General features: G+C 36.1%; 1 protein-coding gene across 1 annotated transcript; it reads right to left on the minus strand.

The window, feature by feature from the left end:
• Window positions 1-24511: 24511 nt before the first annotated feature.
• On the minus strand, window positions 24512-92024 carry NETO1 (neuropilin and tolloid like 1; the record flags this gene model as incomplete). Its single annotated transcript, XM_082044987.1, has 10 exons — window positions 24512-24572; window positions 25728-26286; window positions 28538-28651; window positions 39191-39419; window positions 51677-51804; window positions 51934-51975; window positions 76940-77188; window positions 86625-86762; window positions 88365-88418; window positions 91997-92024. The coding sequence occupies 10 exons, from the start codon at window positions 92022-92024 to the stop codon at window positions 24512-24514; spliced, it is 1602 nt and encodes a 533-aa protein (XP_081901113.1).
• Window positions 92025-144179: the final 52155 nt, after the last annotated feature.

The raw sequence follows: 144179 nt of genomic DNA on the forward strand, positions 1-144179 counted from the left end.
TATGCACTGTCTTTATCCTTTTATACTTAATATAGAGACACAGTTCCTTCTTAATTATAGAAAAAGAAAATGATATTGTTCCACTGGTTAGCAGAAATTACCAAAATTTAGAAGAATTGACTGATGAATAGGAAAAAATGATAATGAAGAAAACAGCCTTGGGTATTCTGATATAATAAAAATAAAAGTAATCTATTCAGCTGATAACACAGCTCTACTACCTTGATTTAAAATAGCAAATATCTAGTAGATAAATGTTGGGTTTTGGTCTTTTGTTTGTTTGTTTGTTTGTTTGTTTGTTTTTTATAAGCCAGACTGCTTGAGGTTAAAGAATTAAAGAATGACTGCCATTTCATTAACAAATAAATGTAGAAGAACAGCATACCAGGCAAATTAATTTTAAAAATGTCTAATTTATGGAGAGCAGATATGGCAGAAAACTTGCTATTTAGTAAATTTTTGTAAATGCTTTATGGATCTAGATATCCCAAAGTTCCTTAGTTGCTCTCACAATTTAGCCTGCCTCTTTCTAGAAAAGACTGTGGCAACAAAGATTTTAAAACCGGAACTGAATTTTCCTGCCCTAAAAGTGAGAGGCTGAGCATGAAAGGGGATGAAGAAAAAAGTAACAAAGGCCCTATAGATCCAGTTGTGCTGCTCAAGAGGGTATAAAACAAGAGTGAAGAGCTAATGCTGCTCTGTTCAATTGCAGCAACACCTATCCAGGTCCTGGTATTTTCTCCTTCAACAAAGCAGTTGCTTTGCTGTGAGCCAGGCAGATGGGTCATAGCACCAGTCGTCATTTGCTTCACTCATGGCTACAGTCTTGTATCAAGGACATATATTTCCTTCCTTGATTGAAATTCATGCCATAATAAGTCTTCTCTATCTGGGACATAGCTTTCTGTCTTTATCCCACTTTGTCCGAAGCAATCACAATATTTGTTACATTTTATACTTCCAGTATAGTACTCTTGCCTTGCTGGCAGCCCAACTCTTGACTCTTTTTTTTTGACTTATTTACTAGTCCCTTCTGTTACACCAACTAAAACCTAGACAAAACCTTATTTCAACATCTTAAATTTAGTCCACTTTGAGAATGTAGCGATGTAGAATTTAGAACACAGTGATTGTGCCACATCATCCATAGTCATATTCAGCAATACTGAGCATAATGCATTTCTTTGATTTAATTTAATACCAATGTCAAGTAGTGCCAACGATGCCTTTTTTAGTGTTTTTAAACTGCAAGTCAAATAGGTCTCTACTAAATAGTTTATTGGTGTTTTCTGATCCTTACATTTTCTGCTGTGGATCAGAGGCAAAATATTACCAAAAACTGTCATATGGATCTATAAATCTGTGCCTGTTACAGTCACATTATTGAAAAAGCATTTGATATCTCAAAGGTTTTTTATATGTATTGGTTATGTTTCATCACATTGTACACTAATGCTATGTAATAGTTTTTCTGTATGAGAGATAAATCTAAATAAAAGGATCAAAACCAGGCTTTTGTAGACCATAATGAGGAAGATATGAGTCTTAGCTTTCATTTTGTCTGTCGTTAATTAAGGTTGTAATTAAAGCTGAGATAACAACCATTCTCTTCTATTAATTTGTGGTTTCTTGTAACCTTTAGAAGCAAAATTACTTTTTATACTCCTTGACTTAAGCTAATTATTATTAAGCTAATAATTCCATGGAGGTTCTGTTAACTTTTGGTGCACTGGTGTGCCTGACCATTTAACTCTCAAAACTCAAAAATTTATGAGTATTAAACTGGTGGCTCAGGTAGTACGGAATAAATTAATTTTTTGCAAAAACAACCAACTAACCAATAACAACAACAAAAATCCCAACCAAATGCCCCCCCAAAAAACTAACCAACTGACCACAAAAAAATGAAACAAAAAATGAAACAAACACAAGCTGAATATATGGAAAGGATTGTTTTGTTCTGGTTGTTTTTCAGCAGAACAGCCCCAGTGTATGCTCTTCTTTGTTGCATGTTCACAAGAGATGGGCTGCTCTGCTCCTCTGAATGCCTCCTAAGCACCCAGCCTTGTTGTGGGGGCATGCAGATGAAAGGCATACACTAAGCTTGGGTTGCTGGACAGAGATACTTTCATAATGTGGGACCTGGTTTACGATTCCCTTCCTTTTGTTTCTTTGCTCACCATAACATACATAGTACCTACCAGATGTCTTCTCTTTTCCATGGACATGGGACTTTGAAACAGCGGTAGTGTCAGAAGCTAGATGTAACCTTTACAGATTCTGATACTATTTATTCAAATCAGGATCAATTTCAAACTTTTTCCTACCACAGCATTGCTATAGAAGTACCTACTCCTTAAAGGCAGCCATCACAATAGTGATTTGAAAATTAGATTTTTATTAGAACCAAGTGTGTCACACCGACATACTGGGTAAACAATATTTTTATGTAGGTTCTTAGGTCTTTTCACTTTCCAGACAGCAGGAAAGGATCATGCCTGCTTTTATATTCCTCAGCAATATAGAGAATGTACCTGCCCAGTTTGGCTGGCAGACATCAATGGAGTTTTGCCCTTGACTGTCTCTGTTTATATGGATGCCTTTAAAAACACTACTGAAAAACTGGCTGCACTGCAAGGAGCACCTTATATAGGAAACAAGACTTAACTAGTAAAACTGTTTTCATCCTTCTGCGCAGCTAGAAAACTTGCGCACAATTTGACAGTGGGCATGGAAATTAAATTTAAACTTATTTTTGTCTGTTATATTTAGTCATGTCAAGATTCTCAACATACTATTTTGAAGATCACATTTAGAAGATTCATTAGAGATCTGGATATTTGTCTTGCCTATATTAGTCATGTTTTTCATTCCCCACCAAGTGGATGGAAGGAAATAATTCATGTGAATCACCCTCCGCATACTTCTTCACACTTGCCTTTGCATGGAATGAATGGCTCTCTAGAGAGGCCTATGCCTTCCCACTGACTGCAAGAGAGTAAAACAAGGTGTAGGTAAACTGTAGATAGGGCCTGCATTTCATTCCAGAATTGAACTGAAATCAGAGAAAAAATTCCCATTACTGTCAACTGTTAGCAGACTTCCATTCTTTGCTGTGTCAACTGCCAACTGTAGGACTACTGCAGTGAGTTATACAGTAATAATGTGCCTCAGTAAAGTATGTATGTCTTTTAAAGCTGCGGGTGGCAGAAATTCTAGCAGCTGGTTTTCTTTGTCCAGAATATGATTCATGCTCATTCACTCATAAAAACAATCTTGTCTCAACTGTCCGCATTCATATCTGGCTAATTTCACCTCCCTACCACCAAAACAAACAAACAGAGTGACACCAAAGAGCTATCACTATTACCTTTGTTGGAATGACAGGACGTGTGGGTCCAGCCACCTGGATGATAAAGGAAGTTCAACGCTAACATGACCATTCAAATTAGTAAAACTAACATGATTAAATCACAGCAATTAGTCAAAACTTACAGTAACAATACATTATGTGCAAACAATTAACTGCCCATCTTACAATTCCTTAAACCTCCACACATGCTCACCTCATCTGACAGATGTACTGAAAGATGTAAGAGGTTGTCATGTTAAAGATAGAGAGTTGTTTTTTTTTTATCAGGGGAAGGTGGGAGAACCCTGTTCTGAAGATGAAGTATAAGGTAACTAGTCATCACACTAGAGCCAGAGATATTTATCCCAATCCGACATGTGCATCTTCTAGACATTCAGGAGGCTAGTAGCTACTTCAGTGTAGCTACTATATTGAATTGGAGTGTACAATTGTGTCCCTACTGGTAGCATATTGGGAAGCTATTATGTACATTTGAGAGCTATTTAAATGCAAATAGAATGTGAGTTTGTCAGTGACTAAAAACAGTCTTCTGGACAATGGCTTTAGTAACTAGAAACTGTCTGGAATCATGAAAGGATGCAATATTTTCAATATATGCACAGGCCAAAAGGATGCATTTTATCTCCTACAACAATAGAAATACCTTGGCTTGTATGTTAGAGATCTGACAATTAATAAGCAGAATCAGATCCATCTTGCTATTTTTCCTCTGTGTCACTCTTGGAAAAGAAATAAATGACAAGCATGGAAGAGAGAGTGCCACAAACTACAAAAAGGAAATTTAAGAACACACACAAACAGATGAGTACCTGACAAAATGAAGGAGCCTTGTTGAACCCTTAACCTCCTTTTTATTTGGTAAGATTATGAAAGACATAAATCAAAACATAAGTTTGATAGCTCACCTGTCAAATCTCCTTACAAAATAGTGTTCTGTATTTTCAGTGTGTGGTATGTAGAAGTGGATTCAAAATAAAGTAATTTATGTAAAACCTCTCTCTTCTCTGGCCCTTAGGAGCTTGGGGTTCAGGATTTTAATGTAGCAGAGACTGAAATTAAAATATCCTAGTCTGTCAGTCTAAATCTAAACTACCCTTCATCATCTTTGTTTCCAAGATAGTATATCCTAGGTAGCATAATGGCTAGCTTATTCTCTATTAAAAAAAAGCCAAAACATCATACCTTCAGTGCTAGTCTAGAAGATTAAGTGGCAGTTGAATACTGATGAAAGACAAAATTAATAATCGCAGTAATTGCCTTCTTCAGCAAGATATTGTCATGACATTTACAATTTTCAACTTCATTTGGCAGTTTGTAACTATAGAAAAGAATACAGAACTTCAGCTCCAGAATTTATTAGTTAGAGAAGTAATAAGAGAGGCCCATGGTAGTCATGTAAAGGATGCAGGTTTTATGCATAGTGAAACTGTTGAAACATGCAGGTCTGTGTGTCTATCAAAATAAAGAGACGGTACTTGTTCTGCAGTAGTTCTGCTCAGCTTGCATGAGAAAGATTTAATAGAGTAAACAATATAGGTTGACAGGGTGAATAAATGTCTTCTGCAGATCATGTTAGAGTCTGTACCATCACACAGTTGTGTTGCTGGGATGATGTACCAAAGAAACTGAAGTTATTCCTACACCTTATTCTTACATGTGCCAAAATCATATATCTATTTGCTGTTCATACAAGATCTTATTTCAAAAACTTCTCTCAAAAATAAAATGCACCAGTACTGAAACTGAGTAATGAAAACAGCAAAGAGCAAATGTATCAGCCGTGTGTGGGGAGGGTGTCTGATTGTCTGTGAGTCTATCTGTCTCTGTGTGGCACATTTCCACAGATCAGTTAAGGAACAGTATTTTTTCCTTACAGAGGTGAGTACGGAAACTGAGACTTTCTCTCAGGTTCTCAAGACTCAGGATTCCCTACGTACTAGTACTTAACAATGACACTGATTTCCAATTGCAAAAACCTCTTTGAGACTATCAACTGTAAATCAAAATGGTTATTCTGCTTTCTGGGTGTAAACTCTCAGGTTAAGGGGCCTTGATATGGTTTCTCCACTAACACACATCCCTTCTGGATAAAATCATCATTATCACTCTCAAGTACTCTCCACATTAACAGATTGTTTCATAACCTTATTTCAACCATTACATGCAGTACAAAGAAATCAATACAGTTTGCCAACAACAATGCTTCAATAAATAACCCTGTCTGTAAGATATTTAAGCAATTAATTTTCATATCAGTGCCAGTTTGTTGTCTTTTTGTATATGAGAGTATGAATTATTTTTCTGTATGCTTTTTAGTTATGATCTGAAATAAACCTTAATCAATAAGAAAACAAACCTATAAAGACATTGATTTCCCCATAATTTTGATTGATTTTCTTCACTAACTTGTTCATCAGAATAGTTTTTTAATGTTCTGCCATTTCACCTCTATTCCCAACTAATACAAACACATTAATTTGATAAAAGAAACTAGCAGTAAGATATTCCTGATGTATTTCAAACAGTGTTAGTTTCATAGATAGCTGCATATCTAACATCTCTCAAAAAATTCTTAAAAATAAGACTGCAGCAACTCTTAGGTGGTTTGTAGATAAAGTTCTAGAGATAACTTGCAATACTTCTGCAAAATATTGTCTGAACTGGGACAATATACAAATCACCATAGCACTGTGACATACTTGAATGAATTCTTGCATTTCATATTTCTTTGTTACCTCAAAAAAAAAAAAAAAAAAGAAAATGTTATCACAGTATTTTTTTCAAGAATATAAAGAGGCATACTACCAACATTCTCTTGTAAGTTAGGAAAATACATTCATTACAGTAGGCAATATATTAATAAGTTTAATTATGGTTCTTGCATGAAGTCTAAGAACTAGCAATAAGAAAACGATAAACAGAAGCGAAGAGACTATATAAAATAAAAGGAATGTAACATTTATTAGGAAACTATACAACATAAGATCAGCCTTCAAAAAACAACAGCCTGAAGTCAACCTCAAGACCATATTTACAATTTATGTATACAGATTTACATTTTGGTTGCATTATAAAATACAGTTACGCCAATCCATCCCATAGAATATAACTTCGCAAAATTTAATAGTGCACCTTTCCAAAGTTCAAAGAGAATTTTTGACTTACACAACATTGTAAATTGCACAAATGGGGTCAAATAGGGTCACATCAATCAAGAGCTATAAGAACTATCACAAGAGTCACCTAGTAAGAAATGCACCTTTTTAGAAGAAAACAATTATCAGGTGAAACAATGATCCCAATCATTATGCGTACTTTGACTATAAACTTCCTGTAAAATTTGTATCAACTGACAAGATTAATGCATTCAGCTTGTAATGGGAAAATAAATTTGGATTAGACATAAAAATAAGGATTCTTGAGGAGTTCCACTATATCATTCTATTTCCAAAACATATCTTCCAAGCAGCTCCATTTCTATATAAGTTTCATTCCAGTCAGCCAGGGGACTTGACCTTTATGGCATTATTTTAGAAGATGAAACCTTCTCAGAAGTGCCAAGTTGTCCCATACTATTCTTTCACTAGAAATTATTAGTTTTGTCAAAGATTATACTAATTAAACACTACAGATTAGTCTCTTCAGAGGACAGAACCAACATTTCAGAGAAATTTTATCTCTATGCATCTCATTACTCCTAGGAAACAAGGACAGAACTCTCTGTTAAAATCTGACAAAATTTGACTGAATTTTCTACGAAGTACCAGAAATCAATTGCTTCAGGCTTTTGGCCAGAAATGGAAGACATGAACACCCTCAAGTAAAAGGAAGGAAAAGAGAAGAAGGTATCAGGAGTGTCTGGACTTGAGATGTTTCTGAACACCTAGCAGAAATCTTTCAAGGTCCCTCTTCTTCCAATTGTAAATTGCTTGTTTTAGAGCTGTGGAAATTGCAATTGTCAGTGTGTAAGTCCTCTCACTGTTACAAAGGATTGCTGGAAGTCCAAAGGTTTTCTTAGCTGCTTCTCTTTTGAAACTCTAGTCTTGATTACAAGAATTTGTTGGCCCTGATCCCAAGGTATTAAGGTTCTGTTTGTATCAACTGAGGAGGGAGGCAGAAAAAAAACATGCACTCAAATGTATACATGCATTTTTGTGTTGTCATATTTTTTCCTTTCATAATCAGTGGAGAAACAGAGGTGTTCTGGGGGCATAGTTCATCAGATCAACTTTAAACAACTGTGTGAGTATAGTATGATTTTTGCTACAAAAGTTTTATCTGTAGAGGAAATCTTAACAAAACAGCTTAGACATAAACATAGTTTTGTAGATGTGTAAGTCAGACATCACATAACTATTCAAGACTAAGGAAACAAAAGCCTCAAAGCCATTGCTTAGTCTGTGCTATCGGTCGTTCAGGATTTCTGACATTCACATGACTTGAAACAGAACCTTTTCCTTGCAAAGTACATGGATTTGAGGGGCAGGGGAGGACATTTTTTTCTACTTGCTGTTCAATTTAGGAGAATTCCTTAAACTTATTCAGGAAAAAACCTTCCACATACAATTAACAAACAAACAACTCAAAAAAAAACAAAACCCAGGAACTTTGTAGACCCAACAACTTTAGTTTTCTTCAATTTTGTAACATAGTTAGATCCATGTTATAGAAATAGAATTTTGAAAATGGTCACTTCTTATAGAAAAAGCTGTGATTTCATGTTGGTACTATTAGTTTTCATTACAGTCATTGTGACAAAAAGTGAAGGGTTTAGTGATGCCATTGCTTTTTGTTTCTGAATGTCAGGGATTCACATACTAGATTTCTGGGAGTTTTAAACTTAAATTCTCCCCTTTCCCTTGGGAACTAAAAAGTACTTAGAAATGTATCTGCATTGTTTCTCATATTTTACTAATTTATTACATTAACATAAATTCCTGCTTTCTAGATCAAGAATTCTGAATGCAACCAGCAACACTTAAACTCTATATGGTATGTTCCCCATGAGCAGTAAGTCATACATATAGCCATAATCATGAGCAAAGAATGAACATACTATTGTCTTCAGCATCTTCTAAGATCTCAGGAAAGGATGCCACTTGCTTTCAGCAGACTTTTGCTGGGAGTCTATTCATTTTAGGAAGTAAAGGCCTGATTCAAACCCCACTGAAGTCAATGGAAAAAGACTCCCATTGACTACAATGGGCTCTGGTTCATGCCCCAAGCTCTTCATTAACGTAGGACTAATTAAGATGTCTTTCCAGTAGCTTGCTGTACCTAAGGTCCTGGCAATTTTGGCTGAAAAATTTCACTTTAGATTGCCATCCACTGGAATTTGAAAGGTGAAGTTGAGGTCTTTTTCAGTTACAAGAAAACATTAAATGGGGACATTTCAGTTCTTAGTTATATTCAGTCCCACCACTCAGTCAAAATCCTTAGGCATCCTAAAGGGAAAACAGCAAGAACAAATGAAACCAAATAAATACATGATGTTCACTGCGTGCTTCAGAAACCCAGTGTAGACTCTGATTTGATCTAAGAACAGATGATTGTTGATGCTTTTGAAGAGAGCCTTGCTACACAGGACAAATTAAAAGATTGTAGTACAGCTAACAATGTTAGATTTTTGCTTGTATTTCTTTTGAAACTAACAGACAAGGTGAGATACAAGGATTCTCAAAGCATTTTCTCAGTTTGCACAACAAAGCATGATCAGTTCATAAATAATGAAGAGTGGCAGAAAGATATCAACGTTACAAATAATAATAACACCGTTAAGATCCTGGAACTTGCAGGTGTGAACTGTGAATATTATATCCTTACAAACTTTGATAGTTAGACAGTAAATTGATAGAAATCAAATATAAAAATATATCAGTATTCTGATCAGTTTTATATAAAACAAAAATCTGAAACAAACATAGTTTGTGCTATTACTATTTAAAATTTGTATTTCTGATAAACCACTTGACAGATTAGCCATTGCATAAGTTCTCTAACATTATCCATGGCTCACATTTCATTAAATTGCCATCAGCAATATTTATCATACTGTCATTGTCATACTGTCAATATTTATCATACTGACAAGAATAGCTAAAAGGTTGAAGCATTTCCTTGTTGTAATTGATTACTAATTATTCCACCAAAAAACCATCTAGGTTGCCATGCACTTTATAATAAAGGTCTTTCTAAAGTTACATTCTAGTGCTTAAAAAAGAAACCCCAAAACTGATGTAAGTTTACCATTATTTCAGTAGGATTTACCATTAGGAGATCAGCACATTCACTGATATAAGAGTGCTTGCAGACATGTCACCATCCTTCCATAAGCCAGCAAAACAGATCAATTTAAGCTAAGAAAGATGGGTTTTGCCACTTTTGCTTCAGATGTTTTACCAGAGCCATTTCTGCAGTACTGTTTGATCACTCAGATTTAGCTGTGAGCAACTCAAAAACCTGCTGATAACATTTATACTAATCAATTTTAGAGGCAAAGGAAGCAGATCTTAAATGTTTTCATCAAAATATGCCAGTTTTTCAGAGGAATAGAATTACTTTACATAAGCATAAATACAAACTTGCTCATCCAAGGACTCTCTTAAAATATGAAAAAACCTTGGGTTTGGATTCACAGTATAAATCATCTGAGACTCATCTATTTCTGTGCAAAACACCTGAATATTGTAATAAAATTATGTGTTTTGGATCTTTCTTTTCCTTGTTGAATTGAAAAATAATATTTTTATAATATTTTGCTATAAAATAAAATTTTGTCATTTTACAGATCTTACCAGTTCCTGGCAAAAGAAAATATACCTTGCTTTTCAGCATAACTGTAATTACATCCAAAACTCATATAGTCATGAGTGACATCAAGGAACACCTGATTTGAGAAAAATATCTGAGACACTGACTTATTTTTCTTCTTCATATAACAAGTTCTGGTCAGATACATTACTTCATCTTAGAACATAGTATTTAGTAACACAAAAGTCAACCCAATTGAAAGCCTGTTGAACAAATGAAGTACACTGCCTGATTTCGGTTTGAGTCAATATCTTTTACCATCCTTCATTCTTGTTTAAATTGATACCTCGTCAGTATTTTTTCATTCAGACTGCAGTCTCTTAAACTTGATGGAGAAAATGAAAGCCTCCCACCACCTGGATCAGGTGAAAAAAGAAGAAAATTCATGTAGTTTATATGCTGTTGGCTGAAGTAAATATAGACAAAATAAAGTTTCATATCTATTTGTTTCATTAAAAGCATTCATTTGCTTTGATGTGGTTTTCAATTTATCCAAGGATCTCCATTTTCCACTTTCCAGATGAAAGTTATGACTATAATCAGCAAGATAAATAAACATCAAAGCTCTTTGAGCAAGTTTTAGCAACAGCTTGCTTGAGGCATATATATAATAGCTTGGCTACTAAAATTAGCCTGGGTCATTGGATTATAAATAACATCTTGATCTATGGCTTCCATATCACTTAACTAAACAACTGTTGAATTCCTGCCCCTAGAGTCTCATAGTGACATTGGCCAAGATTCAAACTCTGGAAGTTGTCCAGAACACACAGTGCATAGAAAATGTCCCCCACTGATTTTCAGACAGAAAAAAAAAAAAAAAAAAAAAGTATTAGTCAAGATTAAGTGCTTTGCTGGAGAGGATTTCATGGCATAATGCTATACTGAGAAAAATTCTTTCTTGCCTTTACTACATCTACAGAAAAGAATTTAAAGCACTCAGGATGCTCAAACACCCTCATCTGAGGGAGAAGTTAATGCCATGATGACATCCAATATATTGTTTAAACTAGTTTTTAAATCAACAATCAGACAAAGGTATTTGTATATTAAATATATTGTTTTCAGCAGTTCTAAGTCTTCCAATATACGTCTGAGACAGAAATTTCAGATCAGTGTGTAATGTTCCCTAGAGGCCTAGAGAAATCATTAAACAAGGCCATAATGAATTCACAAGACAATCTTGTAATTAGAAAACCTTGTAAGCAGCCAACAGTTTAATTCTTACAAGGAGTGGGAATTGTTATCACGCATCTAACACTCTAGACTGTGTAATTCATGTTTTTAGAATAAAAAGAAGTTGCTATACATTGTTACATTGCACACAGTTAGAAATAACTTCTTACTGACTTGGCAAGTCAGTAGATTGGATGCGATTTTACTTTCTCCTCTTCTATCTTCCTACAGTTATGAAATCTAAGTAAAAATTTAATTTTTCATTAATTTCAGATGCCTACAAGGGTCTTCAACTATGATCTTACGTATACTAATATGTTTGTGTACCTGCAAAGAAAAGCAGTAATATATTTTGTTGGCCTCACACATCAGGTATAAGTTAGTAACTGTAGTGCAAAATCTTTGCTTAGACCAAAGTTATGATTTTCAAATAGGTACTTGAAAACAGGGCAATACACTTCCATTCACGTTTTAGCCTGACAGTATTGCTGGTATGTATACTGCAACTCAACAAGTGAATGGTCACTAGAACAAATCTGAATTAAAATCAAGCCAAATCATTCCCTTTCTCTTTCCCTTTCCCTTCTCTCCACCACACAAGTGGTATTCTTCATGGAAGAACATAGTAGCATTTGAGTACACTTTTAGAGATGCTGCCTTGCCCGCATCTCTTCCTTTACACTCTTATCTGAATCTCTTGTCCCTGGTACTACACTCTTTTCACCTGTATTGTCAGTTGTAGCAAACAATACCAGCACCTGGATCAAAAGACATTACTTTTAGTTGTCACTGATGTAAAATAATAAGCACTGATCTAACAGGTTTAAAAAGAAGAATGGATAGATAAGAATGCAATGAGGCTTAAGAAATGAAACCAACTATCGGTAATATTAATCTTGTGTTCACAATGGACATTCTGTGAAATAGAAAAGAGGTTTATTTTCTCTGGAAAGCCTTGATGAGAATCAGGATTTTTATCAACTGAAGACATTTTTTTTTTCTTTAATTAAAAGAGGAGACAGTATGCATCCTTACTCTCATATTCCTTATTCATCATCTCATTTCAAAATTCATCCTCAGCCAAACACACTCGTTAGATTATGCTTCCACTAGAAAAAAAATTATGTTCATATTTTTCTTTCTTTAGAAATCATCAAAACAGAAGCATATCTTGAATTTTTTTAAAATGGAACAGCCCCCTTTACCTGTATACAAAGGAAATCTTAATTAAAACTTTATGAAGGACAGAAGAAAAAGCAATAATACAATACCAAGGGACAGGCAGACAAGAAGGAAGCATTCATTCTGAGATACTTAATATCTTAATATTGGTTGTCTGGAAGAAATAAGAAACTCATTGTTATAAGTCTGATTCTAACCTTATTAAAGTCAGTGGCAAAAAGCCTGGTGAATTCAATGGGGCCAAGATGAAGCTCTAATAGAATTAGGAACTGACTTCAGATAAAATATGTTACTTTCTTCCCTTCATCTTCCAGTTCTAACAGAAAGAAATAAGTACTCAGGAGGAAAGTAACTTTGACTGTGAATTCATTGACATGACAAAGTTGGACACTGAGCTTTCCAACAGAAAGTGACTGCCATACAGAAGTGTCTGAAACCTGTCTGCACTAAAACCTAAGGTGTCTAAACACCTTGATGATAAGGTAGCTCTATTTAAACACAATAAATATTGAACGTTTCTCTGGAAAAAAAAAATAGTAGAATTAGTTGATAATTAGTTGAGCTAGAGTTAGTTGAGAACTTACTCTACATGTTCTTGCATAGTTCTCTTGTGAGAGCTATTCTTTTGCTGTTTAAAGACAACTGTTCATTAGAACAAGAGGAAAAGAGAAACAAAAGAAGGGAGAGTCCAACTCCTTGACCCATTGGTTAAAGGCCATTTTCTTTCATATGGGAGACTAAGCTTGAAAACTCCTAGATCAGTTTCAGAGGAGACCAATTTTATTTCATGAAAAATAATGCAGGTGAATGACCATCTAGTAATAAATAAGAAAAATGTCAGACAGCTTGAATCTGCCTCTCATATTCTTTTGATGGCAGCAATATAAATACTTACACAAAAGAGGGAGTTTATTTACAGTGCTTTGGTTTCTCATGTACAATAGTGTTACTGAGTCTAAAAAAACTCTTGAAGTTTTTCAGATAAGGCTGTTCCTTCCCTACTCTCCCTGCAGTGACATAGGCTTGGGGAAATGCCAAGTACGCATCATTCCTTTTGGCTCCTGTTGTATATATTCAAGTAATGGTCCAATACATCCAAGACCTTGAAGCCAAATTTGGCTTTTAGACATTACCTACCTTTGACTAACAGCTTTTAATATTCATTAAGAATTATTGAAATACATAAAAAACAACACTAAAGCACAAAGTAAGTGTGGAGTTTCTTTAGCCATGATCTGGTAGAACAGGTGTTTTCTAAGTATCATGACATTTTAGTGACATCTTTTCCCCTCCCAGAATAAGATGCTACCATCATCTTCAGAAAGCAAACTGATAAATCTTTTTAATTTTTATTCATCATCATAGCAATTGAAATACATTTTGTAATGCCAAGCATGAAATGTTCTGGAAATGGATGAAAGTCTTCCTTTATATTTCTCTGTCCAACTTCTTTGTGCAATATCAGTTCAAATACTTGCAGCATCACCTTGGACACATCTGCAGTTTTCAACAATCTGATGACTGCTTATTGCTGTCTGGGGACCTGTAAGCTCTTGTATTCATGATGGAGTATCCAGGTACCTGGGAGACATGCATACTAAGTGACAGAAAGCATGCCATATTAGAAAATTGATTGCATATGTCAACATATGCACCACATTTCTACAAATTAGTCTGCATTAAACTCTACTATATGCATAACTTCTGTTCAAACTTGAGCTTCCTGCAAACTTCTAATCTAGAATGTATTTCCTGTTGAAAACAGGAAAGACAAAATGCTGTAATAATCTCATACCGTGTTTATTTGATTTATGAATTTTATGAAACTTCAATAGTATATGTGGGGGAAGCTTGCATAAGCATCAGCATTACATGTTATGATGGAATACCTGTATCAGCACAGAATTCTCACCAAACAATACATGACCCAAGAGTAGATTTAGAGATAGGCATCAATATTATCATGAAAGAAAAAAAAAATCTGGCTTATGATTTTGTTCCCGCTTTCTTCTTCACCAAGCTTGTTATCACTTCAGATCTTTGACCTTTCCTTTTAAATAGGAAAAATTCAAGATCCTCAGAAATAACTCAGCCCTGCCTTTTCACTAAAAGTTCCTTTTCTAGGTTTCTGTGGATTTGGTCCTCCAGTGTGACCTTATATTAATTCATTGCATTTTTCCCCTTCAAGCAATGTACTATGATTACAGTACTGGCTAAATGCCCTGGCTATACATTGTTTTTGCTAGGCTCAACAGGAGTTCCATAACATAGTTCCTGTTTCCAAATGACCTATAGAATACACAGAGCAGAGGAAGGTGTTGGAACTGCTTGGTGAACAGTTTTCAAAAGTATATATGAAAGCAGAGAGTTCATAATTCTTAGAACTAGATGAAGCAAACATAACTAAAATGTTAGCCTGATTTCTGTCTGAAAACAAACCCCACAAACTCATTAGAGGGCTTGAAAATTGTCCAAAAGGAAGAGAAGTGGCTCCACTCTGTGGTATTCTGTACATTAATTTTACACACAAGTGTACAATGATTCATTTACTTACCACTGTTGACGTTTTAGATGTTTTCTTCCTTAGAATCCTCCTTTGCTTTCCACTTTCTCTTGTATGTACTTTGATAAAGAGGATAATGACTGTTTTCACATGGTGAAAATACAACTATGGTATAAACTTTGCTAGTTGGAACTTGAGGTTTTGTTTCTCCCCTAACAACAAAAGTATCCATGTGTCTATAACACTCAGGTTGTTCTTCACATTGAGAAAATACATCAGTAGTCTTCATATGCAGAGATTTTCTTCTTTTTTTTGACCCAGCTGGTACTCAACACTGACAAAAGTCAGATCCAAACTGGAGAACAGTTCCTGAGAGGCTTTGAGAGCTTTAAAATGTTAATAAATGGTGGGGGCGGGGAGGAAGGAAAGGGAGTGGAGAAGGAAGGGTAGGTAGACAGGGGAATACAGGGCTTCATGCTCAAGTTAAATGTCATTTGAGCCATGGTGTTCAACAAAAAATAATTCAAATAGGTGTTTATCAATGAACAATTTTCAAGAATGCTAAAGTAAATCAAACCAGAATGATAGAATGTATTTTAAATTGAATTAGCTACCCTACTTTTTCTACTTTGACTGCTAAAATATGAAGATAGACACAGACAATATAAATATATAGTTAAGGCTTATCTAGAACAAGCTCTCCATCACCCACTAACTTCTGTTACTACCATCACAGCTGCAGGTGGGATTTGCAGTGCTAACAAAAATGACAACAAGTCTGTCACAAAAGACATCATCCTTGAATAATTAGCTCATTTATTGTCATAGTCAACGGAATGTGGTGAGCTCACCCTCACAGACTGAATGACAAGATCCAGATTCAGGAACTAAACAAGAGCATCAGTAAGAAAAAAAGTTTCCTAGTGACTTCATTGGATCTTACCCTCTTGCTATGTAGCAGATTGAAACCATATGCCTTATAGTAAGGAAATGAAAATAAGATGGTAAGTTTTGCAGTATTTCAGGGTAGTATTATATTTACCAGATTCAAAATCACACCATACTTCTAAACATTTTCCCCACCATGTTCTACTACTGTTGCTTCTGAAAGATTGCATTTTTTACCTTCTATTTAAATGTTTTGTTCATCATGATGCACAGATTATACAGAAAGGAGCCTGTGCAAAGTCTGTTTGATTAGTTCTGAGATAGAAGAATCATTCATTTTCTCAAACAATTAGAAAAGTTCCTGAATATTCCCTTTCTTTTCTACATATATTCCAAACAAATGTGTGTTTAAAACTTTATGCTACATAAAGTTTATGTTCCTGTTGAATTTTCCATAAAAGTTTATGCCTGTTAAGATTTTTGCCTTTTTATCAAAGCTAGTTGAATCATAAAATCTCAGAGAACTAAAACCATGCAGAGCTTTCAGAGTACTTTCCTATTTTTATTTTTATGCAACTTGGATCTAATAGTTTTCCAGAGCACATGAAGTGATTCAGTTAGACTCTAAGAATATCCAATAGACTTTTTTTAAAAAAGCTGTGTATTATATGTTATAACAGCAATTTTTTTTTTTTTTCCTTTTGGTTCCCCACCAAGATAAGCTACTGAAGTACAAAAGAGATGTTCGCCCAATAGACATTTACAGAGTACAAAGTCTGAGTTACAAAAGGGGTAGGAGGAGTAAAACTAAGAATTCTAGCTGAATTTAAGGAGAAGAATCATAGTTCTGAAAACCCTAGCATAAATAATAATAATGTCACATTATCTTTGTTTTCCTCTGCTGTGAACTGAAAATATTCCATGTTAATATCACATCTTTTTTCAATTACCAATGTGATGATGATATTAATAAATGGAGATGTCATATTCATATTATTTATAATAATTTAAGATTTGTGTTATTAATAACTAACTAATGCTCAATATTCACCTAGACTGGTGTAGACTTTCCACCAACACACTAAATGTTAACAAGATCCTTCATGTCACTAAAGTTATTCTCAAATGACAAGACAAGTCTCTGGGCCTGGATCTTTGCCATGCAATTTACATAACAGTTGACGAAATTCCTCCTGCAGGCAAAGCTGTAATGTACTGTTTCATTACTAAAGAGGTGCCAGATATACTCAGAATATCAAACAAAACCACCCCATGGATGTTTTCTACAACAAAACAGTCAGTAGAATGCTGGAGTGAAAAAGTTAGAAAGGAATTTAAAGTTTCTTCCATTTGGCAAGTAAAATTAAAAATGCAGAGACTTGTCCCTGAAAAGAAAGAAGAAAATAATTCTTTCTGGCCAGCAAAATCAATTGTATTTAAAATATCTGTTCCAAAATAAAGGATGCTAGCTCCTTGTTATAGATTTTTAAATGTAAGATTTATAATTTGAAGCTGGTATACAAATATAAAATTGTTTGTATTCCTCAGCTGAACTCCACTTTATGATAATAAGAAATTTGTTACAAAAATGGGGGTTAGGGTTGGGTTTGTATAGTAACCAAGTGTTCAGCTGCTAGTCTTTTTACTGTTAAAAATATTATTACTGCATTGATCATCAGGAAAATATGCTTACTTTAGATTTCTGGCACTATTTTCCTTTGTTTTACTGACTTACATGGGTCAGCTAAGTATAGAGTCTACTTTGAATCACTTATTTGTCAGACAAAGGGAAAGAGCAGCTCACCTATTTTCACTGATGTTGAAAACTCCTCTAGCACTAAACAAGAAATAAGGAATGAAGCTCTCCTTCACTAATGTAAATTATATTATGTGCCTCACTAAAGACAGTGAAAGCCATTCATTTTCAGCATAATGATTTTTCCTAATTAAAATTTTCACTGAACTCTGGAGAAATCAGTATATAGAGGGTTGTTGTGAATAGAGTATATTACATGGCCCTCCACTTTTATTAGCAAAACCTCATGTGGGAGAGGTCTTAATTTACTGATGCAGTTGATGCAGCTGAGTGGTTCATTGAACCAAATATATGTATTTAGGATTTGTGCAAAAGCTGCTTTGTTTTGGTTTGATTTCTTTTTTTTTGTTTAACAGCTGCAGCAACTGCCACAGATGCCTTTCACATCCAACTAAATTATATGCCAAGTAATTTCTTTCTGATTAAACCACCATTTTAGAAATAGTTGAGAGTGTTTACTGTGTCTTTCACTGGAGCTGAGGAGGACAGACTGCAGAATGGTAAATTGAAAAGGGCTAATTCAGTAGATGTTGCAGAGCTGTCTACTACATGTGGCCACACAAGACTGTCTCTATAGGCTCAGTAAGTCCTCATCTGCCTATACACTTATGCAGGTGGATGTCAAGTCCTTCCAGAGCCCCAAAGAGAATTTGTACTCATAGTTGCGGTATCCTGCTCCCTGGGATAAAGAAGGATTGCACTTCAGTCTTCCTTTATTTGAGAATGGAGAGATGCAATGCTGCTGCATGGTATTCGTCAGACCTGTTACCTTGGTAATGAAATCTGAGCAATCTTATTCCTTCTGGTTTTTATCATGGGTTGCTTATATTGTCTCTCCTAGTTATGGTTTGTTGCTTGAAGGGGATAGCAGCTTCCCTTTTTTCCTATAGTGACTTTGCTGGGAGATTGCAGATCAGTGTGACTCCTTTTCTTGGGAAAGAAAATGGAGGGAAGCAGCAACTCCTGCTACTCCTGATAGCTGATGTTCTCATCTTGTTGGTGAGAGCTCTGCCACACCACTGGCAGGTGTTTGCCAGACAACACAGCTCAAATGTGTTTTAATAGGCATGTGAAAGAAGCTAGGATGGTGATTTATGTTGTGTGGAGGGATATAATAATACAAATACAGCATAGGAGGAAACATGGTAGCACTTGAAACAAAACTTGGTTTGACAATGGTGCTGTTATCATTAGGAGAAGACAAGGGGTGGATGTGAGTTTCTCATTGCAGCACATCGAAGTATGACCATGGTAGACAGACCAGAAAACACTGATGCCGAGTCATTAAAATACAAATCCAGTATCCCTAATAAACCCATCCCAGTCCATCCCAAATCATCTTTATAGCTTTTTCTGTGTTGCATACGTTAAAGGTAATTAAGATATGCTGTGATCACATGTATTCATTTTGCTGTTTATAGGCAAGGTAAGGTTAAGTTGGCTCTGAAGTGATAGATGGGAAAGAGCCAGGTAGATAAAAGTGTAATACAAGGTCAGTGAGCTGGTAAGATTTCAGCATTTTCAATGGATTTGGAGGAGAGAAGGGAACAGAAATAAACTCCCTTTGGACAGAAATCAAAGGTAGCAGTGATAAAGATGTGAAATGATCATCAAAGAGTAAAGACAAATGATGCTAAGGTAATCATGAGGAAGAGCAGCGGTGCCATGTGTCTGGGACTTCACATCAAATATTGAGTCAGGAGTGAGGACAAGAGACTTGCAGATCAGTACAGTCTTCTGTGTTAAAAAGAGTTTTGAGGTTTTGAGTGGTGCAGTTTTCATATTTGTATTTCACTTAGCTCTTCAGCTATGCTCCTTCAGCTGAAATATCTTTGTGGTAGCAGGGAGAGACAAGAAAACTCAAAAGGCCAAATTATTGTTTGCAGAACAGTGTTTTATAAAGCAGAATTATTAAAGCTATTTTTCTGAGTTGGATAGGGACAGTACATTTTTGTTTGGTGGCTAAGGAATCCATCTTTCCTAAATGTATGTGTTGATTTTTAAATGGATAGAAGCAACAATCCTTCATACTATTCTAATTAGCATGCATTTCTCTGTCTGACTTTTTATTTTTTTGTGTGTTTTTTGACTTGGTTTGGTTTGTATTTTTTTGGTGCTCGGAATTTCTTTTGAGGAGGAAACCTTTCTACTTTCAGTTATTCCCTCCCGTTGCTTACATAATTCCTAGATTCAGGAGAATATCTCCTGCATAAAAATGGAGAAAAATAGAAGGATAAGGTACTAACATTTCTCAGAACCTTTCCTCCCCCTCGGCCCCGCTTCCCCTTCTTTTTAGAATTGAGAAGACAAAAAAGGTTTACACTGGGATGGTTTACAAAATGGACTTCCTGAGATTTTTAAATGATGCTACAGAGAAGACTTCACAAACTGAAAAAGATGTATTTCCTGAAGCAGAGAAAAATGGTTGCAAGTGATTGTTTACACTATAATCTGAAAAGTATATGCATAACACCACACTCATGGAAGAAAGAGAAAACCAAAAAAACCTGTGAAAAATACGGCAATGCATTGTGATAACAAAAGCTGATCTGCAAAAAAATATGTGAGAAATAAGCATACTTTCAACATTGTTATACATCACGCACATTGCATGAGTCAAACCAAAATGGTCTGGTTACTACCATTCATAGTTTTAGTTTAAGGTAAACATGAGGCAAAATGCATGAAGCCAACACTACCAGCTCAGCTAATCCACAGGAATTTACTAACTTGTTATGCAGAATACACATAGCTGTGTTAATTTAAGACATCAAACCTTCTTTCTATAAAGTGGAAAAGGTATAATAGAATAGGCTAAATTTCAGTTACAATATGTGGTCAAATACCAGTTTTGAGTATTCTTTTTATAGATAACTGAACTTGTGCAAACATGTAGTTGTTTGAACTAGCTTGCATGAACTGCTTTCTGATTTTTTAAAGAGTGGGTCCATAATAACAAAAAAATACTCATAGGAAAGGCAAAGTATTTACTTTCAGCAACAACCCCTTTTATTTTAATATTTTGAGTTTTATAGATCACATTAAGATATCCGACTATTGTATGAAACCAAATAGAAGTTATATTTATTGTTTGCAGTATAGCAGACTAGGCTATTATTTACACTGACTATATGTAGAATATAACTACTAAAAGTTCATTATTTCAATTACAGTATTTTAACTGGGTTTGAATATAGTTGTTTATTTTTAATAGCTAATTTTATAATTTAACCCTGTTTCCCCAATATACACATATTTTGTCATTTTCAGTGGTGTTTTTGTTTAAGAATATACCTATCAGACAACCTGTTTCTAAAGGAGTTTCCAAGATCAAGTAAGTATTACCATTCTCACTTTGCTTGACCTGTTCTATTTACACAGGTTTTTACGTTTCTCATTCACTTTCTCTAATGCAATTAGAGTTCTTTTAAGAAAGCAGGGATGTGCTTTCCACATAATTATTAATACCCATATCTTCCTCAGTTAAGTTCTCTCAGTCAACACTTCACTGGAAAAATAAAATGGATTTCATTCTGTGTTTCTCTAGGAGGGACTAGATCCACTCTATGTTTCAGTGGGATTTAGGCACTTAAATATATAGCAACTTTGAAATCCAAGGCTTCAGCATTTTTCCAATATAATTCATTCAAAGTTAAATTCACATATTTAGATTTCTCCTTACACATTTATTTATACACTATCTCCATCAGCAAACATTTATAAATATACATAAATGTGTGTGCATGTATATGCATTTCTTTCAGCAAGTCTTTCATTCTCCCTTGATTTTGTAAAGGATGCAAAATGCATCCATTTTAAGCATAGATGTGGCAAATACTATACTTAAGAAAGTATCATTAGATAGGGCATTGAAAGATTCAGGAAAAAACAAAGATGAAGTATATGAATGGACTATTAGCGCATGCTAAAAATGCATGTAACTGAGAGATGGCTCAATGACTTCAGAGGATGGAGGACTGTTTTGCAGCTAATATGTAATAACAAACCAATCAAGCTACAATGAAATTTTGCAAAATGCAGTGCAAATATAGTATACAAAAAAAAAAAAAAAAAAAAAGAAGCAAAATACTTGAAACCCTTCTTCTCATGTCATTTATAAATCATGTTTGTAGAAATTGTTTTGTAGAAATCAGATTTCCTGTATTTATAATTATGTAAAATATGTACTATATATTTACATAGCTGATATAGATCACCTTATTTTTTATATCAGTCTTTCAAGGTTTCTCTTTTCCCATTTATTTATACTTTGGGAAGATCCATGGAATTCTTCCCACTTTTTCAATAAAACTATCAATAGCAAATTTTGTATACAGGAAAACCTAATAGCCATGAAGGACACAACATATTTGAGAAGGAACTGGGATTTGTTTTGAAACAGAATTTGGAAGGTAACACTTTAAATGGATAATGAAACTATGAATTTATGCATGGTTATCGAGTTCTTAAATGAGGAGTTTTTCACTTTATATAATCATGGCTTTTCAGCCTACAATAATTAATTAATAACTTAACCTCTCAGGTTTGATTTTGGTGTTGGTTATTAATGTTTATAGCTTGAATTATGGATATCATTTTGGTTTATAACTGTATCTCTAAAATGGGAGCCCAGCTATAACATCTGTAAAACTGATAAAAATCTGCTACTCTGCTACACTGAAGCAAACTTAGTAAAGAGTACAGAATTGAAAACAAAGGTTATGACAACCCTTTTAACTGAAATTATGTTATCAGCTTTATGTGTTATGAATTCAATTGAATCTTGAGAAATTGATGTGTTTTGATTTTCAATAAGTGAGGGATGAGAGACAGCTGATTCTTTGATGTATATGGGTTTCAAGTTCCTAGAAGCTACATTTTGAACTTAATAGCCCAAATTACACAAGATTTGTAAATTTGGTAAAAGAAAACAGTGACATTAAACTCAAGGTAAGAAATTATTATACATTGTTTTATGTATCTTTATATAAAAAGTTACAAGTAGCAAGCATATGACACAGAAATGGAACAGTTACAGCAATAATTGTGAATGCATGCTTTTTACAATGTATCTAATAAAGGGATATTTGCCAACTCAAATATTCAGTAACATACATGCAGATTATTTTCTCAATGTCAAGTTCAGTCATATTGCTAGGTGCTTATCCAACAAACATTTCTATTGAAGGGATTATGAATGGCTAAATACCTGATTTCAATAAATTGTTCCTGAAATTGGGAATTTAACTTGCAACAAAAAGAAAAGAGAAAAAGATAAATGACCAATAAGCATAATAACCAAAAACTTATTGCCTTCTAGTAATTTTACTCAATACTGTTTGCTGAATTTTGTCATGATATGAGAATAGCTGGTCAGAGAGTCCATAAAACCTCTAGCTGGTGTTTCCAAGGATGATAGTTTCACATTTCTTTGTAGCATGTTCAAAATCACCCAGGAGCGCACTATTCTCAAGCAGTCTATATAATGAAAACAACGCACATATAACAAAAGTTCAATGTAAATCTTCCACATATCACACAACGGACAAGTAACTAATAGACATAAAGCATGTTAACTGAAGTAAAACTAAGATTTAAAAGAAAAAAAACTAAAAGGGACAGTCTCACTTAGGAGCTAATTTCTTCTTCAGGTTTGCATCACATCTCCAAATGTATTTAAAAACTAAGAAGCACTTGGTGTCCAGCAAACAACTTACAAAAGAAATATATTATTCTGCAATGGAATATCTTACTAAGGAAGTAAGATATGTCTGTACTTCTTAGGTTTGGATAAAGGCAATGAAATGAAATTAGAAACATGTTCACTCTCTCAGACAGCTGAAATAACACAATATAGATTTTTCCATTCATAGTTTGCATGACTGTATGAAGAGTTGTCTGAAAGTAAAACAAAGTTAATATATGCTCTCTCTGTGAGGAAAAATACAGACAAATATTTACCTAAACTGTCTAGAAGCAATAAAAGCATTAATGTATTCTCTCCCAGTAAAATTGCTGCATACATATATAGGCATATAAACATGTGTATACACATATCTATGTTTATATACATATACACATATACATATATAAATTGACAGATAAGAAGCTATCTATAACTTCATTGTAAACACCTGAGATTGTGTGTATTGAGATTAAGTGTTGATAATAAATTACATAAAATGAAAAGCTTAGGAAAAAACTCCAAAAAGGAAGTTTAATTTGCAGACTTTATCATTAGGACTACAGAATCTCTAAATTTCTCAGTACTACCACATACCCTTCCCCTGACACTTCACTAGGTTGAATGAATAAAATGAACTGAAAACAGTTCTACATCTTCCTGTCTTGGCTTAGGTTGCCACATTTTACATACTGTTTCACATGCTGGGAATCTGAATTTTATTTTCATTAAAAAAAAAAAAAAAAAAAAAAAAAAACTAAACAAAACCACAAACATAAATGAAACACCAAGGTCATGAAAAGCATCTGTCTTTATAATAGGTTTGGAGTGAAGTTTCTATTTAGCTAAGCAATTATTATAGTGCTGTCAAGACTAAGGTATTAATAGATTTTGCTTAATTTACAATGCTGAAGTGGTCATCTGTTTCAGTTTTCTCAATATCCAAACCTCATTGTCTCCGTACAAGGTGACATATAACTTGAGAACTAACATGCGTTTTAGCAATATAACAAAGAAAATGGAAAACAACAGATTATTTAATTGTTGTATAAGTATGTTTACTTACCTCAGGTTTGTCTCTTAGACCCTAGTTGTGTTGTACTCAGACTCATGTTTGCTTAGAGACCCAATGAGGCAGAACCTGGAATGTTATGGCTATTTCATTCAAAATAATAATGTTTGCATAGAAAAAAAGAAATATATGCATATAGATACTTAATAAACACTTCACCTTGATAATCTGATCAATATTAGTGAAGTAATTTACATTGGCATGCAATTAGATTTAAATAATCAAATAACTTATTTTTTTAAGAGACAGAAAAACCTTAATGTGCAAATAAAATATGGATGGCATGTAAACAGTCACAAGAAGTGCATATATAATGCATGCAAGAGAAAACACAAATATATATAAAAAAGTTTCCGTATTCTTTTTCAAATAAATGGTTCATAAATGTTTCTGGTTTTCTTTTTCTTTTACTTGTAAACTTTTAATCATTCATATTTTCAGTAATTCAAAGTGCAATATATGGTAGAAATAGCTCTTTTATTAAAAATATCATGCTCAACATTTTATTGATTATAAAGATTCATTTTGACCACATTCTTATATGTAAATATATGAGTATTCTCCATTCAGTATACTGCCTCATGTTCTAATCAATATATATATGTATGTTAATATGGGAAGTGAAGATACTGTGATTAATAATGGAACAGATACAGTAAAGTTTTGCAAAAATTGTCATCCATTATATAAAACATAATTTTTCATGAGAAATGGGGTTTCCTTACCATAGGACTGTGTTTCTTATTACTGTGCCATGCATTGAAATGGATACATATATATTTTTACTTATTGATGTATTGATTTAGAAATGTTAGAACAACAGTGGATGATACACAAGGCCACCTCAGTTACAAGGAAACCACATGTATGTGGTTCTTTGAAAAACTAGATTCACACAAAATCTTCTTTGGTTTTTAAAATTTGTACCTGTTCTCTGTTGATCATCTGTGTGTGAATGCATGTTGTTATGTGTAAAATAGTAAAAGAAAAAGAAAGATATAAAATAGAAAGGTAAAACTCAGGTACAGGATCCTTCAGGAAATTGGAGCAGAGATGAGAGACAGGAAGAGAGAGATAATATAATGGTATGTGCTGTCAGGAAACAGAAGTTTAAACAATAAATAAAGAAGAAAGAAAATACATTTTTACTGAATAAAGAGTGAATATGTTTGGGAAATCAAGTCCTTAGACAATAGCCTTCATCAAAAATCTATTGATACTGACCGCTGAACAGCTTTATCATGTCTGGACAGCCTGTGACTTGTGGTTGGTACCTCTTCAATTTCATCTATCTCACACGCATCTGCAGCATCTTGTGAGTAGCTATGCTTCATGACAAGGATATTTCTCCTGTTCATGGGCTGAATGAGTGGTTTTACAGGCTGGGGTTGTATTTCTGTCAAGACAGAAGCATCTCTTGTGCTGAGGTTACTACGGCTGCCCTTAATGCTAGACACTTGTGATCCACAGTGATGGTCATGAATGCATTTTGAAGATGATCTCCGCAGTTTATGATAATTTTCAAAGTCATCTGCAACATCAGCAAGGTCAGCTGTAGGCCCAGTCCCTCTAAGAGTGCATAACTCATAATGAGGAGGCTCGAACACCTCCTGGAACACTGTTTGATCAAAGTCTGTTTTCCTTTGGACAAATTTTTTACGAGGCTGTTTGATCTGTACTATAACAGAGACAATGATGAGGATGATCACAATGCAAGAAGTCACCCCAATGATAGTCCCACTGGTGTTGGTAAGTTGGTCCAATAGGTTAGCTTTTCTCTTTTCTGTGTGATGGGAGAAAAAAAAATCACAATGATAAGTTCAAGAAGAGTGCAGTTCAAGAATTAAAACAATCATGGTGGATTCACAGTTTACTGCAAAGCTGAGCCTAGTCCATGTCTGAATTGACTTAATCAATCTCACTGGCAAAAAGAAAACAAGAAGAAATCAGGTATTTGGGGAAGTCAATGAAACAACACACAGGTCCTCTGTCTGCCTATTCACTTGGTAAGTGGTATGCTACAAGCTTAATTAGTTGAAATAACAATATTTATATTTTATAAAAAGCAACCACTATAACAAGGAGATGGCTTTGTCTTCACCTCTGAACTGCCAAAGCTCCAGATTGTTACAGGTGCTCTCTTCACTATTTTTCTGTCCCTTTCTTCCAGTAAATATATGCAACTAGGACGTCAGGACCAAAAAAGAGCAAGACTACAGGATTTAAAAATTATTTTTTGCATTGAGAATTTCATTGAAGTCCTAATATTTACAAGCTGGCCAGGTCTGTGGACAGTAATCGATGGAAAAAAGTAAACCAGGAGAAAATAGAAAAGTTATTTTAACTGAGGTTTCAGAAAATAAAAGTTTCTGACTTATTGGTTACTACAACTTTTCTGAACACTCATAAAGAAACAAAAGCTGATCCTACCTACCATCCTTTACTCAGGGGCCTCTAGGATGTTAGCCAGCAAATTCAGCTTTTTGTATGAAGAAAACACGCAGTAAAATAATAAAAAGAAAAACAATCTCACCCTACTGTTATGTATATTTCTCTGTGATTTGCTTTCAAATGGCTGCAGACACATGAGATAGTGACTGAGTCTTGTATAAATCCAAACTGAAACCACTTGCATCAGTCTCTCACAGACATAGCAACACTTGACAACTGTGATTAAGTTTCAATACCCAGTTTAGTGTAATTTTTCCTGGCAACCTAAAATATACCAAAGGATTTAATAAAAAGCCTTTGAAATGAAAGTTATTGGCACCAAAACAATAATATCCATCTCTTCATAATCTCCTAGATACCAAAAATGAACTTTTCAGTACTCCTGATTTTCTTCTCTTGTAGAGTGAACTGGGGTTTCTCTAACCAACAGAGACTCTGGGGAAGCAACAGACTTAGAAAATGCAACACAGCTACAAATGAACTTTTTGCTACAATCAGCAAACCTCCTTTTCTAGTCAGAAAAGCAAGAGAAGATAAATGCACAAGACCAAATAAAAAGATACTTGGCAAATGAAAGATGAAAATCATTCCAGAAATTAAAGAGGAGGGGATATTTTCTGCTTTTCTCTGTTCTGAAAAATCAGAGAACAGATAATTATTTCCCAATTGTACGTTTAGATTCTTTGAGGAATATTATTCCATGCCACAGTTTTGCTGTGTTCATTTGAAGTATTTTTTCATTTGTGCTGTTGCCCTATTGCACTGCTTGTCAGGATTTTACAGGCTTCAGCAGACTTATGAGCTGACTGCTAATCCATCTCATTCTGAATTTTTTCTTGATTGGTTCCTAAATTTGGCATATCCCATGTTTCCAGGAACAAATCTGCAGTAGCAGTGGCAGGAGGAGCCAGCAGGAGGGAAGCAAACTGTGTCCCTAGCCTGCAATGTAAATCAGTTAAGCTCTTTTCCCTGAAGACAACACAGATGTTGATTTCTGTTGATTTCTTTTTTTTTTTTTTTTTTTTCTCCCCAGAAACCCAGAACAGTATTTAGAAGCCATTGTCAGCACTTGGTTAGGACCTATAAAATAGACATTATGTCTGATTTTCTGTGCTTGTTCCTTGCTCTTCAGTTTCACTTGATTATAGGTAGATTTGGTTGCTTTCTTAGAGTCTTAATTCCACTTCAGCTTGGTGTTTTAGGCAAGTGCATGGTATACAGTTAAAAGACACTGGCCACCATATGTTACTCCACTACAAAGGTAACTATGACAAAAGAACCAAACTATTACTTTAATTAACATTTTAGATTGCACAGGAAAAAGAGACCAAGTGATCAGAATACCTGTCAGAAGGACACAACCAGCCAGAAGGATATAATCAACACAAATCAACACTAAGAAAAAAATTGCTAACAGTGATAGTAAAATCCATTAGTATTTTTACCTCTCTCTATTTTTTCTGTTGATGTATGCACCCCTCTGAATTACTCTTCCTTAGCATTGACCCACCTGGCACACGCTTAACAAGAAACTAAGGATAATATGCTGTGTCCCACTCAATGTTTTGAATTCTACACATTACCTTTGCAGTGGTTTTCATCCCAAGGATACACACAATTCTGGAGTCCATTGCAGACCAATGTATTATTAATACACATATTACTGTGGCAAAAGAATGTGTTGGCTTCACAAGGGGCTAAAAACAAAAAAGAAAAAACTGATATTAAGTGGGAAATCATTCAGCTCTGCACAACAAACACATCTGAGAGTGATCACGTAATCTGTAATAGGAGAAAGCTATACAACTCAGGTTCCTTGAGTGTATTTCATATTCAACATGCAACATTGAGAGCACTCAAGTCACATACCTTTTAAGATTCTATGGCAAAAGATTTTCAGGTCTGTCTAAGATAGATAGATTTTCCCATAATCTGACTCTCATGACTGTAGTGGGTTGGTCCTCCTTACATTGGTGGGGGTCATTGATGTGTTATCAACACTTTCAGCCACAGAACCAAAGCATAGCACACTATGGGCTGCTGTGAAAAAGCTGACTCTATCCCAGCCAGAAACAGTGTATGGGAAATAATTTATTTTAAAGTTTGTTGCTGAAACTCCAGTTTTAGAAGAAAACTCGTGTGACTCAAAGAAGATATGTATAATACTTTAGTACCCATATCAACTGTGCCTGAACATTTATCCACAGAGAAAATAAAATTATTTTAAAACCTTTTGGCTACAGTAAAAAAGTACCCCTTTGATCATAAGTTTGAAGATGAAAAAAAGCGTAAGTCTTCAGTGTCCCTGAAGCCCGTTGTCTAGGAGAATCACAAAGGCTTTACTGAAGGCCTTATTCTGTTACTGTGAAGAAACAGCTTGGAAGCCATCAGAAGGAACTGTACATGCTGCTAAACTGTGCTACTTACTCAAGTGTTGGGAGATGCTTAGGTGTTGGGGTTGCAAAGACACTACTCCAAATTATACAACATAGTAAAGAAGAATTACTCCTCAAATTTCTTCTATTAAAACCAAAACAGAAAATCTTCCTTCATTTGGAAAAAAGTTATAAACTTTATTGTGTTAAATTAGTAAAAATGAACTGTTTACATTTTTTTGTAGCTAAACAATCTCAAATCATTACTGCAATTATTTTTAAGGGAAAGTTGAAAAAATAACCTAAGACTCTTAACTAATCAGAGAGGAGTTATGATGCTTATATTATTGATACTTAGAATTCGATTCTTCATGGTGGTTTTTCTACTCTTCAAATTTAAAAGCAGTTCCTGTGACAACATATATGCATATCACAGAGACGAGTCAGAGTGGACACCTGCTTCAGTGGTTTGCTAACTAAGGACAACAGAAGTGCTTCATATTGTAGAAGCATGACTCCACATACTATGTCAAGAAATCCACTTTTCAATTAGTGCTTAAGTTCAGATATCCATAACTGATTATAAAGGCAGTTATGGTCTCTTAAACAAATAGTAAATGCTAACTTGTACAAACAACCAAATATGCAACCATCCACTCAGATATAACAGTATATGTATACTGTATCTCTTAGCCAATGCAGAAGATTGATCAACAAGAATTGTTCTGCCCACTGTTCAATTTTTGGAAAAATTTGTTATGCCATCTCCTAAGCTGCAGTGACCCTGGTCAGGTCTTAAGTTTGGTACAGGAAGGATTTTACTTTAAACTGGACAGAAAGAGCAGAAAGCATGCATATTAGCAAGAGAAGGTGCTTGGGTACAGTCCTTATCTATCTGCTGCTATAATTTGGGGACTATGAGGACTGGGTCTGGAGTATACTGTGATGTGATATGATACATCATGATGTGACACATCGTATAGGGGACACACTATAGGCACTATCATCCTTTCAAACTTTGGCTGCAATCCCTGTTTCTGGACAAGGCAAGGATCTTTTGGGACTGGTTCTTTCTAACACACAGAAGTCGTCTCACTGCCTGCTTTAAATGAACAAGTGAGAGAGGGAGACAATTTGTGAAAGGGAAACCTAAGAAAACTTAAGTAACTACTCATTCAAAATACATGCTGATAAGTGGGAAGTGCACAAGAAGAGAAGAACTAAATGACAAATGGAGAAAGCACAAGGAGTGATAGGGAAATTAAAAAAAAAAAAAAGGTGGATAAGGAAAGTGTATGCTAATAAAGCCATAAAGGAGCAAAAACAAAACAAAAAACAAGCACACACACACACATACAAGAACACAAACCCAAAACTAACCAACTAACAACAACAAAAGAAAATCCCAAAACAAAAACCAAAAAAAACTAAACCAAAACAAAAAACCCCCAAACACTACAAGATATGCAAAGTGGAATAAAAGGGCTTAGAAGTGAAGGAGTGAGAACAGAGTGCTGTGTCTGAGCAGGCAGAATCTCTTAGGTGTCTATGACTTGCTCTTGCCACTTTAAAATCAGTATGATTTAATCCTGAATGCAACAGCAAAGAAAGGATCTATAGTGGAAAAACAACCCCAAAATAATAGAGAACAATTTAAGGAAAAAAAGGAGAACTGTGTAAGGCCGAATAAATGACTTTAGAAGTATAGTGGTGGTAAAATGAAGAACTATGGGAAGGTAGTAAAGGAAGTGAAAGGAAGAAGAAGAAAGAGAGAACTGCACAGTTCTCTGTTGATACTTAAGGCGTTCTGCACTGAAAGGAATGACAAGAGATTTTATACCAAATTAAAAATATTAAGAAATAAGAGAGAAAAAATAAGAGTAGTAAAAAAGATTTTTTTTTTTTGTAGATTTAAGAAGAGGACATATTTGTGCAAAGTGATGGTAGGGACATCAGGAAATGAAAGGCAGGAGAAAGGGAGAAAAAAAGAAAGAAAATTTCTATTTCTCTAAATTGTGCTGTTGAACTATGGAGGAAAGAGATGGTAGGTGAATAAAAGTCAAAACTAAATTAATAATGAGGCAGAGCAAACTTAACATGAGAGAAACCCAAATGTAAAATTCCTAAACCTAATGACAAACAGCTCCCTCTTGTCTATGTTTATAAAATTAGTGTAGTCAAGTCCTCTCTATGGTCCCTTGAACCTGGAGTAATTAAGCTGGACCAGAAATCAATATATTTTCGTCACTCTAATGAAGGCTTTTTGTTGGAACAAATGAGAGTATCAAGGGAAGCTGAAAACTTGTCAGTCCCATTGTACATTTGAGGATTTTTTTTTTCCCTTGAAGAGGCACAGCAAAGGGGTCTTGGTATGCTGCATCAAGGACATTCTAGTAATAGCAAAAAGACAAATGAACCAGTAGTAAACAGGATTATTTTACAGAAAGATGGATCTGGTCCTGATGCTTTCCTGAAGCTATTATAGAACCAAGGATGGGAGTGGAAACAAGCAGACAAGGATGTGGCAGCAACACCTGATAGCTTAACCTAAGTCTTGAGCCACACTTATGTCAATGCCTCAATAACAAACGTTTAAACCTGGGGAAGGTTTGTGGCTGTTGTCACAAAAGGAAGCTACCGCTATCATGAGCTTCAACTAGATAAAGCAGCACAAACGTCTACACCCAGCAGAAGCCCTACTCAATCAGTCTGTGATCTTCCACATGACTGTATAAATGTCCTTTAAATAAAATAGCAACAGGAATGCAGAGAGTCCTGACTTGTGTTGAGTGATGAGGCAAGTGAGAGGTTTTGGGTGATGATTAGTGGGCAGCCCAGTGTCAGCCCTCAGATACCAATATTGTAGTAAGTGTCTGTCTGCTACAGACTACCTTATTATGGACAAGAACTAGGTGAAACCTTCTTCAGACAGATGGAAGAAGCCTCACATTTGCAGATCCTGGTCCTTATGGAGGATTTTAACTACCTGGTATCTGTGGAGGTCAACACAGTAGGGCACAAGCAAGCCAGGAGGTTTCCAGAGTGTGTTGATGATAATTTCCTGATACAGTTAACCAAGGAGGTGTTAAGGGGAGCTCTGCTGGGCCTTATACTTTCATAAACAAGCAAGAACCAGTTGGGAATGTAAACGTCAGGTGCAGCTCTGGCTGCAGTAGTAATGAGATGGTGGAATTCGTGATGCTACAAAGAGGGAATAAAGCGAAAAGCAAGATCACGACCCTGCACCTCAGGAGAGCAAAATTTCACTGTTGAGGGGTCTGTTTGGAAGAATGCCATTGGAGGTGGTCCTGGAAAGATAAGGGATCCAGGAAAGTTGGTTGAATTCTACAGGATGAATCTCCTCGAACTGCAATGGTTGTCTGTCTTGACAAGCAGAAAATCAAGTGAAGTTAGCCTGCACAGATGAATAATGAGCTCCTGACCAAACTCAAACATAAAAAAGACACGTACAAGACATGGCAGCAGGATCAGATGATCCCAGCAGAAATATAGGGGCACTGACCAAGGATGCAGTGATACAGTTAGGAAAGCCCACCTAAAGTTGAATCTGGTGAGGGCTGTAAAGGGCAACAAAAATGACTTCTACAGGTATGTCATCTGCCAAAGAAAGATGAAGGAAAGTGTGGGTGTGATGCTGAATGGGGTAGGGAACTTGGCATTAAAGTAGATGGAAATGGTCGAGGTACTGAATGCCACCTTCTCCTCCATCTTTTTTTTTTTTTTCGGTGGGATTTGCCTTTTGGAATTCCAAGCACTTGATATGTGACAGGACAAGAAGAAATGAACATTAAATGAAATACAGAAAATTCCCCTTAAATGCAAAACCAAACTTTTACTTTGAGGCTGGTCAAACACTCTGCAGGAGCTGTTTTCCCAGAGACGTTGTGGAGTCTTCATCATTGAACATGTTCAAAACCCAACCAGACACAGCCCTGAGAGACCTGCTGTAGCTGACACTGCTTTCAGCAGGAGGATTGGACTAGACCATATCTCAGAGTCCCTTCCCACCTCAGCCCTTCTGCGACTCTCTGAAAAGACGGCTTCGTAATTAAATTAAAAGTAACAACTGGGAGCACACAATTATGTTATTTCTCCTGTGTCCCAAAGCTGTCTTGAGTCAAGCTCTGCCAAAGGGCTGGCCTAGAAACAAGTGAGACAGTGTATTCAGCACAATGAATTATTATAATTATTATGACAAAAGATAACAAATTAGAACTATGCATATCACTCAACCTGGTATATTTTAGTAACTTAAAGTCTTTGATAAATTTTTGGATTTTTACAGCATCAAAATGCTATAATTTGAATTAAATCACCAATTAAAGAAAAAAAATATTATTAAACATTCTTTTTCCAGTTTGGATTCAAACCAATAATTATCTTTATGTAAAAATATAATATATAAAAAAAAATACATACAAAACAAAATACTTCAAAAATTTCATTCTACATTATTTTTAATGATAATAGTTTCTCTTTTTTTTAGTGGTATGTGTAAGGATACTTTGTATCTTAATATAAAAACAGATTTTATAGTTATTGAATTAATTTTAGTAGAATATCTGCTTCGCAACAGGTATTTATTCTGAACACAAGATGGTGCACTTATCCTAGAAGATATATAAGCAAGTGAGTTAACAGGAACAGACATGATATCTCAGAACCTCTTCAAGGTTTACAAAATCTATACTTTTTAAAAACCTGTATTAATAACCCTATTTCTCTTATCTGTCATGTAAATATATTTTGTTTCCAGTACAAGTTAGGAGATTGTTATAATGATCATATTTCAGAAGGTTACCATCACAGTATTCAAAAAAGCCTGAGTTTAGTATTTGAAGGTTACTACTTTCAAAATTTGTACAAGTCAACCCAATGGACTTGTCTATATTTTCATACTATTAGAAGGTTTGGGGAATGCACATGGAGCCAGTAATCTATACTTTTTCATTTACTAATACAAAATGATCATAAATTCTTTTAATCCTGCATAGCCCCAAGGCAGAGTAACATAAAGAACATTAATAGTTCTTCCATATGTCATATTTACAAAGTAACATGAAATAAAAGCTGTCATATTTTATTTTTTTTAAATACTACTTTCACTAAGGCATTAAGATAAACACCCACAAGTAATACATGCACATTTATACTATAAAATAACAATATTTATAGAGCACTTTAGCAATTAAATATTCTGTGTTATTAATTATTTTTATATTATTGAGATGTTATTACATTAATAATAAAATACATTATCTGTGTGTGTTGAGCACTATTTTATTGGGCATTACAGGATACTTTAGGTATAAAATACAAACATGGCCAGGTCAAAATACTTTTACAAGGTGAAGTCAAAATCTGTCTTGTTCTGGTCCTGCTGTGAAGCCTGGCTGTTCCACTTCAATGCAGCACTATCTCCAGTGTATTTACACTGTTTCTCAGCACCATGCAGAGTTAATGTAACTCCTTTGCTTCTGGGCTGTGAACTAGCTCTGATCAAGCTAGCTTGGGCATCTACGTCATACTTCATTGAATCATGTGGATTTACCCTTTGAGCCTGTTTCAAGAGAGGGATTTCAGTCTGGGAATCCCTAATCTCAGATGAATGCCCTACCCTACTAGCCATTTTTAGACTTACCTCTCTTTCCCCTTTCCCTTCTTCTCATAACGTTTTTGAGAGGTCTTGCTTTCTCCTGATATTGAATGGGAAAATTCTGAAATCTTAATAATGGTTACATGTGAGAAATGTTTTACACTGAACTCATTGGACATTTCACACCTACTCCTCATATCCTCAAGACAGCTCATTGCATCATGATCTACATATGAATTCTTTAAGTATAGATCATTTGGATTTTTTTCCCACTGCTCCTTACTGAAAAATAGAGTTTCTTTCTTTGACAAGAGACCAAAAAAAAAAAAAAAAATTAAATTAAAAAAAAAAATATTCAGGTGTTCCTTGGATCACCCTTGAAACAGAAGAATAAGTTTTCTCTCAGCATCTCCAAGGAACAGTTCATTGGTTGTGCTGAGAGACTGTTTCACTTACTTTATTAAAATTATGAAATTACTAAGGTGGTTTTAGTACTGTACACTAGAAGTATATTACCTGAAGTAAAATTACTTATCTTTCATTTTCCAGTAATGAAAAAAAGATATCATTAAAATGCAGCTATTAGAAACTTGAAAATGAAATGTGCTTAATACTGAACTTCCTTTCTCAGCCACCTTCAGAGAGCTCCGTTCAAGATAAATGTAACTTTTATGGATATTTAATACCAGATACACATCAATAATCTACTCTTTAAAAAACATTTCTGTGTGGTTTCATGGGGTTTTTTTTGGAATACAGACTCACCAGAGAATGGCAGCTCAGGAGCATGTGTTCAGAGCTCCAGTCTGTGTTCAGTGTTTATACTTTAGACATCACAAAAAGCTACTTTGTTCAGGACAGAGAAGCATTGGGGTGCTTAGACAGTGAGGGTTTTTCACTACACATGACTGAAAATAGCACAGAGGGGCAGAAAATCATAGATGACTGCTCACCAGTAAGGAGGCACTCTCAATGTTACTTTTTTATGTATTAGTATGGAAGTAGGGAGCAAAACTGTAATCTATTTACACTCCTAGATCCTCACAAAGGGAAACCATCTCTTCACATGTGTCACACTTTGTTCTCTTTCTCAGTAGCTCCTTTAGCATTACCACAACAGTCAGTAATACTGTATACCAGCCTGTTCCCCATGAGAGAATTCCCTTTGCTGAGGTGATCATCATCAGTGATTCTGGTTGTAAACAAGGTCTTGAGCACTGTTACTCAATAAAGCTGTGCACTGCTCTTCTATACATTGCCCTAGATTTCTCTCCAAGTCAAGGTATTGTTAATAAAAAGAAAATAAGAATGATAGAACTTGTGCTCCTTTAAGAAAGCCATGTGTGATGGGTTTCAAAGCAGGCTTAGAGCTCAAAGATGCAACAAAAGAAAAGAAGGAATTATTTTTTTCTGGTCTGGTGTTTTTGATGCAGGGTAATGGACAGAGAAGGAAACAATGCTACCAAATAGAAGTCAGAGGTGAGAGAACGAACATCATGCCTGCTGTACACACAGAGGGATTTTCTCTTAGTCCATCTGCCTGGTTCTGCGAATCTGCTTTTAGGTTAAGGCGTGTGTCCGCTCAGAAACAGCTCTTTGAAGAAGCTGTAGGTGTAACATGTCTGTCATTAATCAGGCTGGAGATCACTCTCACAGTCATGGAAAATGAAATGAACAGTTAGTCAGTGGGTGGAAAAACAAACTCATTTTTCAAGTCTTCTTACTAGATGAACAGACACCTTTTGATGACACCAGCGTTTTTGTTTTCCTTTCTCTGACTCTTAAATTAATTTACTGGATATTTGAAATCTACTGTAGACAGTGACTATCATACACAAAAACATGATTAGGCATATGTGCTTAGAAGATATATTAAAGCTTAAAAAGATAAGGGCATAAGGAGATAAAACCCATAATCATAGTTGGAAAAGCTAATAATGCTGATCACTCTAAATCATCAGCTATTAAGAATTAATTGGTTATTAAGTGTTACTTAGAGCTTTGCTACTATTTTGATGATGTGAGAATCATTATTGATTATATGGCGTAGGAAATTTAACAACTTCTTGCATTGTATGCCTTTCCTTCAGATGAATTTATAGCACTGCTGCTCTGTAGAGCATCACAGCTAGAGGTTTGGAAACTTGTAAGACCACTTTTCAGACATACATTTCAAATGTAATAGGAGCACGCTGATCAAATCATACGAAAATAATTGTCTAAGAAAACTCTTTAAGGTTTCTTTGTTCTACACAAATGTCAAGTCCCCAGGAAACAGCTCTATAACAAGAATTAACACTAAACACACACAGGAAGGAAACATTCCTCAGGCTAAGTAGCAGGTTTCCACAAAAACAAACAAACAAACAAACCAACCCCTTTCAGTTCACAGAGCCTTGTGTAAGAGAAGACTCACAATCTCAACAACTTAACTCCACACAAAGGAGAAGAACTTGGGGAGCTCCAGATAACACCTCCTGGCCGTTCCCACAACAATAGCAAATACAGTAATTTTACTTTGTCACTCTTTCCCATGCACATAACCACAACAGAAAGGTCATCTATTTTGTTTCTTTCTCAGCTCTAGGTGAACAAAATAGCTTTTTTTCCTCTTTGTCCCCAAGTAGAGACACAGGTGTCTGTTCCCTGATGCACATCTCCCTGAATGAGGTCTGATCCATGCAGATGATCTAATTATTCCCAGACGCTGCTGCAAGATGTTGCAGTTTATGTGCTATGAGCTGTGTCTCTCAGTGCACAGACATCTGCTTGAGCTGACACCTGACAACCAGCACCAGTCTGCAGCATAGGGCAGAACTCATGGACAACTGACATGGCACTGAAAGTAAAATGGGCATCATCTTTAGACCTTTAAAGTCAACTTCCAGCATTAAAAGCCCAGACGCAGTTTCTTGAAATATTTATGAGCAGGCTGTGTATACATATATCAAAGCACAATTTATCCCATAATAAACTTTCAGCTTTAGCACTCAGTGGCTGTTCAGAATAAATTTCAGAAAAAGCATCATGTTAATATTTTCAGCTTCCCAGTCAGAATATCATACAATATAAACTATCATATGTTTACAAGAACAGAGTAGCTCATAAGATGTAACATGTCAGGTAAACATATTAGAAATACTATAAGAGAAAAAAATGCACATTTTTTTCCTTGTTTTCCTTTAAAATATGAAACCTTCGGAAACACACACTTATTTAAATCTTAATTTCAAATTAGTCGTCATAGTGCTTCACTCTCCAGTTCTTTATATGCTCTGAACCTCCAATGTCTATGCAGTTGTTTCTAAGGTAACAGATCAGGATGCCTTGTGAAAGAAATGAATCAGATCTTGAATATTCAAGACATCTCCAGTTTCAGAAATGAAGAAATGGGCAGTATCATCTCAACTACGGGTTCTCAATATATTTTAGACCCTGTCCTGATTTACAGACAAAAAAAAATATGATCCACCCTAAGGCTGCAGTGTGAGAGAAGAGTAGCGTATGCAGTGTCAGGCATGTAGACTGTCAGAAATTTTTAATCAGAGCCATAATTAAGGAATTACAGAGGCTGTTCTCAACAGAGCCTCATTGCCTAATTCCAGGGTACACACGCAGAGAATATAGATGAAGAATGTGTTAGGTAAGATTGTGCCTCCATTCCAATCACTGACAGCCACACTGAAATCTTCCTGTCAGACACATGATGCACAAACCAAAAAATAAATTCTAATACTTAAAACCCAACAACTAAATTTTTGCTTAACAATATATTACATATATTCTTATTGATATATGCATTCTGAAATATAAACAAACACATCCACCATCTGTGGCAAAATAATAAGGCATTTTTCAAATGCCCAATATATTGAGATCTAAAAAATCAAATTTCTAGAAAAGGATCAGGCTTGGTAAAAACCTTCAGAGCTGTATTATTTTCCATCCTGTGTGAGACAAAACTGACACATAGTGACTTGGTAGCTTGGGGATCAGATAAACTTTGCATTTGTGTAACTGGACAGGTCATACCTGCCTTTCTGCCTCTGAATCCTGTGCTCTATCCACTGCATTACACATTATTGCACACTATAAATGCTTGGAATAGAAACTGTTCTGAAAAATTACACAGCTTGTTTGGAAACATTCTTCAGTGACTACTCTGCATGAAGAAAATGTTAAAAGTTTTGGGGACTTGTATCATTTAACAAACTGAAAGGCAGACACATTGATTAGGGTCTTACGTTCTTGGAAAGATGTGAAAAGCATCTGGAATCGGCTGCTTCGACTGCCTTCATCTGCCCACATGCGGATTACACCGAGACCTGTCCGCAACATTACATCATTAGCAACAGTGCTGCAAAACTTTGCTTTCAAATCCTCTACGGAGCTGCTTCCATCATAGACTGCTACAAAATTCCGTTTGCATTCGTTGGAATTCTGCATCTCATAGTCCAAGAATCGCAAATATATCTGTGAAACAAACAAAAAGCAAAGGAAACATGTACAGACATTTGACAATGACTAAACAAACGTTAAACACCTTTGCTCTCCCTTGTGGGAGAAAGACTACCCAATACCACCATCAAAATACTTTGTCTGCAGCTGGTAATCCATGGGCCACTACCCTGGAAGGGCATTAATAAGGGAAACTGAGCACTGTTTACACTTCCTATTATTATGTGTTGTTTCAAAGTAGAATCCAGCAGAAGATCTAAATATTTTTGTTCTTCTTTGCAGTAAGGTCCAAATTTCCAAACATATACCCATCTTTGAGAAGTATGTACCATAGTTCTTCAAGCTGAATGACAGAGAAGCTTGAGATTTCTTCTTTCAGTGGCTGCAGCAGTATTGCTCTATTACTTGCCTGACGTGGAAAGTAATAAGGCAAATAATTGCTGCTCCCTCCCCAGAGTCAATATGTGTCATCTTTGTGATGTCTAAGCTACACTGATCCAGGAAGTGAGAATCCGGGAGCCAGGCAGAACTTGATCATTAATCTTTTTATGTTTTCTCAAACAATTTGGCTTTTCTAAACAAAGTCTTACAGCATATATCTTCATAATTATAACAGGGTTGAGATCAAGAGTATTTTGTGGAAACTGTTAGAAATCTAGAAAGATTTTTAGGAAATTTCTCTTTCATATAAGCTAAATTGTCTAGTAAATTTAATAGATATCTTGCCTTTTGAAAAGAACTCTTTAAATTTACCCAAAAAGAAGCAGAAGAGAGGAGAAAATGCTATTATTTTATATTCAACTATATATGAACTTTAATAGGGAAAACCATTAATTTGAAAGAAATTGCAAGTGCAAGCAACATCAAGTATTCCAGTAACAGAAAGGTAAGTTATATTTTAAATAAACACGTGATAGATAATCAAACGACCAAGTGTACCCAGGAGACTTCAGGAGGATGATACAAAAAGGTGAACTAGGGCAGAAATAGCACAAAAAGCCAACAAACATATACAGCATCCAGCTATGCACATTTTCACTTTAAAAACAAAACAAAACAAATAAACAAAAAAACCCCAAACAAACAAAAAACCCCAAACAAACAAAAAACAACCAAACAAAAAAAACACCCCAAGCAAACAAACAAGAAAAAAACCAACCCTCCACTGTATTAGATATCAGATATACTTCTTTTACTTCTTTACAAACAATCTAAGTAACTTTAGGCAGATTTTACATGCTCAGAACAATTACTTGAAAAGCTTCTCTGGATTTGCATAAAGTACACGAACATAGCATATCGTAGTAACAACAGGATTCACCACTTCACCTCATTAATGCATTAAAGCTTTTATAGTTTGAGAATTTTGTGCTATTATCAGTCTGCCACTGTTTAATAACAGCTCAGATTTCTAAATGAGCCTCTTCAGATAGTGTACTACAGTACATTTTCATTCCTTGTTATGCTCTGCAGCTGGTCTCTCTGAAAAGAATATTTGTAAAACATTTTTTACTAGCATATGAAATTGGGTATATTAAGTTAAACTTTGCTTGCCTGATTTTTTCTATTAAGTTATTTCTTACAATAACCATTGTTTTTGTTCCAATATTCCCACCCTCCAGAAGAACTCAGAGGAATATATTTCAATCAAATTACAGTTAAGTGAATTCTATTTTCACCATGTATGCTGTTTTATAAATACTATAAATTAAGGAAGCTGCTTGTATTGATCTTCACAAAATGGAACAGTTAACAGCAATACACAAAGTAATATTCCAACAGTAATATCTTTTATCAAGGAATACGCTTTACCGTGTTTTCATTTCATTTACTGGTTGCTCTATCCCTGCAATGGAATGAAAAATTACACTAGAGTTCAGTCAAGCAGCATTGCTGAAATTTTCTCACAGTGTCCATCGCTGTTTACAAATGTGTTGTCTTGAGATGGCTTACAATTTTCTCTCCTACTGGGGAGCATGAAGTTTCCATTCCCACTAAAACAGGTCACCTGCTTTCTTGGAGAAGTCATACTTAAAGGCTTGTTTTGAATTCTGAGGATTTGTTGAGAGCAGAAAATGCATTTCTGAAGTTCTTTTGCAGTGGTTACATCCCTCTACAAGTCTCCCTTTCATTCTCTGCTCTCTTACTCCCTTGCACAGATGCTCAGGCACCTAACCCTTTACTCCTTCTTGAGCTCCAAATCTTTGTTCTTGGTGTTCTCCAGCTATTTAGAATATTTCTCTCTTGCTGATGCCTGACTACTTTAGCCCTTGAGGAAAACTTCATCTTCAGTGTGGCTCCTGCTCTTTTCTGTTTATATAGCAAATTTCATGGCCACCAGGCAGATGGCTGACCTTCACTGTCAGTTACTTCCCAGAGACTGTTACACCTCTAATAGTAAGTGTATGAAAATGTGCAGAAATTAACTGGAACCAAGCAAAAATGAGCAGAAGAGGCAAGTGAGAAAGCAGAGGGAGGCAGGAATTTTGGACCAGTCAGTAACTCAAGCTCATTTGTGCAGAACTGGGGTGGGCAATGTGAGATGAGCTCTTAGTTCTCACCCCTGTGATTTGATAACTCTCTTGTATTAGTGCCTCCTGGGGTCCAGCTGGCACAGGCACACTATTGTCCTGCCAGTGCTAGATTATGCATGAGGGAGAGATGTATGGAAGAGGCAGAGCCTTGATACCCACACCCAGCAACTGGCGATAGCTGGGACACACTGGAGAGCTGCATCCTGTGTCCTAAAGACCAGTCACTCCTGCTCAAACACAAGCATAACTGGCACTGTGAAACCCTAGCACCCAGCCTCTCCTGTGAAGCTGCTGAGGTAGTCCATAGTCCATCTCTGCATAATGTTTCACTTAGAATAAGAAGTTAAATGTGCACCTTGCTTCTCTGTCCTCTGCTAACAGAAGCTGTCAGCTTCAGATGGGTGCTTCAGTGCTTGCCAGCTTTGTCACAGGTAATGCAATAAAATCCTTCTGCAGCTGATTATATGCAACACTGTATACATGTGACTGTTTTCCAGGAAGCAGAGCATGTCAAAAAATTGTCTCATAGTTACACACAGAAGGCTTCCAACACATTATTGTCATGAATAATTATTTTTATGCCATATATGCCTATCACATATGCACCATTTATATACTAATATAACATATATAGATATGATAGACCATACAGATATAATGCAGGTATATTTATAATATTTTTGTCTTATTAAATCCTTCAGGAAAGCTCTTTCTTACTCCATAAAAAAATAATCTTGCTCTGACTGCAGAACAATAGTAAAGCTATACTTCATGTAATGGGGGAAGGACTTCTTATGCTTACTCACTTGTTCTTTATTTCTGCCCTGCTGTCTTCTGTAGATGCATTTATATATACATATATATGTGTGTATACATATATATAAGCAAACATATATCTTGTATAGGGCATCCCATTTCAGTATTGAGTTGTAATTCATATCTGTTTTCACTCTTACAAGAAATGTGTGCTAATCCTTAGTGTTGTTATAAAATACCATATCTCTCAGCAATTTTCAGTATTCATCAATTATTCTTGATCCATTCAAACAGCTGGTTCATATAGCAGTACAGCCAAAGTCTTATTTCTAGGGGTTTATCATTTGACATTCTCTAGTTTCTGGTGTCAGGCTAGCCTTATAAAATAGTAAAATATTTCTTAGAGTAGTAGTTGTAAGTGCTGGGAAGGAATCAAGAGAACAATAACACAGCATTTCACTTTGAGTCTTTTAGTGAAGAAGCCAACACATGCAGTTCTTCCTAAGACTGAATTCTGCTGTCAGTCATACCAGTTCATTTGTCTGTGTGATAAATTCAGTGAAGATCGTAATATATACAGACTTGATAGGTACTAGAACCACTGAAAAGAAATATTTGGCTTTAAAATCTATGTCCATCTGTAAGAAGAAAGATGACACCTTCTCCAGTGGCATGAAGTTTTGTAAATTAGAGAAAATAAATTCCTGATATTCTGAGGTGAGTTGGAGTTTGATTTTCATATTCTCATTTGGAGATGACTATTCCCAGAACTTTTATATAAAGTCATGGGGACTTGATCCAAAACTTACTGAAATCAGTCGGTATCTTTCCATTTACTTAAGTTTATTTGGATCAGACCTATGGATTGAGACTGCAGTGCACTTTTAAAAACTGGAAACTGATTACACAAACTGTCAACCTGATATTGGATCAGATTTTATTTTAAAGAGCTGGAATAATTTGATTGCATCTGAACACCTCTGCCAATTTTTATGGTTTTATTACTATATATTTGCCATTGTTCCTGTCACTAGCTGTAAGACCCACACTGGCAGAAGAAAATGACTAATAAATTCAGTTCCTCAGGGAAAGAATAAAACTGATTATATGACAAATCATTACACAGAATGTTCCTGATACATAGTTTTCAGAAATCATTGGCAACATCCTCATTACTTTCGCTGGTATGTGGATCTCACTAAAAGAAATTAAGCAGAAACTGAGAGAAAAATTATCCATTTTTCTGGTTATTTCATTTACTGAGATCTTAGTCATTATTTCTACCAGCAATGGCTAAGAAACTTTGCTCCCTCAAAACAAAATGAGTGAACAAAAAAAGTCACAAATTCAAATGCCAAGGCCAAAAGGCCTTCAAGAAGCCTTTTTTCATTGATGCCAATAAGAGCTTTTAGAATGATAACATTTCTGTACGTACTGACACTTTATATTGGCATAATTGGGACATTCTAGTTGAAGAGAACATCTTATTTGAAAGAAACAGCATAACTGTTGTATCACAGTTTTGTTGTAAAGTTTTAATAAGATGCTTTACTCAAATAATTTGTTCTACATTACTTAGAAGAACAGGCTGCTATTACACAGGTATTAGCTTTTAGCAAGCTTCAGGATGTCACCGCAAATGCCAATGCCATTAGTAACAAAACTGATAAAGCCTCACTGTAACTGTGGCATATATAGTTTAAACTTGGTCACATTATATTTTAAATAATTGTCTTGACACCTTTGAGGTTTGTATTGTCATTGTAGTAATGAAAAAAGAAATACTAGATAAATTTTACTAAGGTTTTGTTTGAATTTGAAAACAACAGAAATCTCTGACTATATTAGAAAAAAAAAGAAGAATGGTTGTAAACTATGAATAATGTATCATCTCAGTAAAATGGTCAGATTATAATCTCTTCATAGTTAATCACTTTTGATGAGTTCTGCTTTTTAATCAGTCGTGGAAGGTTGGGGCTGACAAGATGATTGATCAGGCCACTCAGGAAAAGATTCAAACTATATTCCAGTGTACCAGACTTAATATATGTGCAAAGACATTCAGTCCTTTATAATGCATCAACACAAAACAAAACAAATAAACAAAAAGCCATCATTCAACTGCCAAAAGTATTTAGATGTAAGACAAATATTGCCTCTTCTTCAGGGCCTAACGTCCAGATTTTGCGTGTTCAATTTCTAGGTTCAGTCAGTTCTCTTGTAAGCACAGGATTGGGTTCAACGGTCCTGTGTCCTTCCCCATTGCTCAGTGACCAGTTGCAGTGTTTGTTTTGTTCTGCATCTTGTTCAGCTCTATGTGATTAACAAAAGAGTTTCAAGGTGGTACCTCCAGTATTTAGGCCTAGGAAGCCCAGTATTTTTTTAAAGCAGATTGTGCAACACTAATTAATCTCTTTCAAGGCAGAAAGGCAACAAGCATACCAGCCTAAAAAACATATTACTAATAAAGTTGAATTTGTCTTCTAAAGTAGCCTCTCCTGTTGCATGGATCCTAAACTTGTTTTATAAAATCAATATTACTTCAGCCCAAAAACCGTACATGCTCTGTGGTTTTTTTGGTTGTTTTTTTTTTTTGGTTGGTTAGTTCATTTGTTTCTTTGTTTTGTTTTTGGTTTACATTTTTTGTGCCTCCTGTTGCCAGTCCAAGACCATGCTGTGCAGACAGAAAACTCCATACATCATATTTTCCTCTCTGATGGGGTTTGGAGAATACTGTCTCTCAAGGGTAACAACCTTATACGATTCTTCTTCTAACACCCTGTGATTCACAGCCAGACTCAGACATCAAAATAACATTTTCCTGGACAAGTGAAGCTCTTCAGATTTCTTTGCTTTGTCCTGTTTGTTTCTTCAGACTTCTGCAAGTCCCCAATAACTGACATTCATTCTAACTGTCAAGTCAACCTCATTTTTCTCTTGTACAGTGGCAAAATGCTCTTAACTGAAAAGCTTTACAGCTCCTTGGTGCTCTTTTACTTTTTAACACTGAAAACTGTATATCACATCCTGATTCTGCTGTTTTCTTTGGTAAATGTTTAATCACCTTCCTCAGTAGCTTTTCTTTAATTGCATTTCCTAACAATTATTTGGTTTGAGAATGCTGAGGTTGGTTATATTTCTATACCTGAATGGAACAGATTCATGGTAACTTAAAAGTGAGGGGTTTTTTTTGCAATTTGTTTCACCACGTTTCTTCCTAACTGTCTAGGAAATGTGTGCACAACAGCCCATTCTTTCTCCAAACTACATTCAATTTGAAAGTCAAGCACCTGGAACTGAAAGCATCATCTCTCTGATCAGGTATGTGATCATGATGTGACAAAGCTCCACCATGAAAACCGTGGTAAGTGATTTAGAACCTCTACCAGGCAGCAGTACCTATCCTGTGTAAATATGCAAGTGTGCTAGTCACACTTGTGCTTTTGGACCATGCTCAGCCTCAAGTCTCCCTTCCCTGGCCTCATGCTGATGAACTGCTGCCCCAGCTCAAGCTATTGCTGGTCCCATTGCCATGAGTGAGCCCAACCACCACAGCACCCTGACCACTGTGGCTGGGCCTGCCTGGTTCTCTTGTCAGCCACAACCTGGCCCTGTGGTCACCCTGCCCCTGCCCCGTGCACTACACATTGCTCTCCCACTGCTCCCCAACAGCTCTGCTGGGAACAAAAATCCCTGCTTATAAGCAGTTCAGATTTAAAGACATTGGAATAATAAGTAGATACTTGTTAATTAATCTTTTAATTCTCTTAAGCTTTTTATTAAGTCTTGCCTCTTATAACCTGTAAAGGTATCTTCTTTGCCCACTAGCATGATCAGGCAGGGTAGGAAAATTAGGCATCGCTTTGCCTAAGTAGCTTAAAACTTGATTTTATTTCTTGTGATATGTCTAGACTATTTGCTCAGTTTAAATGTACTTCTTGTTCATTCCTCCTGAATAGATAACTTCCACTGGACGGGATTCAAATTAATGCCCCTCTATCTGTTGTCTGGATGTTCATTCCTGAGCTAAACAGAGCTTCTGATTATAAGCACTGCCTTCTGTTTTTTCCAAGCATCAGAACATCACCTTTTTAAAGGTTTTATTGCTTTTGCCAACAAATTCTGCTGTCTTTTTTTTTGCCCTACAAAACCTCTCAAGGAAAAACCATAATACAATGGTGCCTTCCTGGGAAAGTTACCCACTAAAGGGAGCACTACCTGAGCACAAACGTTCATCCTGTATCCCTGGGGGGGGCTTGTCAAACCCTGCTGACACATCCAAAATAGAAAAATGCTTGTCATTGATATTTTCCACTAACATTTCACCCTGAAGAGAAAGCGACAAAATACTATCATTCTTTAAATTTTCTTGTTTTCTGATCATAAGTAGAGGATTCCTATCTACTCCTGTAGCCAATGATATAGCTGAAATTTTTCAAATCCCAATGCAATAATCTTATCCAGTTCCTCTGTGCTTTGGTCTATGGTGAAGAATTTTGGGAAAGGGATGTTTCTCCAGCTCTTTACTGTTTTGGGTAGGCTGGTATGTTTGGTCATCGGGTCTCTACTTCATTTTCCATTTTGGTCTCTATTGTTTGAAGCCTGCTCATATATGAAGTTCGGAACCCATCAGTATTTCTGAACTCTAGATTCACAGCTATCTACTCAGAAGGAACTGACTTCAAACAACTACAATAAACACACACTTTGCAACTAGTTTCTATGAAATTTAAGGATTCAGGTCTGCATATAGATCGAAGTTGTGTTTAAAGTGCTTTATCCTGTCTTCTGCACTTCTGGAGAGTTTCAGTTCTGCATGCATTTTCAGTGTTTTACTTTTGGTTCTATAAGGTAATCAGTGATAGCTGTGTTTCAAGTGTGTGGAAGAGATTTGCTGTTCTCTGTCCCATTCCAGCTTGCTGAGGATAGAAGCGGTGTTACCCCCAGGCTGTCAGTTTGAAGCTCAGGTTTACAGATCTCAAGCTCATACTTCCTGACTGATCTCATTGCTCATATATTGAGCTCAGACTTGGCTTGAATCTAGAATTGCAAACCAAGGAAAGGACTTGCATCTTGCTTCTGCAGACAGTTTAGATTGTATGAGTTTAAGCCAAATGAAATTGCAAGCAGCCCACATTCTGGCACAGATTAATTAAGAAACTAAAGGTGTAAAGACCTAACCCAAACTCTGTCTGAGAAACTCTGGCCTTTTAGGCATAGTTCCCAGTAACAAACTGTGCAGCCTGGAGTACAGGAACATGTGGATTTAGAGATGTCTGCTGGGTTCTCACTGTTCTTAGCAGGAAAGCCTGCTTTTGTAGGTGCAAGATGCCATAAATTAGAATGATGTAACTGAATTATTGTACTGAATATGTCATTACTTCAAGGTTAGATATGCACAAAGGAAGCTGACTGTAAAATACGGACAGCAATCTTGGCTATCAGCAGTCTTGGCTAACTGGGGAGGTCCCAGCTGACAGGAAGTTGACTAACGTGATGCTCATCTACAAGAAGAGCCGGAAGGAGGATCCAGGGAACTACAGACCTATCAGTCTAATCTCGGTGCCTGGCAAGGCCATGGAGGAGATCATCCTGAGTGACATCACATGGCTCATTCAAGAAAACCATGCAATCAGGCCCAGTCAACAAGGGCTTATGAAAGACAGGTTTAACCAATCTGATCTTCTATGACAAGGTGATCAATCTAGTGGACAAGGGAAAGGCTGTGGATGTTGTGTACTTAGACTTCAGTAAGGCCTTTGACACTATTTCCCACAGCATTCTCCTGGAGAAGCTGGAAGCTCATGGCCTGGATAGGTGTACTCTTTGGTGGATAAAGAACTGGTCGAATGGCCAGGCCTGAAAAGTTGTGAATGGAGCCAAATCCACCTGGTGACCAGTCACAAGTGGTGTTCCCCAGGGGTCAGTACTGGAGACAGTTCTGTTTAATCTCTTTATCAATGATCTGGATGAGAGAGGATTGAGTGCACCTTTAGTAAGTTTGCAGATTACACCAAATTGGGCAGGAGTGTTAATCTGCTGGAAGGCTAAGGCCAATTGTAATGAGGTTTAACAAGGCCAAGTGCTGGGTCCTGCACTTGGGTCACAACAACCCCAGGCAGTGCTACAGGCTCAGGGAAGAGTGGCTGGAAAGCTGCCTGTCAGAAAAGGATCTGGGGGTTTTGATTGACAGTTGGCTGAATATGAGCCAGCAGTGTGCCCAGGTGGCCTAAAAGGCCAACAGCATTCTGGCTTATATGAGGAATACTGTGGTCAGCAGGACTAGAGAAGTCATTGTGCCATTGTACACAGCACCGATGAGGCCCCACCTTGAATACTGTGTTCAGTTTTGGGCCATTCATTGTAAGAAAGGCATTGAGGTACTAGAGAGAGTGCAGAGGAGGGTGATGAAGCTGGTGAGGGACCTGGAGCACAAGTCTGATGATGAGTGGTTAAGAGAACTGGGGTTGTTTCGCCTGGAGAAAAGAAGGCTGAGGGGAGACATTGCTGCTGTCTACAACTACCTGAAAGGAGGTTGCAGCATGGAGGGTGTTGGTCTCTTCTCCCAAGTAGCAAGTGATACGACAAGAGGAAATGACCTCTAGTTTTGCCAGAGTAGGATTAAACTGTGTATTAGGAAAAATTTCTTCACAGAAAGGGTTGTCAGGCAGTGGAACAGGCTGACCAGGGAAGTGGTGGTTCTTAGGAACATGGTTTAGTGCTAAAGTTAGGTTAGGTTTATTGTTGGACTCGATGATCCTGAGGGTCTCTTCCAACCAAAATGATTCTGAGATTCTATTCTATGACAATGAAACCCAGTTCAATTGAATTAGGTCCATAGACAATAATACCATAAATCTTACTTCATACAAGGGTTTTAAAATATGTATCCACTAATTCCTGCCTTATATCTGACAATTTTTCAACTGTTCCAGTATGGCGATACCATAACCATATGTATGTGTGTATGTGTGTGTTTGTGTGTGTGTATGAATACATGTGTGTGTATATATATATGTATATAAATATATACATATATACACACACATAGGTGAAAAACACAGTAAGAAAGTTCAAGCGCTAAATTGGACTTATCACTATAAGATGAATTTAGGCTTGAAAACTTCCTTAACTAATAATTCATAATCCCCCTCCCTGTTGTTTGAAATTTTCTTCCCTAATATCTAACTCGAATCTTTCTTTTGGAGTGCAGGACCATGACTTACCCTGTAGACATGGACATCAGAGCATTCCTTTCTCTTTTTGAAAGGCTTTTATTATGTGTTATCATGCTCCTTCAAAAAATAATCTAGATTACATTAGATAACTTTCAGTCTTTCCTCAAATTTTATAGAATTCTCTCATTGTTCTCCCTTCCAGATGTTCTTCAGCGGGTACATATTCTTTGAAATGTAATAAAACTAAATGCAGGTGTAGAAGCTCATGAAAAACTGAACAATCTTCAATCCTCTGTTAACAGTGATAGTGTGTCATTCTTCTGTTACACAATGTGTTTATGGTTATGTAGCTATACAATCTGTATTTCTACCTCAGGACTGAAGTGTGGATAAATCCCACAGGTAAGTATGTATGGGATTTCTAGCAGGACTTTGAATCATATAGAACTTTACAATTAGATCAAGTGAGAATATCACAATGACATTATTTACCAACCAAGCATAAACTGAAATTAAGACTATAGGATGATTTTATTAGCTTATTTATTTGTGCTGATTCTAATAAGCACAATTTTAATTTTGTGTTTACCTGTTTTCTTTCTAGTAGTACCCAAGTGTGTAGCATAGGCAATAATCATTCTGCAGTCCAGTCATTTCACATCTATAGCTACTTAAGGTAGCAAAGTGGGAAGTTAATTTACATAATTGAAAAGCTCTATGAATACTGAATTCATCCTTTTTTTTTTTTTTTTTTTTTTTAATACATCCCGGAAATAATTTAACTGTTTCTGTAGTCTTTAGGAGCCAGCTTTTCAACTCCTCTTCTAAACTTTGACAACAGAAAAATGCTGATACTAATGGCTTTTTTTCTCTTCTGGAAACCCTTCTTCCTGCTTATTCAATACCAAATGCTGGAACAGTGAGATATGTTCAGTACAGTCTGCTCTGAGATTGCACAAAAACAAAAACACAAAACAAAACCCCCTTATCTGTTTAAAGATATCAGAGTTTAGTGGATACCTTGTAAAACCTTTCTTGTCTAATAGAAGACAGGTAGAAAAAGTATAATGTGGAGTTGTCTTTAACACAGTGAATGAAAGTAAGTGGAAAGCACAATGCTGTTTCAATTGCAAAGAGATGAGAAATGGTTGTGTAGCCAGCAACAACTGATCCATATAATAACTGACAAGTTAAGATAAGAGAGGAACTCAAAGAGAATCAAAAAAAAAGAATTATTAAATTCGTTGCAGCCTTCTCCTGTTTGTTGCAAAAGCACGACTTGCTGACTCTGGTGGGAGAGAAATGAGAACACTATTTTTTTTCTGTGTCTTTAAACCAAAGGAATTAAAGGTCTCAAGAAGAGGAACGTGAATTTACCTTGGCTCTATTTTCACAGTTCTCAGATGAGAAACAATGATGACCTTAGGGAGCCAGCAACATTCCCTTAGTAGTATCTATATTAAGTATTTGAAATATATTGAAAAATAAAGCCATAAGATTACCTCTTGCTTGAGAAAACACATTGGTTCCTTAAAAATATGAGCAAAATTAAAGATGAATTTAAGAAAATTACTTATGGCACAGAAAGCATGTTAACTCTGCCCACATCATTATTTATAGAGAAAGAAGGCTATTTTGGCTGAGGTGACAAATTACTCTTCCACAGCAGACAGAAAAAAATATTTTAGAAGTTCAAGCTGTAAAGTTATTAAACAAGATCTGACTGTACTAAGAAATGCAAAACATATTAGAAAAGTCAATGCCTTAAATTAAATGGCAAATCAGCAGTGGATGAAGGACTGACCTTGGATCGAGGTGGTGCTCGGATGTACCATTTGCAGTCTACTGCTTCAGTTTCAGAAGCTTTTCCTTCTTTGACAATTTGTACAGATTCCACAATTCCTTCAGGTCCTCCCATCTCAAACTCACAAACTGAATAACAAAATACCAGAAAAAATGAAACCTGAACAGCAAACAAAAATGTTTTCTACAGCAGAGTGCAATGGCCTCCAAGTTAAAAAAACAACCAACCAACCAAACCAAACCCCACAACATACCAACCTGGCAATGGTTTCAAAACGCCAAGGTCCTTAAAATCCGGATCTTAAAAATTGAGAGAGAGAAAATTAGTTTTGTTCAATAGCTTGGCTGTAATGTCAATGTGCTAAAATTTGACAATGCACTTCAGTAATATGATCCTATAGATATTATATACATGATTACATATATATTTTTCTTGGAAATTAGAAATATTTCAAAACTGTGGAAACACGCTAATAATTAATGCATAAATTATTGATACTATCATACCAAGTTCCTTTGTTTTTCTGTTATGAAATTCTGATTTTCTCAGTCTCTCTCTTTCAGAAGAGTGAGTTTAAAAATATTTCTGCATACACTAGCAAGCAAGAACATCTCACTGCTAACAAAATGATATTTTAATACATCAGTCTAATGAAAGAGGATATATTTACAGATCTACTGAGAATACTTTTGCCTATTATGCATTTTGCACTATGATTATAACACTCAACTTAACTAGTGAAATCTAAACTTCATTCTGTGTTTATGAATACTCTGTCATCCCTACTGACAAAGAGGAAACACTTTCTTTGTAAGGAGCATCCATTTGATCTTCCTGGAATAAATACCATAAGGATTTACCATGGAATTCAGTATGCTAACAAGGTAAAGTCTAATACATGTGCTATTTTTGATCAGATAAATATATTTACTGTTTGAGATGCTTTGTATTGTGCTTTTATCTGTATACAGGTATAACAGATAGACGAAATTAGTTTGTTCTTAGGCTTATGCTTAGGCTATGCACAGACAAACCATAATTTCACAAAATTTGGCCCTGCTTAAAGTTGCTGTCCAAAACCAGAAATGTAAAAGAGGGAAAAGTGTTTCAAGAGAAGATTATCCCTTCAGAATATACTGGTTTTATCTGTTAGTTTTTTGGGTTTTTTTGTTTTTGTTTTTGTTTTTTTCATTTGCACTAAAATGAAGGTTTTGCACATTTTTTCTCACTTTCAGGAGAAAAAAAAAGAAGGCAAGAAAGGAATCCACTTTGTTGTTTTTCTGGAGAAAACTATTTTTCTGTTTTCAAGTCTTCTGAAAACAATGATAGAAATTACTACACAAACACTCTGCATTAAGCTTCTCCTGAGCTACAAGCATAACATCTAGGCCTCAAAAGGATTGTATAAGGGGAAAAACAAGCCAGAGTTTGAGCCATGCAGTCCACTCATGGAACTAATCTTATTGCTTCAGGATTGGGTTGATGTAGAAAAGGCTAGAAATAAAACAGTGAAGAGAGTGTTTGGAAGTAGGAAATGTATCGAATTTAAAAAAAAAAAAAAAGTGACCCACCATGAAAACTGCTGCTCACCTCTAGTCTTAGTAAGCCAGAACAGTAAGAATAATAACCAAATGATACTCTGAAAAAGTCGAGTGCTCTATAAGCAAGATCAGCCATTTTAACCTGAACAGTGAGAATGTGTTGACTTCAAAACTGTAGTTGTAAAATCATTTTTTTTAAACTGTCCCTCTATAACCAAGCTGCTTTTCTTCCCAGTTATCTTCTACAGTTGCACAATATAAATTGTGAATAAATGCTCATGAACTTAAGGGGCCATAAATATAATTGAGTAGACAATTAGCACTAACTGTTAAGTAGTTTTATAGATCAGTAGATACATATGATAACCAACAACACTAAATGTAATTAAATATTTCAGTTAATGTACTCAGATGTTGATATCTAGTGCTAAAAGCAAGATACTTAAAGGAAACTTACTTTGACTATTGGTTCAAATTAAAATCCAAAGCGGGTCTAGTGTAACCATTATGTTTCTTCCTTTTGCCAAGTTTGTAAGGATCACTCTGATCTATTGAAAAACTCCACCACAATAGAAAAGTGCAGAGGAGGAAAGAAGGACAAACAGGTCCAGACAGGATTTCTCCCTTATGAAGGAATTTTTATACAAAGGAGTGCTAGCAGCAAGAATCCAGGCTGAACTGTAATCTAGACAATGCAATTTGACCCCCAATTCTGAAAGAAGGTTCTCATTTGTTAACAATACAGTTAGAACAAAACCTCTTAAAAGTGCACAATCTGTTATAATTCTAGAAATATGATAGACCTTGCTCAATTTTGAAAAATGATCTTTTTACAACCTTTCAACATCTCAAGAGTGATAGTGAAATGAAATCTACAACATCTGAAGTGATAAACTTCATTGAATAGTAAAAGTATACCAACATTATTATAATAAAAACAACAATCTGTAAATAAGTTATTATCAGAGATGCTGAAAATACAACCATGTTTAAGCATATTTACCCAGAGAATGTTTGTTTTTTAAATAGCCTAGTATTAAACAGATTATACTTTAGCAGCTCTTCTGTAATTCAATCAAATTGTTATTATCAGCCTGGCTGAGTCAGAACCCTTTTAATGATATCTAAACCCTGTCTGGCTAGATCTTCTGATAGACTGATAGTCCTGATGAAAATCATGTTCCTATTAGGAAAACCTCTCCAGACAGGATAATTTTGCTGTGAAAAAATAAGATTGATCACCTATAATGAGAAAGAAAAACAGGGAGTAATAGGCCTTGAGGGGAATGCAATTTTTTTTATTATTTTTTAATTTTTTTTTAATGGGGATCTCTGTGAAGGAGAAAGCAAGTATGTAAAGAGGAAACCAGGAATTTTCACAGACATGTGAAGATGTGTAAAGCTTATGTAAATGTAGGACGTTGAATCCAAAATAAGTTCTGTGGCTCATTCCTGAAGCACTGAATTTCTCTTTTAAAACCAACAAAAAACAACAGAAAAAAGGTTATCTGAAAATTTCCTTTGGTGATACATTTCATCTTATTCCACAAATAATAGATGTTTATTACTATAAGCTTTTCTGTAAAGTCTCTGTGAAGTACAGAATTACATTTGCAATTCATTATTAGATGAAAAAATCTGTCACATTATTTAGAGTTGCTGGCAAACAAGAAGAATGAGAAACTTTATAGCAGCCCAAGGAGAAAATTATGAAAATCTGTAGATTTCCTTAACCAGTAAAAAACCGACATTGATGAACAGACAGTCTGGTGGGTTGGAAACTGGCTGAATGACCAAGCCCATGATGGTGGTGATAAGCAGCCCACTTAGTTGGAGACCAGTAATGAGTACTGTACCCAAACGGTCCATACTGGGTCAGATCCCGGTTAACATCTTCATTGATTATCAAAATGATGTGGCAGAGTGTACCTTCAGCAAGTCTGCTGATAACACAAAACTGTATGGAGCAGCTGATGCACCAGAGGGTCATGCTACCATCGAGGGGGACCTCAACAGGCTGGTGAAATGGACTGACAGAAACTTTATAAAGTTCAAGAATGGGAAAATGAAATTTTCCTCATCTCACAGAATCACAGAATGGTAGGGATTGGAAGGGACCTCAAAAGATCATTTAGTCCAATCCCCCTGCCGGAGCAGGAACACCTAAATGTGGTTACACAGGAAGGTGTCTAGGCAGGTTTTGAATGTCTCCAGAATAGGAGACTCCACAACCTCCCTGGGCAGCCTGTTCCAGTGTTCTGTTACCCTTACTGAGAAGAAGTTTCTTCTCAAATTTAAGTGGAACTTCTTGTGTTCCAGTTTGAACCCATTACCCCTTGTCCTACTGTTGGCTGTCACCAACAAGAGCCTGGCTCTATCCTCGTGACACTCACCCTTTACATATTTGTAAACATTAATGAGGTCACCCCTCAGGCTCCTCTTCTCCAAGCTGAAGATCCCCAGCTCCCTCAGCCTTTCCTCATAAGGGAGATGCTCCACTCCCTTAATAATCTTTGTTGCCCTGCGCTGGACTCTCTCCAGCAGTTCTCTGTCCTTCTGGAACTGAGGGGCCCAGAACTGGACACAATACTCCAGATGTGGTCTCACCAGGGCGGAGTAGAGGGGATGGAGAACCTCTCGCTATCTACTAACCACCCCCATTCTAATACACCCCAGGATGCCATTGGCCTTCCTGGCCACAAGGGCACAGTGGTGGCTCATGGTCATCCTGCTGTCTACCAGGACCCCCAGGTCCCTTTCCTCTATGCTGCTCTCTAATAGGTCATTCCCCAACTTATACTGGAACCTGAAGTTGTTCCTACCCAGATGCAATACTCTACACTTTCCCTTGTCATATTTCAGTAAATTTTTCCCCACCCAACTCTCCAACCTGTCCAGGTCTTGCTGGATGGCAGCACAGCCTTCTACCATGTCAGCCACTCCTCCCAGCTTGGTGTCATCAGCAAACTTGCTGATACTACACTCTATTCCCTCTTCCAAATCATTGATGAATATATAATATAGGCCCTAGTACTGAGCCCTGAGGCACTCCACTAGATACAGGCCTCCAACTAGACTCTGTCGCATTGACCACACCTCTCTGGCTTCTTTTTTTCAGCCACTTCGCAGTCCACCTCACTACTCAGTCATCCAGACTGTATTCCCTCAGTTTAGCTGCAAGGATGCTGTGGGAGACTGTGTCAAATGCTTTACTGAAGTCAAGGTAGACCACATCCACCGCTCTGCCATCATCCATCCATCTTGTTATGTCCTCATAAAAGTCAATGAGGTTGGTCAAGCACAACTTCCCCTTGGTGAAGCCATGTTCCTGAGGAGGAACAACCCTATGCACCAATATACGCTGGGTCCACCCAGCTGGAAAGCAGCTTTCCAGAAAAGCATTTGGGGGTCTTGGTGGAGACCAAGTTGAAATTGAGCCAATAATGTTTCCCTGCAGCATATAAATCCACCAGCATCCTGGGCTACATAAGGAGGACTGTTGCCAGTGATCCTTCCCCTCTACTCAGCACTGATGAGGCCACACCTGGAGTGCCATGTCCAGTTCTGGGCTCCCCAGTAAAAAAGCAATATGGAGCTACTGGAGACAGTTCAGCAAAGGGTCATGAAGCTGATAAAGGGATTGAAGCATCTTTTATGTGAGAAAAGGCTGAGAGGGTTGGAACTGTTCAGCCTGGTGAAGATAAGGGTCAGAGGAGGTTCTACTGGTGTATATAAACACCTGAATGGTGGGTTCAAAGAGAATGGAGCCAGGTTCTTTTCAGTAGTACCCAGTGACAGAACAAGAAGCAATGGGCACTCACTAAAACACATGATGTTACCAGTCAACATCAGGAAACACTTTTCCACTGTGAGAGTGAACGATTACTGGCAACGGTTGCCCAGAGAGGTTGTAGAGTCTCTATCCTGGGAGATTTTCAATATTTAAAAACTGTCTAGACATGGTCCTAGCAAGTCACTCTACATGACCCTTCTTGGACAGGGGGTTGGACAAGATGACATCCAAAAGTCACTTTTAAGGCCAGTCATTTAGTGATTCTGTAATAACTAAACACCAGAATTGGCTAATATTGAAACAGTTAGTCGAAAGACAAATCTAAGGTAATAGCAGGGGTTAGAAAATCTCTGTCACTGTTCAGACTTGTTTTGGTGGAATTTGCTTTCAGTCATGGAAGCTTACAGATCCATTCTAGAGAAATCTGTAATATTTAGGACTGTTTTCAAATTAATTCACTATGTATTCATGGGAGCCTCTAAAGGTTTTGGATGCTGGTTCTAAGATCTATTGTACACCTAGACCATGGAAACCTTGAGACATTAATTTATTTTTAGTCTCACTGTTAAGATGTAACAAGTCTGGCTTTTCTAAGCAGCTGGCAAGCATGGAATCTAAACACAAAAACAAGACAAAAATTGTAATGTTAGGGCACCTGGTTGCTCAAAAAGCTTACCAAAAAAAAAAAAACCATTAAAATATATTTTGTTTAAAAAAAGGATTATAGGTTAACTGCATTAACTCTTCAAAAAGTAAGTAAATCACTTTATTTACAATCAAACTGCAGCATCTTGTGTGGTTGTCCAACTGTGTCATATCCACACAGAAATATATTTACCCACCTATGTGTGTGTCTGTGCATGCACTCTTTAGTTTAAAGTCACTTGCACAGAGAGTGAAATTGTTTAAAATTCTATTACTTGAGCGATTTCTGTAAGAGACAAGCAGATAGGAAATAACAGAAACAGACAAAAATGCATAAAGTTCAAATTAATTACTAGCAACAAGAAAATCTATTTAAAAAGAGCAAATTTTGAATAAAAAGATCCACAGTTATCAAAAGTTTTTAACTTGTCTTCAAAAACATATTCCATGAGGCTTTTAAAAGTAATTTTAAATTCTACAGAAAAGTTTTTTTTTACAAATGCACCAATTTGTAAGTAAACTTCTCATAGTTTATTCATAAATTTCTTTAGCTTTTCATATAAAGTTCATTTGGACATTTCTTACACCATCAACATCAAACATTTTGCTTGTACTGATAGAAATAATAGGTATCTCACTCTCAGAAGTCAAATTATTAAAGTCAGCAGATGTTTCAAGATCTCTTTTAAAAATGGAAGATTTAGCTTGTATGTTCCTTAGCACATCTGGACTAGAACATGCTTAATTTCACAGCTTATTTTAATATCTGAAGTACAGTATATACAGTAAAGAATATGAGAAATTACAGTATGGCCAGGAGTCAAGATGAAGGAAATATGAACCACAAAATCGTGCAGATACGAGACCTGATCATGCTTAACTTTTAAGATATTTTGTTCTCTTTTCTTACACAAATGAGAAATGAAGGAATTACTTGTTCGTACTATACCTTAGCAAGTTTGATGTAAACCAGTTTTTGTTGTTTGTGAATACAAAACCCTCATTTTTTAGTGTATATATGCACAAAGCAATCACAATACATAGAAACCATATTTCCTAACGTTAATTAGTGAAACTATCCATTTTTATTCATTGAACAGACAGCTGTAGATACATCTTTTCATTCTCCTGTCTTTATTTATTTATATTTATTTATTTATTTTATTTATTTATTTTCAATTTTATGAAGTCAGGTTCTTTTACAATTGATTTCTGAGAACATAAACCAGTCGTGCCCTATTGAGGGGTGAAATACAAGGCTCCGTAAAAGCAGAGATTGCAGAATTCAGTACAGAACTGTAGGATTGTTCTAAAGTACTTTATGTGGTTCCCTCCTAGTATTTCATGATACAGTGAAAATGCTGGAAGATGATGGTCAAAAGATTTTAAAAGCAAAAAATATCTGCTCAAAGAATCACTAAAGCAATTCTAAACAGAAAAACATTTCTATAAGTAAACATTTTCTGTGAGGTGTACAAACAAGGGGACTTAGCTATTCTGCTAAGAATAAAAGAAAAGTACTAAGTAAAAACAGATATTATAGTGAAATAGATGTGCAAAAATATCCAAATTATTGTCTTGTTAGCCAAACAATAAATTTGTTCTGATTAATCTTTTGAACTGTGTAGTCTTGTTGAAATTTCAATGTATATATCTATAGCTTTATTAAAGATATCAAAGTATCTTCAAAAAAAAAACCTATAGTTGGCTAGACACCCTGAAAACCAGTTCTCTAATAATTGCAGCTGGCAATAGTGTGTGCTGTATTTCCTCTTTCTTTTCAATGTTCTTTCTTTTAAGAATAGTATTGGGAGCAAGGGCAGCTATATTGGAGGCTACGTATTTATCATCTAAAACAATGCTTCTCAAATTTTTCACTCCTTAGCATGGTCATGAAAGAATTTAAAGGTGGTAAGTGCAAATGTAAAAGTGACTACATGTCTGTTGTTTCACCTTGAAGTTCTATATTCAATTAGATCAGCAGGAAGTCATATGAAGACAAACCAGAACAGATTTGTACCAGATCCCTTGCATTTTTAAAATAACACAAGCTGCTGCCCAAAGTTTGATTTCTAAAATTTATTTTTTTTTATTTTTTTATTTTGTCACATTTACTGATCTCAGCTTATACTCACAAACAAAGTATCTTTATAGTGTAATTAATGTATATACTGATTTACATACTTCACAGCTATGGTCATCCCATTAAGTTGAGGTATACAGCAAGTATTAGCAAGAGCTGGACATTTGTATGCCAAAAATTAATACTTGTTTCTTCAACATCTATTTGGAAGTGAGAAGCCAGTATCATAAGAAGAAGAAAAAGAAAATTCATGTCTTTGCATAACTTCTTGCTAAGATGGGTCAAACTAAGCAGACAAGAAGGGTCTGTACGAACTCCACTGAACAAACAGACCACATGATTGCAGAGATTGCACCTACATTTCTCTTCTCTGCACAAAATGTCAGGCTGTGAGATCTACAAGCTGCTTCCCTTCCTTGTCTACTCTGTAAAGTGTTCAGAGTAGGTTCTTTGTCCGGTGTAAGTTCTGTATGGGTGGCAACCATGTGAGAAGCTAAGAAGACTCATGAGAGCCTAAGTTTCATCCTCAGACAGTGTTTGGACTATTCGATATGTACACCTATATCCCAGAAGTGAGAAGTGCTTCTTGGAACTGATCCAGTGAGAAAGGGGACCAAGAATGGGCAACAATGTCATACCCAGACTGATGAGTGGAAAGAGGAAGTCTGGGAGACTTGATGATATGTGTGGGATTATTTCACAGATCATTTTTATTATGTTAAATATTTTACATTAGCAGCTGAGTGTTCCTCCCCTTATGCAGCACACTGCATATTAAAACACAGGGGAAAATGACCCTATGACAAATATTTCAGGGGCTGCATATACCTTTATCTGCCAGTTGCCCAGAAACATGTGAAATGAGACTGAATGAGCTCAGGAGTCCACTTTAACTGAACAATGCAACCTTGCTATGACAATGCAGCTGACTTGACTGCCAGGACTGATTGTCGGTCAAGGACAGTATCTCATATGCATCTCCCCAGGATAATATCCCAGTGACTTCCTTTGACTGACTAATGATCTCTGAACTTGACTAGGAAGAAAGATGTGCAACTTAAGAGTGCTATGGAGCTTTTCCTGCATGATGTTGAATACTAAGTATGGCCTAGTCATGCAATTTCAGCATAAAACTACTAAAGCTTAGGATTTGTCTCATTGATTTGTTAGAGATGACTCCTAGCCTACCCTAAGGAAATATTAATATCACTTTAAGTTCATGGCAAAAGTATAAGGAAAAATGATCCAGAGGTTTTGGCCACAGCTAGGCATTATTTTGTCAGATTGAACCATTTTATATATGATTATTGCTTGCTACCATTGAGTGCTAAGTCTACATATCCTTTTAAGAGCAGCTGTTCAAGTTGTATCGGTCTATGCTATATCAGTCCATAGAATGGATTTCCCTGGACAGAAGGATCTTATGAGAGTAACTTGGTGATATGAAGTAACCTTGCTTTATCACAAAAGAAATACCTTTTCCTAGTTTTATCTCAGAACATTCAACAGAATACATTCACTACAATGTTTTCAATTTTGAAGAGCTACACCTATTTCAGGTGTTATACTCAACAGAATATATTATTTGTGCTACTTCAAATAGTACTGAATAAACCCGAGCTGACCACACATTAGGAGAGATTTCCAATACAAACAGAAATGTCAAGACGGTGTTTACATCTACTGACATTCCGTTATTGTAGCTGGCCATGCCAGATATGCCATGTAGGTTATTGGCATCTTTTTGAAGATAACTGCATCTCACATGAGAAACTCAAATATCTCCTCTAGTTTCCACGTTTGCACAGTTTACCTTCCAATTTAGTAAGAGATTTCTTGTGCTGTCTCCAAATATTTTTCTCTTACAGCCTAGTAAATCATCAGGTAGACTTTTGCTAAACTGAATAACCATGTCAGACAGCACTGAAAGTTGTTTGTAAAAACAACTGATTGCTTAATCATCTCACTGTATAGAATACCAGAAAAAGATGAACCAGACATGACATTTTGGAAAATATGATACTTAATAGTGTAAAAAACAGAAATAGCCATAAACAAAAAGCCATTATAAGCTTACTGTACAACTGTTGGACTTCTGAAAGTTATTGGATAAATTATATTGTAGTGCTCTTCTATAACAAACTATTTGTATGATTCAAAAAGACAGCATCACAGGATGTTTCAAAGTGTATTCTGCATCCAGAGTAGAAATCTGTTAGTGTTCAACATCAAAGGAAGAACTCTAGGACTTCATTCCCACTGCAGCCTGAATGCTCTCTTTCTAGAGGAAAATGGACAAACAAACAAGCAACAAAAACAAACAAACGGACAAACAAAAAGGTGAAAACACACCAACCAAATCAAAGGAATAGGGAAATTAATTTGTTACACCAAATTGTCAACTCTAATTGTAATTACATGTGCTCATCACAGGCAATGCAATGGAGTTTAAACCTACACTTTCAGTGACCAAGAAGAGGAACTCTAAAAGCCTCATGGCTCAATGAGTTGCTGAGGAAGGCATATCAACACCAAGACCTGGAAACACCTGCAGGAAAAATGAGTTTTCTGTCCTTTCAGCACCCATAGAAATATACCTTTCAGTGACCCCAGAATTCTCCTTCTCTTTCTGCTACTTTTAGGAGGTTTCCTGCCTAGAAACAATCCTTTTAGGGAGCACTAAGCTGTTGACCCCAGCAGTCTTCCCAAATGTACAAAACCATGTCTACAGGATGAGAAGATGGGTTTCCAACAGCTTTAGAGGCAGAGTATACAATGGAGCTGTCTTGGAGATATTCTTGCACTTTCTTTTGCATCTCCATCTTTTTAATAGCATAGGGTAGCAGTTTTCCCTGAGAAAGAGTTTCAGTATAGTCCAGTTGTCAGAAACAAGATAACTCTGTATGTTAAGCTGTGAGTTCCTACTTAAATTACCCACAAAACTATGAATTTTACATTTTATTATACAATATAACATTCACATATTTAAGAGATATAAATAATATATGGGAAGGGAGCAGTAACCCTTCCAAACTTTCCAGTATTTTGAAATTCATCTTCTACTGAGATTGTGGGAGGAAAATATTTTGATAAATTTTTGTTTAAGTAAGGCTTTACAGCCAGGGTTTTTTGCCTCACAATTCATCTGCTTCCTGTTGGTTACATCTTCGTGAGAATGACATTCCCATGTATTTAAATAGATGTTTTCTCTCCACTTTTATGCAATTAAAATTGCCAAAAAACATTCCAAACCACAATAAATTGCTAATGCTGACTGAACATAGACATAATCTGTTAGAAACAAGACACTTGGTCAGCTGGGACTTTTATTATTTTGATGAGGAAAGACCTACTAAATGTTTTCCTATGTATTTGACTAAAACAAGCATAATTCATACTAACCCTAGCCCCAAATGGTTTCCACTTATGTTAATGAATAAAGATGTTCTCATCAGTAAGTCATATTTTGCTACGTGCCTACATGAAAAATAATCAACAGGATGATTAATTGTATATCAAAGGGTCTTGAATTCAGCTTTTTTTTTAACTTTTCCTTTAAAAAAATAAGATCCTTCTAATGGATTCTCAGTCCTCTTTGAGTATCATTTACGCCACATGCTCTGTGTTCTCTAACAAATTCTCAAATTGCTTTGTCATGAATATGAGCAAACAAGTGGGTTTGTGGATAACTAGAGATCTGTAATCTAGAGTTTGACTAGATTTAGATTTGTCTCGATCACCGCTGACTTTTTCACATCCCAGAAACTCCACATCCAGCTATCCCTAAGCGGTGATTATATTTAGTATATGTTAGTAATTTTTTATTCTGTTGTCATAACTTAGGAATTTAGATTAAAAAAAAAAAAAAAAATAGAGTTTCCATGGAATTCAACAAATTTTCAGGTTTTACCCACTATTCAAAAACCACCAGTCTGAAGCAACAATTTAGTGTCTGCTAGATTTACTCACAGTTTCAACATTGACTCTAATGGAAAGAGGTTTATGCCCACCATCTGACCTGAATTTAGAAACTGATTTATTGAGTGCTACTCTGACTGATTTGCTCAGCCTCATGCAGAGAATGAAAACTGGTCTTTTGCATCCCATTGACCCTGAAAAAAACATTGTTATTCATTGAATCACACTTCGGAAAGACAGTGTTCAGAAGTCCTTATGTCTACTTTATAAAATATTCAATATTGCCATTAAGGCTGAAGAGACTGTGAAAAGAACAGCAAAGTGGGTACTGATTAGGTTGTCCAGTTCTTCCATTGTTGTCATAATATTTAGAAGAAATGAGGTATCAGGACAGTTTTCACCTGCAGCAGCAGAAGCAAGTCAAACATGATGGTCAGTCACAGTACTCCAGATTTTTAAGTATGGTCAGCTGCTTATCCAACAAGCAGACCAAGTTTTTGACTGACAAAGAGCAGGGTTTTTGCTAGTGTGGTTTGAAAGAGACATTTAAAGCTCTAGTGATAAAGAAAATAATCAATGATAAATAAAACCTTTCATTTAAAAGCACTTGATAAATCATTGCTCTATATGTACATTGGAATATGACTGATATGCAATATTCTGAAATACAACTATATTATTGTTACATATGATTCTTCAGCACATATAATTACAGAGATTCAAATTATCTAAATCTGATTTTAAGCTGCTGAGTCAATAAGGAATATTTTATTTAAAAACAGACAAACAAACCCAATAAACTTATTCTATATAATTTCAGCATAGACTTTGTAGTTAGTAACAGCTAATAACCAACTGCTTAATCCACATAATGAAATCAGCATCAAAGAACAAAACCTTTTTAATAAAAATTTTCTGCATTCTGTTTTAATATTGTTTTTCACATGGAGTTGAGAAATGAGCTACAGGAAAGAAAGGAAAGGAAAAAAAAAATACACAACCAAAAATCAAGAGAAAAGAAGTGGTATCATACAATCTTTTATTAACCCACATACTGCAACCAGCAGATTTGATAACATTGTCTCTTGAGCTTCAACTATCAGATAACATCTGGCAAATGATGTTTGTAAGTCCTGTTACACAACATCTTTTGGCTTCTCAGTGTCATCTAGGGGACTGATATGTGACTAGAATAACACATTTCATGCTGCCTGCTTCTGTCATGCTAGTACAAATTTTTAATAATGGATGTGCCAGAGACATCAGTTTATTTTAATCTGAATTCTCAGAAAATATTTATCAATTCTGTTCCCATCATCTTACTGATGACTCAAGTAATCTTAACACAAAATGCTGGATATTAGGTGTAGTGTTTTGAAATGAAAGTATTCAAATAACTTTTCTGCATCTCTAATGTGTGATGATCTCTGAAGAAATACTTTTCAAATGTTGATCAAAAGAATTTGCCTATTTCTTTTCACAATTTTGCAATTAATTTATTAATTTCAATAGCATTCTGAATTGTTTGGATTTCATCACCCTGAACACTAAGAAAATAAATATTAGAAATCCATTTTAGACTGTGTAGCACAGACCAAGACATTTTGTCTCACTGAAGTTAAATTCTCCTTTACAACTCTATTTGAAGAAACACTAATGTCAGACACTAATTTACCAAGTGAATTGCAGACTATGCTGTGATCCTGTAAATAATGTGCCTTTGGGTAATTGAGAAGAGTCTTCAGAGCAAGAATAATTTGAGAGCACTAGATCTCCCTGTTTCAAAAGTTATTTGTGTACTTAAATTTTTCTAATATTTATTATATCATACATTTTTAATAAGAAACAAAAAATATCTGTCTTGAGAACTGCACTCTAAGGACAGAAGTAATTTTGCTAACAGTAAAGTTACCTGATTCGGTTATGAATAACTTGCATATTTTTAATGAAAGGTTCTCAATTAGATTGTACGTTCACGTGATTGCAAAATGCTTTTAAATCTGGTTGGAAATATCATGGCTCACCAAAATACAATACTAAATCAAACCTGTTTGATAGGGAATGCAACTTCATTGCTATGAGTAGAAGTCTCATTCTTAAATGAGAGAAGAATTTGCCCTGTTTAGCTGAAATCATTTCTGTATTGTATGAAGTTGCAGATAATGCTTTTATGCATCAGATTATACTAGTTAAACAAACATTGGACTGCAGCAAAACCTCTTGAGGAAAAAACACTAAAACTTTAGGAAGACAAGAGGGGTTAAGGAATTCTGCAATTTTTATTTAGTAATTATAAATGTAAGTTTTGAAAGTAGTTTTGAACATTTCTCTATAGTAATAAAATTAAAATATCACATTTTTACTAAAAGAATACAACTTCTAGCAAACAATCAAGTTTGGGTGAGTTTGTTTTGGGTTTTTTGGTTTGCTTGTTCTGCTTGTTTTGTTTGTTTTGCTAAAGGGAAAAGGCAGGAAATACAAATATGAAAAATGTAATTGAAAGATAACAAAGTGTCAGGTCCACAAAGAAAATAAACTTCTTAAATTTGAATCTTCCTCAGTCCAGTTATTTTGCTTAAATTATTGTTTATTTCAACAGATTTATCAACATCTAAATGTCTTTATGCTTGGTACTAAATTAATTAAGAAAATAAATTAACAGAGAATGTAGACATTCTTAAAAGTCTGCAGATTGCTGAATAAATGATTGAGTAAAGTGTAAATATACCAGTAATAAATAGTCATAGCTGCCAGCAACATACAGTGTGGAAGACAAACACCATTCTTTGGAAGATTTGTCACTGAGCTAGCTCAGGCTTAAGAGTTCTGAGCTTCTTCATTATTGGAAAGGCATGCAATAAAAAGACAACTAACCGCTCCTTGGTCCTGACTTCTCCTGAATTCCAAAATCAGCTAGAGAGATTTTGCAAAAAGTGTAAGATACTAAAAATCATCTCAGCTTTCCTTAGAAAAGAACACACGACCAAAAAAAAAAAAAAAAAATCACAGTCCTATTTTCATTTTAATAAATAACTGTTCCTTTCAAAACATTATCCTGAAGTATGGCTCCATTCTTAATTTAAAAAGCCCATTAGGCAATGGATGCACCGCCCTAAGTTTTAGTAGAGGGAATGTAGTAAAAATGTACTAGAAAATTTGTTTTATGTTTAAAATGCAACATCCAAGGAGTGGAACCACTGCTCATTGCAAATGTTTTCAGAACTAGTATGACCTCAGTTTATCAATCAGGTTTACTCCTTGTAAAATGAGTCGAGCAAAAAACTTATCTGAATGAATTCAGTTCTAAGCCTGTTTTAATTTGTACATTTTTACATACAGAAAATAATTTCATTTCAAACAATTCCAAGGAACAATGATATCTAGAGGAAGAATAGCACAGGAAGACAGACAAATCACTAATTGTAATGTTCAAACTCAAAGAAAAACTCAACTTACTGAACAGAATACGAAAACCAGTGGATACTGAGAGTTAGTAAGTTGGGCCTACTTAAGTATGATATTCATGAAATAGACAAACACTGAATTGATATACCTCTACCTCATAATCTGTGTAAAGGTAGAAAACTCATTTTTCATTCATGAAAAGAGTTGAAGAAATAGTAGTTCCAAATAAACAAATATTTCGTTTTGACTTATTTCAATAGATGAAAAAGTAGAGGACAGTCTTTAAAGGTACTTACCTTTAAGTAAGTACCGAAGCCTAGAGATTGCCCAGATTTAAGCACATGTTTAAATGTAGGTTTCCTGAAATTCTTTGCTAAATTGGGACTAGATTTAGTGGCTTGTCAGGGCAGTATTTGAGAATAGTAAGCTTAAGCAACTGTTCTTTGGAATTATCCTTGGGCATATCAGAAAGTAATTTCAGAGATTTTTGATGGATTACTCTGTTAAATTATAGTAGCTGTTATTCTTATTTGGCCTGAAGGCCTTAGTTAGATGAACAGGTTTTGCAGAAAAATAAATAAATAAATAAATACACCCAGCATTTGGACTTGCCGCAGTAAAAAACATATACAACTTGAAAATATCTACAAATTGAATATAAATTGAACAAAAATTACTTACTAGCTTTCCCCCCCCCAAAAAAAAAAAAGAAAAACATTAGCCATGCTAGTGGCATTCTGCATGTAAAGATGATTTAAAAGACTTGCAGGAATGAAAACTATGTGACTTTTTTTTTTTTTTTTTTTTTTTTTTTTCCCAAAGCTATCTAATAAAACACCTAAAAGACATAGTGGGAATTACATTATTTGACACTACAGAAACAGACCACAGGACTCTAGCTAATTCTGGAACTTAAATAAGGATATCAGACACCTGTGGCATCTTGTATTTGGTGGCTGAATTTTAGGTGGTTTTTTTCTGCTACTTATGAGATTTTAAAGGAATATCTCTGCATAATGTGAGTTAATATCATAAGGAAAAAAAAAAAAACAACAAAACCTTACTCAGCATTCACAAACATTAAACAATGCTTACAACATGCAGTTCACTCTTGTATAAACCCTTTATAATGATTATCTACCCCTTCATTACAGATTTTCATATTTTAAAGTTTTGATTCTTTTAAAATTGGATTTTAAAAATTCAACTGCTCACTTCCTCAATTTGTCATGATCATTTTTAGGATAACATATTTGCATTTATTGTATACATAATATCTGTTAAGGTTATTGAGATGAGGTTTGTTCATAATTATTTAGTGTATGTGTAAGGTAAAGGCATTATATAAGGGCATTTCTCTACCACATGAGAGTAGCATATTAAAGATTGCAGGGTCTTTGATATCCCATAATAAGAGTGAAAGAGAAGACAGATCAAAGGGATAGATACTCTAATGGGCCAGCTAAAAGTTCATTTGCACAAAAGTTAGGACAGAATTTCTCTCAATGTTGAAGAAAGCATGATCTTTCTTTTGGACCTGAGCACCAAAGGAACTCAAATGTTAAATCTGAGATGTTCAAGAAGGACAGGGAACTGCTAGAGAGACTCCAGCGCAGGGCAACAAAGATGAGTAAGGGAGTGGAGCATCTCCCTTATGGGGCTTTTTATCTTGGAGAAGAGGAGCCTGAGGGGTGACCTCATTAATGTTTACAAATATGTAAAGGGTGAGTGTCGTGAGGATGGAGCCAGGCTCTTCTTGGTGACAGCCAATGACAGGACAAGGGGTAATGGGTTCAAATTGGAACACAAGAGGTTCCACTTAAATTTGAGAAGAAACTTCTTCTCTGTAAGGGTAACAGAACACTGGAACAGGCTGCCCAGGGGGGTGGTGGAGTCTCCTACTCTGGAGACATTCAAAACCCACCAGGACACGTTCCTGTGTAGCCTCATCTAAGTGTTCCCACTCCAGCAGGGGGATTTGACTAGGTGATCTTTTGAGGTCCCTTCCAATCCCTAAAATTCTGTGATTCTGTGAGATGAAAGAATTACATAGTCTGCATTTCTCAACAGACAGTAAATAAATCAACATTGCTCATAGCCATCAATATGACAAAAGGTATATTAAGGTGAAAACATACACCTACTGCAACTACAAATATACAAAACAATATTCAATAACATTTGCCTCAGTACTGGTAAGAAAAATAAACTCTCTGGATTGACTTATTTACAAAAAATATAAATATTACCATAAGAAAATTAACCTATACTAAACCATTTATGAGTATACACAAAAAAGGCTGAGAGAGAATATATTTCAAATTTGTCATGTTTACTCATTTGCTAACTACTGCATACTGCAAAAATTCAGTTCTAGAAACAGAAACATGACTGACTTTTCCAAAGACTGCTGTGTGCAGAATCAGAGCTATTAATTTTTGGGCAAGAACTCTTTTTATTAGTTGCAAAGAACTGGGAGCTTTCTAAAAGGGGTTTGTGTGGTTTTCTTTAGAGAATTAATAGAAACACTATTCAAAGAGTAAAAAATATGTTAAGGAAATGAAATATGTCAATAAAGATTGTCTCTTATTGCTGTTAGAATTGAGAGATATTTCATTAAACAAGCAGACGACAACAACAAAATCAACACTGTTACTTGAACCTATGCAAATACCAAATTAACAAATATGAGTGACTGAAAACAAATTATATAAGCATGGGTTTGTATCTAATGTAAAAGCATAATTTTCTATAAGGATAGCTAGTCAGAATACTTGCAACTCTGTGCCTAGAATAAAAAATAATTTCTCTGTCTAACAGAAGGGTCACTGTCATGTTGATTAGACAAAGACACTGACATGATTGTCAAAATTTATTTGCCATACTCATAACTCATCAGAAATCTGTAGATACAATACATAAAGGTGTCTATTCAATGGCTTAAAGAATAGATAAGTAAAGAAAAAGAATTGCTTCTATGTCAGCAGAATCTCTGCAGACATCCACATTGTCAAGGTCACTAAAAGGAACTATTATCGACAATAGTGTTGCCAGGATGAGACCACAACACAATCAGCCAGAAGGGCATCCCAGGAAGAGCTATTAGAAAATCTGCCAGATAAGGAAGTCAGAAGAACTGGAACAACTTTGAAGAGTATTCAGAAACTCCTTATTCATTACATATGAGGCACAAAGTTTCTCATTTTTTCCCTGAAGTAATAGGTGTTTAAATGTTTGAATGAGAACTACTAAGATACTTAACAATAGGTTTTGGAGGTGTTATTCTCAGCATGTATATTAGTAGTGAAAATTCTCATTGTAAACAAGTCATTTCCAAAAACCTGTGGAAGGAGATTACCCAGTCTTTCTGCTCAGTACAAATTCCATGTTATCTTCCTGCTCTGTCACTTCCAAGTGCTTCACAAACTTTATAGAAAAATCAAGAATTAACAGGGAAAACAAATGCCAGGGCTCACTGGTTATTTCCACATTTTGCAAGTGTTCAGAGCAATCAGTCTGTATCAAACCTAAGGTTAAGCTAATTCAGTACAGTATTTGCCTAAAGCCAAAAGTGTCTCCTCGGGAGAAAGTGCATAAGAAAAGGACCATATTTAAGGAAAATCCTCTCCTGCCTCTAAGATTTAGTTTTAATTGTTCTGTATTAAGTAATAACATGAGCTATTTTGAGAATTGTGACAATAGTGATGTAAAAATGTAGCTTAATCTAAAAATGTTGATTTTCTAGTGTTATGTTTGAATGCACATCTAAGCTTGTTAGAAGTCGCTCTCAGGTGCTTCTGAAAATATCTACTTTTTGTCAGAGAAATGTGGTTCCTCTGTTAATAATATTTAGTGGTGCAACACCATAATCACCTTTATTTGTGAGATCACCTACATATCAAGAGAGTTATTTTTTGTAGAGGTAGAAAAGAATAATTTGTACCTTTTCTGCAGTACAATATCTTAGTAAACCTCCTCTAGAAGGCTGTATTCAACTTTTTGTGAAACAGAAAGAGAGAAGTTCTTGGATGAAGGTGGGATGGCAACAATGGCATGGGAAACAAAATCCTGTGGCATAAAAGGGGAATACCAGAATTTGGCTTGTGTAGACAAGCAAACTGGCATCTTAAAAAAGGAGATGACTGCCGTCTCTAAGCTCATAACATGACAAAGAGTTTCAAAGCTAAAAAGTGATGTTGGTATAAGAAAGAAAAACATAAGTTGGCTATGAGTAATTTTAGGTAAGAAATCACAAGAACATTCCTAATAATTTGGATCCTGCAACAATCTTCCATAACAATCCCTGAAGAAAAAAATACACAAGCAAAATTAACTCTGAAAGTCTTTTAAGATCCATCAACAGAGGGTTAGGAATTTAAACATCTATGGCATGAGTTGGAAACTTGCTGCTTGCAGACCTAGTGCGTGAGACAACACTATGTAACTTGGAAAGCCCATTCACTCCAGTGTTCAGACACAGTCAATACAAATGCAACTCTAATGTCCCTAGCTAATGCAGCTCTTATCAAACCATGCAATAGGGTTTCTTCTTTCTTCCAGCATTAGAAACTTCAAAATATACCTTATCTTCTATTGCTTTTATTCTCACAGCAAAGCTCAACACAGTAGGAATTTAAGTGTTCAGCTACTTTCTATTGGGAGTAAGATACTCACAGCGTGCAAGGATTTCTAAACCAGGAAGTTCTGTAGTTGCCTTTTGGGTAATGTAGCAAGAAAAACATAAGTATGCAATAACAACAAGTAATATGGGACCTAAGCATCCTGTGAGATCTTTTAGATACCCATTTGCTCCACACAAGGAATTATTTTGCACTTGAAGTTTAAAGCAATACATTATCCCATTACATTCTCATATTTATGGTACTGAAATACTCTGGGTCTAATCCTACATTTATGTAAGTTAATGATATCTATAGGAAAGCACAAAGCAAATTCAGTTCCCTTAAAAGGACAATATTTATGTAGCTGATTATTTTCTTCAATGTAACATGCAAATGCAACATCCTGGTTATTACAGTGAAATTCATTGTCATTCACAAGGTCAGAAATGTAGTGCCTGACTCTTGTGCACTTGTATGAACACACTAAAAGTTCATAATTCAAGGAAGCTGCTGATAAAAATTTGAAGTATTGAGGGCTAGAAATATCAATAAGCAAGGTAAATACATACACATACATACACCAAAAAAAAAAAAAAAGCCAGAAGGTTCTGACTCAAGAAGAGTCATGATGAGTAATTTCTTCTAATTCCAAACCAACTCTTATCCCAAAGGAAAAAGATCGACCCATTCAAAGTTACATGGCTCTGAGTTGCTTATTGTTTCTCAAAAGACTTAACTGGATTACAAGTTGGTTGCCTGATCAGCCTAGTGGCCTTTTATGATGGAGTGACTACATCAGTGAAATAGGGAAGAACAATGGACATCATCTATCTGGACTTCTGTAAGGCCTTTGACATGATCCCCCACAACATCCTTCTCTCTAAATGGGATAGATATGGATTTGATGGGTGAACTGCTTGTTGGATGAGGAATCGGTTGGATGGTCGCACCCAGAGGATAGTGGCCAATGGGTCAATATCCAGATAGAGATCAGGAACAAGTGGTGTCCATCAGGGCTCTGTACTGGGACGAGTACTGCTTAATATCTTCATCAATGACATGGACAGTGGGATTGAGTGCACCCTCAGCAAGTCTGTAGATGACACTAAGTTGAACAGTACTAAGTTCTTGAAAACAGTGATCAAATTTAATAAATTCACAATTCATTTTTCATTAATCCTAAAATACGGAAAATACCCAATCAGGAAGAATTTGGTTTGGTTTGGGGGGGTTTTGGTTTTGTTGTTTGTTTGCTTGTTTGTTTCTCCTCAAGATTTATGATGTCATTATTCTATTACTCTGATATTCTACAGCTACTTATACCACTGCAATGGTGATGTAAAAGTACCTTTATTCTGACTATACAGTGTTTTACACTCCACTTTTTTCTTTTCCCATTATCAGGCAGTTGAACAGAAAACATTACTGACTGACCTTTATATTAATGAGGCTAAATAAAAACACAGATGGCTTCTACTAAGTGAAGGAACTTAAAGTAATGATGTGCTATCTTAAGCCACTGTCCTGCAAAATCAGAGACCAGGATAAACAGAAATCTGATTATTCTAGCAGAGTAAGAAAGGTCAAATAAACCTATCCTCTCTCTGAATCCTTGTGTACACTGAAAAATTGACTCATTTTAAAGAATGCCTGTCGTGAATAAGTATACTTGAATTTTTCTACAGAAAACCATGACTCAACACTATTTCAGAAAATGCTCTTGAAACATAACTTTTTAGGAAAAATAAGGGTAACCGGTTGAGTCCAAGGACCTAGAGGTGAGAAATGCGATTACAAGTGTAGGCCTCTCAAAGGCCCAAAGAATGACAAAACAAGAGCAAGCAAGAATGATAGTGTGACTTGTCTTGTGTGTCTTTCTCTAGCCAATCATATTTGCATCAACAATGAACCAGAGCAATCTGAAAATACTGTAATCTGATATTATTTCTTTTATACATGAGATTTGGGGGAAAAAAAAAAGTTTATATACATTTATAAATGTTTCATAGGTTCAGATCCATTTAGAAATGATGACAGTTAATCAGTATTTAATGATAGAAAAATAAATAAAATAACACAAAAAGAGTAAATATGGGCTTTTTTTGCTCTTTGACGATTGAAAATTGTTGAAAATTTACATCCAAATTGCATCTGATTCTTACTGGTATTCAGATGTAATAATATAAAAGAAAAAGACAACTTCTTCCTTTAACCCAGAGTTTTGACATTTAAAATAGTTGATTCTTATACTACATGTACAGCTTCTATCAACCACATATTGCTTAACTCTATAATTAATAAAGTGAAAGCCTAAATTATCCTCTTAATAAAGAACTTTTTTGCAAAATTTTCTGTGTTTTTAGCACTTAGTGTGTTTGTGTTGACTTTGTGTGTATTTCTGGATTTGTCATTAAAGTTGTTTCTTCTGATAGATCTCACCTTTTAGAGTAATGAAACCTCTCTGGAAAAAAAAAAAAAAAATATATATATATCTATTTAAATGGAACAGAATTTATGACAAGAGAATTATGTTTGTTTCAAGATGCCTGAAACCCCAGCCTCCCAGCCTGTTGAGAGACTGCTGAGACCCCACTGGACATTTACATCAGTGGATGGAGTTCCAACCATCTCAGTACCCAGGACTCAAAGTAATTATTGAACAGAAAAGCTTTAGTAATTGCAAAATATTAGTCTATTCCTCAGGACTGTTCTATATAATTCCTTTTATTTAGGACTTCATCCGAGCTAGTTTTAAAATGCCCCAGGTGACAGGGCTCTTTACATTAGCACAGATTAATAGATCTTAATCAGAACATCTTTCCTGATATCCTAATTGATCTTCTTTTTTCAACTTCATCCAGTTGGCTGTTTTTGTACACCCTGGAGACACAGCAAATAATTTCTTTCCCTGTATCTCCAGATACCATTCAAATAATAATAAATCTTCAATTTAGTCAAATTTACTCACTTTTTTAAAAATCTTGCCACACACCCACATATTCAACATCACATTTCCTGTCTTTATCAGCAAAACCAGAGCCTCCGTCAAGATATTGAATGCAAAAGTGGCAGCTGAGGAACAGTTCAGGGGTGTCACACAGATGGGGAACATCAAAGATTACTGGTGCTAAAGAAATATCTCTGTTGTGCTTGTCACTGGGATAAAGAAAGCCTCCAACGCAGGCTGCAGTTAGGCAGTGTGCTGGTTGCGCCCAGTGAGATGAAGGCAACACACTGCCTCTCCCCTAAGTGCTCAGCTGCTCTAGACAGCAATAGTTTCCAAATGATTCTTTGCTTTGGGTGATTTTCTTGATGTTCTTTAAAGAGAGGTTAGCTGAAATTTTTCTTCTGATCTCTCCTTTCTTCATAATTTAATTGCATAGGTTGTCACTACCAAAGATGGATCTAGATGATTTAGATGATAATTTCTGGAGGCAATTCCTCTCTATGCTACTCTTAATACACTCTTGAAAGCCATCACTCTTTTTGATGAGTTGACAGTGACCCCTCCCACTATATACATTTGGAAAACAGATCTGAAAATGTCAAGTCTTATCCATGCCTATGTAGTAAAGGACTGGTCAAGTAATCATGCAGAATGAGAACTGCTTCCTGTTACTGGTGATCAAGGAGGCAGCAGTGCTGTTTTGCACTTGTCAGTTTAATCATATTCTCATTTTGGCCAATATTCCTCAAAACCCTCTATCATATGCAGAGTTTTCTACTGAAATCTATACAGAGAAAAAGGGAAAAAATGCTAGAGCAATTCACCAATATTGATCTCTGTGCAGAAATGCACCTTACATCAGTAAAAAAGGAATGAGAATAAAACCTGGTCCATGAAACTGTTTTTCACTTGAGAGTTTTTTAGACAGAACAAACTGCAGATTGTGCTATGGACATCTTTTCAGCCATAATACATGACCCTTTAAAGCAAGATGGACATGAAATCTAAAACAAAGAACTTTTGGCAGAGGTGGGAAGGAAAATGGCATAAGCCCACAGAGCCATGGTAAATGAGAGACACAAATTTAACTCACTTTTCAGACACAAGTATGTGTGGATACAATAAAATTTCACCTATTTTCTTTGCACTTAAAATGGATACATATATCTGGCTATCAGGCTATTTACTACAGGAATTCTGTGTTCTGTTGCCATTTGAACCTCTTAAATACATTTACCCTGTGGAAGACAGCATCTTTAACTTAAAATTGAACTATGCTGAGTAATTTTATAACTATTTTCCTTGCATCAAGGAAAGAAGACCACATATAGGAACATTCCTATCTTCTGTGATGATACTGGAATAATTAAGCAAAGAGAATTTGGGGCCTGTTAATTTTAGCAGATATTATAAAGAATATTGTCCACCTAATACAACAATTTAGCTGAAACAATAGTGGCATAACTGACAAAATTACATAATAATTACAGTGCTTTAGAGTGAGCTATATTAAGGTATGACTCATCACTCAATACATAAGAAGGTACAGAACTACGTCAAATCCAGCAGTGCAGTGCAGTATATTGTAGCTGCAGCCAAAAATAAAATTTAAAATCAGCAATCTTTTGTTAATAAGTGAGGAGGGGAATTAATGGAAAGTGTGACTATGAATTTTGCTTTACTTTAATGAATTAAATTTAAAAAGTGACAAGGAATAGTTGTACCATTACAATTAACATTTACATCATTTTTAGAAAAAATATTTAATAGATTTTACTATTTGAACCTCACACTTCCTCTGGCAATATGTGTAATAGTTTGCTTTATTGAGAAGGGAGAACTATTCCACTCCTCAGCTAGGGAAATGATTGGTGAAGTGGAAAAGCAACGATGGAATTTTCTGAGATAACTGTATATTTATATTAGAATATTTTATCAATGATCATTTTGAAAGAGAAGCTGCACGCTGTAACAATCAAGCATAAAACACGTAACTTCCCATGAAACATTTTGAACGGTTTTCTGTAATAGAATTTGATTGAAAACAATTGTCTTAAAAACTACAGAGGCTGAATACGTGCATCTTGGACAAAATTGTATTGAGAATTTCTTCCTTGAATAAGCCTTACTTGTTATGCAAAATATATATATGCCTTCTATATTTTTTCTATCATCTGTTAACGTAAAAATTACCTTGATAATAAACATAGTCCCATTTAAAGATATCATTCAACTGCACAATTACACATCGTCAATGAAGTTACTGTGCCAAGCTTTTTCTATGAAAAAGTGTGATGGTTTGTACTCACCAGGTGTAAAATTATATCGAGCAGAAAACCCGATAGATTCCAGCTCACCATCAGCAAAAAATTTAATCCATAGGAATCTGCCACTGGATTTTATCATAGGTGGATTTTGCTGTCCACAGAAACGTCCAATGATTGGGGAAAAGCCAAAAGGTCCATCTCGTACTTCAATATGGTCAAATTTACATTCCCAAGAAGGCTCTATGGAATATTTTTCATCAAAGTGTAATTCAATGCATTGTCTAGGGGCAGCTAGAGATGAAAAGAAAATTTTCTTATTATTTTCTAATCCAAGACCCTTCAAACCTAAAACAAAATTGAAGAAAAGCAAATATATCAATTTTTGTATGCATCTTAACATTTTATGTAAAAACTTGTTTGAAAATTAATGTATCTATATTTTTATAGATTTTACAGCATTATCTTACTTGTCTATTATTTTCCTTTAAAAAAGTGCTCATAACAGCAGTTCTTAGCAAAACTAAGAGATACCAATGATGTAAAGCAAAACACAGGTTGAGAACAATGGGTTCAAACATAAAATATTTCTAAGTAACCTATGTATCTGAAAAACAATGTTATCTCATATTTGGCAAGGGGAGAGGTGAATGTTAATCAGAATAATGTTTTTACCTAATGCTTGCAAAGATGAAGAAAAAGCTGATCAGAACTGTACTACAATAAGAAAGACAAATTTTGTTCCTATATGTATTGCAGCCAATGACAAACTTGAGTGTAATTGCTTATACTCAGAATTACTTATCATCTCATTTAAAACATAAGGGCAAGTGTAGTGAATTCACACTTAAGAAACTGGATAAGCATGAAGAAAAATTAACATCTAACTAAAGAGCAAATAATATTCTACTGAAAACCCTGAAGAAACTTTATAGCGATCACTTGATTAGACATAAAAACACCTTTATTCATAGATACTAAGGTTAATGGCAGTCAGAATGATCTCTAAAACAAATATTCCCTGGCATATCCTGCATAAAACAAAATAGTTATTCATTGAACAATAGTATCTTCTTCAAAGGAGAAAAAAAAAATAGTTTTGTCTACAGATTTTTCTTATACAGCAACCCCAAGGTGCACTGTTCCTACACTGAATTCTGTCCATAGCAAAAAATGTATGCCTTCAGTGTCTAGACCATGGTGTGATACAACCTTTTGCTGACAAAGCCTCCCGCGAAGACAAGGGTATGTTGTGCCACTGTCTGCTGTGCCTCTCATAGGATCCTGTCCTACACTTTACACGTATTTGAAGTGTTGAAATTGCTATGAGCTGTGCCTGAGTTACCATTCCTTTCACATGAAAACATGCAGGATCAAACTCCAAGCCTAGTGCATAAGCTTAGCATGGAAACTGCTGACACTCCAGCAGTCAATATCGTTCCATTTCTTTCCTCAGAAATAATAGGAAAACTGTCACTGTAATGCCAAGCTAGATTTTGTATTTTGGAATGTTGTAAAATAAAACTTTTGGGATGAGATTATTCACATACGAAGGGAGACTATTTAAAATGAAATAAGGCATTAGGTAAATCTTATAATCTTTACATAAAAGCACGGTCAGATCCCATTTGGAACTATTTCATGTAAATAAATACAGTATCATTTTATTAGAAGCATTGAAGCGGTTTATAAAACACATTATTTGAGAAGAAAGCTTATTTTATAGCTTTGCTTTCAATATTAATATAATTGAATGATGGATATTTATTGAAATATTTAATTTAACATCAAAAAGAAAGCTTACCTACTGTTCTCAAACTGAAGACATTCACAATTAGTGAAGTACTTACTATTGACTTGTTCTTAAGTATAACAATTTACAGGAAATTTGTGATCTTTGTGCACATACAAATTCAGTAGCAAAGTCAAAACCTTAAACTTTATATATAACTGCACCAGTCAATGGAAATGAAACTACTTTGAAAGTGTGAAAAAAATTACAAAATTAAAATCAGATAATAAAGCATCTAAATAAGATCTTAGTAATGCTAGTCTGGATGAGGTCTGAAGACCAAAGTAGATCTTTCAGATCTAAAAGACTAAATCTAAAAGATTTCAGATCTAAAAGTCTAAAAGACTAAATAATTGGAAAACATCATTAATTAATTTTATTCAGATGTTTCTGCCCTTGGCTTCAAATATTTGTAACATATATTGATTTAAATTTAACTAAGCAACAGCAGGGCAGAAGAGAGAAATCAGCACCTTTCAGTCTTGAATTCTATTTTGTATGCTCTTATTCCATGTAAGGAGATTTGTTGGGAACTACTCATCATTCACATAGAGACTGCAGGGTCAGGTGTCAGAAACTCCATCCTGACTACGTTTTAGGCAACCTTAAAAATGTTCATTATGGCTTGAAAATTCTGTATATGCACTATTCAAATACTATGCTATTATCCTACCTAAAGCTTTATGTGTTATGATGTTGCAAACTAGATATGAAGATGAATTCTGATAGTATTGTTAGTGTCAGACAGCATCATACCACAGTGCATGTCTGCTCTGATTTTCACAATGACAAAGAGGTACCTGCTTCAAAAATAGCTTATGTCACTAATGTAACACTTTTGTCCTTTAAAAAACTTCCTGTGTTAGGCCTTCAGTACTCTATTTCATAACAAGAGCAGGCTTACAAGTGCTGGCCCGTAGTCAAACACTTAACCGATCTTCTTTGAATCCAAGACTCATGTAATATAGGATAAAAACAAATATGAGTTATAGCAGTCGTTTGATATGATTTTTGGTGTTGAAAAGGAGCCCAGTTATAGCCTCAGTATAATATTAAATGAGTCTTTGTGGGTAAAAGACGGTTAGGTCTACAGAGTTGCACATGAGATGTATTGACTCAGTGAAAGCACAATTTCCATAACCTCCATGTAGCTCTCTGAATTTCACATTGCAAACTAGTTTTTTGATCAGAATATGACTATGGTTTACTTTTCTCTGCTTTTATTTATTTTTCAATACAGTCAAGATGAGGCTCTTCCTAGCAAAGCTCAGCTGTTGCTGGGGGATCAGAAAGAATCACATCCGCTCAAAGAGTGCTCAAGAGTTTCTGCTTTCCCTCAAAGTTCCAATATGTAGAGGTTGCTCCACTTTAAGAATGGAGCACTGACTGTTAATTAACACTGTTTCTCCATAAAACAAGGCTGGGGGACAAATTTTGGGGTTGGACCACTGCCGTTCACACTCCTTAAATGTTAAAATCACCTCCTGGCATCATTTTGGCCATGCCAGTCAGAACTGCTAAAACCCATTCTTAGGCTGATATCAGTGAAGGACCATTCACAGCAAGCAGTTTGTATCTGTACTCTTGACTGGGAAGGTGAAAGGAGTTAATCTATACATGTGTGATTGTGCATATCAGCATTAAGGTCTGTGAACATTTCCTGACCTATTTTAGGTATTAGGATAAGTACTGCCTTGTGTCCCAGCCTGTTCTGCAAGCTAGATCAAACAGGACAAGGGCCTTTCTCTTAATTCTTCTCAGGAAAGCAACATACTGTGTTTCTGTAACTGTAAGGACTGTGGGTATCACAAAAGACTGGGCAAAGGGAGGAATGGGTGCTATATATGCATCCATGCTCTTTTTCATCACATGCTTTTAAATGCATCTCTGTGCTTCATCTTGTACAATATTTAAAGATTAAATGTTTGTTTGCAATAATCTACCTAAGAAACAAAGCTATTTAAGTCATCCTGGAAATAACCATAAGGAACGAAAGCACACAATTCAAGCTCACAACTTTCATTTTTTTTAGACAAGAAGTTATTGTTCTAGATTTACACTCCGCCTTTAGCAAAGGGTTTCTTTGCCCAACACGAGCTAAAACAAGCAGGCATTATATAAATACAAGTCTTGTGCTACAGCTTTTGCAACAAAGTGTGTGCAAATGTGATCACAGTAAAAAATACAGAAATAAAGTGAGAACAAGTCCAGAACAATGACTAATCATAATGTATGTATAGTAACAGGAAACCAAACCAACCAAACAAAAAGCCTAGAATATTCAATTATTCCAAACCGGGTTGGAATTTGGCCATCTAATCACAAAAGGGGGGATGGAGAGTTCATTTCTGGTATCTTTATTCATAGGTAAAGACCATTCATGTCTTCCAAACTTCTTCTGTGGCTACAATGTCAGGAAAAGTTGTTGTCGAGTCCAAATGAAGTCCATTGAAGCTGTCTCATAAAATGATTTTGCTTCAAATCTTAAATTTCTTCCATACTTAGCTTTCAATTATCTTTCTTCAAAAAAAGTTTAATAACATGGAAAGACTACATAATGCTTGCATGTCTTGTCATATTTTTCATCTAATTATCTTGCATAAATGCTGTCTTAAGATTTTACATTCAGTGAAAAAAAAGCCATTGGGCTCCAACTCGTGGTAGAAGAACAGTTGCAGCAAAACCTCACAACTAAGGTTTTAATTCTGATCAGTCTCTAAGTCTGTGTAACTGATAGCTGAATTTAAGCAAAAAATCCATTTCAATTTACCAGATATGTGGAAATGAGACATTGAACTCAACAGCTACCCCATCTATCTGAGCTGCTACAGTACTAATAGTTTTCAATAATCCTTGATCTTTCTTGTTGTCCAACTATTATTGATAAGTCACCTAAAGCCTCCTTTTAGAGGAGGATTCTTACTTGGTTTTGATGAAAACTTTTAGAACACAAAAATCACCATAAATACAAAAGGATTTCGAGCACAGATTTTTCATACAGTGATACATGACCATTTTGTAACATTTGTGAAATATCTAGGATTAAAGAGTTTAATAATCTCTAGTGAAAACACCTAAGACCTTCAAGAGAGAAAGCTCTAAATGTCCACAAACATATAAAATGGAAGATGTATTTCATATCTCTGTAAAGCAGCTCTAGTCCATACCTATATTTATAAATAAGAATTTAATTACTAAAACTGAAGAATGGATAAAATCTTATGAGTAGGTTACCTGCAGGATTTCCAAAACAATTCTTAAGAAATCTTGTGTACAGTATGACTATATCAGTCTTCAAATATTTTTGACACAAACAAAAGCCCTTACTCCTACAAACTCTCCTGTGCAAATTTCCCTTTGCAGCAGAGATGCCAAATTTTCTGCAGTCTGGCAAAGCTTAATGCTGCCACTGCTGCAGTTGTTTCAGGCAGCTGTGAATTTTGCCAGGTTAGAGTCATGAATATGCAAAACAAGGGTGAATTTGAGCCCAACAGGGAATTTAATGTGTACACTCATCTATTTCCTACATTTTCTACATACAAAATAAGACTGGGAGGGGAAAAAAAATAAAAAGAAAGAAAAGAAAGAAAAAATTCTCAATGCATTTTGAAAGGCAGATGGGATTCATCAGAAGCTCCTCTATAGCATAATAATTTTTTATACTGAGTCCATGACTTCTGGATGACCTAAAGGATTTCTTTTATAAAGGCATCCAATCTGGACTTTAAAATTTCTAGTTATTCCAGTAGTTAAATATCATTAATACTACCATAGAAAACAATAAAAGAAAAAAAAAGAAAATAAAATAAAATAAAAAGAAACTTCTAGCTGTTTGAACTGAATATGCCTTTGACTGCTAGGATAGAAGCCTCTGCAGTCAGAAATCCTCTTCTCTTTTAGAAACTCATAGTCTATGATCATGGCAATTTTTGCCAGCTCCTTTACCTCACCAAAGTATGAAATGATAAAAGGCTTGCATACATTTTAGATGAGCAACAATGTGGGGGAAAAAATTGTATCATGAGATGGAATTCAATTTTATTACAATACACTGCATGCTGGAGTCCTTACTCAAGTCGACTAAAATCAGTAGAAATTGTGCTTGAGGGAAGCCATCCGAATTTACCCTAGATTGTGTTTGATAGCAAAAAATGAAGGAGTGAAAGCAAGCAGCCTCAATTCTGTTCCTGGCAAAATAATGAAGAAGAGTGTTCTGGGAGTTATTGAAAAATATCTGAACAACAACGCAGTCATTGGTTCCAGTCAGCACGGGCTCATGAAGGAAAAGTCCTGCTTAACAAACTTAATTTTGTTCTACGATCAGGTTACCCACCTATTTGACCAAGGGAAGCCTGTCAATGTGATCTTTTTGGATTTCAGCAAAGCCTTTGTTACTGTCTCTCACAGTATCTGTCTGGACAAGATGTCCAGCATACAGTTGGATAAACACACAATACAGTCGGTGAGCAATTGGCTGATGGGCCTGAACACAAAGGGTTCTAGTAAATGGGGTTATGTTGAGCTGGTGGCCAGTCATTAGCAGGGTTCCGCAGTGATCCATCTTAGAGCCAGCACTCTTCAATGTCTTCTTAAATGACTTAGACTCAGGACTTGAGGGAATACTAAGTAAGTTTGATGATGACACAAAGTTGGGAGGAGCTGTTGATACTCTCAAGGGCAGAGAGGTCTTGCAGAGTGATCTGGACAAATTGAAGAACTAGGCAATCACCAACCACATGAAGTTCATCAAGGGCAAGTGCCAGATTTTGCACCTGGAACACAGCAACCTGGTCCATACATACAGACTGGGGGGCGAGATGCTGGAGAGCAGCTCTGCAGAGAGGGGTCTGGGAGCAAGTTGACATGAATCAACAGTGTGTCCTGGCAGCCAAGAGGGCCAACCACGTCCTGGGGTGCATCAAGCACAGCATTGCCTGCTGGACGAGGGAGGTGATTGTCCCTCTCTGTTCTGCACTGGTGCGGCCACACCTGGAGCACTGTGTGCAGTTCTGGGCACCACAGGATAAAAAAAATATTAAGCTACTGGAGAGTGTCCAGAAGGGGGCTATGAAGTTGGTGAAGGGTTTGGAAGGGAAGCGTATGAGGAGCAGCTAAAGTCACTTGGTTTGTTCAGCCTGGAGAAGAGGGGAGACCTCATCATGGTCTACAGCTTCCTCTCAAGGGGATGAGGAGGGATAGGTGCTGATGTCTTCTCTTTGGCAACCAATGACAGAACCTGAGGGAATGGCAGGAAGATGTGCCAGGGGAAGTTTAAGTTAGACGTTAGGAGAAGGCTCTTCACCCAGCGGGTGGTGGAGCACTGGAACAGGCTCCCCAGGGAGGCAGTCATGGCCCAAGCCTGACAGTGTTCAAGAAGAGACTGGACAATGCCCTCAGACACATGGTGTGAACACATGGGGTTGTCATATGGAGGGACAGGAGTTGGACTTGATGATCCTTGTGGGTCCCTTCTAACTCAGGATATTCTATGATTCTAAGCAGGCAGGAAGGAACCTGGTGATTCGTACATGTATTTAAACTTGCATCACACAATTGTCAGTATGGCATATACAGTCCTGGTATGCTGAACTGAGACATACAAAGGAGACAAAGGAGAAATAATAATGTGGGAACGCTTTTACAGATCATATCAACAGTTCCTCTAGCTTGGTACTTGGTATTTGATAGCAGCCAGAGCTACTCAAAGTGTGTTTATTTTTGTTACATTTTTTATACATTTCTGATCTTTTTAGGTAGATGGAAATAGACAGGAGGAGATCAGATTTGAAAACATTGTACAATATGCATGGTTCTTATCAAATTATTTACTAATAGTGCTGCTATCATCATGGGTTTTAAAATACCCTGGTACAATCCAAACTGTTGATTATGGCTGGAGAAGAAGCAAAATGTATCAAAATTGTAAGAAATTCTGTTAAACTTTTTTTTTTTCCAGATTGATTTTTCCCCTAAAATATAACAAGATGTCTGTTAAGTTTGGATTATTCTTTTTACTATACATTGATACAAACTTGTCAGTGTGGAATTTCATCTTCATCATAGAAGATATTTGATTAAATCTTTCCTTCCTAAATTGTTCTTAGACATTTCCCATGTGAGGTATTTTAAATCCAGTTATTTCAATAGTGTATTTACTACTTTTCAACTTATTAACTATATTTTTCTATATATTGAATTACTATAAAAAGGGCAAAAGTCTTTAGAAAAAAGGTCTTCAAGATACCTTCTTGCTAACAAGAACATAGATACTGGAGCAGGGTTTACAAAAATGTTTTTTTTTCTTTTTTTTTTTTTTTTTTTGCACAGCCTTTGTCTTTAATGATAAAATACATCTCTGTGTTTCAGATCCTTAAAGATAAAATAGGCTTACTACTTCCCAACCTCACAGGAATGTTAGAAAGATTATTTGATCAATATGTGCAAAAAGACTTGGATCTAGCAACATAAGTGTAACAAAAAATGTAACACTAAGTAGTATATATTGAACCTATACATTTATCTTAAAAAAAAAAAAAAAAAAAAAAGTATGTTAGATCAATTACTGAACTGTGAAAGAAGTTAAATGTTTACCATAGGTCTGCTTAAATTCCAGACTCAGGAGGGATGACTGGACAATCATAAATTTTCTTTAAAGGGCTTGTTTGACTCCATGATTTATAATCACCTCTTTACTTCTGACTTCAGTCAAGTTACCTAGCACTAAAGTGAAATTCAGAGTTCTCAGTCACTTTGCTGTCATCTCTTTTCCTAACCAATACATAAAACATTTACTATCCATCATTCCCCTAGAAGACTTTGTAAAATATATTCCTTTTAGTGACTTAGCACTAGATTTGGAAAGACAGACTGCTTTTTAAAAATGTCTAGTGAGGGTTTCTAAAGCAGTTAATTCAGTTGGAATTAGCTATACATCTTTGAAAATCTTTCTTGGAACTACCTGCCCCTTTAGCTAAATAAATATTTCTATTTCCCATTTCCATAATTTGTAGTTAATAATTCTGTTCAACCAATCACAGGTAGAACAAGCATCAGTGTTGTATATTCCGTGGATGCACAACTCATCAATGAATCTTCTTGGTTCCAGTGACTTACCATTTTGTACCTGATTCATCTTTTCTGCTCCTAAAATCTCACAGTATCTAATCTCTATTACCTTCCACAGATTCATTTTTACAACAGTCCCTTCAATAGCCATTGTACTAAGACTGATGAAAAGAAACCATGTAACTTGCTTATAATATATCTCTAACCTTTCTTATATCACCTTCATGTCTGCAACTGTCCATTCTTTAAAAACCGTGTCATAATAACTCTTCACTGTTAATGTTTATTCTTTTTTTTCATTTATTTTCATTTCTCATGAACTCTTGAATAGGAAATATTTTTTACATTCACGATATGGATGTTTTCTGTGTGACTTTCTTTACTGTACTTTGCCTAGCTACACTTGTCATCTCAGATTCATTTATGATAAGTTTAAAATACCTATATGAAAGTGAAAATCATTTTTGTTTCCTGTGTTCACTTTTTTTACCCATTTAAAAATATTCTTTCTTCTGTCATGTTAAAGCATTTTAGGTTCTATTCATTCTCTGAATATCCTGAAATAAACTATACTGTGTTTGTTACTAAGTGACTAACGTGTACTTAACACCTGAACTAATTTATAAATGATGTCACCAAATAAATCAAATATTTTCTAGTATTTCTTAGTATGTCCTACAAAATGTTTACATTTTTTACCAAAAGAAAAAAAAAAAAGTGAAAAGTGCAGAGATAGAGCTTCCCTAAATCTTGTGTTCTGAGAAGATTTATCATGAGCATATAGGCTTTACCTATTCTTCACACATAATGAAATAAAACACTTTGTTTTTAATACTGTTGGTTATAGAATAAAAATATTTTTTGGCTGGTTACCTTCTATAATGTAGACGCACTCTCTGTCAGGAGGATACTTGTTGGGGTAATTGGGAGAAGTGAAGATGCCTCCTTCTGCGTATTTTGTCCAAGTTCCACACTGCACTGGTTTCTGTCCTTCGGAAGTAGTTTGCTTTTCTGTGAAATGATCACATTAAGCATTATATAATTAGCTCCCAAATTATTATGTCCTTATGACACTTACAACTCTTACAGAATAAAACAGTCCCTTCTGTCAGTAGCCTCTGTTTTTTTCTGTTGAGACTGAGAGCGTGATCTTTGACCTGGAGGAAAATTAGGCTATTATTTAGGGGTATGAACATACAATTCTTAAAACATTTTTTTCAAAGAAGAGACTTGGATGTCTAGGGGAAGACATTGCTTTTTAAATAAAATCCTGTAAGGAAAGCATGTACTCAAGAAATGGGAGACATGAGTTTTCCACTCATATATCTGAAAAGGCTCAAGTATCTGCTGGGTGGGCAAGCTACATGCTGTAATACAGGAGTACATCAAAGCTACAAAATCAAGGAAAAAAAAAAAGCAGAATTATGATAGGATGTAAAAATTGCTTTTAATTCATCGCAGCTTGACTGTATATTCACCAGACCAAGATGGAGGGGAGAATTCCTAGATTCAGATTCATAGATTATTTTTACTTTTATCTTGCTGTTTGCCATAAAATTAATAAATAGCTCTGAGGCCAGGAATCACAGTCCAGAACTTTCCTTCTCCTATGTGAATCATCAGCAAGCAGAGTCAGGCCTTGTTTTTTGCTTTCTTTCTAGCCCTGAAACTCTTGCACTCCTTTCTGCACACTGGCAGAGAGCCTGGAGACAAAAGTTTGAGTGTGTTCAATCTGAAGAAGATGAAGAATCATTTCCTGGGCATCATACTTTAATAAGTAGGCAAAAATAAAACGGAGAGCAAAATATTGAAGCTAGTATTAAAAGGAAGGATGGTAGATTCGAGACTTCACACAAGTGTCCAAAGAGGACTCACTGTTTTCATCTGAATGAGGTACCTATACCCAAGGAGTGTCTCATCTAACTTAAGCCTCTGATGTGTGGAGCCAAGTTGCTTGAGAATCCCTCTTATGATCAATGGAGGGAGACACGCACCTTCTAAGGATGATTTTAACCACCTGAGATCTGCTTTATGCACTAAAAGTGTTTCTCTTTCTTCCTGATCTGTATCTAAGCTGAGGATAACGTGGATCCTAATTTCCTGAAATGAATTCAAGCCTGCAGGGATTGAGCATTCAGACACATATTGTGCTTAGCAACTCTCCCTGATTGGTTTTTACTGTGCTTACCATCCAGGGCTTTTAAGAACCTCTTTCTATCCTCACCAATTGCAGATTTTGAATTCTATTTCACCAAGGAAAAAAGATCTTAAATGTAGATACCTTGGTGCCCAAACTGGACATCCCAGTTTGAAATTGGGGACACTTTACAGTCTCTGGTTAAAGTCAGGTCCAGACTTTAGTTAGATTTAGCTGTAGATCAGGTCACTACCTTGTTATAAAAGAAAAAAAAGAAAAAAAAACACAACAAACAAACAAACAAACAAACAAACAAAACACTGGAAATTTTTTTTGTATGTATAGGCACACTAATACTCAAATGAATAAAGGACAGACACTGGAAGTAGGTGGGTTACTAAATATTTCAAGAACTAAACAAGTGAAATCCGTACTTTGGACTCTAATGTCTAAAAAAACGTCTGAAGTTTACATACCTGTTCCTTTTTTGGTTGCCCCAGACAAATGTAGGATGGTTAGACTTGCTACAACTGAAAGAGAAATACACATTAGATATCACAGTGTGACAGTGTCTGCTATCAAATCAATTGTAAAACTCTATCTTAGAAGAATACAAAATAAATAGAATTACTGTTAAAAAAAGGTTTCATGTTTAATGGAATCTTTAAATTATGCATTTTGCACAAACAAGTTTCTTTGTAATCTGTCCTTGGATTTATCTTTGTAAATTTATCCAAATAAAGAGGAGATTTTTGGGATTTAAATAAAATCCCCAAGCACTGATGTTTCCCTATTTATTTATTTATTTATTTTTTAATATATATACATATATATGTATATAAGGGAAAAACATTTTACCAATATTTATGTGGATATTCATAGCTTGGACCAGTAATATAAAAGAGATTGCTTTTAACAAAGGGGGACAACCTACAAGGTTTCAGTACCACTTGTCTTACTTATTTCTCTTGCTATGGCATAATAAAATTTGAAAATGAGTACTGGGACTATGAAATAAGTGAGAGGTTCACAGCCACCAAAGAATTTGCAAGTCCACAGTGAAGTAAATTATTTTGTGTGCTTAACAGTCTCATTAATCTAGTTTATTTTACTTATTGAGGGGATGTTGGTTTGTGCTGCAGTGAATCTGCAGCCTATTTGACAAATAGAAATCTCCTATTTTCAACCACGATAGGGAAGCTGTGCCTCTTGGGAAGAAATGTGGCCTCTCTTAGGTGGACTTCAACCCAGAGATACTTCATGAGTTTCTGGGAGTTTCTGAACATAACATTTTAACCAGGAAAGGCTAAGAGGCAAACACTTAGGCCAGTTATAATGAGAGTGCTTTGGAAGATTAAAGTAACTAGCTGGCTACTTGATGAAGAAAACGTCCACTAATGATAGTATTTTCTTTGTCATCACCCACGTCTTCATTGCCTGTTGCAGAAAGCAACATAGCAAGAGCAAAAGAGAACACATCCATCAGTTCCTGGAGTGCTTGGGTTTTGATCCCAGCTAGTCTGGCATTAAGACTCGATATAGTGCCCAGACTGCACTGAAGTTAAAACAGAGATGAAGCTGTGTGTTTATTCTGAGTATTTTGGATCGATCAGCTGCCATTTGTTTTTATGATAAGGAATTTGTTGATCTGTGGCCTTTAACAAATGTAATTGAATAGCACACTTTCTTTCTCTTATCACTGAGAGTCACCAAAAGGCATAATGGGGTGGTAACTAGTTACCTAAATGATCTTTCAGAAATGATGCTTGAATCATTTTCAGCTTCTATGCTGCAAGTTGAGTACAATTTTTACCTGGAAGGATGCCACTCCCTCCATATTTGCAGTATTCTGAGTGTATTGACATCTCCATTTTATGCCTTTGACCCTTCCCACGTCATAGACAGTTTGAGGAATGGATGACGGTTGATTGATTAAACAGGAAAAGGCTGAAGTGCTGGGAAAATGAAGGTTTGGCAGCATATTCACTATTTCTTGGTCAGGTTCACAGCCCCAGTGTCTTTCTGAATACCCCAGCAAACAGAGATGGATGTTGGCAAAGCTGGTAGTTAAAAACTCTTCTGTGTCATTGGCATTCAGTGAGAACATTACATCTTCTACTCAGATCTGAATGCTACCCAAACTTTCATGCCCTTACTCTCCTCAGGGATGGATTCTGGAAATACATGCTTGCTGAGACTCAGCCTGCCGGCTGTGTCAGAATCTGAAGGCACTGAAGGATTCACCCACTTAATAAGTTGCTCATTTACGTTAGCTGTGTTTCATGCAGTGAACATAGTGTATCTATGCCTGTAATCCTCATCAGTCAAAACCTAATTTCTCAATAGCATAAGGTGTATTGGTGTTAGAATACGGAGCCAGCTGCTGGCGTTCTTTCTGCCCACGACTTTATGGAAGCTGGAATAGGAGGCACAGCAGCTAAACAAACCCTGTGTGAGGAATGTTTCTTCTTAGGCTATTAGTAACAATTCATGTCTGATTCTTACAGGTTCTTTTCAATCACTGTTATCTTTTAGCTCTTCCTTCCTTTTCTATATAGAAAAAAAAAAAAAAAAGTTGGAAGAAGGGAAGAGAGTTGGTCCAAGTCACAGAGGTAATATTACAAGGATGATGGAAAAACCACAGGTCTTTTCAATTCCAGCTGTAGCTATCTCAAAGCAGGGAGTTATACTTAGTTATCATGCCAGTATCTATTTTTAGTAAGGAGGCAAAATAATCTTGATAATAAGATGTAATAGTCAAGAAGACACCAATAGACTAAACTTTTTTCTGGACATATCCAATCTAGAATTTGCATGAAGTCAAATACTTCCCTCATATTAACAAAGAAAAGAAAAAACTTCTTGATTTTGTGACAGTAACACTACCATCACCAAAATCTGTACATTGACAGAAATTAAAATTATCGACTTTATGGGAAAAGGTAACTCAACATTTTTTATTTAAGCAGTTAAGGCAGTCCATGTTTTACCATGACCCCTTGCCTTTTTCTTTCTCAAGCCACAGGAAAAGAATAACACTTCTCACAGAAAGAAAAAAAAAGAAAAAAAAAAAAGACCCCAAAGAGACCAATCACACAGTCTTCACTCACTCAAAACTGTCACTTGGGAAGCTTCGGCAGTACAGCAATAATATTGTGATTGTCTGCCTTTGGGAATTATTTTACAGAAGTTTCCACCAAATTTATTGTTGTGTTCTCTCTGGCTTCCTCCCCCTGCTTTCCCTTCTAATCATGGGTGTAATTACAATCATGCTTTCTAGTGCCACTCTGATTATGCATCTTTGCATCTTTTTGGATATGTTCATTTTTCCATTACAAACTGTCATTAAGAGATTTATCTCTTGGCCAGGCAGCTTTTTGGAGGCTGTGAATTGGCATAGGCATGGCTTAGCCTAGCGAAGAGTTGTTGGACAGGCAATACCTTGCCATGGCGCTGCTGTTTTACAGGTGTGGGCGTAGATAGAGGTGCTGGAAGGAACTGTGGCTAGTCAAGCCCCTTCAGCAGACCGGACCCCCTGCAAAACTGAAGCGGGAAAGGGGATCCCATCCACAGAGCCCGAGGCCTCTGGGGGGGTCTTCGACGAGTAATCGTTACATTACGGTGCCTTCTTGCTGCTCCTGGAGTATATTTCCCGAGGGGACCTCCCCCGGCCCGCAGCCCGCCGGGATCCGCGCCCGCTGTGGCCCCCGCCGCGGTGCTCGGTGCTGCCCGGCGCCCCCTCGCCCCAAGCCCGCGAGTTCGAGCCTCGGCTGGGGCTGCACCGCACCGCCGCGGACGGCGGGGGCCGTTGTCCCCTCTCTTCACCGTCAACCTGAAAGCCATCAGACGCGTCGCGCCCCAGCTAAAGCCTCCAGCCCGAACCGCAAGAGCGTGCCCCCCCGCCCCACAGCGTCGACAGACACCAGACCCCCTCCGCTGCACTGCAGAGTGGTGGGAAAGGGAGTATTGTGTGTGCGTGGAGGGGAGTTTACCCCCACGCCGCGGGGCTCTGGGAGTCCCGCTACGCTAGTTGTGGAGGCAGCGGAGGGCAGGAACCCGTGCGCGGTTGCGGAGCTCAGACGGGAAGCGGGAAGGGGGAGATACTCACTGTAAAAGAAGCTGCGCCCATGGGTCATGTCTGTTCCTTACACAAGGAGCTTCGGTCTCCACTAATTCCATTTAGATACGGGAGGACTTCCAGTGGCGGGGAGAGGATGGAAGTAGGAAAAAGAAGAAAAGAAAAAAAAAATCCCAGAGCCCACACACAGCAGAACGGAGCAGCCCTTCCTCTCGCTCGCTCTCCCTCACCGCCTTGAAATAATCACTGCCGGCTCAATCCCATCACGCCCGAGCTATCATCAGCACCACCATAAGCGTTGCATCGCGGCGGCGGGCAAGGCGGCGGCAGCGGCGGCAGCGGCGGCGGCCCGTGCATCCAGGTGCCGGCGGACGGCGGCGGCGGGGCGAGCCGAGCCCCTAGTCACCAGTTTCATACAAAACCAAAAGCAGATCGAAGCATTTCCTGCAGGACTCCGAGCCCAGCGACTTCCAGCCCTTCGGCTTCTTTTGATGCATTGAAGAAGGGATTAATGGGTCCGTCATCAGCTCCCTGTGCTTGCTCCTCTGAAGGGGTGGGGGCGGGCGGGAGGGAACCCAAAGAGGAGGGGTGGGGGAAGAAAGATTTACCAAATAGGGGATTTAGTCATATTTGTGTACGATGTGATCCTTATTAGAGAAGAAATCCTCTAAAATCGAATAAATCCATTTTTGCAAAAACCTCTCCCTGCGCGTAGCATAGTATCAAGTGGTGGCAGCGGCTAGAGGCTGAAAACACATTGCACCGTCTTAAATCCTCTCGGGAGCGAGATAGAGATGGATGAGGGTAGAGAGGTGTCCCCTCACTTCTCCAGACCAGGGCGAGAAGCAGAAGAAAACCTTGGAGACTCTTCCATTCATTCAGTGCAGAGGAAGGGGAGGGGAAGGGCAGGAGGGTGGCGGTGATGGGGAAAGAATGATTTAAAAACTGAGAAAGGAAGAGTAAGAGGAGAGGGATTTTTTGCCCTTCCCTAATCAGTTCATGGATTAGGCAAAATGCTCATGAGTTCCTCCTTGAACTGCACCTGCCAAAGGGAAATTGAAAAGATTTTCCTCCTTGAGAGGTGACTTCTCCATTTACACACACCCCCCCCCCACCCTCCCACTCACGCACGCTCACGAAAGGGAGCAATAAAACTTTAGCTGCTAATCCTCTGGCCGCAGACACAATGATTGACTCTTCCAATCAGCCCAGAGACGACAGCAAAATCTCTCCCTTTCCGTCCCCCCCTTCCTTTCTCAGGCTTATATTCCTCCACAGCTACATCCCACCCGAAACAACCATCCCTTTGACGAGGTTGCAGAGTGCTAGTGGCCAGGGCGGGGAGGGAGGGGGGAGACTAGGGAAAAAAACATATTAATAATAAGAGTAATGAGACAGCTGAAATGATCTCAGCGAAAAACAAGAGAGGAAGAGCAGCGGATGGACAGAAAGGGCAAGGTCCCCTCTTGGCCTCGGGAGCCGGTCCTGCAGGGCCGCTGCAGCCGGCAGAGCTGCCTCCCTCAGCGCCTCGGCCCCGGCACCCCCGGCCTGGACAAGGAGAGGGCAGCGGGGATAGAGGAGGGGGAAAGCGTACGCCTGGGGCGGCAGGGAGGGCCGAGGAGAAGGGAAGATTTGTCCCACAGAAGTGCGAAGGGAGCAGCGTCCTCCGGCCCCTCTATATCTCTGCTGCGGTGGAGAGGCTGGAGCAAAGCCGGCTCGGGAGAGGGGTCGGGGGACAGAACCGGGGAACCCGAGTCCCGGGGCACACCCAGCCCCTTCTCCGGACTCCCTGCGCCTCAGCCAGCACCTTGTTCGTGCCTGATGCTCACGACGTTCGCAACAAGAAAAGTGTGTCTGGAAGCGCGCACCCGGGGCAAGGGGCGGGGGGAGTCGGAGAGGTGTTGGGGAGGAGGCTGTATATTAATTAATAATAAAATATAGTCCGAGATCCACTTTTGCGTGGAAGAGGAAACGCAGAGGGGAGGCGAGGGCAGGTCGGACGACGCCGGTCGCAGTTTGCCAGCGGTCCCCGTAGCCGGGCGCGGAGGGGCGGTGCGCACCCGCGGAGCCGGGCTGTGCTCCGGGGTTGGGTCCCCGAGTACGGGGTCTGCCGGCTACCTGGTGGGCGGTGATAAAGTAGTCGGGCGGCCTGTTGTCTTTAGGGGAGCTTTTTAACGAGGTGGATACGTCTCTGTTTGGAGCAGCATTGACATGCACTGTTGCTGTTCCAGAAGGTGAAGGCTGAGAAAGTCTCAATTTATTTATTTATTTTCAGTAAATCTCCATGTTTTAACAAAGAACTTCGGGGATATTTTTCAGCTCGTGGATTGTCTGCTTTGTACTCTGAAATCAAGAATATATCTGCTATTGATGCTTACGAATGCAGACAGTCTGCAATAGCTCACACGCATTAGGATAAGTCTGAGCTGATCTTGGTGAGCAGAGTTCATCCATTCACCCGGCCAGCCAGCCATCACCCCAGCCAGCCTGAGCATTTAAAAATCCTTCTAGGTGAGGAGGGCACAGAAGTCAGCTACAAGGCTCTGCAGTGAGGTCCTTATGATAAGGAATATAGAAGACTCCATGAAAGAATTCACCTATGTTTTGTGTAATCTGTCTTGCCACTAGCAACATCAAGATTGCAGCTGTTAATCAACTGTCATAGTCTGCTTTCTAACCCTCTCAGCACTTTCTCTGACCTTTCCTATTCTCTCCCACCAAGTTAAAGAAGCTTATTTGTGCAGTAATTGAAAAACACCTGATTTATCCATAGGATAAACTCTGTAATACAGAAGTGCAGTCTGCATTAGTCAACCAACAGTAGAGTAACTGTTGCAAAGAGTCATAGAAGTGTTTATGGACAATCAGGTGTTTCTTCTGCAGGATGATGCAGACATCCATGTGGCTGTTTCAAGTTACAGTTACTCTAAAAAAAAGAAAAAAGTTATAGAACAAGTAGGCACAAAACAGCTGATTTTGCTGTTCTGCGAGAATGTGCTGTGTCACATCACATAACAGAGAGCTTCAACATTTTTCCTTTGTGGAACAGGGTGTTTTCTTTAAAGATCTTAGATCTCTTTTGATTGGCCGTCTTAATTTTAAGGACATCATTGCAAGAGTATTGATGAATAGCATGCGATACATACCAGATAAGTTTAAAATGTGCCAAAATGTAATCAGTCACCACCATTATGAAGTGAGATATCCACAAAATAGCTGAGGAATGGCCACAGTGGCCATTTCATGTCCTACTAATGAGACCTTAAGGGGATATCTCAGGATCTACACAGCTGGATGCTAAAAGCTTATTCAGTTATGTTTATAAGCAAGTATACAGGGTTTGTAAGCTAGAGACTGGTCAAAATCACTTTCTACCTCAATAGATCTCCCTCCTGTAGAGAATTTGTAATTTTGAGCTTCATACAACTACCAAAGTCTCCACCACCAGCTTTTATTTTTTTTTTCTTTTACGTCTCATTTTGTTGCAAAGTCTCTTTACGTAAGTTTTGGTAAATAGTTTTTCTAAAAAGGAAGTATCTCACCAGCCAGCATGCACATTTCATTACCATGGTTTTGTATGGGTAAATGTTTATATACTTAGTGTGTATTTTTTGCATCCTTAATTAGCCAATAACCATACCCTTACATTTCTGCTTGGCAGTAAACTAAACAAGGGAGAAAGGGACTCACATTTAATAAAACATGAAATGATTTAAGAAAAAAAAAAAAAAAAGGAAAAGAATAGTGACCATAAACGATTGTCTCAAATGACATCTTAGTACTGCTTGGAATCCTTGGGATTTTACTTGGTAGGAGTCCTATTGATTTTCAAATGGTTTTAAGTTTATTTGAAGTTTTAAGTTTTGCATTTTACTTAGAGTGAGAACATTGCCTTCTTTCGTTACATGGAATGACTGACAGCTACACTTTTAGATTAGAAATGTACTTTTATTAGTTCTTTATTGGATGTCAGCTGAAACCTTATTTTCAAAACTAAGCAAGACAACAAAACACAATTATATTCTTTGATTCAGTACATACAATGTTATTCTTTGTGGTTTTAAACCCTCCATTACATGGTAATCTCTTCATATAGCACATTCTGTCAGCCCCTCTCTTTCACTTTGACAGCCGAGTTTTTCTATTGATTTTTATGGGAGCTTGTTTGGACCCAGAATATTTTATTTAGCAAGATATGAAGCACTTAATTCCTGTGGTCTAACATCTTTAGACTAACCTAAGACACTGATCTACCTGAGGATGGTTAGCATGGCAGAAAGATCAACCAATGTAAGCACTACGGAGCATTTTCAAATTGAGATTACAAAATGAAAAAAGACAAACAAGTACGAAAATGTTGCCAACAGTTTTGTCAGAAACAGTAGTGTACAGTCTTCTATTGTGAGCTAAATGGAGGACTAGCCAATTTTCTTTAACAGAAAGAAGAAAAACTTTTGCCTCTGAACTGTATTCTGTGGGTGTTTCAATCAAAATAATAAAAAAAGAATCTGCATTGCTTTGCACCTTCTGTGGTTAATCTATGTGTTCATATGATAAATAGCAGAAGTAAGTCCTAGGCAGGGGTGTTGGACCAGAAAACATCCACAGGTCCCTTCCCACCTCAAACATTCTGTGCTTCTGTGATTCTACAATCAATGAGCAACAATGGAGCATAAAGAAGGGAAACAGCTTTTTGTTTTGGTTTGTGGGGTTTTTTTGTTTTTGTTTTAATGGTTAGTGAGAAAAAGAAACTCCTTATTATTCAGGATTGAGTTAACTTGCTTTCATTTGTAACATATAATGGAATTAGACAATGTATCTGGATTATTTTCTCCTTTAACCAGATGAGATAATTCAGTCTGAGTTAAAAGGGAAAATTGTTCAATCTGAGTTAAAAATTCCCCAACACGGAAGCACCCTAGGTAAATTCTCCCTGTACCTTTCTCCATTAAAATCTTGTGAAAACAGAACCTGTCCAGCATTTATATAATTTTTTATCCATTTCAGATAGTCTGTCCTATCCCTGCTCTGCCATTGACTACTGTTCTAACTGTGCTCCTTATTTCCTAATGGCTTTGATTTCTCTCTGTGTAGATGAAAGACTCAAAGGATCCAAAGTAAGCATGAGTTACTTCCATATTCCTACTGAAAGACTCCTTGAACTGCAAGAAACAGCAAAGTTATGAAACAGAGGAGGTGTTGGCTTCCTTGCTTTTTGACAGTAGACTACTCACCTGAGGGTGGGAAAGAAGATGTAAGAGAGTGATATTTCATTTCTCTACACTTTATTTAAAAACAGTGTGGAATATCTGCTGACATACGTAATCGCAGATGCACTTTTTGTCACAATTTCCTTGTGAATGGTTTTTGTTGCTAGAATGTAGCAAATCCAAACTGCAGGCTCAGTATAATATGGCTATGCACAGTGACATTTGGAAACGTTAAAATGAATCACCAAGCTGATCAGCACATCTACATTCATATTTTAGTTCAGATTGGGAATGTGTTTTTTAAGTGAATCTCGCAATTGCCCCTACCGTATTTTGGATTGCAAATTGGAGCAGTCTTTGAGTGTGTGAGCTGTTTTAGTTATGGATGAAACTAAGCCGAGAGATGTGTTCCGGGAGCAGAACCTGCTTTCCAACTTTTAAAGGGTATACAGTCCACAGGAACAGAGTAAAACTAATGCTAAATAAATAACCCTTAAAACAGATACAGAGATGGCATGGAGATCTCAGTACCAACCATTTCACCTCTAGGATAAGCTTTTTTTGCACTGAGTTACTTATTAATGTGGACTTATCCAATATTTCTTTCAACTGGGATAGAAGGTAAACCAAGAAAAACTGAAATATGCTCCATTCTTTTTCTGATTAAACACCTACTGAGAGGCATGATAGATACAGACACTGGTCTCTGTTTGGTTTCAGGATAATGGCACATTTTGTCCCTTAAAATAAAACATGTTGTCTCACTATCCATTTTTTGAGCATTTGCAGTCCTCTCTCCTGTAAATGCAGGAGGACTCTGGGTCTGCACTGTCCAACAAAACTTTCCTGAACACAAAGGGGTTAGAACACCTCTTCTCTCAAACTCTTATCGGAAATTGAAGTATGTTTCCCATCCACAAACTGGTCTGGGCAATAATACTTAAATAGGAGAAGAAAGCAGTTTAAACAAGGATAGAAGAAAAATCTAATACATTTTATCTCAAGAGTTACTCATAACTAGCCTAGGATTTACTAAGTGAAATTTGGATTTACATGATACCCCATGATTTCAACTACATAATAGACTTCTACAGGGTGCTTACTTTTTCCTTTTTTTTTTCTTTTTTTTTTTTTTTCCTTTTAAAATTTTTTATACCTTCTGGTTTGATTAGTCCCAGTCTGAAATGGAATGAACTGGAAAGTATTTGTTGTACAATGCAGGAATTGACAAGGTTGTGTACCATATTCAGTTTTCTTTGCTTTATCTAGGAAAGAGGTCTCCAGAATTGTGCACTCATACTGTGCACAATACAACCCATTGAGTTGTGGGAAGAAAATATTTTTTACACAATTAATACACAAAATAATATTTTGAAAAATAGTGTTTATTTCATCTTTATCTCATCCTTTTTAATTTCTATTTTTGTACAGTAGTACAGGTACATAATTTAGAAATAAATAAATAAATAGTCAAATATTGGGGGTGCATGCTCAAAAATCTTTTACTGATAGGGGTTCATAATAAAAAATTTTACAGACCACTGGTGTAGAAAACCTCTGCCAACTGTCATCTCTGGAGCAAATGATACTTGGAAAAATGCTAGCCAAGGTTCCAATTTTTAGGCTCAGGTATATTTGGCACATAAATTAAGGGTTTCAAGAAGCTTTGTTTTTACCATTTAAAGAATAAGTGTCTTTCCTAATGGAATTTCTTAGTACAGAATATGTTCTTTTTTTTTTTTTTTTTTGTGTGTGTGTGATTCATGTGTTGGTGAGTTGGTTTATGAATTAAACATAGACTTTTTGCTATCTGAAAGAGCTCTTGAAATTCCATGCTTGTTATTGGCAAAATTTGGAAGAAAAATGTTAAACAGGAATATTTTAAAATATTTTCTCCTTTCCAACTCACCTAGTAGGAATTTTGTGATTACTGCTCTTTGGCCAAAATAACTAATGCAAAAAAAAAAATCAATTCTCCAAAGAAAAGCTGTAAGGGTACAGGAATCTCATGGTAAACCTTTTCTGAGATTATATTCTGAATCATTAATCACAGTATCACAGTATCACAGTATCCCAGTATGTTTGGGACTGGAAGGGACCTCAAAAGATCCTCTAGTCCAATCCCTCTGCTGGAGCAGGAACGCCTAGGTGAGGTCACACAGGAACATGTCCAGGTGGGTTTTGGATGTCTCCAGAGAAGGAGACTCCACAGCCTCACAGGGCAAGATATCACAGGCTAAGATTTGAAAACAACTGCAGAAGATAAACTGTGGGAATATGTTTAGTTGAAAACTGAAAACTGAAATCTCAGAAACTAAAATTAATCTTAGAACAGATAACTTACTCTTTACAAAACTTCTGTAATTTACCACACAACAAATACTTACTTAAAAATTGCTTCTTGCATCTTTCTAAGGAATAACTTCCGGCTTGCCTCCACACAATACACATGTTGTGCAAAAGTCAAAATCTCTTTTACATAGATAGTCTAACCCAAATCACTAATATTACAGGAAGAAAGTTCCACTGAATTCGCTTACCACATAACATTGACTGGCCACATTTGAGGAGGAAGACTCAGATCTTTATATGACAGTTAAGGGTGACTCTTTAAACCTGGTAACCACCATAGAATGAATAATTGATACAATAAAGATCTATTGCAAAATCAAATGCAGCACTTTTCAGCAGAATGTTATGTTGAACAAATACATTAAATAATTAATACTATCTGATATTTCTTATGGAGAAACAAATTACAAATATATCATTATACATTAATGGTAAATATTTTAACAGTCCTTCTGTAATTACTTTATTATTAAACCTGCTATTCATTACTAAGAAAGACTATGTTAGATTCAAGACCTATATGATACTAAAGGATTCAAAGAATTCTTAAGAATGTTTCAAAATGCTGATATACCTACCTATTTTTAAATCCAGAAAGTAATTCCTTGGGTGTAAAAATATGCTCCTCTCTGATTCATATTTACATACACACACAAAAAAAAAAGTTTGTGAATTTTTTAAACCTGTAAAATGTCTAGGCCATCTTTCACTTTTATATCTTAAAATACATTTCACATTTTTAAATCTTTCTAAAATCAAATGCTACGCATATGCATAAACATGCCTATACAGAATTTTGGAGTTAAGCGCTCATAACAGTACTGCCTTATCCTGTGTAGTGAAGGTTAGAAATAAGCCAGCCAAACGGTTTCTAACTTCATCTTTTTTGAACTATGTCAAGTATGAATATTCATACAGGTCAGAGCATTAATTTCCATATTTACTGGAAATAAAATGAGTCCTTGCACACATTTTGCTCAATGCCCAAAAAGGGAGGGGGGAAAAGAATCCTCCCTATAATGATGCTAGCTGTAGAAAATGTTAATCGAAAGTAAAAGCATCTGACGAAACTGTGAGGCTCCAAAGTGAAGGAGTGAAATGTAAATTGTAGGATGGATCTCTCAAATCAAGTGATTGTAAACCCCATAGGAGGACTCCAGTGCCCATATATAGACAAAAGAAGCTGCCGATGAGCTGCAGGAACTTTCTGCTCACACAAGTAAGATATTTTTAGGCCTTACTCCTGTTGCTTTTCTGAAGGAGAACTTTCCCTTTGAGTCACAGAGGAATAGAAAATTCCTCCTGTATCAGCTTTAGTTATGATAAATACAACCACAGAGCATTCATTTGCCTATTGGTCTACCATGTGCGAATAGAAAATGTCTGGAAATAAGGCAGGTAACCATTGTGGTAATAAAAGCCTAATGATTCATTACATTAAGACCTCAGCACAATATACAGATAATGTAGACTCTGTAGCCATGTTCTGGTGACATTAACTATTAGCTGATTCATCTGCAGTTGCCTCTGAACCATCCCACTGCAGCTTTCCCTGCACTATTTTTTCCTATACCTGTATTTAGGGTAAATATATCCAAATACCAAATGAGGATCCTACCTGAAAACTGTATTTAAAAGTAATGTGACATGTGTAGCGACTGTATGTACTTGTTCTTCACTGTGTCTTAAGGCAAAGTTTAATCTTGTTATAAAGCTACTTGCATGTATACTTGAAGCTCATTAGATATGCTCTTTGGCACTGACAAAAGAAATGACCTCCTTATTAAGGAAAACAGCACCCTTTCTCCTACCTGACAGTATGGAATCTTAAAATAGTTAATTGGAAAGTTAAACTAGTTTTTATTTCATTAGCATTCCAGTGGAACACTGTGATTAAATACATTTTTTCAGGGGATTGTTAATAGGACTCAATTTACATTTTAAGACAAATAGTCTTTTTTACACTAGAGAGGAAGAGTAGGTTGTCTTTACTATTTAGTTGTAGTGTTCGTGAAATCATGCTGTGGAAAGAAGAGCGTGAATCGTGCTGTTTTACCAAACTTTTTATCTTGTGAGAGAGTAAAAGGGGCAGTGGCAGGTCACACATTTTGGACTCCAATTAGTTATTGTTAGATACAATGAAAATATTCATTACTGTAGAACTGGTTCAAACAGAGCTCTTATTTATAATCTCCTAGAGAAAAAGAATTTGAATGCTGGATGCAATTTGCTAACTGCTGAGTCAGCATCTTTGCTACATCTAGCACACAAGTTATATATGTAGCATATACAGCTAAGCTATAAGTAAATAAATGATGCACTGCAAACTCAGTTGAGACAGTAGAAGAGGAAGAGTTACATGGGAACTTTGAATTAGAAGCAGAAGCCGAGCTTGGTCAGCAGTTGTAAATCGACAAAATTTCACTGAAGATGTTAGATACACATTTATCAGTCCAAATGAAATTTAAATTTCTAACTTCTAGATTAACACATAGTTTAGACTTTCAATGTATTGTTCTGTTCTTAATCTTGAGGTGGGAAGGGAAGGTTGGCAGGGAGTGGAAAGAGTACATATATGAAGGCAAATGAGACATACTCCTAATAGAGATGCTTTGATATTAATAGATAATATTGCAGACTTAAACTCTTCTTGGGTAAAACTGCATTATGAATACTTAAAAATCCAGGAAGCTTGCTATTAAATATCAGATAAACACCTAGCAGTAGAAATCTAAATACATCTGATCACATGAAAAGTACTCCAAAGAGTCACTGCCCCAGCCCCATCTACACAAGTGGATCTGGCAACTGTTGCTGCAGGGAATGTTTATCAGCACTCCAGGTGTCTGGAAGAGATTGTTGCCCATGTAATCTATGCTGGTTTGGGGTGGAATAGAGTTAATTTTCTTCACAATAATTTGTACAGTGCTAGCTTTTGGATTGTGGCTAAAATAGTGTTGATAACACAGAGGTGTTTTAGTTACTGCTGAGCAGGCCTCACACCGAGTCACAATCTTTTCTCTTTCTCACATCACCCTGCCAGTGGGTGGGCTGCTGGGATGGGACACAGCCAGGACAGCTGACTCCAGATGACCAAAGGGAGATTCCACACCATATGATGTCATGGAAGTATGGAAGAAGAAAGAGGAAGGGAGGGACGTTCAGAGCTGGGGCATTTGTCTTCCCAAATGACCATTATGAGTGATGGGGCCTGTCTTTCCTCGAGATGGCTGAATACCTACCTGCCCATGGGAAGTAGTGAACGAATCCCTAATTTTGCTTTACTTGCATGAGTTTTTGCTTTACCTATTAAGCTGTCTTTATCTTAACCTATGAGTTTTCTCGCTTTTACCTTCCAGTTCTCTCCCCTGTCCCACTGGGGAGAATAAGCAAGTGGCTGCATGGGACTGAGCAACCTACTGGCATCAAACCATGATAATATCACATATGGTTCACACAGCCAGTCCCTGTCTATAATGGCACAGGGCACACTGATGCCACATCTGTCCTCAGCTGGGTCTTTTTACTGTTTTCAGAAGTCAGTTGCCTTATGTAGGAGCCTAATTTATTAATGTCTGAAGTTATCTGGGTTGTTTTCTTGTTCTGCATACATGAAAGTTTTACTTTTAGGAGACTGGCATCAAAATATTCTAAATAGGCAAAATGATTGTATTACCCTTTGGGACAAAGTGTTAATAGGTATTAAGGTTGCAATTTCTCCAAGAAGATACCTATAAATGAAGAGCCCTTGTTTAACTGCTGTTTACATCACTAAGTTGTTACCAGGTGAAAACTTTTCTCAGTTTCTAGTTTAAAATACATGTTCTGTCACTTACACCCTATAGCCCTTCTTCATAGTTAAGAAAAATATGTTAAACCCCAACATTTTAGTACACATAACCTGCAAAATGCAAACTATTTTTTTCCAAGGGCTAGGATCATTAAAAAATAATCATCTGTCTTTAGAGTCATAGCTAGGGCAAAATTTAGTATCATTAGGTCAATAATATTAAAATTAGCTTTGATTTCCATCTTTTGAATGACCTTTCATTCACTGTGCACTTATGCAAGTGTTCACAGATATCTTAATGGTTAAACAAATAACATGCACTCGCATGTGACAGTTTTTTAAATTATAGTTCAGCTTACTCAGTGTATCCTGCATCAGTTTTATAAAATGAATAGCCTCAAGTTTAGCTATTTTATTTTAAAACTGCTAAACATTATTAGTAAAGCAGAGAAGCAGTTCAAAAAGTAATTAATTCCAGGGCTTAGAGTAAACTGTTATTTTAATTAAAAGAACACTAAATACTAATGTCCTGCTTCTTTGTACTTGTAACATGAAGTAAAAAAAAAAAAAAAAAAAAGTCTAAATCAGTTACATTTAATACATTTAAAATGGAAGTTGAAATATAGTAAAGGTATATATCTTGTTCCTGCTATTTATAAGTTAACTCAAAAGAAAAAAATCAAAGGTTAGAGAGATCATTTAGCATATTTCTTGGTTATGCTGTGCTATTTTTCTTATTGATTCTCTTCCAACTTATGCTCAGTAGGAAAATCAACTGGTACATAACATGTCTTTCCACCATATTCATATAGACTAAGATGTCAGACCTGAGTTGTGTAGTTATGACAATTGCCACCTACAGGTTCACAGAAGATGCAAGGTCCAAAACATTTTTCATCTGAAGCTGTGGAGTAGTACTTCCTATGCTTTGTAAGTTACAGCTTCTCCAGGATGTCCAAAATTACAATATACACAAGAAAGGCACTCTGCTACACATGAAGAAACAGATTTGGTGTAGTTTGATTTCTACTACAAGTTTTCAGTCTCTCATTTGGCAATTCTCTTTCCTCATGGAGCAGTGAAAGTCTCAGCAGGTATGTCTGCAGTGTGCCATGTAGTGTGCATGGCTGCTCCCAAGCTATCACTGATCCCACCCGCTGCCATACAGGAATCTCCAATGGGATAATCACCATGGCCTGAAGAAGCTTGAGCTACAAAGCACCCATGGGAAAGAAGGTTAATTTTCCAGAAAGGATGCTGTGTGTGCCACATGATTGCATCAGCACTGCCTGGGGCTAGCTCAGGTATCTATGTACAAAGCTCCTTTGCCCAATGTAGATCTGGCATTACTTATGCCTGTCATGTTTATCTCACCTTGTAGTGGAACTGCAGTAATTCAATAAGTGTCAGCACAGAACTTCCCATGTGGAGAAAATTTCCTCCTGTGCAAGAAGATTAAAAAGACACATATTTTTGACAAGAAAAACAGACTAGGCTTGTCCTTCCCCCTCCATGATACATGACTTTCCATTTAGTTTCTAATTTGATTGTTACTTTATGGCCAGGGTCCAGGGAAACTACAAGATCAGTTCAAATTTTGGGGAGGAATATCCAGACAGGAGGCTTACTCTTCTAGTAAAAAAGAAATATCAAAACTTTGTTGTAGATTACAGGTCTAGCTTGTAAGGCCATCAGATAAAGTTTAAGAAATTTATGTAAGGTTTTATCATCACTATGAAGCAAAGGCCACCTTGAGGTTTGTCACCTTGACCTTGTCTTCTCTAACACACTTTAAAAAGTTGGACAGGAAGCCTGCATCTGGATCTGAGAAATCTTCATCCAAGTATTTTTTTTTACCACTTCAAACTATAGATTTAACCCAGGGGTGTTGCATCCTAAGTGTCAAGATGTCGATCATAGTCTTTTGTTTCACCTCAACATGTCATTATGTTTTGATTAAAAAAACAAACAAAACCAAAACCGAAACAAAGAAACCCAACTGTCTTCAGTCAAATTGCTGCACTGAAGAAAGTCTTAGCCCTACCAAAATATAAGGTAATACATTTGCAATCTAGAAATACCAAGCAAAGCATTCCACTGCATACTCAAGACAATAAGACATAAAATGCTCAAGTAATATTAGCCACACTAATTGATGCAATACAAAAACTGTGTTGGACAGTCTATGAGGCTTCTTCATCTCAGGTGTCAAATGGGATCAGCTGCAGAATTGGAGACTGAAACTCCAAATGTAAAGTATAAATATCCATACCAAGAGCATTATTGAATTTGGCTCCTGGATTTACATTATCAACAGAGATACCCAGAGAGGGATGTTCAGTTATTCATTCTCTGAACAGAGAATGAGGTTAACCATTCAACAGGTTGGCCATTCACTGATCCAGGATCAGTGAAACTTACTTCTGATGTCCTGCACACTTGAGTAAATCCTTTTTGCCTATAGACAAAATTTTATATCATAATCATTTTTATGGCAGAAAATGTTAACAGGGTTATCATGGTATTATATGAGATATATATTTTCACAACCTACAGTATTGTCATGTGACACATTAATATTGGCCCGGTGTTACTCATATGAGCACATGTCCTGGACAGTGTATCAAGGCTTATCTCAAGTTTTTCAGCATTTTCAATTTTAAGGTCCATTCTTAGTTTCTTGTACTTTTCTAAGCCTTATGCATTTGTGTAAACATTTTCTGCCAAGTATCTGATTCTATCTTCATACTTTGGAAAAATGTCAAGAATGGTTCAGCCGTTCTTCAGTCTGATGTAAAGGAAGGAAAATCTGCTAATTAATTCTTTGTATAAAATTATTTCACGGAAAAGTTTTATAAATAATTTATTTTAAATAGATAGATATGAATTTAAGCTAAATTTACAAGACTGAAAGTCTACTCAAATTTGACCAAATTAGGAGACGGAGAAGCACATTAGGGCTACCTTACAGCCAGTAGGAAGGAAAGAAGAAAAAGATGGATATGATGAGACTAACACATAACTGAAAGTATACTTCTTCTAGATGGTGCTATTGCTTCGCTCTTGTGGGGAAAAAAAAAAATATTTTTAGAAAAAAAAATAGATTGCAATAAACTGATTAAGGTCTATACTATTGTTACACAAACCAGTGTATTATTAGGATATCAAATAATCTCACATAGTTTACCTAACTTCTGAATGTATATAATATTTATGTTTTCAGGTACTTTTAAAGGTAATTGTCAATGTTACATATATTGTCATAGCTAAATTACATTGCAGTAATTGACACTATTGTTCAGAATTCGTCTCTAAAATTTACGCCAAAATGAACCTTTGACCACAGAAAACTTGCCTTTTTCTACTGGCAATATTAAAAGGCTTGAAAACCAGAAAAGACTCGTACAGTCCTCTGAAATCTCCATGTACATGTTGCTGATCAGATGACCTGCACAGCGATCAGAATTGAAAGAGGTCTCCAAAGGTCAAAAAGGAAATGGACTAAATCAGAGATGTTCTTCATAGCAATATTTACATTTATTAACATGCATAGCATACTAACCGATTCCTAACAATCAGAATGCATTCCCTTCTCTCCAGATACCTAATTTATTTTTATAGTTTTAAGAATAAAGGCTTCACTGGAAATAAATTGAGGGATTTGGTAGTATAAGTGTTCAGAAAGCTGTAGTTCAAAATCACTTACCTGGCAAAAGTCCCAGGAAGACAGTGTTGGTGTCATCCATCCAAAGCATTATATGGCTCTTTTACTGCAGTCTGTGAGCATCTCAAAGCTTTTATTATATTTATTTTCCAATCTTCCTAGAATCATAGGAAAATAAAGCTGAGAGAGACTTTAAGAGGTCACTGAGTTCTCTGGCACAGGGCAAGTTGAACTATATCTTTGTCATTCCTAATACATTTCTGTGTAGTCAGTCCTTAAAAATCTCTAGTGAAGTACCTTTAACAAACTTTCTATGGATAATTTCTTTCCATGCTTCAGTAACCCTATTATTACAAACAGTTATGCTAATATCCAACCTGAATCTTTCTGGATACAAATCCACCATATTCTGACAAAATGCAATGGGCCAGCTGAGCATGTTTAAGCATATTGAGACTCTGGACTTATACTGCTCTGGGTGCAGTGGTACTGCTCAGTTGAAGCTTACTTCCGCATTAAGGGAACTAGATTTTGCACTTAAACATTACGATCAGTCTAGTCGTTGGCTCAAACAGAGATCACAAAAAAAACCAAGAGATATCCCAACACATAAACTATGTGCTTAACACTCATAGTCCTTCCCTTGAAACTAACTGCAGAGCAACTCTTTGCCAAAGTGCTGCTCCTGAGAGCTTACATCTGGGATTCTTTAAGTGATTTCTCAGTTGTTCATGGAAAGCGTTGCAGTTTTCAGTTCAGTTAAACCATTTAGCCTGTTTGTGGTATAGGATCCAATATGATAACACATACCCGAGGCATCTGCAGTACCAAGTATTCCTTCCTAATTTCCCTCCCATGCAGCACGTGAGACGATACCCCCTCACTATTGCTCACCTTGCCCATTTTGGTTGCTGCTTCTAATCAGAGTTTGGTTCTCATAGCACATTTCTGCATTAAGCTTTAATAACCAAAGTAAGCACAAAAGAGTTTATGCTTTATCCACAGCATATAATACAAAGATACAGTCTAGCACAAGGGCCTGCTATAAGATGCTTGCTGGAATCTAAATATTTCCCATATAATACCTAAACTTCCTAATAAATCTCAGGAACAGTCAGATGATGGTATTTGTGAAAATAATAAAGCAATAATACTCATAAATCATACCAGTTCACTTTAAAAATATTCAGAAACTCACCTGTCACACAGAAAGGGAGAAATTACAGACGATAACATTTCTGAAATAATCCAAAAGTTAATTCAAGAATGCTCTGAGATTTATAGTCTGATCATCCTTTCGTGTGATGACTACCATGTTATAAAATTTATACTGTCTTTAACTTTTCTTCGAAATGCACTTTAAAAAAATGGACCCAAATTCATCATTGCTGTCTTTACCCTTGTAAAAGAATTTCAAGTAAAAAATATCCTATTGATCAGGTTTAATTTCCACAGTAGGTCTGAACAGAATAAATACATCACTCATTTCATTTGGTGAAAGCTGAAAGCTTTATTTGTTGAAAGAGTCCACCACAGTCACATTCACATTCTGTGTTATGAGGTGAAAATTTTAATAGGATTAGCATTGGATTTCATAATACTTTCAGAATCAGAAATACATGATGTAGTGGAAAAGGGAATGTTTAATTTAGTTTCCATTGCATCATAGTTTAATGATAACCTGACAGGGCAGATATATAGGGTGTATATATAAGGTAGATACAGACCATATATGTATTTTTTATATATATATATATATATATATGCAAGAAAATGAAAATTTTATCAGAAAAAGAAGTAGATTAATTCTATGTACTAGTTTTCATCACAAAGGAGGTGAGAATGTTCCCTCGCTGGAGCTATTCTTTATGGGTGATTTGAAAGTGCTACTTAAAGTGGAATTGGTGCTAGAGGAATAAAAGGTGACAATAGCAACACCAGCTTGTGAAAGAAAGCTGGATAATGATCTGGGTAACTATAGGTCAGCTTGGGCTCCACAGTGGGTAAAATGGTAGAAACAAAAGCAAAAGGTGATACAAAGTTAAATACTGCATGCTGCAAAGAATCAACACAGCTTTTGTAGAAGAAAGCCATGTGTGATACATCCACCAGGGTTCTCCAAGACAGCAATGAACTTGTGAGCAAACAAAAGACAGTTTAGTTAATAAACAATTCTTGGATTTTTAGTATATTCTACACCAAAGTTCCTAAATAAACTAAGACATCAGAGATACCAGGTAAGATTTTCCCATGGTAAGAAACAAAACACAAGAATAAACGGTCAGTTTACACAATTACAGGGACTTCTCAGAGGGACAATTTTGAGTCTCTGTTGTTAAGCATATTTAGAAATACATCTGGAAATTATATGAGAAACAATGTGATACAGCTTGTCGATAATATAAAATCATGCAGAAGAGTCAAAGATGAATGTGAAGTATTACAAAATTACCTTATAATATTTGGATGAAGCCTCAAGACACTGGAAGATAAAGTGGCAGATTAACTCAAACGAGATAATACAAGGTAATTAATTTTAAAAAATATCACCCAGTGACATACAAAAACAGACTGTACTTAATTATGATAAATGAAAGAGCTCTTGAAGTTTTTGTGGGTAGCTCTTTGAAAACATGAAATTGAATTTTCAGCAAGCAAAAAGACAAAAGAAATATTAGCCATTATCAGAAATAGAAAAACAAAACAAAAAAAAAACAAAATAGGTAACTTAGCTAGAATGCACATTCTTACATGCTGCCTACAGACCTGTTCATCTCACCTCAGAAAACTTACATTAAAATAAAAAAAAAATATGGATTGAAACATAGGAAGTGTGTTGAGAGAAATGAAGTAGCTTCTATAAGTTTGGAGAGAGAGTACTGACAACAGATACAACGGGGCTCTGCACAATTAGTAACATGAAGTGGGTAAGCTGGAAAAGCTGGGAGGATAAATACCTTATGTCCTTTTTTTCTTTAAAAATGCTCCTTTAAATTTTGGTTTGATGCAATGCTTCATTTTTTAAAATATTGTTATTAGTGTGCTTTTCGGACTCTGTTCAAAAAAATGTATGCCAAAGTATTATTTACATGCAATCTGTATGATAAGTCTAAAAACAAGGAAATTTTTACCTGGACTTGGTCATATCACATGGATTGCTGGTCAAGTACTAGCATGTGCTGGTACAGACTTCCGTTGAGTGATACTGGTTCTTCCAAAGCCAGCTGTTTCCCCACCACACCAGGTATCTAGTTAAACCAACTGCTACAAAAGACCTGAAAGATTGTTCCTCTTTTATCCTGTGTATTCTCAAACAGGTCACAAGGACTTGAAGATGTTCAGATTGTCAAGCTCCAAGAGAGTTCTACCAAGCAATCTTCCTCTGCCTTGGTGACCACAAAGATCTTGTGATATTCAAGGCTCTCTGAGGTGCTTGGAAGTGCCAAGGGCTCTTAGTCTTCCCAAGTGTCCATGAATGAGATTAAGAGTCTGGAGTTTTCAGGTTCTTCACACTCCAGGGGTGATCAGGAAGGTTGTCTTTTGGCCAAATATCCTTCCTGAGGTTTCTGGGGTCCCTGGTTTAACACTGAGCATCTACAGAGTCCAGAAAACCTGGTTTCCAGACTCACTGTCACTATATCAGCAATGTCTTGCAGCCTTTGTTTATTCTGCAATTTGGGTAAAAACCTATAGCTGGCTACACAGCTTTAGTGTTTGAAATATATACTCAATTATTAGATCTATTTACATTACCAGAGACAAAATCTCAGCTTAAATTTGATCAATATAGGGATCAAACTATTAATTCTACAACTCAGGTCATCTGCACACTGCTATGAAGGGTACAAAGAAACCTTATCCAACCAAACAAAAACCCCAAAAAACAACAGATCATCACTATTTTACAGTACTTTACATAAAATTTAGAAGTTTGACTACAACAAAAGCTGTGCCTTGAGTCAAAACTTTACTCTGTTTCACAATCCTGAGTAAAATGGACCTTGTTTTTTTTCTCTTTTCATAATGCTACACTAAAAGACCATATTTAAAAGAGAAAGAATAAAATTCACTTGCATTGTATGACTCGAGGTGCAAAACTAAAGCAATGGAATTCATTCAGAGGTTTTGCTGTTACTTAGTCCACAATGTACTCTGCATTTATGTGTGTTTTGAATGCACTAAATGAGGAATGGTACTCCCAAAATCTCACTATAACCACAATATAAAATGCTATACTCTCAGTTATAAATTAAAAAAAAAAAAAAAAAAAAGTGCTATTTACATTCTTGGTCTCAAAGCCGGTCTCTCACCCTTAATCACAGTCCGAATTTCCTTTCTTTTCTGGATTTAATGTGGACCCATAACTGATTTTCATATTTTCTCTTGTGCTAAATTATAGACTTGTTGGATTATTCTTTTAACCTACTTTAGGTTTGGACACTGCAGTTTGGATGGGAGCAAATATTCTCTTTGAATGACTGACAAAATGAAGAGAGAACAGAATAGAAACAAAAATAAAAGCATGATGAAGACACCAACTAGTAGATTTACTTTGTTATGTGCCTTACAGATGTCTTGGATGAAAGGGAGTGTTTTCTTCATGGTGAATTTTTGAGAATTGCATTAATATTCAAGAATAAGCAGAACTCTTTCTGGAGTGTCTGCCACAACTTTGCTTTCATTCTCCTATAGCACAAGAGGAAGACCTTTCTCTCTTGAAAATCTAACATATGCATCCTATCTACCCTTCTAAAAGTGTAATATGGTTGTGGATCATCTGATTTGTATGGCCAAGATTGAAGAGTTGCACTTTCACAGGTAAAATAAAGTCATTCAAAAAAGGAATATGTGCTTTTGTGTTGTAGTTGTGTGTCATCAATTACAGTACAGTGAATTTTTTTTTAACTCTTAAATTATGAAATTTTTACTTGAGCAATAGTTGTGGCCAGATAAATACTGAATGGTGCAAAATATGACAGTTACAGGATGCTTTAAAGAAAATAATTTTGTTTTGGAAAAAAGCTTGCACTGGATAAAATTTCAAATGGCTGTGAATGAAGAGACATCACATAGTGCATTAAAAATTAGTAACTTATTTTCAGCATTAATGCAGTATAAGCCATTTAAAAGACATCATAAGAGGAAAGCTTGAGTGAGGATGAACAATCATTTGCCACACAGGCACATTAAACACGTAGATGTACAAGGTGGTTTCAGCCTTTGAAGTTGCAGAAACCTGACATGCATCAAAAGGATCCAAACCACAATTAATATGAAGATAACAGACTTCAATAGCAGACTACTCACTTACCAAATTACAGCCAAGATGACTGCAAGACCAATGGATGCCATGAAGAAAATAAATTAGAAAAAAAATAAAGACATAAAAATCACCAAAACATTTTGCAAAATTAGGACTTCAGTATCACAATCTTTTTCTCATGGCTGCCCATTCTGACAGTACAGGGTGGGGAAAAAGGAGAGGGACATTCTGGCCACAAGAGAGAGTAGATGATTACTTTATGCAAGCTACAAAAAACTTGTTCCTCTGACCTTGAAGTAGTGAAAGGTGACTAATTAGTCTTCTCTGCTTTGACACCTACAGTTTGCTGCCCTTGGGGCAAGCAATGTGTAGCAATTTATCTTTGCATTCTTTAGTAGCATGGAAAATGAGATCATAAACATATTTAGGCTTGCATTTAATGTTCATGTGGTCACAAGAGTGTCTTACATTGTCATATATATCAACATAATGTTAGGGTTTCAGAATCATCAGGATATTACGTAATATAAAAATACTCTCTGCAGAAAATGCCTTTCTGTCTGCAAAATATCCTTGAGCAGTATATTCTACCATTTCTGCAGGATAGCCACTGCAAAAAGAGAATGCAGCTTTTCCAGGAGGTAATGAAAAGTCTGACAAGATTTTATTTAGCAATTACACCTGCAGATGTTCATTTGAAATCTTTCACGTGATGTCAAATGCCCATGGGGTTAAGAATAATAAGACAGTTCTGAATATATTGAAAAAGGTTATGCAGAAAAACAGATATGGTCACATATCTGGGGATATGAAAGTTTTGATAGTGATTTATTTTTCAGGTACAACTTATACAAGCTGTTCAAGCACCAGTTCGTGGGTAAATACCGCTAGAATGTTATAAAGGCAGCCTAATAATGGTGACATGAATGATAAAGTAATATTAATAGTAGGTCCTTGGGCCTTGTTTATTACAAGTTGAAAATAAGCAACTACTTGAATTTCTGGTGTCTTATGAACTACCAAGTAGGTGCTGTAATCCTCTCTGAAGCTGATATAGATCATTGCCTTAAGCTGCAAGATCTGTGAATGGAACACAGCAGAAGAAAATAATTGCATTCTTCTTATGATTTATTTTCATTGTTTGATTCAAAATAAAATAGAAACCTTTGAATGCTTTCAGTGTGTGCTTTTTAAGCGTAGAGGTTAGTGTATTCACTTGGATAATAAAATCCAAAGCAGTTTTTGGTTGATGCTGAAAAATCTCACTCAAAATATTTTATAACCACAGGTCAAGACCTTGAGCAATCATCCTGAGATAACATTTTCACCAACACATGGAAACAATGCAACACAACAAAAAATGTTCTGACATAAGATGAGGTCATAATTGCTTCCTTCTGAGCACATTTTTTCACAGTCTCCACTCCGATCTATTTTTATCAAAAAAACTTTCAGAAGACCTCTAAAAGTTACAGTCGGTATATGTTTCCTGGCAAGATTTTTTTCTTTCAAATGCATTAAAGCAAGAGTTCTCTATCATATGGTTTAATAGTCCACAGAGAAACAAGTCTGATCATATTTGCTGTCAGTAGGGGGTTATACTTTCATTCATTTCAATTTTAGTTAATCAAGATGTTGAATTGTAAGGGACATAAAGAGATTTGTTAGGATCCAAGAAACAGAGCTGCATAATTGGCTTCTCTTTATGTTCTCAAAATACTTTCTGAAACATTTATAATCATATGTGCTTATGACTAAGAAAGTAACTTGCATGTGCAGATGATGTATCAGAAAATTTGATCTCAGAAGTTCTCCTCAGGAACATAAGCTACCAAGGAATATCAACACAACCAGGTTGCATTACCCCATGCACCATAACTTGCATTTCACCCATGGATGTAGTTCTATTTTGAGATACACTGAAAAATTACACATGGAAATATTAAGAGCTATCTTCTCCCTGATCTTCTAAAGCAGCTTCAGATTTCAGTTGCTGGACTCAGTTTGAATGAATCTCTGCAAATTTAAGCTGAAGAATAACTAAGGAGAAAATTCTGTGTTTCCCATCTGGATAATTGCAGTTTTAGGGGAAGATCAACATTAAATTCTATTAAAGAAACACATCCATAAAAATTGTTTAAAACTTTATGGCAGTTTTTCTAGCTTCAGAAGAGTATAAAGTTGTGCAGGTATTTTTGTTAAGGTAGTTATATAAATTATTGAGCCATCTTACTTTTTTCTGTCCAGTGACAGGAAAAATGAACGGGGATTATGGCCAAGATAATGCCTGTTGTCTTTTCAGTGACAATTAAAGCAGGTTTCTGAATTTATCAACAGGAATTAACAGCACAAGTAGAAAGATACAGATGAATGAAGTGCTTAGAAGAAAAAATCAATAAAAATGTACCAAAAAAGTCTTGTCTTCATCACATTATCCTAAATTTTACAGCTTGTGTATTGTAAGCATCCTAAATTTTCTTCAAAATTACAAATATTTTCTGATCTTACAGTCTCCCACTTAGGGGTAACTAAATTAACACTGAATGGTTTTAGAAAAGCAGAAGTAGTGTCTTTCCATTATCAAATTTCATAGATTGGTGACCTGAAAAATAAGTCATGACCATCAAACATTATAGAAAGAATAAACCATACATAAGTCTTTTCTAGAAAGCATGCTTAAAAAGATAAATCAGACAAGTTAATCCCTTAAATTATAGGAAAAAAGGAAATTTCTTGACTGGAAAAAGGAATGAGAAAACATGTCTTGCTGTTATGTGACACAGGTTTCTAATATCTAGAGAAACCATCTGCCATGTACATTCAAAGTTCAGTTATTCAAATATAGATTGAAGTTGCTTAGTTTCAATATATTTTCAATGCATTTGGTTTCAGCAGGTTTTCAGTCAGTAAAAATTCAGTACACTGTGTGCAGCTGCATTGCAGTAGTCACAAACATAATTTCATTACATTGTACAGGGTGAGGTGAAATACACTAGTACTCCTTTAACTTCTACTGTTAATGAATTACCATATAGTGGTTTTGCCATCTAAATGTTCTCCTTTTTCCATGAGTAATGTCATGGCTCAGTTCCTACTGATAGTAAGTGAGGGGTCTATCTGTAGGATCCTACATCTTTTGGGCTTTAGAATATTAGGCTTATTTTGGTGCAAAATTTAACAAAGATATCACCAGATTGATCTTACCATAATACGTTTCCAGGAGAAGAATTTATCAAACCAATCAAATATAAATCTAACAAAGAGACATACTGTCAGACAATGTCACAGCTGTTGATTTTATTTCTCTTTAGGCTTTTGGTAGTGAATGTAAACTTACAATGTCACATCCATGCTTTGATTATTATAGGCAAATCAAACTATGTAATAAATATCTCTGGTTTGTATTACAAAATTTAAAAAAAGCTTATATTTATTTTTTTCCAATACTATTTTGTTAGGTATCTTGTCAGATTTCTGCACATGCCAAAGAAAGACTTTTTGGTAGTCTGATCGCCTGATATGCAGTATAAGTTCTCCACAATATCGAGCAGTAAAGTGTTCTTTTTTTACTACATACTTTTTTCCTCTTTCATATTTTTCTACTCTTAGATGAGCTGCAATAGCTCTTTGCTTGAGCTACAGCAGACATATGAGATATTAAAGACTTATCTTTTTTTCAATCGGACACAAAAGACACCTGTCGGCTTTAGAAAAAAGAAAAATAAATATAAAAAGGTGAATGGAAAAGTGTACTTTAGAATATAAGGAGTTTATTTTTTAAGATTGTTAAGATATTAACAATTAATGGGTTCTTCTTGGTTTTTCCGTCAACTTAGTATTAGTAGCTACTGTTTTTCTAGAATCTTAAAATTCTTCAACCTTTGCAATCTTTCCTGTCATCTTGATTACTTGATCAAGAAATTTCTTAACCTTAGACAACTACTGTTATAATACGCAACAGATGCCTGGAAGACCCTCTGTCTACAGTGAAGACGTTTAGTGGATATATAATGTGACAAATGAACTGATTAAGTTGTATGGCTTCATTAAAATCTTGATTGTACTGGCATAGTAGGAAAAATATGTTTTTGCTGTTTTCTTTGCAATCAACTACTGTACAATATATTTTAACAGTAAATTGTTTAACTTGTCCCAAAAATGATGTTCATTTATACCTGATGATAAATTCATAATTATTCTTTCAGTCAATTTATATAAATGTGTCTGTATTTGTCCATAAATACACAGAGTTTGTCATCAACATCAGAACGTCTGGTTTTCTTTTGCACAGAAAAATTGCTTTTAGACACAGGCAGGCAGACACAGACCACTGTCAAGAGGAAAAATTAGTTTGCTGCAAGTGTTTTTCTTTGTCTCTTATTGTCTTTGCATGTGCAAACTCTATGGCCAGTTTTTGAATTGTTGTACTTGCAACTATAGGGTAGTAAGGAAAAAAAGCAACACGTGGAATAGAAAAAAAGATGCTCTGACTTGGCACAGGAACTCTTGGTTCAGTGTTATTTCAGAGCAAGAATATGACAAGTTGGTTTTAAAAATATTCTTTTTTCCTCTTAACTAGACATGTTTCATATGCGACTGAAATTACAGAGAAGATGAAGAGATATGTTAGTCAGTTGTACTTCAAAAGGTCTGCATGATGGCTAAATAATCTATTCTGACTGTGTCACACGCAAGGTTTGTGCATGATTTAACTTGCTTTTTGTGATATACATATAAAAATGAGCCATTGCTTTCTTCTCAGGGGCATTCTGGTGGGACATGGAAACTAGGCAGTGAAGAGAGTGAAGGGGATTGGGCTCCTTATTTGTTGGCCAAAATACCTAGTGGCCTTGAGGCTTTAATGAATGTAAGAGCTGGTATTCAGACCAAAAGTTGTATCACTTATAATGCAAACTTCTTGGCATACTAGAAAAACAAACAAACAAAAAAACACTTTATAATTCATCAAGAGCAGGTAAGAAGATAGCTATCTGCGACCAATGTCCTTGCTTTACTATTCAAGAATAACAAGAGATCTCAGTGCAAATACTAAGATCCACACTTTTTCATTATGTAAAGAGTTAGTTAAATATGAGTAATCATGCCATTCCTTAAAATAGTTAATGGCCATTCAGACTCAATGAAAACAGGAAGAGGATTTTGAAAATTACTTTGTCACTCTTTCTGTAAGTATTCATATCCTAAATGCAACCTCTCATTATATGTATACTACATTTTATCAAAGCTATAAGCTTTTTACTGTTTTCTATGATCATCAGTTTGAACCTTCAAAGCTCTTAATATGATATAACAGATGTAGTTTCATAGCAGTGAAGCAGGACTAGTGCAAGTCTGAAACAGGAGTTAGATTTGTGTCATCTGCTGACATCACACAGGTAATTCAATGTTTGAAGGAATCACTTACTGTCTTAAATCATACTCCAGCCTGGCTGTACTTGGCAATAATAAATGTGATTTTTAGTGTATCCTATGACAAGCTCATCCTATGGTACTTGCATATAAAGAAATCATGGTATTAGAACCAATTTACTTTAATTCAACACTAAAATGTGTCTGATCACTTTTTATTCACAGTCAGCGTGTGGTGGAATGTGGGACAGAAAGCCAGTTCTTATTTTTAGTTTATGCTATGTAAAGGCACATGCAAATATTGAAGACTGGAGCATAAAAATTCATGAAGTGGTTGGAAGCACTAGCAAAAATTATGATAAACTCTTTAAAAATGAGAAAAGAGCCTCAAAATCCTGGTTGATTGGCTGTTTTTTTCAAAGAAGCACAATATGAGAAATCTTTTAAGGAATCAGAGCTAAAAGTTTCTGTTGCTAATGTACCTTCTTCACAAAGAGGTACCTGCTTGTGGCCAATTTATGTTGGAAATGAAATGGACACATGCTGATGTGCTCCACAGTACGAATGACCTATTCAGTATGTCTTGTCTTGTTACTCTTCCGTAGTGGTATCAAACAACAATTTTGTTGGGATCAGATTCCTCTCATCCCATGGGTCACAGACTATTTCTGTTCTGAACTGCAAAAAGTAGCTGTTGCTGGTTGTGCATAGACAGTTCAGGGACAAGTTGAGGTGTGGAAATCCAGACAAAATACTTGCGAGTAGGACCATAGAGTTTTATTACATTTCCCTAGTAAAAGATTTATGAGCAAAAGGAAAAAAAAATCAGACAAAAATAGGGTAGATTCAGATGAGTGAGTGTTCTTATCAGGGCCAAGATCTTGTGCTCCAAAGTGATGAATTGCAACACTTAAAGTCTATTGTCATAAGAAAAGTGCAGGTTTATCATTTCAGTCAGTCATAAATGGCCCACAACAGATTTTAAAATCAGAATTTAGAAGACAGAAGGGCATAGAAGATGATGAAAGGGAGGAAAGGTAGAGAAGAGAAGGGAAGTTCAGGAGAAGACAGGACAAGTCTTGAGTCTCATGTGTTCCAAGTGAGCTCTCCAGGTGTATTGTAGTCTGTGAGAAAAGCAAGCATCCTCTCAAATTTTGGCTAGGAAGGTAAAGAGGTAGCACTGGTCATGTCTTTTGAAACAGGAAACACATAGCGTAAACTAAGCATCAAACAGTAGTCAAATTTAGTCAGATAGAAATGTGCCCCATTTCAGAAATATTGGCTTATAAGGCTCCTTTTGGAATTAAAATTTGACACCTTGGGAATACTGGAACCTTGTCAGTTTTAAAGAGATTTTAAGGATCTAAACTTTGGATTTAGACATCTAAAATGACAATTATCAGATAAAGTCTTGGTCTCAGTAGTCATACCTTTTACTTTAAGACAATAAAAATGTTCAAGATAAATAAATTCTAGCACTCTCCTTTATGGTACTGTGAGCTTTGAAAATATGTTTACATTGTCATTTGAATTGGTTTCACCATCTGTTCAGATATGAGTGGCTGCTAAATGGTGATCTGCATAATGGTACTTAAAGTTTCCTTCACAGATTGGAAGCTTTTGTTACAAAACCATCTTTGGCTGCTGCCCTACAAACTAACACACTCAATTGCTGGGAGGGGAAGGAAAAATTTTTAAAACTGGTTTTGTCTTCAAAACCTGTGAAAAACCTGAATACATAGTGTAATCAATCTAGTTCTTATTCTATTGGATGCATTTATATGCAGTGAAGTAAAAAGTATACTTAAATTAAGAATAAATCTTCCTTAATTTGAAAAAAATGTTAATGATTACAAAGTTATGTAAAGTATTATAGAAAATACCAAAAATATGTTAATCTCTAGGTAAGTGTAGAAAGAATATTACAGATCCTGGAATTGTTTCACTTGAAAAAAAAAAACTGACCTAGGATGTCCTATACGGTCTTTATCAACTAATAGCTGCAGTAAGTTGGTGACCTGTAATATTATAGAAGGTTTGTCAAGTGGTGACATGAAAAGATTGATGCGTGTTGCCCTGGAATTTCACTCAGATATTCTGTGACTGATGGATCAAAAATTAATTTTATAATCCTCTGCTGTTTAATATGAAAATGTTAATTTCACGTGATTTAACTTAAGGATGAGATGTGAAAGCTAATTCTGGATCCATGCACCACTAGACACTTATAAGTGATTCAGCTCTAGCTGCATAGTCCTAATCTTACATTCATTCACACACACAACTAATTTCCACTTCTGTCATTTTGCACTATGTGGAAAACCTCTCAGTTTCATTATTTCCAATCCATCTTTTGTCTCCTTTTACTTTACCTATGACTTGGTCTAGATTCATTATTAGATTTTGTTCTAACTTCTTGACCCATGAGAAAATATTCTGGTATTTGATGACAGACAGACAGAGCAAGCATACATTTCTTATTGAAAATGTTGAGGTAAATAGTGCCTTGTTGTACTAAGTAGACTGCTTGGAAGAGCCTTACAGAGTTTGAAGTGATTGTTAGGAATACAACCAAAAAAAAAGAGAAGATGAGAAGGGAAGAAACAACAGGAAAATTTAGCCCAAAATATCATTAGAACATTAGGCAGCATGGGGTATCACTGTCTCCATAAAAAGCCTTGCCTTTTTTTCAGCCTAGCAACCAGTTAACTATCAACTAATGGTGAAACTGCGATGTGGACAATGCCAGTCCTCTCAGGAAATGCTTGTTGTTTTTGTCTAGGGAGGCACCATCAAGGTCTAAGTGAAACTCAAAATTGAAAAAAACAATATTCTGAATTGATTTCTGTATTGAAAGTGATGAATGTCTCACTCTTAACAGATCGGGTTTTCCCAGCAGATACCATTTTTGCAAGCAAAAGTTTCAAATGTGATGAAGTCTTTATTATATGTTTATAAGGAGGCATTTCTGTATTGCTTTGGAATTATTAGCATGCCAAGAAAGTTTTTTCTGGATGAAGACTGTAAAAAATGGTCAATGGGTTATTAAACTGGTAACCAACAGAAGCAGAATAGCTTCAGTAATACATGGATGCAGAATAATAACAGGAAATCTGTTAGTTACAGTGTAAACCTTTTTGATCTGTAGGGGTCTTGCATAGGAAAAATTTTGACAAGCTTATTGTTTGAGTCTAATCAAACAAGAAATTTAGAAGCCCATTCATATATTGGACTTAACTGTCAGGATTTTGGTAGTGGAGAGGGCACAGGAGGAACCTGTGTAGGAAGGGGCCAGGGGCTGCCTGTGCCAGACACAGCCACTTCCAGACAGCTTCACAACAGCAAGTATAGGTGCATTGCTTGCCAAAACTGAAGAAATGGTGCCTCTGGGAAGACATTTAAGAAATGACTGCAGTCAGTGGAGGAACCCACATGGAAACAGCTGAGTATCTCTAACCCCAGGAACCACAACACATTGACTCCTATCTCCTGAACCACCCATTGCCTCCCTAGAGGGACTGAGTGTAATCTGCAGTGAGGGGACTGGAAACTGGGAAGAGGGGAGAAGGTGTGTTCAGATGGAAGCTGCAATGTTTTCTGTAAGTGTTTACTCTTTTGGTTTTAGCTTTCAACACAAGAATCAGTAATGAAAAGTTTGCTAATTGGCAATACATTAAACTGATTTAATTTCCCTGACTCAAAACTGGTTTTGGTTAAGGGAGAATAACTGAGAAGATTCTGCACATAATTTTTCTAAATAGAACAGAAACTATTAAGAAGATTCTTTTGCTTTGAGCATCAACTTTGGTGAATGCTATTTACCAAGTAAGAAGTATATTTATTTACTTATTTGAAGATCAAGGACCTCAGACATTGTTACTGAAATTCTTAATTTGTGAAATAAGTTCAATAACTTTAATCTGATTTAATCAAGCAGTCAGAGAGAGAAAGTATTTTCAGAAAAAAAAAAAAAAAAACAAAACTAGATTCTCTCTAGTTATTGTAAAATGTTGGCCTGAAAAAAGGTAAAAGAGTGGGGGCTAAACTTCCTAGTGGGTCTATAAATGCTGAAATTCACTAAATGAGCATGGTCAAGGTGATGATTAATTTAACTAAAGGTGTGAGTTTAAAGTATATTATTTAACCCCCTCTACTATTCATATGAATATGTCATTAAAAATTTAAATGGAATAATGGATTTTGTGCAATTCACATTGAAATACATTAAACTGAACAGAAATCCTGTAGTTCTGACTAAGTATCACCACATAGAAACTTAATGTATTTAATTAATTCACTTGAAAGGCTAATCCACAGTTTCTTTTGGATGTCTTTGGATACTCTTTGTGAAGAGACTGGATGATTCATGAAGTAACACCTTTTTGTTATCTGTTTCAAGATCCAACCCCCATGCCATGGGCACAAATGCCTTCTACTAGACCAGGGTGCTCAAAGTGCCATCCACATGGCCTTGAACATTTCCAGGGATGGGAGATCTGTAACTTCTCTGAGCAGCCTGTTCCACCACCCTCATGCTGAAGAATTTCTTCCTTATATCTAGCCTAATGCTACCCTCTTTCAGTTTGAAGCCATTACCCTTTGTCCTATCACTACATGCCCTTGTGAAAAAGTCCCTCTCCAGCTTTCTTAAAAGCACCCTTTAAGTTTTGAAAGGTCACTATTGGGTCTTCCTGGAGCCTTCTCTTCTCCAGTCTGACCAACCCCAATGCTCTCAGCCTGTCTTCATAGGACAGGTGCTCCGGCCTTCTCATCATCTTCATGGTCCCCATATGGACTCAATTCAATAGGTCCATGTTCTTGTCTTGGGTGCCACAGAACAGAACACAGAGCACAAGAGTGGAGTGGAGAGGCAGAATCACCTCCCTTTACCTGCTGGCCATGCTTTTTTGATAGGGTCAAGGATATGGTTGACCTTCAGGGCTGCAAGTGCATATTACCAGGTCATGTTGATCTTCTCATCAACTGACACCCCCAACTTCCTCTCCTCAGGGCTGTTCTAAACCCATTTTCCACCCTGCCTGCATTTGTGCTTGGGATTGACGCGACCCATGTGCAGGACCTTGGCCTTGTTGAAATTCATGAGGTTCACATGGACGCACCTTTCAAGCCTTCTGGATAACATTCCTTATCTACAGCACCTTAACCATGCCACACAGGTTGGTGTCATTGGCAAACTTGCTGAGGGTGCACTCAATCTCACTGTCCATGTTGCCAATAAAGATGTTAAACAGCACCAGTTCCAATACTGACCCTTGAGGAATGCCACTCATCACTACTTTCCACTTGGACATTGAGATGTTGACTGTAATTCTTTGAGTGTAACCGTCTAGCCAATACCTTATTTATCAGATGGCCCATCCATCCAATTTAGAGACAAATATATCATGCAGGACAGTGTAAAATGCTTTGCACAAGTCCAGGTGATGACATCGGTTGCTCTGCCCTTATCCACCAACACCGTAACCCCATCATAGAAGGCCACCCAATTTGTCAGGCATGATTTGCCCTTAGTGAAGTGATGCTGGCTGTCACAAATCACCTCCTTATTTTCCATGTGTGTTAGTGTAGTTTCCAGGAGAATCTGCTCCATGATCTTGCTAGGCACAGAGGTGAGACTGACTGGCCTGTCATTCCCCAGCCCTTCCTTTTTTTCCCTTTTTTAGAATGGGGGTTATGTTTCCCCTTTTCCAGTAAGTGGAAACTTCACTGGACTGTCACAACTTATCAAATATGATGGATAGTGGCTTAGTAATTTCATCCACTAGTTCCCTCAGGACCAGCAGATTAATCTAATCTGGTTCCATGAACCTGTGCACCTTCAGGTTCCTTAGATGGCCTCAAACCTGATCTTCTGCTATACTGTGTGGTTCTTTATTCTCCCAGTCCCTGCCTTTGCCTTATGCGACTTGGATTGTGTAGCTAGACAACTTGCTGGGGAAAACTGGGGCAAAAAGGTCATTGAATACCTCGGTCTTCTCCATATCTCAGGTAACCAGATCCCCCATTTCCTTCCAGAGAGGGCCCACATTTTCCCTAATCTTCCTTTTAACACCAGTGTACCTACAGAAACCCTTGACATCCCTGGTCAGATGCAATTCTATCAGGGTTTTAGCTTTCCTAACCTGATCCCTGGCTTCTCAGTTTCTCTGCATTTCTCCCGGGTTACCTGTCCTTGCTTCCACCCCCTGTAGGCTTCTCTGTTGTGCCTGAGTTTGTCCAGGAGCCCCTTGTTCATCCATGTAGGTCTCCTGGAGTTTTTGCCTGACTTCCTCTTTGTTGGGATGCATCACTCCTGAGCTTGGAGGAGGTGATCCTTAAATGTTAACCAGTTTTCTTGGACCCCTATTCCCTCCATGGCTTTATCCCATGGTACTCTACCAAGTAGACTCCTGAAGAGGACAAGGTCTGCTCTTCTGAAATCCAGAATAGTGAGCCGCCCTAAGAATCCTGAACTCCACCATTTCATGGTCACTGAAGCCAAGGCTGCCCTTGAGCTTCCCATTGCCCACCAGCCCCTCCTTGTTGGTGAGAACAAGGTCCAGCATAGTACATCTCCTTGTTGGTTTCTCTACCACTTGGAGAATGAAGCATTCCAGAAATCTCCTGGACTGCCTCTGCCTTGCTGTATTGTCCCTCCAACAGAAACTGGGATGGTTGAAGTCCCCCATGAGGACCAGGGCTTGTGAATGTGAGATTGCTCCTATCTGTCTATAGAGAGCCTCATCCACTCAGTCTGTCTGGTCAGGTGGCCTGTAGCAGACCTCCACTATAATGTGACCTGTCCCTGTACTCCTTTTAATCATTATAAGCTCTCAGTCTCCTCCTCACCCATCACCACGCAGAGCTCCATGCACTCCAGCTGGTCACCAACACAGAGGATGACCCACCCTCCTTGTCTTCCCTGCTTGTCCTTCCTAAAGAGCCTGTATCCTTCCATTCCAGCTCTCTAGTCATAGAACCCATCCCACCATGTCTCCATGATGCCAATAAGATCACAGCCCTGCAGGTGTATGCTCATCTCTAACTCCTCTTGTTTACTCTCCATGCTATGTGTGTTTGCATAGAGGCATTTAAACTGGGCCTCTGATTATGCTGACTTACTGGCAGGAGTGGCCAGAATTCCTTTGTGCTGCTTTTCAGGTGATCTCCTGCTGACTTGTGAGCCTTCTCCAGGCTCTGGGCATCTATTGCTGGCACTGGCATCAAACTGACAGGAGTGGGATGTATTCAAGTTCCCCTCACCTGGACTCTTTAATTTAAAGCATTCTCCATCAGCTTGGCAAGCCTATGAACAAAGATGCGCTTCTCCTTCTCTGACAGATGGACCCCATAAGCCTGCAGTAAACCACGTTTCTCAAAGCAAATCCCATGGCCTAAGTAGCCAGATCTCTGGCTGTGCTACCAGTCCCGTAACCATTTGTTCACGGTATAGCCACACTGATTATAAACAGAAGCTGTTCAGTGGAAATGTGTCCAGCAATGTGAGTGGTTCACTGATCTTCCTACAGGGTAAATCAAGGCTGAAAAAATTATTACCATGGTTGATATTAAGTATCTTGTGAGCTCACTTAGCAAAGATCAACAGTGTATCTAACAGGAGAAAAAATTGCTCTTTCATGTACTTCCAGAATAGAACTAAGGGAAGCTGATAAGGCAAGACTCAGAACTGACACATTGCTGATTCATTAGACTGAATACAGATGGACACTTGCCCAATTTTTAGGACTAATTATTTACACATTATGAAACAGAATAGCCTCAAAAAGGAGAAGTTAGAGCACTTGTTGGAATTGGGAAGAACAGATTTGAAGTTCTGTGTATGGCTCAGATGGAATGGAAGTTAAAGTATGGGAACACCAGAGTGAATCTCTATGTGAATCTCTTTGTGGGGAAACTAAAACTTTATTTTTTTTTTTTTTTCTCAAAAAGAACTTCCTGAAATCTCAGACACAACCATTTTCTTTTTAGCAACCCCCCTGTATTTGTTTGCCTGTTGCAATTAATGAGATTTCTTTCTTTGTTTTACTTGGTCAGGTCCCTTGATAACCAGTGGCTTAACAAACAATTTGACAAGAAGATAAGCCTTCTTCTTTGTGTGTGTGCATGTGTGCGTGTTGCACTTCCAGAGGTCTTGCTGAATCAGTGAAGATGAAACAGTGGTAATGATTATTCAGATCAATCACTATAACTCAACAGAGAGTTGTGATCTACACTTCTTTTTTGTGTGAGGTTTTTTTTGTTTTGTTTTGGTTTGGTTTGGTTTGTTTTTTTTGTATTTCTTTAATTGCATTTTAGTTTGCTGAAAAGAATTCGAGTTACACTTGGAAACCAAGGTCATTTTTCTGCATTTGTATTTGTCTTGCAGAACAAAACTGTCACCACCAAGTTTTCCACACAAACAGACAGCAACTAATTTCTTCTTATGTTCAAAGCACAATTTTGTACTCTTCTGATCATATCCCAAAGGTAATTTCTATTAATGATCAATTTCAACCTTTCACAAAGATTTCAGTTGTGGCAATACAGCAGGACACACTAGCTTTTCTCTTGCTCCCCTAACGAGCAGTCAGTATTGTTCCTTTATGGGGGTACTGCTCTGTTAACAATGGGTCTTGTGAAGAAATACGGTACATTTTCCCCTGTCGAATTCACTGGAGATCACTAGTGAGTATCACATAACAAAGTAGACTACAACTCACAAAATTGTAATTAATTTTACCATATTTCTTCCTATTTGTAAGGTAATATTTCACCTCAGTTCCTATAATACATAGATTTCTGTTTTGGATCCTGATTACTCGTTATCTAAAAGTCTAAACTGTGCAAAACCCTGTCAAAACCAGGTACCAACAAGTGTATTTTCTTATTTTTTTCTTTCTATTTTCACTGAGAGAGGTGGATGAAAGAGAGATGAAGTGAGAATAAAATGCAAGAGAAAAGAAGTCAAATATGTCTAGTAGTTGACAAATTCCAATGCCATAGATCTCATTCCAAGCAGTTACATTCACACCCAGAGCTGTAAGTATGCAAAAGAAATTCAGGAAGTTCTGAGTATAGATTTCAATTCTGCACACTGCAAATATAAGGCTGCCTATATCTGTACTCAAATTTTGGGTCATTAAAAAAATCAAAACTAAAACAAAAAATAAAAACAAAACAAAACCAACAAAACCAATCACAACAACAACAAACAAACACAAACAAACAAACAAACACAAACAAACAAACAAATAACAAAAAAAGCAACAAAACCACCAGCACAAACACTCCTCCCCCCCCCCCATAATCACACAAAACCTCAACTACTGTAAAAATAGACAGGATATACCAATGGTTTCATTCAGGTTCATTTCTAAAATGTAATACAAATAGTTAGGGAGTACAGTAGTAAAGATTTACACAGTGCTGTCAGTGAACATTAATCTTCGAATTAACTTGTGTATGTTCAAGAACTAGAATCTTATTTTAAATTCACATTAACATAGGCATTTGATTTTAATTCTGAATAACTTCCTCAGTGATTTCTTTTGCTAACTGAAACCTGAAGGCAGATGTGTGATTTCAGGAGCTGCCAGTACACACCCTATGGATTTCCTACATAAATATTTTACATAAATCGACTCTATGAACCAATATGAAAAGATTTAAAGTATTACTAGATTAACATTCTGGAACGGTAGTGTCCTAAGAAAATAAAAGAAAATTGCAAGAATGAGGGTTTACTTCTTGGAACTGGAAAATAAAACAAGTCTCTTTGTAACTAGGTTGATGAGATTGTGAATGAATAAGAAACATAAGGACTTTTGCAATTCTTGAAAAATCTACAATACCAGTTGTCTTTGGGATGACATTTTAAATCAAAATTTGTATTTCTATGCCTCATGAAGTTCAGCCTTGATTCAAGAAAGCTCTTCAGACATGGTCTTTGACAATACAATGAGCACTCCATCATATTCCATAACACTAATTTATTATAAAGAATTCCTTCATTATTGGTGACCTATGTCTGCTCTGCTTGATCTCTCCAACAGTCTTTCTGGCACTAGGAGTTCTTTTCATATTTACAAAGAATTTGGGAATATAATCCCTGTCTAGCAGTGTGGACAGATGTAAAAGAATGAGGTACATCAACTTATACCCAACAGATCCTCCAGATAATAACACTGACAAACCAGTAAGGAAACAGCTTTATAAAATCCCTTCAAATGTAACTAGTTCTAGGAAACAGAGCATTTCCTTTCAATAGCCCTTTTAAAGCCTGTATAAAAATTCAGAAACATTGATCTACAGTTAAGGACTCTACAGAGACCATTTGAGAGAAAGAGCAGCCTGCGTATCTGTTCAGGCTCAAAGTGATTCCAATTTTAGCAGCAAATGAATCTCATGACAGACAGCTGTGTTTAAAAGGCTTAAGGAAGGTAAAGAAGGACAGGTTTTCTGATGTGTTTTGATTTGGTTTGAGGTTTTGTGTGTGTGTGCGTATGTTTGTTTTGTTTGTTTGTTTGTGTGCTTTTGTTTGTTGTTTTTTTGTGGGTTTTTTTGGGTTTTTTTGTTGTTTTTTTTGGGGTGTTTTTGTTTTGTTTTGTTTTGTTTTTCCCTAGTAAAAGAATTTGGACTTTGTACTGAACAAAGTTTTCACAGAAAATGGCTTGACATCTTTTAACAACAAGACACTGAGTCTCCGATTTTGGCCCTTTAGGATAAACTCTCGTCTAAGGATTTCACTCTAAGTTACTACTTTCATCTCCTACAGCTAATTGAGCCTTTCAGTAACTGAAAAAATGAAAAAGAGCATTATTCATTTTTATAAACTACTGGTTAGAAAAGGTTATGAAATATAGGTGTCCAAAAATCTGAGTTCTACTTGACACTTAAATCACAAGAGAAGAAGAGACAAACTTCAGTTAGTTCTGCCCATCCCATGTACACAATTATATCTACATATTTCAGTACTTTGGACAAGTGTATGCTCAATATAAGTTAAACATGGGAGGACCTACACAATATAGATATGAACATATGAACACTTAGTTCACTTTTTTTTTCCTTGACTGAGAAGACCAGTAAATAATCAGAAAAATATTTAGCAGAAAGACACAGAATGCTTTGAAGCCAAAGAGTAGATCTATTGCCACAAATTCACAAGCAAGAAGAGGTTTTTTACCATCATGCTTTGTACTTTGAAAGGACTTAGGCAGGAATAACAAACAGCATACATCAGATGATCTATGCTAAAATTAGCATCCTTCACCCCATCATGCTCAGCAAAGCTAGCAAAACTGATCAAAATATATCTAAGTGTTTCCATAGTTCATGTGATTTTAATAAAGATATTATATAGGAAATAAGCAAGTTATATACACGTATTATACAAAATTCATACTCAGAAAGGAGTAGCCGTGCTAACTAGCAGAGGATTTTTTTTTCAGACTGCAACAAATGGAAGCTATTTCCATTTTGACAGCTGCTGTCTATTATCTTGTAAAAATCATACTTCTCCATAGGGACTATTGCAATATTATCACAGTTAAAAGTAAGATAGATATGAGAAGGTAAATACTGAGGAAAAAATAAATCAGAGTCTGACAAAAGAAATGAAATAATGCAAGAAATAAATGTGCTACCCATTGCAAATAAGCAGTGATAAACACTCACACTTGTGCTCACTCTAACTCTAGCACCCACTAGTTACTCATTACAGGGGTGTCAGGTGTGAAAGAAAATTATTTGTACAACTTGTTTAAAGCACACACACCTACGAGCTCATGTCTTTGATTTACAAGTTAAGTAGGAAGGTTCAGTGTCATTCTGTCAATGAACGCAGTTCTAGCCTAGAGGGGTGTCACCCCTGGGTGAAGGAGGAAGATCTGTGTTCTTTGCCCACTTGCAGTGTTCCCCTAATAAGGGTATTTTCAAAGGAGGACCAAACTATGGTGTGGGGCCATGCAGTCCAGGTGGTAGCTCCTTGTCTCTATCTCTAGTTAAAATTTGAAGAGAAATGTGCTAAATGTAGCCCATGTGGAAACAGAGGAAGGGTCTGAGGTTTTTTTGGTCTCAGATCCAAAAACTTTCTGAAACCAAGACACTGCACTGTGAGTCAAACATGTAAAAAAACTCTGAGGAGATGACAAGTTCCTTGTAGACTCACAGGCTCCAATAACGAAAATTACTGAGGTGTTGTTGCTCAGAACTTGCACTTTTGAATCTTCTCCCAACTGAGCTGGCAAGCAGGGCCTGGCAAAGAACTGCTTAATGTGCCTTACATCAGCGGCTGCATCTGGACTAGGAATCTGGGCTCCTAAGGTCATGTCTCAAACCCTTAGGAAAAAGCGTCTCACTTTATACTAAATGCAATCCAGTCGTAGAGTGTAAAAGTTATGAGAAGCAGATTTATGTCATCATTGTTGTATCTTGAATAAAACAAGGAATTTCATTCGCTGCTTATAAAAATACACAAAATTGAAAGACAAGTACACACTCTGTAGAAAACACTAATTTGACTTATAATATATAAATACCTGTAATAGCTACTAAAGCAGTGTCCTTACCTTCTGCTGTGGTCCTTAAGTGTGACTATGTTATACACTCAGCAATGATTGCTATGACACATTAATTCAGTTTGTTAAAAAGCCTAAAATAGTAAAAATATTTAAGGAAAGTAAGACAAAAGCTAAAACAACAGGAGTTGGCGAGTCTGACAGGAAATTATATAGGTCCAGTTGCACACTAGAAATACTCAAAGAATAAGGTGAACAGGCCATTTTTCTGAAAGAACTGTTTAATTGAATATTTCTGCTGCATTTCTCTAGTCAAAACCAGCCTGACAGGCCAAGAAAAACAATTGCCTTTCCTGTGCAGTATTAGTACTCATTAGCAGCTACTGTATCCCAGATTGCATCATATCTGTCATTACTTGAAGGTTATGGTTTAGCACTAAAACACCTCCAGCATACTAAATGCATTCCAAATAGTAACTGTGTCTTGTACAGTATAGTGGAATACTGTATGAGTAAATTGTGTCAAACAGTTGGAATTATCCAGTCTTCTGTCTGTATCTTCTGTTACGTAACCTGCATTAGGCTAGTGAGTTTGGAAAGTCACACTGGCAGCTTGCCAGGCCTCAAGAATTCATTGGGATTCTAAAGCTCCTAATGATCTTAGTGGATATCACTGCCAAATATTTGTACAAGTGACTTTGGTTTGCTGCTCTTCAAATGAAAAGATAATCAGATGAGAGATTCTTCTAGGCTTTTTAAAGTGCTGTTTCCTAAAATTAACTAGCAAGTACAACTATGTTACTCTTTTAAACCACTGTTTCTCAAGGAAAACATACTGAAGTCATAAAAAAAAGAAATACTGATGCAGTACTTCTAAATTTGCGGAAATGGAGGAAATTCTTATCCTTTTTCAACCTTCACATCCTCAGCTGTACACTGGAGAACAGTAGATCTCCAGACATCTACTTTAAGTGCTAGAAGCAGCAAGTCTAAAACACTGATTCATCTTAGCATAAATGGTATTTCCTACTAAACAGTCTGTTTTACCTCCAGCACTACAGTGGTATGTAATGACAAAAATTCAAGTGGCAAATGAAACACATCAGTCAGCCATCATCTTATCTGAAAGTTAGGTTCCAATATATTTACACTTTTTTTTTTTTTACACTTTTAAAATAGAAATTAGATATAAAACTGAACTGATACTCTGATCAAATTAGTCTAGTTTTTTAATTCTTGGTTATGGCATAATATAGCAAGAGTCTGATATACGTAAACCAAGTCTGGAATAGTACAGCCGAAATACTTCAGACACTTGCATACGTTTATTCACCGGTTTATTTCACTTCAAGGAGACAGCTCACCCACCCTTAAGGAGGGTAAGGTTCCAAGACTTTGCAAAGATTTTCTATAAGTTGGCTACTCTACCTCTGTGTAAGTGTATTTTACATACTAAAATGGTCACATTTAAATATTTCTGTGCCTTTTCAGCTCAATTCAAGCAACTGTTTCTTAATGAGATATTTAAACTTTGATGCACTCTATACACAGAAACAATTGTCCCTCATCTGTTTGACATCCACTGGAAAGAAGGGGGCTAGCCACAATTACAAAAGTTAATTATGTGAGCTGGGATTGTAGCATCAGGCCCTGGAATAGGTGGGGTGAGATGGGGTGCTAAGGATAGTGTGACCTTATTTGTTTTGTAGCTGTGTTTTAGCTACTCTGTACTAACAATAGATAAAAACTTGTGAAGCTTGTCAGGCTAACTCAAGTGTAGGGTACAAACACAGCTTTCTGATAAGAATCTCACAGCTTTTTGTCTTCATGTTCATTATGGAGGTTACACTTGACTTTTCCTACTCTTATTAAAGTCAGATTGAGATTTCCTGGAGTGAATTTTATTGAGTATTCACACCCTGGAATTATACCTCTTTTTCCAGCATCCTTTACAATAAGTAATGGAAGGGGAATAGTTTGGTTCCTAAGTAGCTCTTTTCACACTCATGGTACTCAGATGTGTTTTACCAAGTATGGGTTAAATACTGAAGGAGCATCAACTGCATGGAAAAACAAAGCAGTCATTATGCTTTCAGCAAAGGCTGGACAACATCCAAAGACACAGGCTTATTTTAGCGAAACGGGATGTTGGCTAGAATCCTGCAGTTACTTGGTGACCTGATAAAGGAAAAGAACAAATCCAGAAATCAAATCAGATTCTTTCAGGTGAACAGTGAAGAGTATTACTCACAGCACTTCATTGGCATTGACTTTCTACAGTTTGGCATTTATTATATTTCAGGTCCTCAGTTCACTGGGAGTTTTTTTATTTTTTTATCAGTCCTTCAGCACTTTCACTGATAGAAGTGAATGATTTTTTTACCAACAAAAGAAGGTTCCTTACTCATGCTTCTACTTCATGTGGTTGTTCCCTTTCTGCAAAAATCCTTTTCATTTTCCACATTTGATAGCTGTCACTCTGAACTTCAGTTACTTATCCATATTTCCAGATTTCTTTAACTGTTTGCTATCCCATATATTTTTCAAGGATTGTGTTTAACATTCCATATGCTCATCCATTATTAAACGATTATTCCATTTATTTCAATACACTAGAAAATTATATTTAGAGAGCATAAAGTGCTAGCAATCAAGAACAATGTTAGGATTATGAAGTAAGATTTATTCCAATCATTAATCAGTTTTGAATTTTTAAATTTAGCTACAATAGAGTTCATATTTCATTGTAGTCATTCAAACATAATAAAATAATCCAAAGCAATACAGAATGCTACAAAAGGTTTCTGGCATGACCAAGACACACTCTGTGAGTGCTATTGTCTATTGTAGATTAATGAACCTCAATAACTGTTGCTAATAGGTGATATTGTGCAAAGAAAAAAAAGCATAATTAAATGCTATTTCCATGTAATTACACCATCCATTATTCATTACTAAAATTAAGACAATTTTAAAAGCTTGCTATCACAATAAATTATTGGAGAAAAATAAAGATTGTTGGAGACAAAACCTTGTTTTTATGCTTTGTTATACTATGAATCTAAGTGAATGTCTGTAGCCTACCCTGGAAGAGGAACTCATGAACTTCCTGAAAGGAGAAAATCACAAGAGTACACCAAATCATCATTATCCAACACTATCACTTACACATGACAGATGATGCAAAAGAGACAGAAATGACCCTTATATCGGAAAAACACACAATGTCATGCACACAATTTTAGTACATGAAAGCTGTACAGGAAGAGTGTTATAAGAATAAAAAGCTGTTGAAAGCTAGGTGCACACGTGATGTGCTATGAACTAAAACTAAATAGTTTAATTTTTGCAAATCCTAAGCAGCAAACTGAGCCAATGGAAGAATTTTCTAGGTGACATGAAAAAATCCTAGAAGTTTAAAGAGTTGTCTCAGTGCTTCTATTTCATTTTTCTTTTTCCTTCCCATGGGAGTGTGGGAATCAGACTCACAGAAATTGAAGTTTATAAAAATTGCAGTAGTAATAAAAATAGCAGCATCAATTAAAAATATGGAACATACATGACAAGTAACAAAGTTTCCTATGAAATTCAGTAGCAAAAAAGACCAGTTACCTAAATATGTTTAAAGCATTTTTCAAGAACAAAAATGGAAAAACATCCTTTCTCTTTTTTTTTTTTTTTGCCTATGAACCCTTCAGAAACAAACAAACAAACAAACAAACAAATAGCAACAACAAAATAAACAAACAGTTGATCAAGTGTTACACAAATGCCAGAGAAATAGTCTTAAAGTTCAAGCATAGTGACAGTCGATTTGCCTGTTGCTGTTAATAGATCGCTGAAATGCTGTAGCTCAAAATGACAGTAGTGATAGGATCCCAAAACTAAATTCTAAAGCCTAATATTACATAAGATCAACAGTACCCATGAGATAAACAGGCTGAAAAAACTCCAAGAACAAATTTGTCAGCAAGTCACCTATGCTTGAAGAACACATTTTGAACACTGATGTATAGTGAGAGAAACTTAAATTTTTTACACTGGAAACTTTCAAAGAGGTTTGCTTCCAGGTCAGCAGTTAGGCATATGCCTTTAAGGATAAGTGAAGACCAGAAAATGGGCAATAGTGAAATCCATGTTCCTTCAATATTTTATATTTCGACCATCTAATTGAATAAATTGTGAAGACAGGAGGAATGTTGGAGGAGGAATGATGCTCTCTTCCATCCTAGACACTGGCTGGCAAAGAAGGAAAAAGTGAATCAAGGATACTCTGGGGAAAATGTACTGCCCTGTTTGTTGATCTACTGTTGTAATGCAGCTCTCTACAAAAATCTCAGCGCTTGAAAGACAGACTCCAGGAAAGGAACCAGGAAGAGACTCTCAAGACAGGGCAGACAGCAGGAAGGCAGTGTAAAGATGGTCACACATTTCTTTCCACAGAATTACTGAGAAGACAATTTTGACTCTCAGAATAGCTTAAATAGAAAATATAATGGAATTAGAATGCCAAGGCATTTTTCAGCAAGTGCCAGCAAAGAGTCAATGGATCCAATTATACACTGATACCAGAAAAAGAAGAAATGAGCATTTTTAACAATAAATAATATGGAATAAATAAAATTAGAGAATAATGTCAGGTCAGTTACAAATGGGAAGATGAATTACATCTAGAGAGAAATTAAATGAACTGCAGACATAAACTGAAGAGGATACAATAGAATGTACAGATATCTGAGGTCAGACTTGTTTCACATGGCTGATATTAGATTTTCTATAAAATAGGTAAAATCCTGCCAAAATAAAGTGGACAACTATTCATTGAAAGTGATGTTTTCCAGGCTGATAAACAAAAGAATCCACAAAACTTAAAGTGAATATAAGAGATTAATAATTTCCACAAAGGGAAAAATAGCAATAAGCCATGTAACTTTTCAGAAGACACTAAAAGTAGAAGACATTTTAAAGACAAGAGAGGAAATAAAGTGAGAAAAATACTGTTCTTTATATCCATAAAATACACTTAGATCTTGGTCTTAATATTAGTCTGAGGCTAATGAGTCAAAATTTTGAGTAACACAGAAGCTGTCTTACTGTAACACTACATGAAAATGTGATTTGCATCCATTGTAACAGATTCATACTAGTAATTCATATTTTAGACTAAATACTTTTAGTTTTCTAGGTACATAAGATTTTTTTGAAAGCTCAGTATTCTGGAGATTTAAATTTCTGCCAAGACAAAATTGTTGCACCTTGTGAATCACTGTTAGCAACTGAGAATTTAAATAACAGTAATGTGTGAAACATATTTCAATCTGTAGTTGTGGTAGCTTCTACTGAATTGTCTTTTTTTATTGACCATTTTTATTGCACATAGAATGCCAACAAATTACAGTATTTGAACACAGAAAAAAAAAAAAAAAACAGTCGTTGCTGTATCAAAATATCCCATTTTACTAATATAAAGAAATGCTACCATAGGGAAAAGAAATGTCACAGAGAGGGACACAGAGTGGCACTTTTGGAATATATTAGCTAGCTTATCATTGCATTAAAGGTCCATAAAATTGTGAAGGAAATACAGGGGAATAAAGGTAAACTTTAGTTAACCTCTTGTGTATAGTTCACAAAGACAAAATCGATGCAGAGTACTAGCTGCAGTAGTGGTCAGGTTTGTTCTGTGCCTTCTGACTAGAATCTCAAGCAAGGCATGGGATGTTACAAAATGGGAAAGAGATCTTGTCCTCTCACCTTACATGCTATTACCTATTACTACCTAGAAACATAAGCATCCCACCATCTGGCCTTAAATAAGTCTTTTACTACAAAAGCATCTTAATTGCCAGTGGAAGTCAAGGTGCAATAGCAATCCTAACTAAATGTATGGCAATGTATGCACCAGTCAAAATCCCATCTCTCCCACCACATACCAAACAAGCTTTCTCACTATCTGCTTTAGAGTTCCTGAAAACTAAGCCTCTTGCCAAAGTACTTCCTAAACATGATACTCACAAGTGTTCGGAGTAAATTTTTGCCAAACCAAAAAGCACTGCAAGGGCAAAAAACACTGAAATAGAGTTTTTAATGCTCCATTTGTCTAGACAAAAAGTTGCTGCTGCTGCTGCTACATGACTGCAGACCTGAATAGCTTGATAATAAAAATCGTAAGTCATTCTCTGGGCAATCTCAATTAAGTTGCTTCTAGGGTTCAGCAAATTCTTCTTAAATGTACTTTCCTTCACAGAATTGGACGACCAGCAATATAACATTGTTTTAATCTTGTAGGAAAATGTCAGGCTTCATTAGTAATTTTATGAAGATTTACATCTTCAGCTAATGACACCATCTGCTTAAGTATATTTTTTTTTCCCAAATCATCATTAAAAAAGCACTGGTTAACAGGTTAGGCACTTAAGGTTATCTTAAACTGTTCTCATTCTAATCTACTCATGTCTCTCTTTGATTACTGTCACTTTATGTATAAATGTTTTCTAGGTTTCTCCATATGACTCAAATATCAACCTTCTAGAGGAATATCAGAAAACTTGTCAGAAGTATTTATAGAGTAAAAGCAAACTGACTTCTCAATATTTTTTACTGCGTGCTGGAAATCTTGCAGTCCATTTTCAAATTTCCATTTTAAAACAATACTTTCAGTTCTTGATTTGGGCTTGGAAATTTAGCTAGATTATATAAAATTGTGACATTAGATGAGACTGAAAATAAATTATGTAAGTCCAAAAAATTTATCCAAATCTGATGTAAGTTGCAAGTAACTTCAAGAATTACTGAAGTGTGAATGGTAATGTCTTTTTTTAATTTCATGCTCTCACTGGCTGGTCCTCAGATATTAAAATCATGACTGATGAAAAGAAGGGGAAAGGAAACATTTCACTGCTTTTTCTAGTCAAAGACAAAGAGGGCATCAATTAAACAAGCAGATACAAAAGAAACTAAAGAAAATGTGTCTATACACCATGCTTAGAAGACTTGTGGAATTCCTTGCCACAAAACTTCTCCAGTTCTAAAGGATTTTAGAAGAGGTTGGATGGTTTCACAGAAGTTCCATGGTCTTTTTTGTACATATGGAATCTCTTGCTTCTGTCACCATGACATCCTGGGTTTCAGCTCACTGGTTATTGCACTGAATTGCAATTTTTTTCCTGTAACCAAAGTATTGGAAACTCTGGAGAGTATCTAGTTACCTAGTTCAATACAAGTTTCACAATCACATGAAATGCAGTTTGCTTAATGTTTCTGAAAAGTAATGGATTAAATGCACTGTTAATAACTCCCCCTTTCTTTTTGCTGATACAAAACAGCTACCTAGTGCTCTAAAAGTCAAAATGTGGTTGAGTTTCTGAACCTTAATGAAAGACAACCTTAGCTCAGTAGCTTCTGCTTTCACTACATGCTTAAAAAATATACAAAACTTAAAATAATTTATATGAAAATATAATATATGTCATTCCTTTTCAAGAAAAAAAAAAAGAAACTTCCTTTCTTGTTTTTGCTTTGTTTTGTGGGGTTTTTTTTGTTTGTTTTTGCTTTTGTTTAAAGGAGCTAGCTAGGAACAGTTTCCAAAGAGCAGTTTTAAACAGGACTTAAGGAAACATTAGCTGTTCAGAGCTGGAGAAATCATTGGAAGATCAAAATTAATTTGATGGGATTGAAAACATGTAGGGACATACTGTATACAATTTTATGTCATTTTCGTCCATCCTGGTCTAATCAGTAAGTCCCTTCTAGAGCATATGTATGGGGACATTTTGTGAAAGCATGCACATGAAAAGCATATTGGAAATGGAAAATATGCTGCAATAGAATGGTCTTGCAAGCTGTTTTCATTGTTCTCAAAAGATAATCAGAGAATTGGAATACAAGAGCTTAATAAATGCAAAAGAAAATTAGTCAGACTTGAGAACTGGTTGTGTTCAACACTATATATTTTTTAAAAAACTTATGGATGCATTGGGTCAGCAACCCACACATGTTATCTATCAATCAATAAGACTGCATTGATGGCATAATCAGCTCTAAAAAAGCAAATATGATTTTTTTTTAAAGTGTGCTTCAGAAATCTATCACAAACTTAGAATGCAAAGGCATTCCAATTTACACACAGTTACAGAAGTAAAAAACATTTCTTAAGATAAATGGTCATTATTTCTGAAATCAACAGTTACTGTATTAAAAAAAAAAAAAAAACAAAAAACCAAAAAAACAATGTCTATATTTCCAAGAGAACACATTCACTATATTTCCTATTCAGTGGTCAGGCAAATTTGTCATCCACGATTTTTCATGAAATCAAATAAATCCTGAAAATCTACTGTCTGCTCCAGGTAGGTCTTAGGGATCCAGATCAAAAAAAAAGTAATTTTGAGCTTTTATTATGCAGTTCTTAGCACTTGGATTTCAGAATTTGGTTATGAAATTAAGGAAAAAAAAAAAAACACAAACAACCAAAAAAAACTCTCAAGAAAAAAACTCCAAGAATTGTGTCAGAGTTCTAGAACATAACAAAATTAAACCAGAAAGTCTTTGTTTATAATATAAAAGATAATTTAATTATTGTTCTATGGAACATAATGGTGCATGAAATTTAAGTAAATAAAGCCCACTAACTCCCACAGTACCAGCACTTGTAGGAGCTAGATGTTTTTACTACTCATGATTATTCGTTATTAGATTCTTAGAAGAATTTAGAGGTATTAAGCGCATTAATAAGTTTCAGCACTTGTGAGAAATAGGGTGGTAAGAACTAGAAATAAAGGAATTGGACAAATTTTGTACAGTTTGGATAGTCCAGAGTGGGTACATTTCTTATTCAGTACTTTCATTTTTAAGAAAACTAGTGGATTTAGTCAAATAATTTGGTGTCAACCTTATTCTGTAAATAAGGCCAACAACAAATAGTATTAGCTTATGATAAATGCTGCTCAGCTACATATGTCACACCATGATGACTGTTTTTCCATAGGAATAGGGGAAATAACAAACAGGCAGAAGGAGCTGGGAAAGAAAGTACTTGTGAAAAAAGCAGAAGTGGAGAGAGGGAGACTAAGCAAGAGTGAGAGGAGCAGGGAAACACACAAAATGGCAACAGAAAAGAACATGCAAATTATAATATAGATAAGGAATGAAGTTGGAGAGCTAGTACAAGTCCATATGCGAAGGTTAGTCTTCAAATGAAGAAGTTAATAATGGATTTGTTTTATTCCTTCCACAATTATGAATACCAATAATGACCCATATAAATCTTGTGTTCGTAAAAGTAGCATTATCTCCTCTTCTTAAAATCTCAATGTGCAAGATGACAGCAAACATGCAAAGTAAGGAACACAAGGTATTATTAATCCAAGAACTACAAACTACTGCAGGATCCATTCCTTTATAGTGCAAATAACTCTCTACAGTTTATGAATCTTTATTTTCACTGGACGAAAAAAAAAATCAACCTTCAAAGTAAATGTACGGTGTAGTGAAAAATCAGAAACAAAGCCATAAAAAACAGGAAATACAACCTCAAATAGGATAAAGAAAGAAAAAAAAAAACAAATTTCACAGAAAATATATTCAGCTTCTCACTAATTTTAGAAGAGAGGCCAACTTTGCAAAAGCAAGTGGACATGTTTGATTAAAAGGCATGTTAGCTATATACGGAAGGAGAAGTGCTTCATGTGTTCATATGTTCTGTTAAAAATGTGAATGATTCTCTTCATTTTTTCAAAACTATTCTGAGAAAGAGTATTCGTTTGTTCAGTGGAAGCAGAAGGAGTTAAGATGCACATCCTTATTCTTGATTCATGACTTGTGATGCTTTTTAAAATTTCAGCCTGGCTTTTATTAACAGAATCAGAAACATTGAAGCCAGACTGAGTCATTAGTTTTATGTGAAGAAGTTTAAATGTTTGGAAGATGACCAGAGGAAAATCAGTGCAAAACTATAATTTTATTTTTATTTGTGAAATAAAAAATTTCTTTTCCAGAATTTTGTTGAAGAAATAATGGTTATTTCTACCCATTTATGTTGGTTAGAAGAAAAGCTATACCATCACTGCAGTGTGATGTTGCTTTCATGTCAGATCATTTCAGAATATATTTCTTGATTTGCTTTTGCTTTCATCTCATGGAGAAAGTTACGATATATTTCATTTGGGCTTGAGTAGTTCTCTTTCTTAATATTACAGAAATATAAAAAATGCATCCAAATGAACACTGGTCTGGGCATAAAACGGTGTCTTCTTATTTTTATTAATAATTTTACGGGTACTATGGTGGATTTCTCAGTATTGTGAAAAGCCACAATTTACAGAGATTTACAATCTGTTTGAGAACTGGAGGCAGTATAGCCAATTAAATGTAATAGTGTTCTTGATTTATTAGCATATAGTATATGGGCACTTCTGTCCAGTCTTTCGTTCCCTCCTCTGCACCATCTCCCTTTCCATGTGATTTTCCTTTTTCCTTTTCATTTTTTAAGTTTTTTTTTCTGAATCTCTTGACTTCCTATTCCATCTTTAAAATATGTATACTTTATTCCATAACTCAGAACAGGCCACTCAGGATGTTGGAATCTGGTTCTGTTCTCTCCTATACCCCTGGTGAATTCTTCGATCACAAGGCAGCAGGACAGCACTGTCTACTTCTATTTTTGAAGATACACACTTTGCAAAGTAGAGCTACAAGTTCACTGGAATGAGAAATGTGAGGAGAAGGTTCCTATTTTGCCATGTATGTTTCACTATATACTCGCCTGAGAGGAAGGAAACCTGGTTTGCTCGCCCTGCTCCGACTGCTTAGTGTTTTTATTCCAGTTATTTATTAAAGCATTTTAACGCTCATTAATTTTTCTGTAATACCTTCCTTCTCTCCAATAAATTAATTTGAGACCGTAACAAAGTTTAAGCATCACCAGGGCTAGACCGTAGATGAAGGAAGAGTTGAGGACCTATGTTTTGAACCCTAAAATTCCATTTAATTGATACATCAGGCTTCAAAGGTCTTTTATGGATTAACAATTTAAACTTTTAGACCTTAAGTCATAAAAAAGGGACACAAAACTTGCAATATCTCAAAACATTGCTGAAAGGTTTAATTCACTGATACTGACTGGAATCTGCTTGAGAGTCGTGAATGAAAGGTACAAGTGAAAATGTAGTTCCCATTGCAGAGGAATTGTGGGTAGGATTTCTCTCAAACAGGCTTGTCAAGTCTAACCAAATAATACTCATTGCCTGCCAGAGATGTCTACTTAATAGCTGAGTGAAAACAAGACCTGCCTGCCCCCCCCTCATTTTTTCTCTTTTTGACCAACTCAAGTGGGCACTCTCATTCCATAAACACAGCAGATATTTTCTATTTTCTTCAAAAAACTGAATTCCCTTTAAATTGTTCTTTATGTTTGACCCTCATCAAACAATAACTCTTCTCTGGATGGAGGAACAGTGAAGTTTAGTCATCCATTTGGACTTACATTTCGGATAAAAACATGCAAAAGAGAAGATTTGATCTTCTGAGCATTAACATCTGTAAAGGGTTAAGATTGTGGGGTGACAATAAAACCCTGGCAGATGTATTGTTAACCTCCTCTCCCCCCCACTTCCCCTTTTTTGCCCCTCCCTCTCCCCCCTTCCCACTAAGAACAGGCGATCGGGAGGAAAAGAAGAACAGAGAGAAGAGAGTTGGAAAAATTAGAGACGTTTTACTAATGCTACTAATAAGAATAGAGAAAATAATACAAAATATACAAAACCAATCTTGAAAGTCTCAGCAACTGCAGAGCCGGCACCCAAAGTCCTGGATTAGACTCTGCAGCCAACTGGAGCTGGATTCAGTCTGTCACTAGGCCTCAGTTCACAGGGACAATTAGCAAGGTCCTCTCCTAATGTCAGCCATAAGGAAAAAGGGAAAAAAGGGACGAGATCCTTGTGATCTCCCACTTTTATATGAAGTATTCACGTGAATGGAATGTTATACACAGTTGGTCAGTTTCTTAGTCACTTGTTTCTCGTCGCCCCTCTCGCGAGATGTCCATCCATGCTTATCAATAAGTTTGCATTCCATTGCTAGGTTTACCAAAACATGTATCTGGTTCTCCAGGAAAATGCAGTTAATATGAAGGCTTTAGCTGACAGGCAAAATTCACTGAAAGAGAAACTTTTTTTTTTTTTAACAAAACCAGGACAACATCCAAGTGAAAAGGAAACACACCCCTATCATGCTTGCTAATGTATCTTAAGGGTTCATGGGATGATATCTCATACAATCCTTGCTGAAAAAAAAAATATATTTAAATAAAAAATGAAATAAGATTAGCAAGGTCAACTGAGGAGGTTTGTAATGCACTCCTCTTAATACATATCACAAGTAAAGCCACTTCTGTCTTCCTTATCTTATGTTCCTTCCCACCTACCTTTCTTGGAGAATGACATTTTAAAATAGAAAAGTATTTTAAAATTTAAGACAGTATCTATAATACACTGATTTATTCAACATAATTGTACCTTTATGTTCCTCAATATATGTCCTCTAATGTATCTTTTTGCCTTTGAGACAATTAGCAGCAAAAGAGGCTTCTGGGCTTTACTAGCTGCAAATCTGTTCGTTTAAGAGAAGACATCTTTTTCGACACGTTAAATCTATTATTTTTTATATTTATTAAGTACCTTGTTATGAAGTACTGAGAATGGTCAAAACCTGGGATAGATATTTTATTATCAGGAATTATAACTTTCTTTATATTAAAAAGCTTAAAACAGGATATGGTACAGATACAATATCATGAAGAAATGTCAGATTTCAGGGGATGACAATTAAGTTGACTTTAAGTGGTCACAAATTCAAAGACAGCAACCAGACTGATGACTGAAATTATTTAGCAGGGACTAAATACCAAAGCAAAAGAAAATTTTCTTCCATAAAAGCCTGAGAAAAGCATTTTTCCATAATCTATTCCACCTGCCATTTTCTAAGAAGTGCAGATTTTATTTTAACAAAAGCAGCAGTTGTTTATTTTCAAAATTCAAAACATAAAAGTTTTACTCATAGGACTTCCTTACACATCAATATTTTATTTGAAAATTTGAATACATTGGATAAACAACTCATATATCTCACAGAGTAATAACAGCAAATGAAAAATTACCCCTTTGGAACTGGGGCTGAGGGGTGGTTTGGGAATATTCTGCAAATGCAAATTGAAACTAAAGGATAAGCGTGGGACAGGATATTTGAAATGTTGTATTTTAGTATGCCTTATAAAAATCAATCCAATCTTTCTGATACTTTCTATATTATTGTACGAATGCTCTTTTATGTCATCTGAGTGTACATGATAGAGTTCAGCAGTGGGAACTACAGGCTGAGTACATTTGCTTATTTTTTTAGATTTTGTTTTATTTGCATTATTTGTTTTTTACTATTTCAACACTTTCAGTAAATTTGTTTGAATTGAACTGTGCATATTTGAGGATATATTTACTGTTTCTACAGTTATGTGCAATAAGATGATCACCAACTAGACTGCTTTCAAAAATTGACTTCGACTGTGGGAAGAAGCAGAGTTTAGAAATTATGCAGGACATAACAGGAAAAAGTATACTTTAGATGGTATATTGCCCATAACATTATGCATCTAAATTTCCCTGCATTCCTGACTAATCAGTAACAAAAGATAAACACCTTTGAAGACAAATCTTGCTGTCTATCTTAATATTGGTCTGAGACAGAAGAATGGCAGGTTATCTGTAGATGACTGTCAGCCTTTATATGAAGAATTTAGACAAAAAAACCAATATGATAAGAAATATTATCTGAGATAATCAATGAGACAATTAATCTTCCTAGCATTTTTATTATTACTAAATAATTTAATTTCTGGTTTAAAATATCACTACAAGGGTAAGAAAAAAAGGCTGAACAAAAAGGGCAGAAAAATTACATAGGTGGTGTATAAAACTGGAACAAAAATATTGTTATACTATTATTTATTTAGCAAGCAAATTCAGTGGAAAATGAGATAATGTATAACATAAATAC

The sequence above is a fragment of the Streptopelia decaocto genome (assembly GCF_964273445.1).
Source record: "Streptopelia decaocto genome assembly, chromosome: 2".
Taxonomy (NCBI): domain Eukaryota; kingdom Metazoa; phylum Chordata; class Aves; order Columbiformes; family Columbidae; genus Streptopelia; species Streptopelia decaocto.